Source organism: Zingiber officinale, chromosome 10B, assembly GCF_018446385.1.
Source record: "Zingiber officinale cultivar Zhangliang chromosome 10B, Zo_v1.1, whole genome shotgun sequence".
Classification (NCBI taxonomy): domain Eukaryota; kingdom Viridiplantae; phylum Streptophyta; class Magnoliopsida; order Zingiberales; family Zingiberaceae; genus Zingiber; species Zingiber officinale.
In genome coordinates, this window is record NC_056005.1 from 5,398,496 (window position 1) to 5,541,446 (window position 142,951).

The 142,951-nt window shown below is 38.6% G+C and overlaps 11 protein-coding genes and 1 long non-coding RNA gene across 20 annotated transcripts; 6 read left to right on the forward strand and 6 right to left on the reverse strand.

Moving 5' to 3' along the window:
• The first annotated feature begins 5,345 nt into the window (after positions 1-5,345).
• LOC122030403 (zinc finger MYM-type protein 1-like) lies at positions 5,346-6,512 on the forward strand. The gene has a single exon (XM_042589608.1). It carries the CDS (start codon positions 5,346-5,348, stop codon positions 6,510-6,512), a length of 1,167 nt encoding a protein of 388 aa, XP_042445542.1.
• A 2,419-nt stretch (positions 6,513-8,931) lies between these two features.
• Positions 8,932-13,846, forward strand: LOC122029844 (ribosome biogenesis protein WDR12 homolog). Of its 2 annotated transcripts, none has more exons than XM_042588978.1 (14): positions 8,932-9,176; positions 9,263-9,363; positions 9,459-9,565; positions 10,968-11,003; positions 11,138-11,223; positions 11,301-11,365; positions 11,437-11,565; positions 11,657-11,791; positions 11,967-12,110; positions 12,458-12,566; positions 12,653-12,789; positions 12,879-12,914; positions 12,992-13,092; positions 13,596-13,846. In XM_042588978.1, the coding sequence occupies exons 1-13, from the start codon at positions 8,999-9,001 to the stop codon at positions 13,079-13,081; spliced, it is 1,353 nt and encodes a 450-aa protein (XP_042444912.1). In that variant the 5' UTR covers positions 8,932-8,998; the 3' UTR covers positions 13,082-13,092; positions 13,596-13,846. The 2 variants fall into 2 exon arrangements, with proteins under 2 accessions (XP_042444912.1, XP_042444913.1); XM_042588979.1 differs by having other exon boundaries at positions 13,640-13,846.
• A 435-nt stretch (positions 13,847-14,281) lies between these two features.
• On the reverse strand, positions 14,282-15,030 carry LOC122029882. Its single transcript, XM_042589022.1, has one exon. It carries the CDS (start codon positions 14,969-14,971, stop codon positions 14,603-14,605), a length of 369 nt encoding a protein of 122 aa, XP_042444956.1. The 5' UTR covers positions 14,972-15,030; the 3' UTR covers positions 14,282-14,602.
• Positions 15,031-16,514: 1,484 nt separating this feature from the next.
• On the reverse strand, positions 16,515-20,033 carry LOC122028703. Its single transcript, XM_042587558.1, has 2 exons — positions 19,756-20,033; positions 16,515-18,379 (listed from the first exon to the last, which is right to left on the reverse strand). Exon 2 carries the CDS (start codon positions 18,345-18,347, stop codon positions 16,692-16,694), a length of 1,656 nt encoding a protein of 551 aa, XP_042443492.1. The 5' UTR covers positions 18,348-18,379; positions 19,756-20,033; the 3' UTR covers positions 16,515-16,691.
• A 5,315-nt stretch (positions 20,034-25,348) lies between these two features.
• LOC122029339 (nodulin-related protein 1-like) lies at positions 25,349-25,881 on the reverse strand. Its single transcript, XM_042588284.1, has one exon. The coding sequence runs from the start codon at positions 25,806-25,808 to the stop codon at positions 25,407-25,409; it is 402 nt and encodes a 133-aa protein (XP_042444218.1). The 5' UTR covers positions 25,809-25,881; the 3' UTR covers positions 25,349-25,406.
• A 76-nt stretch (positions 25,882-25,957) lies between these two features.
• LOC122029340 lies at positions 25,958-27,528 on the forward strand. 2 transcript variants are annotated; one of them, XR_006125011.1, is made up of 3 exons: positions 26,206-26,670; positions 26,760-26,808; positions 27,055-27,528. It is a non-coding gene; the product is annotated as an uncharacterized LOC122029340 (long non-coding RNA). The 2 variants fall into 2 exon arrangements; XR_006125010.1 differs by having other exon boundaries at positions 25,958-26,808.
• LOC122029337 (tRNA (guanosine(18)-2'-O)-methyltransferase-like) lies at positions 26,891-39,283 on the reverse strand. Its single transcript, XM_042588281.1, has 6 exons — positions 38,566-39,283; positions 38,082-38,220; positions 29,846-29,907; positions 28,373-28,511; positions 27,780-27,971; positions 26,891-27,260 (listed from the first exon to the last, which is right to left on the reverse strand). The coding sequence occupies exons 1-5, from the start codon at positions 39,171-39,173 to the stop codon at positions 27,834-27,836; spliced, it is 1,086 nt and encodes a 361-aa protein (XP_042444215.1). The 5' UTR covers positions 39,174-39,283; the 3' UTR covers positions 26,891-27,260; positions 27,780-27,833.
• Positions 39,284-39,299: 16 nt separating this feature from the next.
• Positions 39,300-40,349, forward strand: LOC122029338. Its single transcript, XM_042588283.1, has one exon. The coding sequence runs from the start codon at positions 39,659-39,661 to the stop codon at positions 40,067-40,069; it is 411 nt and encodes a 136-aa protein (XP_042444217.1). The 5' UTR covers positions 39,300-39,658; the 3' UTR covers positions 40,070-40,349.
• A 3,462-nt stretch (positions 40,350-43,811) lies between these two features.
• LOC122029582 (protein IMPAIRED IN BABA-INDUCED STERILITY 1-like) lies at positions 43,812-50,097 on the forward strand. 5 transcript variants are annotated; one of them, XM_042588634.1, is made up of 11 exons: positions 43,815-44,332; positions 44,533-44,913; positions 45,304-45,588; positions 45,717-46,034; positions 46,510-46,737; positions 47,767-47,864; positions 48,294-48,396; positions 48,494-49,021; positions 49,107-49,236; positions 49,586-49,702; positions 49,873-50,097. In XM_042588634.1, exons 1-10 carry the CDS (start codon positions 44,006-44,008, stop codon positions 49,609-49,611), a joined length of 2,424 nt encoding a protein of 807 aa, XP_042444568.1. In that variant the 5' UTR covers positions 43,815-44,005; the 3' UTR covers positions 49,612-49,702; positions 49,873-50,097. The 5 variants fall into 5 exon arrangements, with proteins under 5 accessions (XP_042444567.1, XP_042444568.1, XP_042444570.1 ...); XM_042588636.1 differs by adding an exon at positions 44,359-44,447 and having other exon boundaries at positions 44,129-44,262; positions 49,107-49,702; XM_042588633.1 differs by having other exon boundaries at positions 43,812-44,332; positions 49,107-49,702.
• Positions 50,098-50,827: 730 nt separating this feature from the next.
• LOC122028512 lies at positions 50,828-55,131 on the reverse strand. Of its 3 annotated transcripts, none has more exons than XM_042587348.1 (11): positions 54,943-55,131; positions 54,313-54,660; positions 53,590-53,874; positions 53,409-53,492; positions 52,852-53,322; positions 52,632-52,767; positions 52,364-52,526; positions 52,129-52,257; positions 51,821-52,026; positions 51,403-51,525; positions 50,828-51,153 (listed from the first exon to the last, which is right to left on the reverse strand). In XM_042587348.1, the coding sequence occupies exons 3-10, from the start codon at positions 53,831-53,833 to the stop codon at positions 51,438-51,440; spliced, it is 1,521 nt and encodes a 506-aa protein (XP_042443282.1). In that variant the 5' UTR covers positions 53,834-53,874; positions 54,313-54,660; positions 54,943-55,131; the 3' UTR covers positions 50,828-51,153; positions 51,403-51,437. The 3 variants fall into 3 exon arrangements, with proteins under 3 accessions (XP_042443282.1, XP_042443280.1, XP_042443281.1); XM_042587346.1 differs by having other exon boundaries at positions 51,832-52,026; positions 54,943-55,117; XM_042587347.1 differs by lacking the exon at positions 54,943-55,131 and adding an exon at positions 54,748-54,821 and having other exon boundaries at positions 51,832-52,026.
• A 53,017-nt stretch (positions 55,132-108,148) lies between these two features.
• LOC122029602 (protein argonaute 7-like) lies at positions 108,149-111,959 on the reverse strand. Its single transcript, XM_042588664.1, has 3 exons — positions 111,205-111,959; positions 109,763-111,011; positions 108,149-109,689 (listed from the first exon to the last, which is right to left on the reverse strand). The coding sequence occupies exons 1-3, from the start codon at positions 111,572-111,574 to the stop codon at positions 108,246-108,248; spliced, it is 3,063 nt and encodes a 1,020-aa protein (XP_042444598.1). The 5' UTR covers positions 111,575-111,959; the 3' UTR covers positions 108,149-108,245.
• Positions 111,960-131,527: 19,568 nt separating this feature from the next.
• Positions 131,528-132,268, forward strand: LOC122030409 (secreted RxLR effector protein 161-like). Its single transcript, XM_042589616.1, has one exon. The coding sequence runs from the start codon at positions 131,528-131,530 to the stop codon at positions 132,266-132,268; it is 741 nt and encodes a 246-aa protein (XP_042445550.1).
• The last annotated feature ends 10,683 nt before the right edge of the window (positions 132,269-142,951 follow it).

Sequence of the window (142,951 nt, forward strand, 5' to 3'; positions counted from 1 at the left end):
TTTACCAAAGGTGCTCTTTTGACCCGTCAACTTTGATTAAATTATGTTAACACAGTTCATTTTGAATTTGTTTTTAACTAGGTTTTGGTCAAACGTCAATATCATCTTTATGGGAATGAGGTTCTCTAGTCCCCTTATCTTGATCCGCTTCTAAATTTGGATAAGAGAATTGATGAGAGATAATGACCCCCTATCTGTTAACAAGTAGAGAATCATTACCTTCCACTAAAGACTGGACTAGAGATTGATCCAACTTTTACGGACCAAAGGATCTCATCCTCATCTTTGTATACAATTTTTAAGATAGAGAATAAAGAAGTATTTGAAAAAAAATATATTATAGGTGAGATATTATTTAACAATAAAAATTAAAAGGCATTGTTTTAATTTTTCTACACATTTAAGATTTTTTTCCCCACGGAGAGCAAATCCGGTTAAGGCATATGCCTAGGCCCAATAAAAATTAGGTCCTAAATTTTTTATGCTTTAATATTATTTATATATTTTAAAAAATTATTCACTCTTAATTTTAAATTATTTTTAAAAAAACAAATTTAAATTATTCTAATATTATTTATTATTGATTTTTTAATTATATATCTTAGTTTTTTAAAATCTAATGGATTTTTCTTTTTCGGTATTTATCTCGAAAAAACAAGTGTTATGGTAATTGTCAGTAATTTTGAATTTTTTTCTCTCATCGGTATTCTATTTTTTTTTTCTCTCCCGAAAGATGTCATGTCTTTCTTTTTCCTCATGGACGATACGATTGAAAGATGTTATTTTTCTTCCTCGTTGATGCTAGGTAATATTAAACTTAGGGTGATCGGTCTAATCCTATAAAAATTTTATACTATTTATCAAAATAAATCGAGAAGTACTCACGGTGGATGATCCAAAAATTAAGTATCCCGTAGTTGTACGCCTCATTTAAAAGAAAAATCCTTGCAAATAAGTTGTAACTGAGGATCGAACCATAGATGCCTAGGTGACAATTTGACGTCTTTCTGTTGTACCATAGTCTTGGGGGCTTAACTCTTTTCAATAAGAACTAATACGACGAATAACGCAGGGCCCTCGAAATCGGTTGAAGTCAAGAAAATTGATTGATATATGACAAAGTAAAAAAAGGGTCAACACTCGGGGATAGCATGGTCATATGTCTCAACCGAGTGATTTAGCCAGTTGGATTGCTGGTCTGATTAGATCCCGAGTTTCTCAGGATCGATGAAACCTAGAATTGCATTAGTGCATTTCAGAATTGAATCAACAAGTGTCTCTGCCGAGTGGTTTGGCAGATCAAATCGTAGGTCCGATCAAAAATGCTAGGCATGAGGTCCGACTGAACCAGACTCTTTGATCAAGTGAATAGGTTGAGCAAATGCCAAGTCCTTAAAAGTGATATCATTCCGTAATCCGACCTAACAGCAACAGCAAAGGAGATCCAATAAGGTTATAAAGGAGACTCGGTCGGCTTTCTGACAAAGCATATTGAGAGTTCATCAAACCAACGACCTAATATTCTCTTTTGACATTTTATGTAACGGTTATCAGAGAAATAAATGAATATTTCTTGTGCACCCTTTATAACGGAACCCTCTACTCTGTAAATCATAGAGATGATGGATTCATTTTCGGAAAGATATTAGAATATTAGAAAGTTTGATCTTTTTTGATAATATATTGAGATTCCTACCGAGAATAAACGTAATACTATATAAGGAGGTTTCCTATTGGTGTAGGTATGTTACGCAACTGAAGGCACTAGGATTTCACTTATCATCTCTATTGTTCATTATGTTGTTTTTTACTTAGGATTATCTATTTGACTTAAGCGTCGACGTATTTGTGCTGGAAATCCTTCCTAGTCCAGTCATTGGATTTTTTTTCCTCTACTCTCTTTTTCACTAATATACAAATCGCTCAACTCTTCTTAACCTCCCACTCAGTTTTTTCCAGTTAGCATTCGATCTACCTGTACATCACACCGATCTACCTGTACATCACACCATCTTTTCCATTTTTAGACACCATCAAGAACAATAAATTAGGTGTTTTTTTTCATATCCAAAATAGTATTTTAGCTATTTTAAACAGCAAATTTATTCGGAATATGAAAACACAGGGAAAAAATAGAAAATTTTATAGAATCTAAAACAGATGGACTTTATACTAATATTAGAAATCAAAACTTCAAAAAATCAATTGATTTTTTTTTAAAAATCATTAGAAAATAATATTTTAGGAAAAATAATAAATCCAAAATTAAAATAGATAAATCGTATAATTTTTTTCTAATACATAGAATACTAGTCACAATATTTATTAATATAGTTTCATAAAAAATCAAATAATTTAATAATTTTATCAATTAAAAAATTTATTATCAAACATGAATATTTTAGATCATAAAAAATAAAATTATATATATTTTAAAAAATACTATTAGTTTTTTAAAAAATATATATTAAAGATTTGCTTAGGGCCTCCGAACTGATTGAGTCCAGTTGGAAAAATTTGAAATCTAAAAGGTTCTGGTAAGATTTTTTTGCTAGACGTAAATAAAATATTTCATACTTCATTTGTTCCTGGATATAAAAACTCAAAAGATTCATTAAACCAACTTTATCTTTTCGGACGGTCTGATGATTCATCGAATCTAGATAACATTAAGATAAATATTTCCTTTATATGCTAGTCACTATGATCATGAATTTTTTGGTCCGCAATTTACGGACCAGAGGATGATCCACTTTTTTACACAGAGCCGGCCCTGGGCCAGAGCTACCAGGGCCGCCCAAAAATACCAAGGGCCCAAAAGTATAAGTATTTTTATATATACTTTGTTAAATATATTTTTTTTTAATAAAATTTTTATTCTTCTCAATTCTCACGAACTCACCCTCGCGTTTCTCGTCGCCCGTTGCCGAAGTCATCTCCAAAGCGACGAAGGCATGAAACCCTAGCTCTCTCGACTTTCACCTTCACGGCGATTCTCCTCGACTGCCATCCTCACCGACCCGGCATCTCCAGTGCCTTTAACCTTACCATCGAGAGGATATCGCCAGCGTCGGCAACCTCAACAGCTCAATTGCTCCTCCTCCTGTCCTCCAGTCACGGTCAGTACTTCGATTTGGGCAACTGCGGTCTACGACTGCGATCAGATCTCGATTCTTAGCCTAGTTAATTAGGGTTTTGTTGTTTGATTAGCAGATTAGGCAATCGATTAGGGTTTGTATACCTGGATTTTATCAAAACTTTAACTTTTACTTTTTAATTTGCATCGAAATTGTTCTCATTATGCAGATTCTTCTTCTTCTCTAGTACTTATAGTTTTATCAATTTTTTTTTACATTTTTCAAGTTGAATAGAAATGTTCTTATTATCACAACTCACAAGAAGATGACTTTCTTCTTATTCCTTGTTACAAATTAAACTAGTTGGTCACACTTACTCTTTTTGTATTTTGTAATAATGAAGATGCCAATGTGCTCCTCCTTTTACATCAACCCTCTCCTTCTTCTCATAATTCATATACAACCAAAGCACCCCTCTGCACCTTTGGCATGGAATATGATGGACGGACCAGCCACCTCTCTTATATTGGTTCCAGAATGTGTAATTAGCCTCTCTTCACAAGCGAGTAATAAAATAGGCCCCCTTGTGTTGTTGAAGTTCCCTTCTCTCCTGAGCCAAATTTGCAAGTTGCAACATGTACTCTATGGTCACATCGCATGCTTGATGACAACCAAAGGTCCATGTTCTCCCCTAAAACAACCTGAACATTATTAGTGTCGTAAGTCACCATGGCTTGAAATCTCATACTTAAGAAAAACAAGCAGATATCAACAAATGGATTTTTGTGTGTGTGTGAGATACAAGAACTTTTTTATTGGTTTACTCTAAAAAGTCTTGGCTTCTAGTTGTTTATTCTGTTCAGATGGATTCTTTTAGCTAGTAAATAATAGGTAGATTAATTAAGTTTTCATGTCATTTAGCTAGTTAGATTAATGTGTTTGTGTCTTTAATTGCATGAATAAGGTCCCAACTTCTAAATAATTAAATTGTTGTGTTTTTTTATAAACTTGCAGGATATCCATGTTAGGTCTTATATAAGTGGATCGAATCAAAGAAAAATTCTCCATATCAGGTTTTATTGTTCTTTGTTTATTGCTTATTGTTCATAATTATCTATCATCATGAAACAACTCTCTGGATATCAAAAAAGACAAAAAAAGAAAAAAGAGGAGGAGATAGCCCAAAGCTTAAGAGGTTCATTGAATAAATATTTTAGTAAAGAATCATATAACACATCAGAAAGCTTAGTCCAGATTTTAAGTAATGAATCAAATGCAAATGAAGATTTTGTTGAAAATAATAATAATGAATATGAAGAATTTATGAAAAATGAAAGTGATGAGAATGAGAAATTTGTAGAAAATGAGAATGAAGAGAATACAAATCTTAATGATTTGAATGAAACTGAAATTGACAAAACTAAAGATATTGATAATTGTTGTGATGATGAGCGTATAAATGAATATCAATGTTCGACACCTAGATATGAAATAAACATATTTGATCCAAGAGTTTGGGATAACCTTGATACAAAAATGAGAGATTTACTTGTGGAAAGAGGTCTTAAAAGAGAAGATATTCTTAAGTTTCCTTTAGATAAAGAATCTCGACACTTTTCTCATACTTACTATGTTCAAATGCTACCAAATGGTGAGACTCGTGATCGAAACTGGTTAGTATATTCGAAAGAGTTGGACAAAATGTTTTGTATTTGTTGTAAGTTGTTTAAAGTAATACACACCAAAAGTAATTTAGCAAAAGAAGGAGTTAATGACTGGAAACATTTATGTGACAAACTTAAACAACATGAAAATAGTATTGAACACCTCACTAATCTGAGAGCCTTTGTTGAACTACAAATGAGATTAAAGAAAACATTGACAATTGATAAGGAAATACAAGAACAAATTAAAAAGGACACAAAACATTGGAAACATGTTATGCTAAGAATAATTGTTGTTGTCAAATGTTTTGCTATACATAATTTGGCATTTCGTGGTACACATGATAAAATTTATGAAGATGGTAATGATAATTTTTTGGGTCTACTTGAAATGATTGCAGATTTTGATCCAATAATGCAAGAGCATTTTCGACTCATTCAAGATAAAAAGATTCATTATCATTATCTTAGTCATAAAATTCAAAATGAGTTAATATCACTTCTAGCTTCTAAAGTCAAGAATGCAATAATTAAAAAAGTAAAAGAGGCAAAATATTTTTCAGTAATTCTTGATTGTACACCGGATGTAAGTCACAAAGAACAAATGACTCTCATATTAAGATGCGTAGATGTTTCAGAGACTCCAATTAAAATAGAAGAGTACTTTTTAGAATTTATAAATGTAGAAGATACAACTAGTTTAGGTCTTTTCAATGAATTGCAAGTTGTTTTACGATCTTTAGAACTTGATATTGATAATGTGAGAGGGCAAGGTTATGATAATGGATCTAATATGAAAGGCAAAAATCAAGGTGTGCAAAGAATATTGCTTGACATTAATCCTAGAGCATTTTACATGTCATGTGGTTCTCATTCTCTTAACTTAGTTGTTTGTGACATGGCAAATTCTTGTGCTAAAGCAAAATCATTTTTTGGAGCATGTCAATGTATGTACATCGTGTTCTCTAATTCAACAAAAACATGGAATATTTTGCTTGAATATATTGATGGATTAACTTTCAAATCATTCTCAACTACAAGATGGGAAAGCCATATTGAAACGGTCAAAGCAATATTATCTCAAGCTTCCCAAATCAGAGAAGCTTTGTTCAAATTAGTAGAAATAAGTGAAGATGGTAAATTAAGTAGAGATGCTGAAACTTTAGCATCTGATGAACTTTCAAGTTTTGAGTTTCTATTAAGCCTTGTTATTTGGCATGATATTTTGCATAAAATTAATTTAGTTAGTAAAAAATTACAGTCAGAGAATATGCGTATTGATGTTGCTGTAAAACAATTGTCTGGTCTTGTTTCCTTTTTTGAAAAATATAGAGAAAATGGTTTTGATTTTGCTATAGTTGATGCCAAAAAAATAGCATCTGATATGGAAATTGAGCCTGTATTTCCTATAAAACGTAAAATTTGTAGAAAGAGACATTTTGATGAAATTGCTAACACTGAAAGAGAAAGTCAATCACCAGAAGAATCTTTTCGAATAGATTATTTTATGTTAGTGGTCGATATTGCTCTTGGGCAATTGAAGAGTAGATTTGAACAGTTGCAATATTTTGAATCTATATTTGGGTTCTTGTATGATGTTGCAAAATTAGTTTCATTAGATGATGATGAATTGATGAGTTCTTGTGTTAATCTTGAAAATACTTTAAGAAATGGTGACACTTCTGATATTGATGCAAAATATATGTTTTCAGAACTACAAGTCTTGCAAGTAATGTTACCAAGTGAATCTTATAAAACAAATAAAAAATGATCTTCCATTCAAATATTAGATTTTTTAAAAACAATGGATATGTTTCCAAATGTGATGATTGCTTATAGGATATTATTGACAATACCTGTGACAATGACATCTGCCGAAAGAAGTTTTTCAAAATTAAAATTAATAAAATCTTATTTACGGACCACAATGACTCAAGATAGACTAAATGGATTAGCAATTTTATGCATTGAAAAGAATATTTTGGAAAACATAGAATATGATGTTATTATTAATGATTTTGCCTTTAAAAGTGCATCACGAATACACTTTAAATGAGTTACCTTTGTGTTTTTTTGTAGGTGTATTACAACCGATAATTTAATTATATCCTCTACATTCACTCTCATTCGCACTTGTAGGTAAACATTTTATTACTTATGAGTACACGTGACATTGTATTTATGCTCTTAAAGTGTTCATAAGTCATAACAACTCTAGTACTTATGCTAATTGGTGCTACTCATACTTTTTTTCTTTTGGTGATTAGATCAATTGATAGTTTGATAAATTGATACTTTTTTGTTTACTGTGGCTTTCGGAGGGAAATGGTGGAGCATTTTCTGTGGTGGAAATTTTATTTTAATGAGCATCCTTTTTTATGGAGTATTCTTGATATGCTTTGATACAAAGATGTTTTATTCATGTCAAATTGGGTGGCTCTTCTTTTGGTGGTTGACCGGCTGGAGTATGGATGTTGCAGTGGGTATCTTGCAGGGAGGAGAAGCTTATTTACATAATGTGCTTCGAATGTGAGTATGATGTGCTGTGTTTATAGTGGTTTTTTGTATTGGTTGTTGGAAATTTGTAAAGGTTAGTTTTTAATGTCTAGCACTTTCCTTTTATTAGAAAATGTGATATTCTGATAGTGTAGGGGTATGTGTATTTGGTTGGTTTTGTTCTGATATGGGTTAGTATTTGATATGTTTTGATTGTGAGATACTATTGCTGTTGGAGTCTCATGTTATGGTTTCTAAAGAAAGTGGAGCAATGCATATTTTTGAAGGGTTGTATATGTGGTTGATTCATTGAGTAAAATTTTATTTGGTGGATTTCTAAAGGTTTTCTTTGTTGGTGGTTTTATTTCAAGGAAGAGGTTGAAATATCTTGGATTTGTTAGAATATTTTTGTTAGAAAGTGTGTAAATAAAGTCTATTTTATATTGTGTTCTTGGAATGTAAGTATGGAGAAAATGGTTTTGTTTAGAATATATGTAAGTCTGTGGAGTCTTTGTAAATTGTAGTATGAGATCAGATTTGACCTCTCATTCTATTGTTTTTTTTATATATGATTTGTTTAATTAAGTAAAAATAATGCTCAGTTAAATAAAATTGGGGCATAATTTATAATTTCGCCCAGGGTCTTTGAACAATAAGGACCGGCTCTGTTTTTACATCGTTGATTTGGATGGACCCCACCTATTTAAAGGTGGAGTTCATCCAAATCAAGGGTTCCCATGCAGTGGATCATTTCCTGATCTGCAATTTGTGGACCAGAAGATCCCAACTGAGTCATTATTTCAAAGACTAACAGTTGTTCATGATGTATCTCTTTTATGTTGGTCCTGAGACGAATTGATGAAGACGTTAGAGACGAACATATTTATTTCATCATGATTATATGACAGAGCGTTGGGCTCATAAAAAGTTCTACACCTGACTGAACGGATTTGGTCTGCATAAATTGAAAAGTTCCCAATTCAATTCCAATCAAAGTGACTTGTGAATTAGATGGGTAAACAAATTAAACAAATAAAAAATAAAAAAAATTCTTATAATTCATTATTGAATTTGATCATTTAATAAATAAAAAAACTCAAAATAAAATGTCTAATTTTTAATTTTGCACTTATATATATTTGTCAAAGTCAAACTAATTGATAAATGTTTTTTATAATTTTCACTAAAAAAATATATATATCATCATAAATTCATAAACTATTTTTTTTTAAAAAAATATTTCTCAACTAATTCAATCCGTTTAAAATATTCAATAGAATAGATTCTAAAAGGTAAATTTGATTGGTCGACTAAATTAAAAAAAATGATCTAGATGAATTATCAAGGGTAAACAAATAGATTGGTCAAACTTGTAAAATAGATTGAGACAGATTTTATAAAGATTAACTATCCATGATTATTAATATTTTGAATCAATTTAGATACCTATGTTACATTTATATAAAATCAAAATAAAATAATTACGGATTGAGTAAATCTAGTAAACAAAGACATTTTTTTTTAAAAAAATATTTGCTCGTTATCAGGAAATTGCTTTGTTTTTGAGCTCCCGAACCAGACCGAGTTCAATGCCGGGTTTGGACGGCGGAGTTAACCCGAGTCAGGGAAAACGCTAACTTGCCACGTGTTATTTTCAAACCTGTTGAAGAGTGTAAAACCCTAATCTTATCACGCCCTCCTTCTCTCCTCATTCCTCAACCTCGCCCCCCTCCTTTGCCCCAGGATATCGGATTGAGGAAGATGGAATTCGGCTTAGGAAGCGGCGGCGGCGGCGGCGATGAGTCTGCACGGCGAGTTCAAGTGCGGTTCACCACCAAGCTCGGGCCGCCGCTTCGGGTGCCCTCGGCATCTCTAGCCGTCCCATCCAACCTCACACGGATGGGCCTCTCCGAGATCGTAAATCTCCTCCTTAAGAACGGTAACTTCTATACTTCATGGGCTTGTTGAGCCTTCGGCATCTTCTAACTAGAGGGCATTGAAATTAAAAATTAACCCTACGTGCAGTTAACGACGAGCACAAGGTCCAACCTTTTGATTTCCTGATCGTCGGGGAATTGGTCCGACTGCCACTTGAGGATTTCCTGCTGGCCAAGGGAATCTCGGCGGTGTGTGCTTGCTATCTTCTTCTTCTTTTTATTATTTTTAGTATCTGTCCACATCCCTTTGATTTTTTGGATCTTGCTTTTATCCTGAATTGCAGGAGAAAGTGCTTGAAATTGAGTACATAAAGGCCATAGCTCCAAGGAAGCAGCCAAATCCTTCGTTACACGATGACTGGGTTAGTTCTGTGGACGGCTCTAATCCAAGGTACTTTATTTTTCATCATATGGTTTTCCTTAATTTGCTCATCAGTTTTCTATTGGTTTTTTTTGCAGTCGCTTCAAAATTTTGCACAACTTTTCTCCCTCTTCATATGTTCCTCCTAAATTTTATTTCCATACTTTGCATTCACTTTAGCTTCCATGTTATTGAATTTTATTGAAGTCTCGGATCACCCATTGATAATTGCTGTTGACAGAAATTGTGTACTTTGATACATCTACAGTTTGCAAAGGGCATTTATGGGTTTCTTATGTTGTATCTTTAACTTTTTATGGTAGAAAGTGTAGTTTTCGCATGGTTTACTTAAATAAGATGGATATGTGTGAAAGGCACAACATTAGAAATTTAACTACTTCATTGGCCATTTTTAATGTATTATCCTTGGTTGACCATTCCCAGATGGCAGCATCAACAAGTCATATGCCCAACTACATACACTCATGGATTTTATCTCATTACTGACTGTTGATCTTTATTAGATTACTGGCTACTGCATCAAAACATTGTTATGGGTCTTCTTTTTTTCATAAGTTTCATTTATGCTCAGATAAATTTAATTTGGTTTCTCTGTACTCCTACTGCCGTTACATTTACATTTATTTGACTTGCTTAACAATAGAATTTACACATTATCATCGAACATCTTCCTGTTATTTTAGCTTATTTTCTTTCATTTTTTCTTTACTTCTTTCATTTTTGTTTCTATAATTCAGCAAGTGCACACAATCATTCCACCATTTTTATCTCTTCTACACTAAACTTCTTTATGCATTTTAAAAGTTTTTTTAACCACCTAAACACTCTGACCTATAACTCAAAATGTTGTCTCATGTTATGCAAAATTTTGTCTAATTTTGTATTATTTGACCTTCCCCCTTATTTTTGATATTATAGCGCTTTACTTTTATTATTAATTTTCTATCTAAATCAAATTTTATTATAATACGCAAGAGACTAAAATTGCCTTTTGATATCGGGTAGAATTTTAAATTGTGCATAAATTCCATAGGCTGTGCTATTGCATACCTTGTCCTGTGTTAACTATTGCCTTTTTCTGTGGATTTTGTCAATCATTTGTATTAAATCTTCTTTATTGTGATTAGTTAACTGGTACTGACTTGTTGAAGTACGCATTCATATTGTATATTGTTTAGTATGTATCTTTCTGTCACTAATAACTATTTGAAAATTTTGGACCTTTTTGCTAATACTGAGTCACACATGACGTACTCAAAACACATTTATTATTGAAAGAGAACTCATTACTTTTTTGGTGTCACTTTATATTTTGTTTTCTCTTTGCTGATAGTCTACCTTTGATGCTCTTGGAGTATAGAAAGACTACCATATCAAATTTTAACCTAATGAAACTTTTTTTCCATTGCAGTTACATATTAACAGGTTGTTATGATGGCATTGCAAGGTGAATTTTCTGATTCTAATTGTTTCCTGGCAGTCATGGTTCTTCTTAGCCTTCTCCATCAGGAGATTAGTCACATAAACAGGAGTCAGACTGCTTGTTTAGGATTTATTTTGACAATGTCTATTCGTTTTTAGGCTGTGGAAAGGAGGTGCTGAGTGTACACATAAGCTAGCAGGGCACACTGGTGCAATTACTTCTGCTGTTATAATTAATGGAAAAGGTCCACTTACTTTGAATTAGTATTTCTGCTTGTGAGATTATTAATATCAATAATTTACATATGTGATTCTTCAACAGATGATAGTAAACATACCTTCCACATTGCCACTGGGTCAAAAGATAGGTCATTGAGGTTGTGGAAGGTAGGCTAATTGTGTTTTACACCACTATTTATGAAGAATTTGCTGATTGTTTTTTGCTCTCTATCTAATAGGTTCTACTGTCTACCAACTTTGATGGCATTGACTATTCAGAGCAACCAGTGAATGTCAGAGAATCAAAAATTCTACAAGGACACACAGCTTCTGTTCAGAGCGTCTCTTCAGATCCTTCAGGAGACATGGTACAAATCCTAATTTTCTTTGATCTGTTATAGATAATGTAACCTGGATTATCTTCTTCTTGGGTCTGATTTATTACAAATTTTCTTTCAGATTTGCTCAGGTTCCTGGGATGGCACTATTAAGTTGTGGGAAGTGAAGAACTCCGATGCAGATGGTGATAGTGTATCTATAAAGAAAAGAAGACTAATATCTAACACTGCAAATCAAGTAGAGTCACAGTTGGAGGTATAAATTATTGTGGTTACTCTTTGGCTATTTCTTTTATTTGCCTTGTCATGGTAGGTCGAAGTATGAAAGTATGAAACAATTATCTGGGGTACTATTAGTAACAAGAAATATTCAGTGACCTTTTTGCATGATGTATTGGTTTCTTTGTTGTAATCTTACTGGTCGACTGCAGGGTGTGGCTGTTACAACCCTTGTGGGGCACTCACAGTCAGTGTCTTCCGTAATTTGGCCAGAGCATGAAACAATATATTCAGCATCATGGGATCATTCTATTCGACATTGGGATGTAGAAACTGGCAAAGATACATGGAACATGGTATGATGTAAATTGTCTTAGATATATCTATTTTCAGATATAAATATTACAGATTAAAAAAAAATAATGAACTGTCATCAATTATAAGATTTTTATTTCATCTTCAGTTTTTGATTTGATAAGATCCTTATCAGTTATTAGTCAGGCTTCATGCAAGGTACTTCAGTTGGGTTTTGACCATCTGGTAGTTGATTAGGTCTGATTTTGGATATTGTTTCTCTGCAATCCCTAATCAATGCTCTAGTAATGCTTAATTCACATCTGATATGCATTGGTATTTATTGAAAATGCTACTTCTGCGATTACTGCACACTTAGTTTTCTTGACATCCTTTAGTCCTTGCTTAGATGTGTGGGAAAGTTCTGAATTGCCTCGATGTTGGTGGCGAGAGCTCTGCTCTCATTGCCGCAGGTGGCTCTGATCCTGTCCTCCGTGTTTGGGACCCTCGCAAACCAGGTGAAGCAAATGAGAAAAATATTATACCAGTTAAAACATTCTTTGTTCTACTGGCATTGAAACGGAGTTGCAATCTGTTTGAACAGGATCTCTGGCTCCTGTTTTCCAGTTCTCATCCCATTCATCTTGGATCACAGCTTGCAAGTGGCACCGGAAGTCATGGTTCCACTTGTTATCAGCTTCTTATGATGGGAAGGTGATGCTATGGGATCTTAGAACCGCGGTAATTTTTTCTTACCTTATTTTGGGTTTTCCACATTACACTTGAATACATATTTCATATTTTGATTTCTGATGATAATTTTTATCCAGTGGCCATTAGCAATCATTGATTCACACAAAGACAAGGTACCCTTGGTCTTTTCCTTTCTCAATTCAGCATAAGAATTAGTCCGAGTTCTGATTTATTCTTTTGTTGGATAAAGGTATTATGTGCGGATTGGTGGAAGGATGACTCTATCATTAGTGGAGGAGCTGATTCTAAGTTACTCGTATGTTCTGGAGTGTCAATTTAATAGAATGAACGGTGAGAATAATTTTTTCTTACACCTGTGAACATTGACTAACTTGATATGACTATTCGAAGGCAATAAATAGGTTCAATGACTAGTAACTTAATTTTACTTGTAGTTCAGTCATCAATAACAGAATAAGATGCATGTATTCAATACTAAGCAGTTGGAACTCCTTGGCACTTAAAGATACAATAAAGATTAAGGTAGAATGGATGAAAATTTGAGATGAATTTGCGGAGTTCCTTGGAGAGACAAAACAAGAATGGTCTCATTTTAGGATGGAATGGCTAGATAAATTAGTTATGATGTCGAGATTCTATAATCTGGTTGCTTTGATCACCAAATATTGCTTTCTATACTGGAAGCAGAAAAAAGTGAAATATTTGTTTGTCTGACTTCTTTCCATGGGTGAGTACACGGCTCTTTTCTTTATTTTGGTCGCAACAAGCCTATGAATCGATAAATTTCTTTATTATATATGGCTGAATCTAACTTTTGTTGGTTTCTTCGTTAGAATGCAAGAGTATCCTCGATAACCGGTTGAATGTTCCATCTCAGACGGGAGAGCTGTAACGTATTATCCGCGGCTGGTTGGAATAGATGAGCATTCATCGTTTCCAAATTGAACAAAGATTATTCATCACTTGTAACTACAACTGTGTTACGCTAGACTAAACAGTATTGCAAGTTTTTCCATTTTTGAACGACGCTGAAAAATATGTTCTCCATTTTTGCCTGGATTGAGAATTTACTTAGCATAGAGGACGATGGCTTTTGCATGGTGCAATTATTGTTTGATGAAGACTCAGCTTTACCAGCAATGCAATATTTAACACCATTTTTCTTTACCAATTAAATGTATAAGTTATTTACCCTATTTTCTTAACAAAATTTGAAGAACTGGGGAAAAACACGCTTACTAAAGCCACAAACAAACGAGGGCCCATCACATGATTCATTCCTCTTTTCCAGGAAAAAAATTCAAATCGTTTTTTTTTTTTTTTTTTTTTTGCTTTTTTAACTTTAGTTGTCCTCGTTTCCGGGGAATTTATAGTAGAAACAATCTGGTCGAGTTCCAACACGAGATTTACGATAGTAGTCCAGACGTCTAAAGAAAATTCTGAGCGAAAAACGTTTTGCTCAAAAAGTGGCAGCAGCGCTACTGAAGCGTGTTCATCTTCCGATAATTTCCCAATTGTAGAAATATATAAATCGAAATAAATGTGAATTTTGAATGGGGAGTATTCTTAACTTTTTCATAATTTTTTGTAACCTCATCCACTCGATTGCCATGTGCAGAGATGGTAATTGCAATGAACAGATCACTAAAAAAAAATGAGTACAAGAAGCTAATTTTCTGATTCGGGATGTGGACACGGAGATCGCAATAGAATCTGCCAGAGTTGGGTAAGAACACCTGCGATCCATCGCAACATTTAACAAGAAGCCACGACAAAGGAAGAATAACCAATTCCTTGGTGCTCAATCATTTCACCACTTCCTGATATGTATACCATTTTCTCACGCACAGTCTCCGTCGTTCTTCACGGCGATTCCGGGACTGTAGACGTCCACCAACCTCTTCAGCACCGCCACTTTGGTCCTAAGCAGCAGGATGTACTCCGCCGTTTCCTCGAACAGCCGGTCGGCGGCCGCCGAGGCCTCCTCCTTGTCGCCGCTGTGTCGTTGCGGTATGAGGCTCCTCAGTGCCTCCAGCCGCTGCGCCACAGCTTTCGACGACGACGCCAGGCTCTGTTTCCTTCCGCCGGCGCCGAGCCGGCGCCGAAGCGTCGAGTGCTTGAGGATCCCCTTCCTTCTCCTTCGCCCGCTCATCCTCACAACCGAGCTCCCGATCTTCTGATCCAACCCAATGCTCGTTGCCATCGGCATCGCGGAGTTGAGAGACCGAAGCAAGTGGCCGCCGGGGAATAAGATGGGAGGCAGCGCCACCCGCTCGACTCTTATGGAGCTTCACTCTATTCCAATAGCCCTCTACATTCGACTTAATCACGAAACTACCACCCACAAAAAGCAAGCTAGAGAGACTTCTGGTACAGATGTAATTCTCTGCAGAGAAAGGGCTAAAAACCTCCTCGAAAAAGTTAAATCTCAGGAAACACGATGTTCGCCCCACCACGCGGCACGTGGGGACCCGAAATATTCACGTGCCTCAATTGCCAAAAAGACTCCGTTACGCCAAAAAGCTACTGCCAGTCATACCTCCCAATGACTCAAACACCCAACAAAGCGTGGGCACTGCATGGCTCGTGCCCGCGGGTGTTTCTCTGGGTCAGGCTTCGTACGCTTCGGGTGCAACGGAGCGCCATGTTACTTGCACGTGGCCGCCAGTGCCTGCTTGCTCCCTCCCGTAACGTAACGCTTCTTCCTCGAAGGCGCATTAGCAGCACCCGATCCCACGGTCCACATCGAATAGGGACGGCGAGGCCCTGTTTCCGGCATATATATGTATATATAACGGCTTGCAATAGCGGGCGTTACAGCAACCGCTGTCCACGCGTACTGTGCGCTCGATGAGCTATTGGATGTGTTAACTGGAATGGCATGCATGTGGGCCCTCCGTGAGATCCCGGGGGCCACGTTGCCAGTGTCAGAGTGACAATCACATCCATAGAGCGAACATCTTCATGTGCGTTGAGTTTCTTGAGAACAGTGTTAACCAGTGCATGCCATTATTGTTCCAGGTCTATGAATGGAAACCCAGGTATATACAGATCGCAAATTTTCTATTTCCTGAGTTGAATTTTGATTATGAGATTTGTCTCAATAGTGAGCGCAGTTGGACTGGAGGAGGAGAGGACGAAGCACGCCTGACGCCTCTGGCTGTGGCAGAGGGGGGTGCATGCATGCGCTGGAGAAAATGTGGGTATGGATTGGCAGGAGTGGGTAATGGGTGGAATGCATGTGAGGAGGAGCGAGAAGGCGTTGCATCCGCCGCGTTGCTGAAGAATTACAGGAGATGGCGCAGTGAAGTGGAGCACGAGGGGGTTCATGGCACATGGTGCATGTGGATGTGGGGGCGCGCCGAGGCGCAAGCACCGCCACAGGATGCGTGCAGCGGCGAGCTGGACAGGGAGTGGACGCCTGGCGCGCGCGGTGCGCGCGCTTGTCAGCAGCACCAACGCACTATCCGTCTTCGGGTTTGATGGGCCGGGCCATGTGCTCCGCAGCCCATGGATTGGACTGCTAAAGTCCGACAACGCGACATGTCTGCCGAATAAATGTTCCCAGATAAGGGGACAAGAAGAACTTGGCCCAGAAGATTTTTTTCTAGAGTACCTATCAGTGGCAGCTAGCCCTTTACGGTGCATCGATTGTGATGCGGATGATGATTGTTACAGCAAAAATTTCATCAATGTATAGAACAGTCTCTGCATGCTATACCCTCGCGATCATTTGGATTGGACTGGTAAGACCACGCAACATCCTTCGCTAAACTTATTTCATATAACGAAGCCTCTCTATTGGAGCTTCTTTTTTTCTACAACTCCCAGTTGTCATACTGAGGTAAGCACTAAAATTAAAAATTAATTATAGTTAATAGCTAATTCTATTGATTGTTACCTAGAATTAAGTCGCAGATGCTAGTTTCTTATTTTGGAGAATGGAGAGAGATCACGGTTTCAAATGCCCTCACCAATGCCTGCACTTTGCTGTTCCTGTTCTGAGCAAGTTTGCTTGCAGTTTCTTCGATCACATTATTGAATAGACCACGCAGGTCCTTTTCGAGAACATCTTGATGCCTCATTCCAAATGATGCCGCCTCAGGATCGAGATCAGATGGAACCTCCACCCCAGGCATTTGTAGAAAGTCTTTCCGTCCAACGCGAGCACAATTGTCACTCTCGACCTTATGTGGAATCCTTCTTCTGAACTTCAGCATGTAAGGCACAGAGAGATTTTCTTCAGGATGAACACTGGCGGATTGTTTCAACCTCCTCCCTCTGAACGTTGAAGTTTTACTATCACTGCCACTTTTGATTCTCTCAGTTTCGTACTCTAATTCACTGAATTCGCTGATTGCAGAATCTGATTCATCGATTTTGGTGTCATTGCCGGTTTCTGTTTCCTCGGTTTCATCCTCTGGTCCAGTTACTTCAGCAATTGCAGAATGGGATTCCTCAGTTTCTTCATCATATGCCAAAGAATGGGATGACCAGTCATTGCTAGATTCCTGCTCTATGCCATTTGGAAAATTCTCCTCTTCCGTTGGGGAATCTAGCTTGACTAATGAAAAGTCAACAGATTCTGATTGTGGGTATTCAGGCTGTGAAGAATCTAGAATGCCCTCTAACTTCCATGGCATCTGAGTTACAGAGACAAAACCATAATTTTCCTTATTTGATATTTGTTTAAAGCCATCAGAGTTGCTATCTACTTTGGGCTGAATAGCAGTTGTTTTTTCCTCATTGTTTTCTTCATCAGGTTTCACCATTTGAAATTCTTGGTTATTGTTCATTGCCTCCGAGCATGGCTCATCATTGTTAGCATGGTTGTATGAATGAGAAGGCATTTGAGATTTCATTGTTTCTTCTACCATTCCTGGCATACCTCTGATATTTCTTTTCTTATATGCTTCATTTCTAGAACTATTTGAGCTGTGAATAGTAGGCTGAGATTCAACCCTTACTGGAATTGTGTTTGCCTTTGCAAGATAAGTGGTAGTATCAATCCTCTTGGTTGGCAATGAAGCTGTTTGCTTAAATCTGTGGTTTTCACAAGCTTTATTGCTGCCTTTTGTAGATGTTGTCTTAAGTATGTTGTGTTTTCCAGGAGAATATGCTTTGTTTAAGCGGAAAGCAGGTTCTTTTGCTTGATATTTTGTCTTAGGCTCACTCTTATCTTCACTTCTGGAAGCTATACGAGCAATTGTCTGCTTCACAGCTGCAGTTCTTTCAAAGTTGGTAGATTCTTTCATCCATCTAGACTCCTTAATGGCATTTGGTTTATCTAGATTCCGTGATGTCTTCGTATGAGCATTTCTAGTCTCTTCTAAATCCAAATTGTTCACTTGGCGTAGACCTTTATGTTGCACTTCTTCACCCAAACTTTCGGTAACGATACCTTTACTGCCATCTTCAGTGGCATACTTGATTCCACACTTGCAATAACCATGACAAGAAGTCTTAGGATTTCTTCGGTGAGTAGGAAGAGACTTTCTGTGACAATCAGAAGAAAATAGTGGACCTCCAGCAATTGTTGAACCAGTCAATTGTCTTCTTGTTCCTTCCCTTGGTTCTACAGACATTCTATCTGCTGAGTTCCAATGCTTCTCCCTGCCTGTAATTATAGGAACAAGAGTTTTCAATCTTTAGCAGACAGCTACAACTGAATGACTCTTATGAAGCATATAAGCAAGATAAACATCTCAGAGAAACGAGAATTGAGGAGTTTTAATAAAAAAGAAAAAACTACTGATATATTCAATGACAATTTTTTGTAAAACAACTATGTTACATTTTCTTATTATTTTATGAATCTACAAAGTAGACAAACAGCAAATGAACTTATAATTTCAGTTCAGTGACAAAGAAAATATCAGAAACTTCTGAGACAAAGTACCCGATGAGTTATTCAAATATGAATTGGAGTTGAGAATTTGATCCCAAATCACCTATTTCAACCTGAGAAGATAGTTAAAGAAGTTACAAGAAAAATAATGGAACATTGGAATCTGCTAGGGTGTCCATCCAAATCTACTTGAAACAGCAAATCACTATGATACACCACCAATCTCAACACTTGGTTTATATTGTGAGCCTAAGAAAACAAGATCATGGCGTTGATTTGTGAACCAGATCACTCAATACTCTTTTAACATTTGATCATTTGATGGAAGCATGTCTTACTGCATCTGTCCAACTGGTGACAACAAGTAATCGAACATAAAGAAAATCGTAAGGGCAAACACATGAAAACGTGGGAGCTATATTGAATTAAATTCTTGAATCAAAATTGCCTTTGCAACCCAATATTATTCATACTGGTATAGGCAATTGAAGGATTACAAAGAGCTGGCAGTAAAAGCATATGGAGTAATAAAATGGTTCGAGTAGTCCACCTGATGAAGTTATGATAGGGATTAGGGATAGCATGGGATTTGCATGTCGCAAAGCTGATACAGACTGATTCAAAGCAAGGAAGGTAAAAACAAAGAAAATAAGTTAAGAATCTCAGATATATATGAGGGCAATGAAATGTAATCAAATTAAAAGAGAAATAAAAGGGCAGAGAACTAGAAAAGATCTAAGCCACCACTCTATGTCATTGGACAGGACATAAATCTTCAAATACACAGAAACCACCCAAAAAAATGAATAGAATATTCCTTTATAGTGTACCAGAGAAGTGAAAACTGAAGAAACATCGCTGAGATCATTCGCATTATTACATGATACGGAATCCAAAACAAGAGTATATAAGACCACAACTTACACAACATGAAAGTAGCCTTACGGATAAAAATAACACCTTCATAATCCCCGCTCATCTAACTCAACTAAAGAAATCACCACATCATCTTTAATATTTAAATACGGACATAGACATTCCAAAATCTAAGAAAACATAATAAGTCCCCCCAAGGATCGATCTTTGAACCAGAAAAGAACACAAGAACAATAATTAACGACGAAATCCGATGCAGAAGATGTTACCTTTAAGCGAATCTGAGCAACCGGAGAAGAAAAGGATGTGGTCGTCAGGAGGCTGCCACCACGAGTCAAGGAAGATCCTTGCAGACAAGTTGAGGGCAAGATCCTTTTAAAGCCGCGGGCCTGTTCATGGATTGAGATGGACGAGGAGGAGAGGAGGCGAGGAGGAGGAGGAGCAGAGCGGAAACTGATAATGGCGTGAACGGAGGGCTGCGCCATGAATGAAACCGTCCGATTCGGCCGTCGAAAAATAATCGGTGCGGAGCGGTGACAGTTCTAAGCCCCGACTCTTCCGACGGGGAGCATATAATTTAGGAAAAAGATAAACCGAATCAGGTATCAGTTCCGTTGACGAACCCAAAACGTGGGGCCCAACAACCGGTAGTTCCCATAGTAAAAAAAAAAAAAAAAAGGCAATTTTTTGGTAGTCCGTTTGAAAGGTACTTTTATTATTTTTTATGATGTGTATAAAAAACAAAAAATCGAAATGCAATTTGCAAAAAAATATCTAGTATATATATAATTTGTAAATAACTTTAAGTCATTATATTTTTTCCACGTGCAGTAGTTTATCTCTCTATATTAACAAAAATAACACTCAATCTTCTTGAAGTAAAAAATAATAATAATAATAATTAAAATAACTCATCATTATTTTACTGATTAAAATCTAATTCTCAACGTTAAAGTTAAACATCCCTACTGAAAAGTAATTTTAAATTTCTAGACAAAAGGCAAAAAGTAAAATAAAAAATTTCATATGATCGTTGAAAGATTAATCTTAACTAAATCTAATCTATATATTGATAAAAATCTCACTTGTTCTTTAAAAAAAATCCTCATAAAATTCATATATGTATCAGCATAATTATTATATAAATAATAAAAAAATAACAATTCTAAAAATATAACTATCTAAAAACTCATTCCACCACTTATTCCGTCCCTTTTAAATTTATTAACTAAAATTAAATAAAAATAGAATAAAGTTTATTATTAAAACCTCCTCCTCCTCTTCATCATCATCATTTGATATACAATGAAGTATGGAGTGAAGTGTTTGTTGGACCCCATTATTATTTTGATGTGATCAACTAAGTTAAGTTAGATCCTGTTTGGTTTTGATCCCTATGTCTAAGTGTGCAGGAGCTTAGGAGCACAGAAAGTCAAGCGGAAGACGCAGTTGACGAGAAGGACGTCACAGGAAGGGAGCCGACGGGTTCGGTGCGTCCGAGGGATGAAAGAGCTACGGAAGAGTACATCGGTGGATGAGAAGAACGTACACGACGTTTGAGGTATGAGAAGTCGGAGCGGAAGTCAGCTCGAGGAGAAGGCCGGAAATTGGGTTCGGGTGAGCCCTATTTCAGTTGACCATAATCACCCAAGCGAATGACGCAGCAGAAGATCCAAAGGAAAACTGGAACTATTTATACGTTGTAGGTAGAGGGCGCCCTCTATGACATTGAGAGCACCCTCCATAGAGGGCGCCTCCATGATATAGAGGGAGCCCTATGTGGAGGGTGCCCTATGATATAGAGGGTGCCTCCATAGCATTGAGAGTATCCTCCATAGCCTTGAGGGCACTCTCGACCTGGCCAAAGTGATTGTTTTGTATTTGGATAAAACTTTATCCAAATGCCACGCTGGAGGCGCCCTCCAAGCTTATGGGAGGCACTCTCAAGCCGAAGATAGAATTTCCAGGCCTTATAAAAAGGACCCTGGAGTTAGGGAATTAGATATCAACTCTTGTAATCAATTCCTAGCAACTTCATTATGTGTAAAAGTCTTCTCCGCCTTCAGAGAAGGAGATTCTTTCTTAGTTTTGCAACCATCTTGGATTAACAACAACTTAGGTTGTAACCAAGTCAATCTCTGAGTCTCTTCTTTAACTCTGTTCTTTTATTTTTTATTATTGTTGCACTTTAAAAGTTGAAAGAACGAGGAGGGTATTTTTTTGTTTCAAGCAATTCACCTCTCCCCTCTTGCCGGTCCGCTGCACTAACAAGTGGTATCAGAACTCAACCGTTTTAGAAAGACTAACCGCCAACTGAAGCATCAAGATCAAGATGATGGCCGGTGCATAGGGATGACAATTTTCCCCGCGGGGAAAACCCGAAATGGGGATGGGGATCCCCGATTTTTCGGGGATGGGGCGGGTTTGGGGCGGGTATGGGAATACTATCCCCATCCCCGAACCCGCCCCGAATATTATTATTATTATTATTAATAAACAATAATATGATTTTTTTAAAAAGTATTAATAATAGTTTTAATATTAATATTAATATTTTTGAAAATATTATTAATAATAATATTATTAATATTGATATTAATATTAATATTGTCAATTGACCCAAACAAACCACAAATACTAGAATAGCTCATGCCAGGTCAGATTGCATGTATTAATATTAATATTAATATTGATGATAATATTGGTATTAATACATGACAGTTAAACTTTCACCTCCATGGATTGCAATTGATGATGCAGTGGCTACTGGCTACCATTTTGGTGTTTCTGTGTCTGTGATTTGTTTGGGTTAATATTCTACTGTTTCTGGTGTCTGTGGTTTGTTTGGGTCAATTTGGAAATGGGGCGGGGATGGGGAATCCCCGAACCCGAAAAAATAAGAATGGGGCGGGGATGGGAATGACAAACCCGCCCCCGCCACGCCCCATTGCCATCCCTACCGGTGCAAGCATTCACCCTCCAAAATTCGACGGAGACTTCGGATAATGGAAACATCCGATGAAGGTATTTTTCAAAACAGATTTTAAAATTCTGTTAATAATAAAATACGACTTTGTAGTTCCAAAAGATAAAGAAGGAGTAAATCGACTTCGCGGTGAACGGCAAATCAAAGTTCCATCTGCTCAGCGTTCTTCCACCCCAGGAGGTCAATCGAATCGGTAACTACAACTCCGCCAAAGAACTCTGGGAGAAGTTCCTAGAACTCTACAAAGGCACCTCGGAAGCAAAGTTAGCAAGGCAAGACATTCTCCGAACCCAGCTAACTAACCTAAGGATGAACAATAGAGAAAAGGTAGCACAACTCCAAGCACGAATCAAGGAACTGATTACTCAACTAAATAATCTTGGAGAATCGGTAACAAACCGAGATTCAATTCGATATGCGCTCAACGCCTTCCCGAGAACTTTAGAATGAGCTTCCTTTGTAGATGCATACTACATCTCTAAGGATTTTGATGTAAGTGCGCTAGAAAATTTGTTTTCTACCTTTGAACTTCATGAATCTTGAATTGTAGAACCTAAAGAAATAGAAAAGTCAAATCTTAATATTGCCCTAAAAGTCAAGATGGACGATCCTGACTCCGAAGCGTCGATTGACGAAAATGAAGCGGCACTACTAGTAAGAAAGTTTCATAAATTTATTAAAACTAATAAATCTAAATCACAGTCGAGAAAGCATTATCGAAATAGAAGGACGGTCTGTTGCTACAACTGCGATGAAGAAGGACATATCAAAGATGACTGCCCAAAATTGAAGAGCAAAGATAAGGAAAAGAACAAGAAACTAGTTCGACCCAAACATAACCTCCAAGCCACGTGGGATGATTCGTCGTCCTCCGAATCTAAAGTCGAAGCCTACGCCGGACTTGCCCTAACAACAAATCACCAAGTAGAAGATGAGACAAGCTCGGAGATGAGCATTGATGAAGGGGGAGGATCAGAAGAAGAAAGCTGCGATGAAGGGAAAACATCAGAAATTGAGGTAAGTGAGGTATGTACTCTATCTCCTAAGCAGTGTTTTAAGTTTATTAAGGTTCTTACAAAAGATTTAGTGAATTCAAAAAAAGAGATTGCTCATTTAAAAAGACAGCTAGATAATTTAAATTCAGAAAATGATAAATTAAAAATGTAAATTGAAAGTTTGAAAATAAATGCATGCTTAAAATCAAATAACTCTCAAAAATCAAAACTTAGAATTTATGGAAAGTTAAACTGGTATATTAGAAAACATCAAAGACAACTTAGGAGAATACCTAGAGGATATGTATCCCTCAGATATTTAACTAACCCTGTAGGAAGGAATCTATATTGAGTTTCGAAATCGTACTTAGTTTAAATTTTTTAAATCGAGTAGACCGGTCCATCAAAAATTTATCATCAGATGAGATTGAACGGGGCAGGCTAGGTCAGCCTGTCATTTTGAAGGATTAGAAACTTTTCAATCCAAAATAATTACGAGTTAGAGGACCATCGACAAAATTAAAATAAAATTCTTAATGTTCATTGAATTTAATCCATTCATAAATAAACATTCCACAAAAATATCCAATAAAATTTCTATTCACATTTACACATATTAATCAAAATAAGCGATATAAAAAAATTCATAACATTCATTAAAATATATATTTTTTACTATTTAATTAGGATTTGAAACCTTTAATAATTAACTCTTAAATTAAGTTAGGTTAATAGTTTTTTTTCTTTTGACACAAAAATAATTGTAATTTATTATCTTTCTCAAATCACATACATATAATTTAATTTACACTAGCTATATCTATATTGCTTCTTCTCCTTAATCTTCGTGCTTCATTGTTTTATCCTTCTCTTTTCCTCTCCAATTTTTGTTACAATTTTTTCCATCTGTTTCGACTCTCTTACATGTCAATACAGTCACATTAATTCATCTATATCTCATTAATTTTTCATGAAATTACAATCATATCTATTTATCTTTATATCTCATTGATTATCTCATCAATTTTTCGGATGATACAAGATAACTTGAGATATGATTAATAATCTAATTTCTAATTTATTTTTAGATTAAGATTTTTATAAAATAACATTGAATAATATTATTTAATTATTTGACAGTAAATATTCATTTTATAATTTAAATGTATTACATCATACTGCACACTAACGTATATGCGATGACTTATATATTATTATAAATTCATAATCTAATTTTAAAAAAAAATTCCTTCTCAACTAACGACCCAACCCAAACCCATGATACACTAGCCCGCCTGGACCCGTAATCCTGGTATCCTAATCCATTTAGGTTCATTTTAAAATAAATTAATAAAATTTTAACTCAATTAATTTAAATTCTTTAATAAAAAGAACGAATCGGACTGATACAATAACCTAAAGGCTCTATGATTTTGTTTTTTTTCGTATTTACCTCGCATACAAAAAATCATATTCTTTTATCTTGTTTACTTTACATGTCTTAATAGGTAGACGGATTTTTATCAGCTGATTATTTTTTGATATTTTTTTAATCCGTTTAAGGCGGAAACCACTTTCTTTCCTCTCTTTTTGCCCAAAACGGATCATTAAGGTACATGCATCTTTCTATTGTTATTTTAAGCTAATTATTATGTTGAAACAAAAGCACAAATTTTAAAAAGTGAAGAAAAAAAATTGTGTTGGTTGACTTGGGCCATTTCCTAAGTCAGAGCTTAGATTATAGGCTTGATTGAGCATGAAGGATCCATGGAATTATATTGGGGCATCGTCGTTTCACTTCGACCTAATCGGCTTCTCAGTTCTACTTGCGATCTTCAATCCAAGTAAAATACTGCGAAATGAATGAATACGCGCTTCGGATGATCATTGAAATCTATATATTTCTCAATAATCCATCAAATTCACAAAACAACCAAATTCAATGCTTCTTCAAGAAACCTTGGGCCATCTTCAAGTAGTCCTCGAGGCCGCCTCCGGCGTGATGTCCCTCGCCGCTGCCGCCGAGGTTGGCTGAAGAAGAATCCGCGGCCGCGGCCGTCGAAGAGTGGGCGGTGGCGGTGGCGGAATGGGACGAGTGGTAGTGGTGGAGATAATCCTCCGCCTTCCCCACGTACTTCCCGAATTGCTTCTCCTCGAGATGGGCGTAGTGAGAGGCGGCGCCGATCAGGTCTGCGGCGGCGGAAGCGACCTCGGCCCGGTCGATCTTGTCGGCGTCGTGGCGGAGCGCGGACTTGGCGGCGCCGGCCACCACTTTGGCGCTGGAGAGGAGTTGGGTGGGTTTAGGACGAGGCTTGTGGCTCGGAGAACGATCGGAATCCATGGGCAGAGATTTTAATTTGTAGCAGAGAAATTGAGGAGACGAGTGTGGCTCTGCAAAGGGAAACGGGATGGCGTTTAAATATCGTCTTCGTCGTTTACTTCGTGGAGAGGTCGTCGGCCAAAGGAAACTCTCCACGTTGCATCTTTTCTCAGCGTGAGTAGCGCGTCTAATAATTAATCCATCTACACGGTTCGCAGGGGGAAAAAATATCTGCCTGTACACAGGTTGGAGATGAACCGGTGGCTTTTTTTTTGGGTGCGAATTAATTGGTGTATTTATGTCATCCTAATCTTAATCTTCCTGTCAAATCTCTGGTGTCTCTCTGTATTCACGTGTCGTAAGGTGTCGACATGATGACGATCGACTGAGATGCAGAACTACTGCGTTATATAAATACATGGGATTCCAAGGATTGAGAACCCACAGAGTATCTACAGGTTCATGCGTCCGTGATGAAGAGGTGATCGATCGATCCCAGAGGAGTGATGCCTGAGGACACAGAACCATGTGGGCAAAATGCCTTGTTGATTCGTCTGTGTTCTCAGGTCACCCCTTTGGGCCACATCGTTCTCAGTTCATCAATACGGAATCTTCGATTTATGTAGTGCATCATAAACTACGAAAGGATGCTTCAGTCTAAACTGTTTTAGTTTAGTTTTTTTTTCCCCCACCATTCACTTGCACATGACGCATGATTGTCTAGAATGAGCTAATTACTCTGCATATGTTTTCTGATTCAGGCAGGAATGTGTCTTCGTCGTTCTTTGAAGGGGCAATGAAGCTGTGAGGATGGATCTAAACAAGCGATCAAACACCACGGGATTTCCAGCGTGAATTTGTCAAGAAGTTGTTATATGGAAAAGTCAGATTTGCAAAATTTTAATTACGTGTGAATTATTAGACTAAATCTTGCTCATTATTGTTAAGATGACTATGTTTCTTTGACAACAGACTGAGTTGCAAGACTGCTCTTAAAAGGATGTCCATCCTAAAATGAATTGTAAGAATTGATGATACGATTCTCTATTGTCTCTCACAGAAGAATTCTTCTCCAGTCAAAATAATTTAACAAATCACCTCCGGAAACTGAAAGCCAGCAAATTCAATTTATATAATGCCTTCCGAGTTATAAAACAACAAATGGCTAATTCTAGCAGTTGCAATTGCCAGAATATATATCTTGATGACACCTTCAACACAATGAGTTACTACAAATCATCTGATGCTAAAGAATATGCCTTTGCAGTGCTACACAGGAAGGAAACATTAAATCCTATATCCTTAATGTTATCTTCTGGGGTCTGATGAACTGCAGCAGATGGGATGAACATGCAATCAGCAGAGGGCACTTGCCCTGTGGAGCCTCACATGTGACATGCCAACACATGCTGATGCATATAAAGGATGCTGATCACAGGCACTCCAAAGAATAAATATTCTGAAAAGTCGGATCTGTGACAAAATTTAGACATTCAGACAAAGTAAGATCTGACCGATAATCAAGTTTGCACATTTAAGTCAAAAACTCGCCAATCACATACGCGCTCCAAATACAGCATCTCTGCTAAACTTTTTCTTTGCTAGATTTAAGTATAGGCTTTAGACCAATATCTCAGGTTAAGTGGAGCACATGGCGACCTTTTCCTACTGTAGAGGAACTCCTCCAATTTTGATATACTTAGTGACTTGAGTAAAAAAAAAAATTGTAGTGTAGCATTAATATCTCTATGTACTGATTCTTTTTCCTGCTGATGATTTGAAATATGACATTAAAAACAATACAAAAACGAGGGATTTACATGATCCTATAGCATTATTCTTTTTCTGCTAATAATTTCAAATATGACAAATAATAAAAAAGGGAGGGATGTGCCTTAACCTTACTTAAAAGACAAAAAAAGGAGAGGGCTTATCTGAATACATAGCATATTTCTGGTATCAAAGAACGACAGGACTGTAGAAGTACATTACCTGGATATTTATCCAGCTCAAGCTACTCTGCCGCCTAAGAGACAGCTTCAGCTTTTATAGTTTGCCAAGGATACCTTCCATCTTCCTTTTTGCATACTCATCAACAATACCAATCATACTTTCTCTATGCCGTAAGTAAAATTCTGCTTGTAGAATCTGACTTTCTTCAGATGTTAAATCCCCATGGTGACCCTGCAGATGTAAGGTTCAGGATCATCTGATCTTGCCAACAATTGTGTTAATAGAACTATGCTTTAGTTCTCGTCCACATATAGATGAAGCAATTTAATAGATAGCTGTTATTAACAATTATGCCATATTCATATATTTCAGTCAGTTTTTTTTGGTCTAGATTTATCTCATAGAGATGCATATTAATATATATTATAGGTTCATTCCTTAATGGATATCCATATCGATTATGTTATTAAAACATAGTTATTAAGACAACTATAAGATAAGCATACAATAAAAAACAAGCAGATTGCATGTTTCTATATTGAAGATCCAAAAATTTGCACTGGTGTGACAAGCATATCAATAAATTCCCAGAGAAATAAAAAAACTTAAAACATGTGAGTATCAAAACTTACCAGACGAGAGATTTTATCACAGACAGCATGGTGCATCAGGATGCCTGCGGCAACTGAAACATTGAAAGAATCTACCATCCCTTTCATTGGAATGCAACAGTGCAAATCAGATAATCTCAAAGCCTCTTCTGTTATACCCCTGTAACCAGGAATGTAAATCCATGAGACTATAATAAAAAAGTCAAAAGTATAGCAAATACCTGTGCCGCCAAAATTGCTAAAATCATTCACCCAGAACAAGAACTACAAGATAATTTGCCCCACAAAACAGGGTGTTTGTCTAAGGGGAAAAACAACAGGATCAACATGAAGCAATAATTACAAAATTTACATATGCACTAATATGAGGGAAATGAAATTTAATGCAGGCTCAAGTTTAATTCCTCTAGCAAATAACTCTATGCTACCTACTAGAGAGATTTTTGCCTGGTTATAGAATAAATTATGCAATAATCCTTAACAGTCCCAATCTAGCTATCTAAGGCAATGAACAAATTCATAATATGGCATTCATCATCTAGCTCCTTTTCCATCTTTCCTCCCATCTTGCGTCTTCATCTCAATGAAATCCTCCCATCTTCTTCCTCTTCTCTCCATGAACCCATCTTCGTCTATCTTCTTATTCCCCTCCTTTTCACACTCTTGAAAACCAAATTCCAAAGCTGCATGAATTCTTTTTCCCCTTTTCTCCAACATGAATTTCTCCTAAATTAAAGAGAGATTTTTCACTATTGTTGAGGTTCAGCATAGTGATCTAGGCATCTGTTAGAATGTGCCTCTTCAAATCATGACGAGGACAATTATAGAGTTAACACACTTCTCCTTCCCTTCTTGTCATCCCCATTGGCAGCTGAATGGAGAGAATCGAGTGCTAAACTTGGATGGGGAAGAGAGCAAGAATGGAGCAAGAGAAGAAGAGAGCAAGGGTAGCGCAAGAGAAGAAGAGAGCATGGGTAGAGCAAGAGAAGCAGAGAGCTATGGGTAGAGCATAAGAAGAAGAAATCTGAGGGAATCAAACGAACAGAATGAGTGAGATGAGGGTAGAATAACAGAAGCAGATCTCTGAGGATATCGAAGAGAGTAAATCATCAGCTAGTGAGACTAGGAGAGAGAAGAAAGGAAAAATCAATCTAGCTTAAACACCTTTTGCATGTTCTCACTTTGCCCACCTGAGGATGATCTTGGCAGCTGTGTACTTGTTATTGACCACTTGAAATATTAAACCATTTCACGGTCCTGTCAAAAAGATATCAGTGCTTGTGTGTATATCTTTCTTTAAGAATCACAAAATAGAAACCTACCAGATCATGATGCATATTGACAATTATCCTGAGAACGGAGAAATGACAATAACAAAAATGCAAGAATCTTTACTTCCGAGAAACGGTTATCCAAAGCAACGAGCCAAGATGACTTGTCCTTAACCAAAATAAAACAAAAAGCAGGAACTGTCATTTATGTAAATGTACTCACATGTGTTCATTTCCCACAACTATTGCAGTTGGATGTGACCAATCCATCTCATATATAGAAACCTATCACAATGGATCAAGTTAGTAGACATTTGGAAACCAAAATAAAAAACAAGGTTAAAATATATAATGTGCAGTTTAGTCATGAAGTATGAAATTGATCATATACTTATGAACATTCTTTTAGTTAGAATGGTCATTAGCTCCAGCAAGACTTGTGGCTATTTTTACTGTTAAAGATCAAACTAGAACTAATTTTAATGTCGACAGAGCAGTATATTTTTTCAAATTAGATTTGACAAAAATCCTATTCAGAATATATTGGATATGGACAGCAAAACAAGTTCCTTATAACCAAGAATATATGTTGGGACCGAAAAATAGCTAGAGGGGGTGAATAGCTCGTCGTGCGCTTCGTGGTTGGCGTTGCTTGTTTCTTCGAAGATGTGCAGCGGAAATACAAGAAACAAAAACATACAACGCTAACACTTGTGATTTTACTTGGTATCCACCTTACAAGAGGTGACTAGTCCAAGGATCCACGCACACACACACACACCTCCACTAATAAACACTCCTTTTCGGTAACTACCGAAGGCGGAGAAGCCCTACAAGTTCACACTACAAGAAGAAAGGGAAAGGATACACAAATACAAGCAAAAGCTTACAATGAGTATAGAAACCCTAACCCTAGCTTTCTTCTTTAGCTGTAGATCCGCCTCTTGACTTGGAAAACCTCCAAGAACCTTCAAGAACTGGCGATCTGATCTTTGTGGAGAAGCTGTGGAAGCGCTGAAGTGATCTGAGATGAATCGGTGAAGTTCTTACGAAGGAAATGAACGCCTGCGGCTTAAATCGACGTCAACGGTCGGATCCCGATCGATTGAATTGCTCCCAATCGATCGGGGAGGCTTTGGATCGATCCACGGATCGATCCAGAGCGCCTCTGTACTTTCTGGAATAGCCTAGATCGATCGGTGGATCGATCCAGGGCTTATCGCGCATAAACAACAGCTCCCAATCGATCCATTGATCGATTGGGACCTCTGGATCGATCCACCGATCGATCCAGAGGGGTTCTGTTCGCGGGGATTCACCGGATCGATCGGCCGATCGATTGAGCATGATCCAATCGATCGGCTGATCGATCCAGATCTGCTGGATCAATCGGCTGATCAATCCAAATCTGCTGGATCAATCAGCTGATCAATCCAGATCTTGGTTTTTGCCCAAAACCAAGTCCAAAGCCCCCTAAACCAGCATCTAGTCAACCATGACTTGTTGGTACATAAGACTTAGCATTCGGTCACCCTTGACCAGCTAGGGCTCTCTCACTAAGTGTCTGGTCAATCCCTTTGACCCACTTGGACTTTTCTCTTCTTGCCAAGTATCCGGTCAATCCCTCTGACCTACTTGGACTTTTCTTCCTCGTGCCTAGTATCCAGTCAATCCCTTTGACCTACTTGGACTCTCACCAGATGTCTGGTCAACCTTGACCCATCTGGATTTCTCCTGCCTGGCTTCACTCACCAGGACTTTCCCAATTGCCTAGCTTCACTCACTAGGTCTTTCACCTGACTTCACTCACCAGGATTTTCCTCGTGCCTACCTTCACTCACCAGGACTTTCACCTAGCTTCACTCACTAGGATTTTTCTTCTGCCTAGCTTCACTCACTAGGACTTTCTTCTGCCTGGCTTCACTCACCAGGACTTCCTTCTGCCTGGCTTCACTCACCAGGACTTTCAGTCAAGTATCCAGTCAACCTTGACCTACTTGACTTTCCTTCACAATCTTAACTGGTCAACTTTGACCAAACGGGAATTGTATCAACAATCTCCCCAAATGAACAACTGCACCTGCATTGTCCATATCATCTAAACCCAATATATTGTCAAACATCGAAATCCAAATCAAGACTCAGGCTTGGTTAACCAGGTCAACCTTGACCTAGGGAATATTGCACCAACAATCTCCCCCTTTTTGATGTTTGACAATACCTCTTGTTAAGTTAGGAAATTAGGCTACTCCCATAGCCTCAACTCCCTATATGAATCCATAAGTTAAGCCCTTCATTCTCCCCCTAAGAGGGCAAACTCCCTCTAGGTAATGAAATCCTAACTTACTCCCTTTCATTCTCCCCCTATTGGCACACATCAAACCATGCCCCATTTTTGGGCACACATCAACAAATTCACTTGTTGAAAACTCTCCCCCTGAAGAGTTGCTCATCGTTGTTCACAACTTCACTCGTTGTGATCAACACGATAATGAAGGTCCCATACCCTTCATTATCCTTAACCCTACATTCTCCTCCAATGTAGGCAAATACCCATTCTTAAGCATTATCCACTTGAAACCACTTGAACAATGAGGATATCCACTCCCCATTAAAGTTCAAATGCTCAACCTTGAGCATGTTCTTAACGGAAGGTTAACCACCTTCCAAGGTTCATGAAAAATAATTTTCATGTCTTTAAAGAGTCCCTCCCCCTAAAGACATGGTGGTAACTTCTGTCATTGCACCAATAATGACTTGGAATCCCTAAAACTTTAGGAAACCCAATTTTAGAAGTTTTGAGGTTTAAATATTCAAAATTTGAAACAAACCTCAACCTAAACTTCAACTTAGCCTTCCTTAACCAATCCATCCTTGTTTTCCACACGAGAACACCCTTTTTATGTATACAAATGTATTTTCAGGGGTTTGGAATGGTTATCTAGACTAAAATAGGTTCAAAGATGCTGAAATCAGACCTTCCCAGCCAAAATCAGCATCTTCGATCGATTGGAGTTGGGTTCCAATCGATTGAACCCTACTGAATCGATCCACTGATCGATTCAGTCTTCTTGGATCTATCGGTTCAGCGAGCTTCTGCTCGCGAGAAATGCCTTCTCAATCGATCGGCTGATCGATTGAGGCACTCCAATCGATCCACTGATCGATTGAAGGCCTGAAATTGCTGAAATTCAATTTCAGCCAATTTCAGAAACCCCTAGAAAATTCTACAAAATTCCAAAAATCGTAAAAATTTGTGTAGACATTATTTAGGGTATAATTTATCATGAAAAAATAGTTTTCTATAAAAATACATAATATTTTCAAAATTGACACAAACTTGAGAACTTGCAAAAACTTTAGTGTTTTCTTCAAGTTTGTGTCTAACTATTCAATGGTGATTACTATCAAAAGATAGCCTTCACCAATGTTTTCTAAAATTATTTTAAAAACATTTTCAAAACCAATATCCTACCATATTCCTTGGGCTTAATGCACATTACTTGTACATTAGCTTTCCCAATGATGGGAAAACACATAACTATATGTTTTGATGAACTTAAAACTCAAAAGAATGCACTAAATCAACATCTTGAGTTTTGTTCATCATCCTAACATCTCACTTGTATCTAATGTGCACTAAAACACATACAAGTCATCTTATTGGTCTTTGTGAGATATAAAGTTTGGTTTTGCCCTAATCTAGGGATCATGCATATCTATCTAGGCATTTTGTGGATATTGAACATCCACTTAGGATGTTACTTGTTAATACCACTTGTTGACAACACTTGTTGAAAACACTTATTGATAAATGCCATTTGTCCTTGCTTTTAAGGAATTAAACATAATGCATGATAATGTTATGACATACATCAAAATGAAATAGCTTTCAAAAGAAAGATTCCTATAATTACATGATGTATGTATGACATGACATGGTATTTTTGTATTTTTCATAATAAGTCATGAATGAAAAATATAAAACTAATATGGTGTCATGACATGTGATGGGCAAACATAACATGGCAAGGTTTAACATAAATAAAATTGCCTAGATTACCTATCTAAGTATCCTTAATCTTAGCTAACTTAAAAATTAAACCTAGATTGCCCAAAAGTGCTTCAAGAAAATGCCAAAACCTATATTGGCATTTCTAATTCTCTTGATTAATTTTTGCCAATTGAAATTAAGTGTATTCCTCAAATATTGGCAAATTTCATTTTTCCACAAGGGTAGCACTTTAAATTAAGGCTTAGATTGACCTTAAATTTCCTAAGAACATACCAAAATCCCAACTTGGCAGTTCCTATGATTCTCCCAATTTGTGTCACTTAAAATATCATCCAATTTATCAAATTGTGACACATTTTACTCTTCCCAAGAGTAAACATAAATCCATTTCATTTTCAAAGGTTAATAATAACCTTGAAAATGCTCCTTGAGTGTCAATTTCTTCAAAGTTGGGTTAACTACCCTTCTTCTTAGAGTTGACACTCTCTAACCCTTCTTCTTAGAGTTGACACTCTCTAACCCTTCTATGGGGTAGAGAAGATGCTCCTAGGAACCCAAAACCTATTGGTGCTCCTTAGATGCTCTAGGTATTCACTAGGGATAACTTCCCTAGATACCTTCCTAGTGACCTTATTTAGCTTCTTAGAAGCCTTGGTCACTTTTTCTAGGTCAACTCTAGGGATAGCCTCCCTTGTGACCTTGTTAGTGACTTTCTTAGACTTCTTAGAAGTCTTAGTCACATTTGTTGTTGCAAAGATACTTCTAGGGATGACTTCCCTTGTATCCTTGACTTGACTTCTAGACTTAGGGTTGGTTCCATAGCTATATGGAACCCTATGGTAAGTAGGTACATCCTTTTTGATTTTAGGTTTGTATCCCAAACCTCTATGGCCCTTGGATGACCCTTGTTGTCCTAAACCTAGATTTTGCTCATTTTGCCCTTTAAGGATATTTTCCATCCTTTTTAAGGTCTTTTCTAGTTTGTCAAGTCTTGACCTCAAGACTTGATTTTCCATCACTAAGTCCTTAGTTTTTGGTTTTCCATTAAATCCATGAGCATTTTTATTTCTAGGCTTATAGTTATTGACCTTAGTGTTCTTGCCTAGTTTTTTATCTACATTTCTAGCCCTAGGTTGAGAGGTTTTAGCATGATAAGCTACATGATTTTCCTTAATTTTATCATGCCTTCTATTTTCATGGTAAATAGCATTAAAATGATATAAGTTAGTACTATCATGCTCTTTACCATAATTTAAAGGGGTAGGCTCAATAAAAGATACCTTCTTTTTTACCTTGGAGGCTCCCCCTTGAGTTGAGCTTCCTCCAAGAGCCTTGACCACCTTCTTCTTCCCCTTAGGGCATTGACTTCGGTAATGCCCCTTTTGATTGCAAGAGAAACACACAATGTGCTCCTTGCTCTTCTTTGTATTGGGGATGGTCTCCTTGGGCTTCTCCTTGCCCTTTTGTGCCACTTGGCCCTTCTTCTTGGCTAATTTAGGGCATTTACTTTTGTAATGTCCTTTTTCCCTACATTCAAAGCATATAATATGATTTTTATTAGTAATTGAAATTGTTATACCTTTGCTTGTAGGGGTGACATCTTCTCCTTTTGATCCGGAGGTAGAAGCTTCCTCTTGATCCGAAGATATTCCTCCATTCGATTTTGCTTGACTTGCGGAGGTGGAAGCTTCTTCATCCTCATCTTCTCTTGACCCGGATGTGGAGGATTCTTCTTGCTCTTGATCCGGTGTCAATGAAGATTGCTCCCCCTCAATCCTAGAGGTGGAAGCTTCACCTTCTTCTTCATCCTCTTGTACATGAAACAAGGAATATGCTCCTTCCTTGCTCTTTTGATTGCACTCCTTTGAGGATGAAGCTTCTTGGACTTCCTCTTCTTCGGAAGTTGAGCATCTCTCAACTTCGGAGTCCTCCTCTTGATCTTGCTCCAATGAGTCGCCCTCTTTGGATTCCTCTTGATTCGGTACAGTGGAGGGTTCTTCATGGATTGTTGCCAATTTGCTTCAAAGCTCCTTGGCATCGTTGAATTCTCCGATTTGAGCCAAAATGTGGCTAGGCAATAAGTTGACCAAAAGCTTGGTCACTTTATCATTTGCCTCGCTCCTTTGAATTTGCTCCAAGCTCCATTTGCTTTTCTTGAGAAGCTTGCCCTTGGAGTTTGTTGGAGCTTTGAAGCCTTCCATTAGAGCAAACCATTGCTCTATCTCCATCATAAGAAAATTTTCGATTCTTGATTTCCAAGAATCGAAGCTTGTGGATGTGTACGGTGGAGCCACCCTTGTGTCAAATCCAAGTCCATCTTGGAATTGCATCTTGAAGTTGAGCTTCTTGAAATCTTTGACTTTTGATGAATTTGCTTCAACTTTTTCACCCTCTAGCTTTGCTTGTTTTGTTTGCCCCTTCCGGCGATGATTCCGGTGAAGAGTAACCTCGCTCTGATACCACTTGTTGGGACCGAAAAGTAGCTAGGGGGGGGGGTGAATAGCTCGTCGTGCGCTTAGTGGTTGGCGTTGTTTGTTTCTTCGAAGATGTGCAGCGGAAATACAAGAAACAAAAACATACAACGCTAACACTTGTGATTTTACTTGGTATCCACCTCACAAGAGGTGACTAGTCCAAGGATCCACGCACACACACACACCTCCACTAATAAACACTCCTTTTCGGTAACTATCGAAGGCGGAGAAACCCTACAAGTTCACACTACAAGAAGAAAGGGAAAGGATACACAAATACAAGCAAAAGCTTACAATGAGTATAGAAACCCTAACCCTAGCTTTCTTCTTTAGCTGTAGATCCGCCTCTTGACTTGGAAAACCTCCAAGAACCTTCAAGAACTAGCGATCTGATCTTTGTGGAGAAGCTGTGGAAGCGCTGAAGTGATCTGAGATGAATCGGTGAAGTTCTTACGAAGGAAATGAACGCCTGCGGCTTAAATCGATGCCAACGGTCGGATCCCGATCGATTGGATTGCTCCCAATCGATCGGGGAGGCTTTGGATTGATCCAGAGCGCCTCTGTGTTTTCTGGAATAGCCTAGATCGATCGGTGGATCGATCCAGGGCTTATCGCGCATAAACAGCAGCTCCCAATCGATCCACTGATCGATTGGGACCTCTGGATCGATCCACCGATCGATCCAGAGGGGTTCTGTTCGCGGGGACTCACCGGATCGATTGGCCGATCGATTGAGCATGATCCAATCGATCGGCTGATCGATCCAGATCTGCTGGATCGATCCACTGATCGATCCAGATCTGCTGGATCGATCGACTGATCAATCCAAATTTGCTGGATCGATCAGCTGATCAATCTAGATCTTGGTTTTTGCCCAAAACCAAGTCCAAAGCCTCCTAAGCCAACATCTAGTCAACCATGACTTGTTAGTACATAAGACCTAGCATCCGGTCACCCTTGACCAGCTAGGACTCTCTCACCAAGTGTCTGGTCAATCCCTTTGACCCACTTGGACTTTTCTCTTCTTACCAAGTATCCGGTCAATCCCTCTGACCTACTTGGACTTTTCTTCCTCGTGCCAAGTATCCGGTCAATCCCTTTGACCTATTTGGACTCTCACCAGATGTCTGGTCAACCTTGACCCATCTGGATTTCTCCTGCCTGGCTTCACTCACCAGGACTTTCCCAATTGCCTAGCTTCACTCACTAGTTCTTTCACCTGGCTTTACTCACCAGGATTTTCCTCCTGCCTAGCTTCACTCACCAGGACTTTCACCTAGCTTCACTCACTAGGATTTTCCTTCTGCCTAGCTTCACTCACTAGGACTTTCTTCTGCCTGGCTTCACTCACCAGGACTTCCTTCTGCCTGGCTTCACTCACCAGGACTTTCAGTCAAGTATCCAGTCAACTTTGACCTACTTGACTTTCCTTCACAATCTTAAGTCAACTTTGACCAAACGGGAATTGTATCAACAATCTCCCCAAATGAACAACTGCACCTGCATTGTCCATATCATCTAAACCCAATATATTGTCAAACATCGAAATCCAAACCAAGACTCAGGCTTGGTTAACCAGGTCAACCTTGACCTAGGGAATATTGCACCAAGACTATAATCACTTAACGGGAGAGAGAAACAAGGTAAAGGAGTTCATAAAAGGCCCTAGCGACTAGAATGCAGAGTTGGACTTGGATTATTGATAGGTGTCTGAGTGTCAATGGTGTCAAACAAAACACGGTGCATTAGCTGTAAACAACTAAGCATACAAAAACCTTTCTTCTCTCAGCAGATTAAAATTCCTTATCAAGTATCAATGATTGATCCCACTTATTTATTGTTCTTCCTCATCCATATGGTACATGGTAATGATCAAAATCATAAGATGACGGAATATTTCACAAGAAGTTGGTGTAAGATACAAGAAATTACTTAAAGGTGTGCAAACTCAAAAGACAAGAAACTTTTACCGAATCAATCCCTAAATGAGTTGCCACGATTTGATAACCACGTTTTCTTAGAGCTCCAAAGCAATCTAGAGGTGAATTCCAGAGTTCAATGTCCAGCCACTTCTCTGCGCCCATGCTAACATGACGATTATCACGATACCTGCTCAGCCATAAAAAAAAGGAGCTAAGAAATAACACTGGTAGAGCAATCAAATCCGTTCTAGCGTGGAGAGGAGAGAATCTACTACAAGAGGCAGATATTATCAGGGGAAGGCTCATCACTATAAAGGTACTTTCAGTCTTTAGTTTCACATTCAATAGCTATAGTGTGGGCGACATTTGGGTAAATTTTTGTTTTTTTTTTAACGAACGCCAAGTCCATGCCAACAGTATAGACCCAATGCTACAGCTCGGGATCATATGGACGTAGAAGATTGCTGACATAATCATAGTTCATTAGCTTAGTAGAACTAAAACGGTCTTTTCACCTCAGACATGCTTGCACCTTTTGCTACTTCCCTGCGAAATCACATGAACCGACTGGATCCCAAGTGCGTCCGCCGACCGGAATGCCGCAGATACGTTCCCGAAATCCGTAAGCCCTTCGACCACTAGGCACAATGAATAGCTCCGGTTCTCGACCGTCCTCTGGATTCGATTCTTTCTGGTATCCATCATGTACGGGTCCAGCACCTCTATCACCTCCCGGCTGCCAAGCGCCATGCTGCCTGACCTGAAGATGTCACGGTAAGGGAACAAACGGCGACATGAACGGTCGCCCTCGTATTCGGACTTGCGTTCCATCTTCATCATCCGCTCGACGCGGTCGTTTCTACGCGTCAACAAGTCCTCCACGGTGTCGTCTGAGGTGTCAAAGGGGTCTTCGACGTAAGCAGCCGCGGAAGACTGGGACGAAAAAGGTTTGAGGGAGTAGGAGTTCGATAAACGAAATGATAACCCCAGAGAGCGTAAGGGAGGGAAAGAGGAGGAAGTGGCGGCGCCGAAGGCAGAAGCCGATCGGCTGGAGGGGAAGAATCGCTGGGACAGGGAGAGGCTGAAGTGGAAAGCAGAGGAGAGGGCGGAGCGAGCCATTAGGGTTCTTGTGGAGTTCATTTGAAACAGGGATCGGTGAGAGGCACGATGTCCGCAGCGGGGAAGAAGGAAGGAGGAGATGTGCGGAAGAAGCAGCCGGCGTTTCTGATTACGTTGGGCCGCAATGCGGTCGAACCGGTTCACTACGCAGCAAACTTGGCTCTGTTTACTCGGAAAGAACAGAAATGCGACGGAGGGAAAGAGGATGGCGTCCTCTAGGCTCTGTCCACTTGCCCCTTGTTTATTTAGATGGATACAAATATTCAATTAAAATCTAAAAATAAGAAAATATGTATTTTAGGGAGAAAAATAAGAAAATATATATTTTTTTTAGTGAAAAGCTCAATTAAGGGGGATTTCCCAATATGAATACTTCAAGACCGGCCAATTAGTGGCTCGCCTTATTTTTAGTTAAAATTGCTCATAATTGAGCCAGTTTAGTGGATGCCGTAATATAACGTGGATGCGCCGAGGAATTTAATCGCACTGTTTGCGAATTAATTAGAATGGATTATCATCTCCGCTCCTCCCTCTCGCCGCCGCCGACTGCGAAAGTGAAGCACCACCACCGCCATTCTCTCACCTCATGCTTTCGATTCGCCTCCTGCGACGGTGGAGAGCCGGTGGAATCCCCCCGTCATTCACGGACATTCCATCCCAAGGTGCATTTCTGCTTCGGCGGGGGAAAGCACCGGCGGCGCCACTCGTCCGGGTTCAGGTACGATGCCCTCAGCTATGCTCTCAATTTCGACGAGGGCTCCGACGATGATTCCCCCACCGGCGATGAACTCCTCCGGATCCGCAGCCACTCGTCCAGGCCCCAGGCATTGTCGCCGCGCGACGGCCTTGACGGGTTTGATGACCAATCCAGGATCCGTGGAAATGTGAACAAGGATGTGCCCCTCCGTCTCTCCTAATTCCTGCATTTTCCGGTCTGAATTTTTTACCACAATAACTTTGAATTAATATGCTCATAGTACGGAGCGTTCGGATCTGCCTTCTACTCTTCCCCATTTCTCCCTGTTTCCATCATAAACTACATTAGGCTGTAAATGAAGATATTAGATATATATAAGAAAATTTGACTCATTATGCATGTCCTCATTTGAGTAAGTTCTTTCTAAGAACAAGATTCATTTGCATGAAAAGGGAAAACCATTTGCTAGGTATAAATAAATTTCTACCACTCACATATAATAGGTCAGACACATATTCATGTGATTTTTTTACTCCTCAATTCTCAAAAATGTTTCGCACTAGCAAGTAACCTATGCGATCGACTAGCATGCATTAAATTTCTTTATTTCATATTTGTTATGAACTTATGTTTATGTTGTAGCTCTGGCAGCCACAAATATCACAACATAGGATTGAGAAGAGATTTGATGTTTGTACTCTATACCCGTTTCTTACATCCATATATGCATTTCATATCCCATTTACAAATGTCATATGTGTTGAGTTTAATTCAAACTATTTTTCTTGTTTTTTGTTGTTGTTTTGGTAATGCATATGTGTATGCATTTAGTCTCACATTGCTAAACTAAGAAGGTTGGAAGACCTTATATATGGAGTCCTTCCATCCTTGCTTAGCAAAGTTAAGGGGACCTACACGCATGCGCGGGTCGAGCCCAAATCAGGTGGTTTCGGGGGTTTGAGTTGGAAATCCATAACCCGGGCGCGCGACACACACGATCATCGTGTGCAGGGGGGTGCAAATCCCCAACTCGTGGGCCTCAGGCGGCCTAGTTTATTTTTGCCAGTCCCTGTACTCTCTCTAGCAGTCTGCTTTTCTCCTCCTTCCCTCTCTGTGTCTGTGTACGCTGTCTGTTCAGCGATCTGAGGTTGGGTCTGGACTGCGACGTTGGGAGAATTTTGTCGGAACTTGGGAGAATTTTGTCAGAGAGCCTCTGCACCGTGGGTGACAATATATTCTCTAAAGACAGTCGGCACGCCGACGCTTCAACAAGAGGATAACAATTTCTGGACCTTACTCTTTTATTTACCTGTTTATTACATGCTTGCTATTTTTGTGCAAATATATTACTGTGTTATTGCTCTCATACAACAACAATATGAGCATCGATTGTGTTGGAACCATATAACATAATCATTGATTATATTGAATAACTGATAATAAAATTACAATTGGCGTATTATAATTAGAAGATTTGACTATCAGTAAAACTTAATCCATGAAGATAAACAATTCAACATAATAATAAAATAGAATCCAGAGGCAAGTTGAAGGTCACCATTGAAAAATAGAAATTTGGCCCTTTGTTCAGGTTGGTCCGAATCTTCTACCCAAGGATACAGTTAATTTTATTTCTACTATTGGCACGTGAGTATAGAGCTATGCCATAGACTCTTTCAATCCTGATCAACCTATATATATATATATATATTTAGGGAGGGACACTGGAGTTGTCTCAACTCTGATTGATTAAGACTTTGAATGATTATGCTTTTATACCTCTTCTTTGCCACAAGATCCATCTATCTTCTTTTTTACCTCCCATATGATGGTTGTTTTAACTTTTTGATTCTCATAATTTAGCTCTTTAACTTTTTAGAGTGAGTATCCACCAAGTCTTCATTGCATAATCTTATTTCAAGGGGAAATTTATTGTAAGTTTGCTTATTCGGCAAACAAAATCAGATGTAGATTAGTCGTTAGAGATCTCCTACCAATTCCAATACCGTAATAACAACAGGAAGGAAAACATCACCATGATCCTACATTTGCTAGAAATAGCAGCCAAGCAACTGTGTATCTGCATCCGACAATGTGGGCATTTTATCATGTATCTCTCGTGTCTGCAAACTGAAGAAAGTACAACCAAATTCTAATGGAAGCTCATGCAGGAAGTGATATGGTTAAAGAGATTCTAATGGAATTTCATGCAATTTAGCAGTTAGTTCTTTGTTGTGTGATTGTTTCTTCTGGAAAAAAAATCACCGACAGAGCGAGTCGTGGTTCAGAACGTTGCTGTTAATCTTTGTGTGAACTATTTAACTTCTTGTCTTATATCCAAACTTGATTGTTGTTCATTTATGTATTCTTCTCCACCCTACTGAGGGATTTACATACACTATTCTCACTAGATGCAAAGTGATTGATGACATGCTTTGTGAAGAGTTATCACTCGAAGCTATGGCGAGTATATAGCATTTCTGTAACTAGTCGTTAAAGCCAATTTACTACAACATTGATAACTGTTGCATTATATTCTTGAATTAATTATATAATTCAATTTTGGGGAACAGTCTGGCTTCAGAAAGAAATGTCGCTACATGATTTTGATTCATTCGGATGTATTATTTGTGTTTATAAAGGTTACTCTTATCATACTTCTAGTTCTACATAATTTTTTATTTATTTCTTTTGTATGATCTACCTATATAGGTAAAACAAAACACCAATGCCTTCAATTAGGTAACAAATTTAAAGTCCTCGTGAATATGTTGAGGCCAATTCTACACTATGCATGACGACAAGCTGCCTACCACAATAAAAATGATTCATTAGGTATTTGCACATTGCTTTGGTTTAAATTTTTTTAAGAACTATGATGCTATCTATCCTCAGAATTTAGTATGAACTATGAACAACTATTATTCTGTCTGCCTAATGGGCTAGCAAAGTGCCACCCTACCAGCATTCTGTGACTTAGCAAAAGGCTAAAAGGCAAATAAAGTTAAAATAGAAATGATAGTATTACATGTGATGAAAGGGGCCGAACCCTGCCAATTGGTATTTCTCCTTGTTTCTTAATCATGCAGGTGAATGTGAGACTGTGCTTCGAAATTATGCCGACAAAAAGCTGAAGAGTGAGATGCGTTTCACGTGAAAAAATGTTGTTGTCTTCCTCGAATGAAGTGTCCGCATTAATAGAAAACAAAAATGGAAATGAGAACTGGTTTCTTCAATGATGGCTGCTCGTGAGCAGGCAAAGCTGAGTTTCAGAGAGGATTATTGTTATTGTTTTTCTGGTCTCTGCTTTGCTGTTTGTGTATTTGTTGAGTTTGCTTGGATACAATTGTGGATTCACTCGATGGCTAACTTTCTGCAAAGGACTAAAGTTGCTACATGCGAGAAGTCTTCAGTTTAACGTGCAAATAACTTTAATGAAGCTGATCTTGGCTACTGCATCTGACTCGACACGAATCTATCCCGTTGTCACGAGTAATTCACATGAAATTTTTACAAAATTCGAAGGATGTTGAAGATGCAGGTACGAAAGTTACGCGATAACTCGTTGTTCAGAGTGTTTTCTTTTCTTTCTTCTCCCCAATTGGCGTTTGCTAAGCAAGGACCATTAAGCAATGGTTGAACTAGTAGATGCAAGCTGGTTTCCAGATCTCAGGCGTGACCTCTTTCAAGAAAAAGAATGAGTTTGACAGTCAGCTATTAAAACATCAGTGTTGAATAATATGTATTATGAGATAACAGTTCCAGCACTGGTATTGGTAAGATTAATGGCAAAGGAACGACCAGGTAGATTTGAATTCGTTTCATAATTAAATGCAACAACAACAGCAACAAAAAAGAACTGTCAAAAATACTGAAAAGCGACATCATCATCGTCACCACCAGCTAAAGTCTTGTTCTGATAGTTATATCAGATCATTTAAATCAGTCACGTAAACGTGACTCTAAAGTCAATCTAGCCAAATCAAATTAGTAGAGATAGTTGCATAGTGGTTGGGGCACTCCACCCATCCAATTTATCTCCCGCACCCAGATGACACTGCGATGGTGCCATCTTCTTCTCGTCTTCTTCTTCCTCTTCCTCTCAACCATTCAATAATTCCAAGATCCATGCAGCGTTTCCGCCCAACTTTGACTCATGCTCTGCCTACATTCCTTCCTGTTCATACTATTTCGTCAACGTGGGTTTGAAAACAGGGGAAGGGAATCGCATGCCGCCAATCGGATACATACAACAACAAAGGGAACATTTTTAGGTCACAAGAAGCCAAGAGATTTGACTGAGGCGAGACGGGGGCGGGTTGATGCTCAATGCACACTTTATGCTGCGTTTCCATCCTCTTCACTCGTTCCTGGGTCGATTTCGGGAGGTGTCTCTTGGTCTTCCACTACGAGGTCCTACAGATCACCCCATCCACCGCTAATCTCGCTAGAAAGGGGGAACCCTAAAGATTCCAGCCAAAAGGTCTTTTTTTTTTCTTTCTATTTCAGGGGTGCTATCATCGCTGCCGGATCTACAGGCCACCCGATTTTGCCTCATTTACTAGCTTGGGTTGCCTCTTCCTACCCTTAATTTTCACGTCCGTGGGCTCCTTCACCTTCCCCAGTTTTCCTCGATTCCGGGCAATTTTTTTTTAATCTCCGGCGACCTTGCTAATGCTGTAGGATCGAGCGGCCATGGGCTGTGCCGTGTCCAAGAATGCAGTCTCGGCTACGCCGGTAGCTGATTCCTCCGGCATTGTAAGGAGCAACCAAAAGCGGTTGGGGTTGATCTCAGCGCCCTCTGGGCTGCACCGAACTGGAGAGGGAACAAAAAACGGCCACCCGGAGAGGGAGGAGGAAAATGGTCGCCTTGAATCCGGGGGAAAAGGGAAGGTGAATGATGATAATACTAGCTTGCAGAGCCTACGGTTGCGGAATCTTCACAAATACATCGAAGGGGAGCAGGTCGCTGCAGGATGGCCCTCTTGGCTCAGTGCCGTAGCAGGGGAAGCTATTCAAGGCTGGGTGCCTCTTAAAGCTGATTCCTTTGAGAAATTGGAGAAGGTAATGCAGTGATTATGACGAGTTATCCTTCTACATATCATTTGTCACAAACTCAATCTAGAATTCAAGATAATCCCATCTTTGGCTCGAGTAGTCAGCTTGTATGACGTACACAATTCCATTAAGAACAAAATGCACTAGACTTGACCATGCAATAATTTTCTGTTATCCTCAACAGATGCTTGTTTGCAGCTCTTTACAATCTTTTTCTATTTTTGTTGCTTTGATCGGTAGGACTAAGCTGTTTCCTTAATTTTGCTATATACGTATTTCACCTAAATTGGATCAACTTAATGATTTAATTTCAAAATTATTGGTTAGGACTCAAGTTTGTTGCGTCTGAACTAATTATAATTTTATCTCATTCGAACTGATCTTTTGCATGAATAGATTGGACAAGGAACTTACAGCAGTGTGTTCAGAGCCCGTGATCTTGACACTGGAAAGATGGTTGCCTTGAAGAAGGTGCGCTTTGACAATTTTGAGCCAGAGAGTGTTAGGTTTATGGCCAGGGAGATAAAGATACTGCGCACGCTTGACCACCCAAATATTATTAAGTTGGAAGGTCTGATTGCTTCTCGATTATCATGCAGCCTTTATCTTGTATTTGAATACATGGAGCACGATCTAGCTGGACTTGCTAGCTCTCCTGATATTGTACTCTCTGAATCACAGGTATGATTATATTCTTTGAATACTCAATTGGAAGTGTCTCCATAAACTTTCTAGTGGTAGCATGCTTAAATACATAACTTTGTGATAATGAATATTTTTTGGGCTGTCTTTCTGTCCATGATCTGCAGGTCAAGTGTTACACGTATCAGTTGCTTTCTGCACTTGAACATTGTCACTCGCAGGGTGTTATACACCGGGACATAAAAGGAGCAAATCTTTTGGTTAATAATGATGGAATTCTGAAAATGGCTGATTTTGGTCTTGCAAATTTCTGTCGTCCTGGACATAAGTATCCACTAACTAGCCGTGTTGTGACTCTCTGGTATAGACCTCCTGAACTACTGTTGGGTTCAACTAACTATGAAGCTACTGTAGATTTGTGGAGTGTTGGTTGTGTGTTTGCAGAAATGTTTGTGGGAAGACCTATTTTGCAAGGCAGAACTGAGGTAAATAACCTCTAAAACTCAAGCTTTTCAGTCAAATCTTGTGTGTTATTAGTGTCTCTATGACCTTGTAGCTATTTCTTGTTGGATCTCCAAAACAAGCAAAAAAGAAATGGATCACCTAAACCGAGAGAACAATTACTAAAGTCCATAATGGCCTAATTATTTGGGTTGGATTATGATATTTTCTAGTCATTGACCTTTAGAGAAAAAATAATAGTCAAACAATTTTTCACTGTTTTAGTTTAGGCCTCCCTCTATATCTTCTCTTACTACTTGCATACTTGGTAACCGTTGATGGTGTAATTTTTATCATCCCAATTGAATTTTCTTTGTTAGAAGTACTTTTTCATTAATGGTGCTGGACTAGAAAATGTTTCCTTTTTCTAATTTTTTATATATTTTTTTTTTCTATTTGTTGTGTCAGAATTTTTTTTTTTTTTCAATTTGAGGATGGAAGATTAACTTTGTTTATCAGGTTGAACAATTACATAAAATATTCCGGCTATGTGGCTCACCTCCAGAAGAATTTTGGAAGAAGTCAAAGTTGCCTCATGCTACAATTTTCAAACCCCATCGTCCCTATGTAAATAGCCTCTATGGAACATTTCAAGATTTACCAAGAGCAGCCATTAGCTTGTTAGAGACTTTTCTCTCTGTTGAACCTTATAAGCGTGGTAGTGCCACAAGTGCCCTTGCATCAGAGGTGAGCATACTTCTGGTACTTTTATTTGTCTTATGATACTGAGACATTTTTCCTCCCATCACTTTCTTTTAGCTCCTCAGAATGATTGCTTTGTTTTTCTTCTTGAAGGGGTACCTTACTAAACATGCTATTATTTTACCATTCTTGCTTTTTCATTATAAACCTTAACAGTAGTGCCAATAAAGAAAAAGAATAATATCATTGTTGATCTTCATAAACAATTTTTTTCCTTATTTGCGCCATTATTTAGGTTTAACAAAAACCAAAAGCAGAAGCCAAAATATCATGCAGAAGTTTGGAACCTAAATTCTTTATTGGAATTGTCTATTGCACTATAGAATAGAAAAGGCCTACAGAAAGAATAGTGGGAAACCACCTGCGGACCTGCATAAGCTGTCAGCTACTAGGTGGACAAGATGTGGTTGTTGATTTTAAATTAAGCATCACAAATAAACATTAACTCATAATTTCTATTCTAGAACAATCAAATTGTTTGGCGGCTCCAAAAATCTTGCATACAGCTTTTTGGAGATACCTAAGTTGGCACTTTTCTGAGTGTTGTTGCACTATCAGAGTAAAAAAGGCATGGCAATTGTGTGAAAACTACCCATTCCAACCCAAAATGCCAAAGACAATTGAGAATCCAAGCATGCTCAAGAGAGCCTCACTTATATGGGACCAAAGGGAGGAGTTTCTTCCTTTCGGCACTTCTTTTTTACACCTTAGGCATGCCTCAGGCTCAGCATCACCAGGTGAGGGACTAGCCCTGATGTCATGTGGCAACCAGAAATGCTAATGCCATTAAGTGGGGATCCCTTTGAGACTTAGCATGCGCGAGAGGTCTCACTTTGCAATGTGGGACTGTAAGGGGAGAAGCTTTCTTCCTTCTCATCTCCTTCCTTTAACTCACACAAATTTAAGATATTCCTCCTACATTTTCAGTTTTTCTTGGTTAGAATCTGGAAAATGCATTCTGTTATTGACTTTTCCTTACCTTTTACATTTTTCTTCAATATGTTTTTTTTTCAGTATTTTAGAACAATGCCGTATGCTTGTGAACCCTCAAGTTTACCAAAGTACTCACCTACTAAAGAGATGGACATAAAGAATCGAGAAGCATCACAGAGGTAAATTTTATTCATAATGGAGGTCAATAAGTCAGTTTCATTAAAAAGGATACCTGCAAAAATATTTTATTATTCTATGTTAGTTTCTGTAAGCTTATGTTTCTGAACTGCTTAGATCAAGGTCATTTACTGCTTCAAACTTCCAAGCATATGCATTGCAAAGATTGACTCTCTATACAATATTTGTATAAATACATATAATTGAATTCTTACTAACAGTTTATTGTAGGAGCATTTAGGCTCCTACGTTCTGGATGTCTCATGGTAGCATCTGCTCAGTTGGCCATAGATTTTTTATTTTTTACTTAATTTTTGAATTTTAGATGAAGCTATTTCTATGCATATAGTCAATGTAGGACCTTCTGACATTGTAAATGCAACTCTCTTGTTGAAAGTATTTAACAGCTAGTATACTTGTTTGTTTCTTAGGAGAAGAATTGCTGGAAGACAAGAAGCCATGAGAAGACCATTCAAAGCAGATAGAACTTCAGGACAATCAGGTGGGCTCAGCAAATTAGCAGATACCAAAAAGGTAATTCACCTTTTTTTGGTGTAAAGGCTTTTTGTAAGTGGAGGACAAGTTATAATGTTTTGTATTGATGAATAATAATAATACCATCTAATATCAGGATGCACAGTTAAATGTTGAAGCCACTGAACACGATGAACAAAAAGGTCTCAAAAGAGTAGATGGTGAAACCAGATTGTTTGTAGATCTCCAGCCAATGCCATCGATTAAAAATCCAGATGAAGGTCATCACATGAAGCACAACTCTGAACAGGATATTGTCTTTTCAGGACCATTACGTGTTTCTACTTCCAGTGGTTTTTCATGGGCTAGGAGGCAGAGAGAAGACCATGTATATAACAGATCTCACAGTAGGCGCAACTCAAGAAGAAATCTATCTGCTGCAAGAGATCTGTCTGATATTGAAAATGTCAAAAGCAAGTTGGGACCCAAGGGTCCACAAAATGGTGATCTTCATGCTGGTTCCAAACACCATGAGTCACAAGAGTTGGCAAAAATTGCAATGCTGAAAAGATGGGCACAACTAGAACATCCGGGATCATTTGACACTTCAGAATCATTCCCTTCTCAAGACTTCTCTGAAGCCTTGTGCAACGGAGATCCATCTTCAATGCGGCATAACTATATGGTATGCAAGCTAGTCTGGCATGATCTGATTTCCCTTGATGTTTATCACTGTCCTGAAACTATCTAACTTTACTGCTAAATCTCAGGGCTTCAACAACCAAGACAGAGTTGAGTTTTCAGGACCTTTACTGTCTCAGACTTGCAAGGTTGATGAACTACTGCAGAAGCATGAACGTCAGATTCGGCAAGCAGTTAGGAGATCATGGTTCCGAAGAGGTATGCCAAGACCTTTTACAAAACATGTTGTCCAGGTCTATATAATCTTTATGATAGAAAACATTTTAGCACTAAGCCTAAAGCAAATTAGCCAAAGTTTACTTGCTTCTTAATGGAAATCTTTGTTATGTGCCTTATCAAAACATTTATTTTACATAACTGTGTGCATTTTAGCAGCTTCTGTCTAGTCATGAATTCAATACACGCAATTAGAAGTCCTATTTCAGCATGTGAACTGAAATCTTCAATATAATTTGCTTTTAGATGGTTCAAGTTAAATTTGATAGGGCATCAAACATTTCGTTTAAAAAAAAATAATTAGTTTTACTGAGTGTCTCTTGATATTCAGTGGCAGGGAGAAGACCGAGGAAGTAAAAGTTTGTTGCTGTCAGAATCAAAAGAAGCATACAGAAGTACCATACAAGTTGGGTGGACAAATAGTATTTAACAAACAGAATTTCCCGAGGTGAAAGAAACTAATTCAACAATGACATCTGAATTAATTGATTAGCTGCTATAGATGTTTATAATTGTTTCTACAAGCCTACTACCTCCTGTATATAAATTACATTGTTAAGAGAAGATGCGTTGATAGAGGTATCTAATTCATTCATTTTTTTCTGGTGCCGATCAAAGCTCTTCGTTCAAGAAGTTCAGAGGTGACATCTCAAATAAAAATTCCTTGCAACTTAGTTTTTGATGCTGCTAAAGCTTTGAATTGGAGCTATTTCATGATAAAGATAAGTGTATAGAGTCATGAATCCCTTGTAAATGTTAAGTTGCATGCATTTTCAAACGTGAAAGATACATGTATGCTGAAACCCGATGGTTAAATGAAACATTCTTTTTAACTGCAAGCAAGAACTATGTTGTGCTGAGGTTTCATTGGAAGAAGTCTAATCCTTCCATGATTATCAATGTGAAGAGAAATGAAAGGAAAACATGATGATCAAGACCAGAGCTTTGTTGGTCCGGCAAACATTTTTTCTCTCGACTCAAGTGACCCTTGATCTTAATGAATAAGATGAGATACACTGAATGCTAGGACACTTTCAGTGGCATTGTTTGTGCTTGTCGTTTTGCCATGCGATAAAAGAGTTATAAAATGTGTGCACATCGTTACTTACTAGCATAGAACATATAAAAGTGACTAATAAACAAATATATTTCTTTGATAGAAATTTTATATATATACATACAGATTAAATTGACTAGCAGACAATTAAAGGAACATAAACGATTTATAAAAGGAAAAAATAAACGAGAAGTCCAATCTCTCCCAGTGGATCACATCATATACTAGATATAATATTTGTTTTCCTTTTGAGAGGAAAAATCTTCGAGTAACATTGTAGTGCGTGTCAATGAGATGTATAAAAACTCACTCAGTTCTTAATTATTTTTTAGTCAATGTAAGATTAATTTTAAGAACAAAAAAACTTGAAACTCCATATCAGTAAATATTATTTGAAATATTAACTATTTTTTAATAAATATTAACAATTAGAAGGATTTTTTTTATTTTTTTTGCGTAACCTGTTACTAGAGAAAATAGATACAGTGCAATTTTAAAATAACTATGAATACGATGAACCAAAAAAACGAATTTTGGAATGACTTCATAGGATGTTTTACAACCTTTTTCTCGATTTTTTCCCCTCTACTACTACTACTACATGTGTGTCAAATTGACAATTTGTGAACGTTGCAGGTAGCCTTCACAATGAAGACATGGAATTTGCCCTGCTCTGATACAAACAGTTATTTGCTCTAAAGCATTGTGCCCCTTCAAAGATCAAACAATCAATCATCCTCGCGCGAGATAATAGTTGGAATCTGGCCATGATTAACGAAATCGATCTTGTTCAGTCTCAAGCAGCAGAGGACATGCTCCGGCAGCTCATCCTGTTTTTGGGCCTGCATTTTGAAAGATAGTACTTAAAAACTATTAGAGACTCGAGTTAGATTGTTGTCTTGTAATGGTAATATAACACAGACTGGTTTAGCGAGATAATAACTTTGTTCAACATGGAAACAAACAGGGATTTCTTTTTTCTTTCCTTCTTTTTCCAATGAGGAGAAAAGCTCGTTCAGGATTGCTTAACAGAACACTTAAAACAACCAAAAAATGAAGCAAGCCAAATCAGAGAAAGACTTAGCTCCAACCTGGATGGTCAGTCCTAGATCAAGGATTCCATGTTTTAAACGTTCCCGAAACGCTTCAAGACCCTTTCGCGATATGTAGCTAAAGCGATGTATATCAAGATCAATCTCAAAGTAATTTGTACCCTGCAAAACATAGGCATACTATTAGGTACATACAAAAATGCATGCTAGTTTTCAGTACCTTTTAGCATATCAAACTAGTCCTTTACAGAAATGGCCATAGTAAATTTGCGAAATTGAAGAGAGGCAATCATGGCCAACATGAAGACTGATGAGCTTTGGAGTTAATGGTTACAGGTTAAAGAAGTTCTCCTAGATGGTAGTGTAACAAAGTGTTGAAGTGAGATTTTGTATCAAGTTGAAGCTCTGAACCACAAGCAAATGTTTCAATATATTCTCGAAAATTTTGAAAGAGAACCTTTCATTTACCGAGTAAAAACTGTGTTGAGGGCGCGAGAGCACTGGTTTTTCATTATATGCTTGAACCAGCTTCCTTTCTGTTGCACTCAGAAGAAGATCCTCAGGATTAACCACCCCAGCCACTATTTTCAATCTCTCCCGGAAAGGAATGCTTGAATCGATCGCAATTCCTTTAACCTTTTCAGTTTCATCATCAATAAACCTCTGCAGAAGGTGAGAATTACAAGCTGAATCACTATATACGCCTCCAGGTAGATTTATTTTAAGATATGGACAGCAATAGTTCAGAATTGTGGACAGTATTACCTTTAACAAATCCTGGAAACTAGAAGAAATTTCTTTGTCAAAACATTCAGAAATCTTAAAATACAATACAAGGCTCATTCCTTCCCCATCACTATCACCAAGAAACATTGCAGCCGGATAAGTTGGCATCTGCAGGAAAGTGCAAATTTTCATAGCATGTAGAGGAGATAAAGCACATATACTTTCAGCAGACAAGCATGCAGCTTCATGATGAACTAATGAAAAAAACTCTTACCTGAATATTGACAATAAGGAGTGAGGGGACTTTTTCATGAGGCTTAACTGATGGAAGTTCAATATGTTGAGCAATGTGATGCATCTTTCGAGGACATAAAAACAAGTCGACACCAACCGGATAATATGGTGCATAGTTTGGTGCAGGAAGCTTCCTCTTATCTCTGCACATTTCAAGGTGCAGCTCAAATTAGTGAAGTAGAAAATTGTTGTTAGCAGCAAATAGCCACAAAAGTTCTGTAAATGAAATAGAACAGAGCAAATCATGCCTGAAGTAATTCTGGCCGCGAAGTTTAAAGGTAGATGGCTCGAGGAAGGACCAGCATCCAGGCATTGATTTCTCCCCTGGGGAATGTGGAACGACTATCCCTCCTTTCGGTCGACAAAGGAATTTATTTGATGCACCTAATACATTAAGTAGCCAGATATCAGTTTGCAACATCACTAAGGAGACCCCAAAAAACTTTAAAATAGAAATGTGTTACTCACAGAACTCAGTTATCTCTTCTCCATCATAAGACTTTCTCTTATAAGAAAGCCTGATAACTGCTGATCTTTTCCTTTGACATGGTGGACTAGCATTTGGCATCTGTTGAACTTTATTATTAAAACAAACAGAAGGGACCAAGTTGCAGATGTGCAATGAAGCCTTGTTGACATGAGATTTGTCATCCATCTCATGTAACTCTTTGGAGCCTTTCAAACCACCATATGATTCATTTAAACCCTTTTTCTTTTTGGTGTAAATGTCTGCTCCTTGAGCTCTATCTCTAGCTTCCTCAACCTTACTAGGAAGCTCGCGAAAGCTTCCGCAAGAATTCACCAATCTATCAGCTGGAAAACAGTTGATTGTAGGAACCACTGTCAACGGAGTGCTAAGACAAACATCCTCCATACAGCATGAAGCATTTTCATACTGCAATGGCTGAGCCACTGTTGCATTTGCTGATGGAATACAATCTGCAAGCATTAAAATAAAAATCATCACTACCTCGAAGGTCTGTTGTGTGATCATGATGCATCTGTTAAGAGTAAACTAATACTACCTCCATGAACACTTGAGAAATCATCATCAGAATCAGATTCCAAGATACTGACAGAATCAAACCATGCATCTTCCTGGCAGATCACTGTAAAGAAGCGAAATCAAGAAATAAAAATGCTGTGTCTTTACCTCTCTGAATGTCGATAGAAAAACGGGGGAAAACAAAAAGAAGAAGAAGATACCACTAGCATCCATCTGAGTGTGATGCCACTGCAACTGAGTGAGATGGACTATCATATTAGAGACCTCAGATTTTCTGTTTTTCGAAGAGGTTTCAATTTGAACAGAGTGATTTTCATCATCCCAAATCTGAGCTTTACTGGCATCAGGAATCGAAGCCAAAATCATTCTGCGGGATCTTCTGAACCAGTGGCAGCCCGACCTCCTTCTGGACCTACAATTTGATTTTGATACACACGCCCCCATGATATCACCCAAGCATAGAGGAAGTGATACCAAGTAGGATCCTACAAAGATTGTTTCAACAGATCGATCGATTTATTGTGAATTAAGTAGAAATCTAGTGCAGAAGTGTTGAAACAAATCATAAATATAATTTTGCTACTCCAGTCTCACATCCAAAATAAGTCTTGTTTTAGCTGAAACATTCTACTTTTGCTAGCATTTATTTACTGTCAAATTCCATGATTTGGCTGCTTCATTCATCAAAATCAATTGAGCTCTAGAAATGGAGCATTAGAGACATTTATCCAACTTTTTGACACGAAGTTTCATATCCTTAATTATGCCTCAAACAAATGAACACAGGAAAGGATAAATATTCCATAAAAATGTTGAAAAACTTTCACTCTTAAAAGATGGCTAAAAACACTATAAGATTGTAAATGGCAACAGAAGACGAACAAGAACGCTCAAAGAAACAAATACTAGAGTAAATATTTTACCAGAAAATATCTCTCCTTTCTCTGTACAAAAAGCAAATGAAGGGCTGAAGGACTCAAGGAAGGCGAGTTAGAAGAGAGAAGATGGTCGTAGCGTGCCTTTCGTACTTATAGTTGGTATAACGAAGATGAGACTGGAAGTGCGCACTCCCTGATGATTGATCGAGACTGAGAATCGTCGAAGTCGGAAGGCAGTCGCTCTCCTCACGTGAAGGAGTAGATATGGAAAGGCCAAGGCCAAGAAAGCACAAGGCTGACTGTCTTCTTGGTTGGTGCATCTACCTGCCTGTCTACTCTCAGAAAATGGCATTGCTCCCGGTAAAGTCCATGCGGGATTGCACGGTATTTCATCTGGAAAATTGAAGCACTAATATAAAGCACATGTAACACTGAATCCAAAAAAAAGGAATAAAATACTAAGAACTTCCTCCCAAACACCTTTTCTCAAAATAATAGAGGCATCTAAGAATTTCTTCCCCCAAACACTTTTTCACAAAATAATAGAGGCATCTAAATTTGCATGAAACAAATCCTCAATGGGACAAAATGTTTATGAGAGACCTTTTATTTGTGGCACTTAACTGTGACACGTATCTATTTTTGAAATCTAAAAACAAGTAAAAAAAATGGTACCTAAAACGAATTATAATATCTACCAAGCTGCTCATTTAGTACGTGCGGCAATTTAAGACCGTCAGCAACGCTGTAGAACAAGCTTAATTTCAACACCTATTACGCGGCAATTTAAGACCGTCAGCAATCTAAACAGAGCAGATAGATTGCTTTTATTCTTCTTCTTCCTCTTCCTAATCCTTTCATGGCCTATGACTGCTTGCATGCATTCAGTGGCCTTCCGTCGGCTCTCCTTGTCTTGTAGCTCAACTACTAGTACTTCAATGTCTCAGCAGGTGGACATGGGACCGGCACGCCTGCGTGCTCCCTCAATTTATTGTCATTTTTAGCCGATCCACCACCTATCGCTCTGCCACGGCTTCTTCTCCTCATCAGTTAACTCGTCCCTGTCGCTGGTCCACCGAAATGAATAATAGTTCCTTGTTCACGATTCGCTGGATCCCATGATAAAGAAGGAAGGACATACATGAAGTGACTCGACTCGACTGTTCAGTGTCGAACATTGATGTGATACTATTTGGAGCTTCTTTTTGAGTCAGAAAAGGGCACCCTACGTAGTGGTCGCCTGATTGGCTTTGTTCACTGCGAGTTTTAGTGCAGCAGCATCCTTTTCATCTAAAAATGGCCCTTAATCATCGTCATCCTTTCAATTCGTTTACGTCAAATGTTTTAATTTACTTAATCATTCCAGAAACACATTTTATTAGAATGAATGATTAAAGTTCAAGGACTATTAATTAACAAGGTTTGCTTTAAGTGTTCGTATTTAGACGAAAAGGACGCCTTCCAACAAGGCTCATGGAGTGACACCTAAAGAGTTTAATCTACCGAACAGTCTGTTCCCTACCAGATGTGCACTTGTCTAATCCGTGACTTAACTGATGGACAGTAAACTTCATGGTGGCGTTGGTTTATGAACAACATCAATTAGAATTTATTGTTTTGTTTAACTCTGCATTTATTGTTGAATTAGGACATCTGCTACATAAGTGAGAGGATTTGTCATGTGGTTGGGTTCGATGTTTTCTTCATTTAGTTCAAGATGTGTGCTAGTAGATAGCTGCATATGTGTATGATTGTAAGGAAATATGCAATTCTCTCCCTTGGAATCACCTATTTCGCAATCGAACGGATTGTTTATATAAGAAATGCGAATGGATTGTGTAATATTACGATCCTTTGGGAAGATCATAAATTATAACAAATAAGAACACTGAGTGCTTTCCCACATTCCAATCCGCATTTATCTAGAACTAAACAAGAGGCCGGTGCGGATAAATAAATTAATAATATAGTGATTGCTTTAGACCAATGGTTAGCAAATCCAAATCTAATAAATAAAGTGTTTGTTAACTCCTATATTTATTCACATGATGGCCTCTTCTTTTAAATATCAGACCATATTTATAGTCATTTTTGGTCGAATTGAGAACTTTATAAATTGATTTAATCAGATAATATTAATACTCAATCAAGATTAAGCTCATTTAATGAGCCGTCATAATTGGGCCTTGATGTAGCAAATAATTATCAGTTTTGTTGATTCGCGCATGAATATCGGAAATAATTATCTCATTCGTTGATTCGAGCACGAATATCAAAAGTGACTTACAACATGTTAATTCAAAGGGGAATGAAACACCATGTTCTAAAGAGGAAACGACAGTTAAAAATAATATTAATCAAAACTATGCTCAAAATATGAAACATAATATATATATAGACCTCTGCCTTATGACTCGAAAAAAGAAAACAAATCCTCGTATATTGACCTCAATTCTTATCTTTTACAGAGAAAATAAATCTTACCAAAAAAGAAAATTTCTTAATGAAAATTCTAATTAATAAAATTAGATGCTAATATAGACAAATCCTAGTCCATATTTACTAAAAATACCAAAAATACATAAATACCATATAATGACTCCTTTTTCTACTCGCTCAGGCTCTTACTTCTAGATGAGTCATCTACTCTCATGTGGCTTTGCGAATATGAGAAAACAACATGGGGCCGACTTCTTCGGCGTGGCCCTTTCGATGCTCAAATTAGTAATCAGTGGAGAGAAAGAGAGCAAAAGAAGAATAAGAAAGAGTTGTCTCCGCTAGTTAGAAACAAAAGATCATCACACCTAGAAGCTACCATTTATGGTGCTTATATAGTTGTTATAAGAAAATTTTCACATCACTTGCCTTTGTGTCTTTTTAATTCTTCCCGCCTAAGTCAATGGAGACATAGTTTCTGATGATCCGTAACTATGCATCCAATCCTTGACTATCACGTAAAATGAAGAAGGTTCCCAGGGAACAACCTCTGACAGTCATTACTCATCTGCCATTCATTAATTGTCACGTATTATGAAGAAAGAATTAAAGAAATCGACTCTGACATCCATCACTTATTTTTCCAATCATCAAGTTTCACGTGTTGACAACCAGAAGCTTCCTGATGAAAGATTCCCTCAATAGTATTGCTTTGCAGGCCTTAATATAATTGCCCCACTGAAACTTAACATTATTGCTTAGTGAACCTCAATGATGTCACTTTGTGGAACTGAGCGCCATTGCTCAACGAAGCTTTAATGATATTGCTCGGTGGTCCTTTATGCTATCACTCTGTGAGACTTGTGCCTTATTACTTGCCAATGCTTTAACATTGTTTTATGGAACTAAATAACATTGTCTTGCGGAACTTTGATGATATTGCTCGGCGAACCCACAGTAGTATCTCCCGACTATAACTTTGTCATTGCTACTCTATAGAACTTAGTAATATTGCCCTCAGGGCTTTGATTTTATTGCTCAGCGGACCCATGGTAGTATCACCCGACTAAAACTCTATCATTGTTGCTCCATAGAACTTAGCAATATTGCCCTACAAGGTGACAACTTCTAAATCTTTAGAAATATAGTAAGCAACTACTAATGATGCCTACTCAGTAGATCTAGGAAATGCATTAAGTGCATACCTTAGCGAATCTCGGTTGCTTACCTTTTCTCCAAGATTCGTGAGTCCGGTTATTAGTTCCTTTATTCTCGAGTAAAGATGTGCAACGATTTCTTCTGCTTCCAGTTTTATGTTGCTTGATTGATTCCTTGGCAAATCCCATTTCACGAGCTTGGCTTCGGATGTCCTTCGTGTAGTTCAAGGAACTTCTCTGAAAGCTCCTTTACTAAGTCATATGCATCGATCCAGTTGACTTCTTGTGGCGGTAGGACACTCAGCAGATGGAACTCTGCTTTACCGTTTGCCACGAAGTCGGCTTGCTCATTCTTCCTCCACTGGTATTCTTCCTTGCATTCGGGTGCTACAAAATCGAATTTCATTATTAAAAGCAATTCAAAGCCGGTTTTAAAGAATACCTCCATTTTCTTTTTCCAGCTCGCGAACTCCCCATCGAACTTTGGTGGGTAGATGCTCGGTATGGTCATCTCGTGTGCTTCGTTTGACGGTTAGTCCTCCTGAAGCATCCTGGCTTTGATACCACTTGTTAGGATCTTTCACGGTCGGCTAGCGGAACGGGGGGGGGGGGGGGGGGGAAAAACCCCTGCACAAATTAAATAAAACAAATACCTTTCTCGGATTTATAACTTAGAATAAAACACTTGCATAGACAAAATAAGAAATAACTGAAAAGACAGAGACACAGAGAATTTTACTTGGTTACAATCGGGAAGGTTGTTAATCCAAGGAATAAAGTCACGCTAATTTCTCCTTCAGGCGGAGAAGCCTCTTTACAACAATAAAGCACAGAAAGACGAAGCTAAAATAGACAAAGAAGCGTGTACAAGTGTTGCTTGAATAATTCTTGTTGTTATTAGCTTCTGGGAGCAGAGCTGCTTATATAGCCTTGCTCGGGGCGCCTGGAACCCTTACAGGCGCTTGGAGTGGGATAGAGCTCTATCCTCGACGCAACGATCAAAGACCATGTCGAAACTGATAAAACTTGAGTTCCGGGCGCCTCGGACTGCTCCAAGTGCGCGGAATGGTTCTGGGCGCCCCAAAGGGGTGTTGACTTTCTCTTCGGGACTCCAGCTTTGGCTCCTCTTGCTTCGGTCCGGGTCTTCCACTCCAGCTCTGCTCGCTTGGGTGATTTCGGCCATCCGAAATAGGGCTCACCTGAACCCAACTTTCCGCCTTCTCGAGCAAGCTTCTGCTTCGGCCTCTCGACCCTCGGAAATGTCGCGCGCTTCCTTATCGTTTGCTCGCGTACTCTTCCGCAGCACCTCCTCCCTTAGACCCATCGATCCTGTCGGTTCTCTCCCGTACTGTCCTTCTCACTAGCTGCGTCTTTTGCTCAACATCCTATGCTCTTAAGTTCCTGCACACTTAGACACAGGGTTAAACACAACAGGACCTAACCTAACTTGTTTGATCACATCAAAACAACCTTGGGGTACCAACAATGAGATGTTGCGGAAGAATACACTGGTGGACGAGAAGGACGTGGCATTGTCTGAGGGACGAGAAGTTGGGGAGGAAGCCTGCTCGAGGAGAAAATCGAAGTTGGGTTCAGGTGAGCTCAACTTCAGGTAGTCGGAGCATCACCCACAGAAGAAGAGATCAACTTATGGGAGCTGATCTGCCTTCTGCCTTATGGAAGACAACTTCCATAGCTTGGAAGGCACCTTTGATGAACAATGCAAAGGAACCTTCCAGCCTATGAAAGGCACCTTTGCTAGCTGTCAGCTGAAGATAAAGTTTTATCCTCGACAGATAAACTCTATCCTCAGCGCCTTGGACCTCTTTGAGGGCGTCTTCAAGACGTGGATAACATTTTTTAGGGGCTATAAAAAGGCTCATGGATATAGGAAACTAACAACAACTCTTGTATTCATTTTCTAATACATTTCTGAGCATTCAACGAGTGTAATAGGCTTCTCCGCCTATACAAAGGAGATCTTTTTAGTGCTTTCTTTTACCTTGGATTAACAACCACCTAGGTTGTAATCAAGTAATTTCTTAGTCTCTTTTATTTTATTAGTTATTCAATTTTCTTTTATAAGTGTGCTACTAATCTGAGTTGAAAGATCGAGAAGGGTGTAGCTTTGTTTTGTACAGGTAATTCACCCCCCTTTTATTGTTCCCCACTGCACTAGTAAGCTCATCCTCTCTGCTCAAGTTCCCGAGGAACCTTCGCCTCCCATTCTTGTATCCTCGCCCTACCTTATACTCATCCAAGAAGAGATCCAGGCATGTTCCCTCGGGAAGGTCTAGTGGCTAGCACATGAGGTGTTGCCACCAGGAGGTCTGAGGTTCGAATCTCAGCAAAGCCGAGTTAAATGCCTCCCTTATGTGCTAATCACTATTCCAAAGGCTAGTAGCTGTCGGTAATTTACTTCCTCCGTGTTGGCCCTGGGACGGGTTGGCGGGGGCGTTGAGGGCGAGCGTATTCACCTTTTTGCCACTAGGAAGAGATCCAGGCACAATCCTACGAGCGGACTCTATCCACCTGTCCTTCTGTCTCCACTCTCCCTCTTGGTAATCCAATCCAAAAGGCCACTTCCCAACTGATCGGCTTTATGGTCGGTGCCACTTTATTGCCAATCACTCTCCCCATTACTCCTCTGGTGGAGGCTGCAGCCTCAACTTCTAGTATGGAACCCAAGAGACTCTACAAATTCTCTGCTATCTACAATCTTTTGTCCGCCCAACCCTTAGCTTCCTTGTCATCGACTCTCCTGGCCAGTGGTTGTATATTACTAATGGGCCCAATCATGGAAGATTGGGAGGCTGCGATGAACATACTGGGTGGCTGTATGCTGGCAAGGATGATCGATGAGTACTCTTTCGACCTAACTATGATAAACCCTTAAGCCTTCAACTATCTTTCATTCTACGTATTTCTTGATGATCCTTATTTAACATCAATGGGCGTTCGGTATTGGCATGCTGTAGAAGTTTGCACCAGGATCCAAGAAAATGAGGACTTGAAAAAATGTCAGCCCGAGGTGGGCGCACTCGAGACTCTTGCCTGCTCGAGCGCGCTCGAGACTCCTGCCTGTTAGGGTCGATTTGTAGCTAGAGAGGGGGGTGGTGAATAGCTCACCGTGCTCTCGTCGCTTGCATCGTCAATGATGATGTGCAACGGAATACTCTCAAAGCAAGCTCCAATGCTAACAATGTAGATTTACTTGGTATCCACCTTAAGAAGAGGTGACTAATCCAAGGATCCACACACACAAGCACTCTCCACTATGAAAACAATTTTTTATGGTAACTACCGAAGGCAGAGAAGCCTTGTACAAACCCACACAACAAATACAACTTACGCAAGAAGAAAATACAAAAGATACAAGTAAAGAGCTTCTTCTTCTTGCTTACTTGTTGCTTGTTGTTGCCTCTTGAACCTCGAAAGTGTACCTACACTTGTCTCCAAGAGCCTTCAAGATCTGGCTGTGAGAGTGGAGAAATCGCTGTGGTCTTCGCTGTGATCGTGCGAAGAAGAGAATGGAAGCCGTGTGCAGAAAATCTCTCGCCAACGGCTATAACCTGGGTCAACGGTCGGATCCCAATCGATTGAATTGCTCTCAATCGATTGGGGAGGCTTTGGATCGATCCACCGATCGATCTAAAGCGCCTTTGTGCTCTATAGAAATCGCTTGGATCGATTGCCCGATCGATCCAGGACTTATCGCGCAAAATCCCAGCTCCCAATCGATCACTCGATCGATTGGAGGCTCCCAATTGATCGACCGATCGATTGGGAGGCTTTCTGTGCGACGTCGTCGGCTTCTCTATCGATCGCCTGATAGATTGGAAAGGAGACTTTGGTGAGGACTCACCCAATCGATCAACCGATTGATTGGGCATGAGTCAATTGATCGGTTGATCGTTCCAGCTCATGATTTCTTGTCTAAACAAGTCCAAATTCCCCTAAAACCAACATCCGATCAATCATGACCTGTTGGTACATCATGCCTAGTGTCTGGCCACCCTTGACCCGCGAGGACTTCCTCACCAAGTGTTCGGTCAATCCCTTTGATCCACTTGGACTTTTCTCCTCGTGCCAAGTGTCCGGTCAATCCCTTTGATCCACTTGGACTTTTCTGTTGGTGCAAGCTGCACCAGAATCAAACCTGAGTTTTGATGTTGTCAAAGGTTCAAGTTAAGTCTTGTTATGATCTAACAAGTTGACTGAGTGTGCAGGATGTTTACTCAACCGGGAAAATCCTAGCTGGAGGTTAGGCAGAGAAATCTTAGCAGGTTGTGGAATCCAGGTGCAAGTCCAAGTGGGTCGAGGCTTGGCAGAGTGATCGAGAGGTCTGGAGGACCGAAGATCAAAGGAAAAGTCCTGGGGAGCCGATCAAGGCTGAGTGAAAAGTCCAAACTAGATCTGGAGGATCAAAGTTTGGCAGGTAGGTTGAGGTAAACAAACTGGAGGAGCGACAATGAGGTCGGGTTCCCGAAGGGAACAACCTTAGGTCGCTGATCCAACTGAAGAAACCGGGAAGGCTTCCAAGTTGAGATCAAGAACAATTCTACTGTTCTTTTATTTCTCATTATTATACTATTATGCTAATATCTGTGTTGCAGGTTGTTTTGGTCTAACATCTGTGTTACAGGTTATCTTTAACACTGTATTGCAGGTTAAGTTGGATCGGTCGACCGAACCAAGTAAGATCAGTACATAAGTCAGTCCAGATCAGAACTGAGCCAGAATCGGATCAAAGCCTGAACGGTCGATCGAACAGTAAGATCGGTCGACCGAACCTAGTGACTCAGCTAAGCCAGTTTGTCAGCACCGATCAGCAAGGAAAGGAAAGAAGGGCTGATCGGTCGACCGAACCCAGACATCGGTCGACCGATCCAATCAACATTAAAGCTGCATTAAATCAAGATCACGGCAGATTCTGATGAACAAAGAAAAGCTTGTTCGGTCGACCGAAAAAGGGGGTTCGGTCAATCGAACCATTAAAGACCAGTAAGTGCAAAAGATTGAGCCAGCTTCAAACTTCAGCTAGGAAGGAAGGGAGCGAGTTCGGTCGACCAAATAGAGGGATCGGTCGACCGAACCTCCAGTACACCTATAAATTCAGACTCAAAGACAGAGGCCAATACAACAATTTTTCTGATCTATTCAAGTGCCTGTTTGCAAGCTTGTCGTGCTACGAATTCTCATCAGTCCTGCAAAGCTACTCCATCCGACCGAGCTTCGACTTTAAAATTCCATTGTCGGTATATTTCTTTTTGTATTGTACTTAATTCTATAAGATAGTAGAGTGTTACTATCTTACATCCTTGTAACTGTACGATCCACTTCTCTCCGAAGGTTTCGGAAAGAAGTGTTATAGTGGTTTGCCCATCGGTGCGGTCAAGGACCACGGGCCTTCGAGTAGGAGTCGAGCTAGGCTCCGAACGAAGTAAATAAACATGTCTCTTTCTTTACGTTCCGCTGCACATTTCTGATTTGAAAAGGAAAAGAAAAGTTTTTAAAATGAGCGATATTCACCCCCCCTCTATCGCTTCAAACGATCTATCAATTGGTATCAGAGCCAGGTTAGCTCTGAATATTCTTAATCGATTTTCAAAGCATCTTTAAAACCTTTTCTTTTCTGTTAGAAATATTTTTTTATTCTATTTTCTTCTCAAGCACTACTAATCCCAAGACGAGAGTCTTGGAAATATTTCTCTTAATTTTTTCTTGCAAGGATGATGAACTCATATCAAGAAGGCTATAGTACGGTCTGACCTCCACTATTCAAAGGAGAGAATTTCAGTTACTGGAAGAATAGGATGGAGTGCTACTTAAAGTCCGACATTGAGCTTTAGTTCACAATTTTGAAAGGCTATACTCTCCCAATGAAGGACGGAACAACCCTAGAACCAGAAGAATGGACTCCTCAGATGGTCATGAAGGCACAATTGAACTACAAAGCAATCAATACCATTCAGTGCGGACTCACGATGGAGGAGTTGAATAGAGTTGGTTGAAAACGAGTCTGTCACACTCGTAAATCAAATTAATTCATTTCTAATCTACCGAACCCCTTAACCTACACTAAGGTAGTATAGTAGAGGACCGAGTCGTCTCTCACGTGGAAACAGTGATAGGACGTTTGTTTTCAGACAAGATCGAACCAAGGGGTTTGTTTGGGGGTTTTGTTCTCTAAACCTAATGCAATAATTGAAATCCTAACTAACCAGCAAAGATGAACCTATAGCGCAGTGTCACTCTACGCTACAAGCTACACCTTCTACATGCATAACAAACAAGCATAACAGATAGTAAAACAAGCATAACTAAAACTAACCTACAATTCTATCTAACCATTGAAGAACATACTTACATCGCATTGTCACACTAAGACACAAGCATAATCATCAACAGAACTAACATTAAAACATAACAAAGAACACAAACAAGCATAAATGAAACAACAAGACAATAATTAAGTAAATTCAACAGAATTAACCAAACAAAGCAAGTAAATCCTAATTAACCAATCCACTTCTCCACAGTCAAACACGCACAAAGTATACTGTCTGTCACTACAGAATCACCGAGGAAGAAGACCGCTGTCACTCGGAAAACTCCTGGATCCGGTGGACGGCTGACGTTACTGGTCGGAACTGCAATCAACGGCGGTGGAAGCGCGAAATCCTCGAAGAAACCTCTCCTTGGACAGCTGCTGCTGGATGCGAAGAAAATCTGCCCAAAATCCGTAAACCTAGATCTGCCCTCTTCACCGTGTCGGGCAGGGAAGGTTGTGTGTTGCCGGACCTTGGAAGAACTCAGCTGGAAATTCTCCGGCGAAGTGGGAAATGGGGTTGCTGGAATCTCCGATGTCTCTACTGCCTTCTTCACCGTGTCGGGCAGGGTAGGTCAGAGCTCCGGCTAGTGGTGAGGGGAATGGAGTGAATCGGAGAAGAACCAAGTACTCGCTGCCCCGTCGAAGCGCCGCCGCCTTCTTCACCGTGTTCGGCAGGGAACTTGACTGGATGCGAGGGGAATGAATAACTGCGCTGGAGAAACCTCTCCGGCGAAGTCCTGCGGTCGTCGCCTCTGCATATCCGCCGGAAATGCCGCCGTCTTCTTTGTCGCCTTCGATCGGGAGGAGAAGGAAAGGGGTGTCGGGCTCGGAAGAAGAAGAATGGAAAGGGGAGAAATGGATATGGGGAGCCGGCCGGCGGCAAGGAAGGAAAGAGAAGAAGCCGCCGGCCGGAGAGAAGAAGAAGAGGCGCTGGTGTGTGGGAGAGGAAAACGCGAGAAGCCCTAGCCGCCCCTCACTGTTCATCCGCGTGAAGGTTAAAGAGAAGGGTTCTTAACGGGTTCGGGTTTTGGTTTTGGGATAAAGGAAAAGGGATCTGATCCGAATCCAATAAGAAAAGGAGAAATTGGGTTATGAAATTGGGCTTCAAATTTGGGCTTTAAAAGTGGGCTTTGAGGAATGAGCTTCTCTCTTTGAAATGAAATGAATCTAAATCTTAACTTTGGGTCCAATTAATTTGACTTAGCTCATTTTTATGGCATCTCTTTAATTTCCTACAAAAAATCATAAAATAATGTCAAATTTAGAGAGAAATTATAATAAGCTCAAAAATATATCCTAACTCATGAATCATGATATAAAGCACAAATTTAAATGAATGAGAGGATAAAAATACTAAGTATGAGAGCTAAAATATCACATAAAAATACCCATTATCAACTCCCCCACACTTATTCTTGCTCGTCTCGAGAAAGTAAAATAGAAAAAGAAAATAACTAAGAACCACAATTTTGAAAGGCTATACTCTCCCAATGAAGGACGGAACAACCCTAGAACCAGAAGAATGGACTCCTCAGATGGTCAAGAAGGCACAATTGAACTACAAAGCAATCAATACCATTCAGTGCGGACTCACGATGGAGGAGTTGAATAGAGTTGGTCCCTACGACAATGCCAAAGAATTGTGGGAATCGATAGTCAAACTACACGAAGGAACGGACGACTCGAAGGTAAACAAACGAGATCTACTTTTAAACAATTTGCTAAATATAAAAATGTTTCCTGGAGAGACGGCCTCGCAACTACACGCCCGACTGAAGGACATCCTCAATGGTCTTCACCTGATCAAACACAATCTCGAAAATCGTGACACAATAAGGTACGCTTTGAACGCCTTTCCGAGGAATGCTTTGTGGGCATCAATTATAGATGCTTACAAAGTTTCTAAGGATCTTTCAGTTCTTAAGTTAGATGAGTTATTATGTGAATTAGAACTACACAAGCAATCTAACATGAGTCATGGCGAGAAAGGTGTTGCTTTGTATGCAGGGCCGAGCAAGGAGACAAAATCAAAAACGAAGATCGAGTTAGAAAGTGAATCAGACCCTGACTCAACTAATGAAGAAGAATTAGTCAACATGATCCGAAGACTGTTGACTAAGAAGAAGTTTAGAAGAAGCTCCAAAAAGACTCCACCAAACCAGATCCAAAACAAATCAGAAATGATTTGTTATGGATGCAACAAGAAGGGGCATTTCAAAAATGAATGCCTAAATCGGAAAGAAGAAAGACCCAAATCGACAAGACGGAAGAAGGCTCTTCAAGCGACATGGGACGAAACTTCTTCTGACGAATCCGATGCAGAGCAAACGAAGCACTCGAGTCACCTTGCATTTATGGCAAGAAACGAAGATTCCGAGTCCGAGTCCGACGAAGAATACGAGTCCGAGATCGACCTCGATTCCGAGAGAAGCACCGGATCGGAAGATCCGAATATGGTAACGATTTATTCAAAGTCAAATTTGCTTAAAGTCGTTAAATGTTTGTTAAAAAAATTAGCAAAATCGGAAATACAAAATAACTTGTTACTTAAGGAAATAGACCACCTTAAGCAACAAGTTAGCTTGAGTGACTCGACTAACCAAGTTCAAGTCGGAACTTCGACTCAAGTTGAAAAACTTGAGGAAGAAAATTCAGACTTGAAAGGTCAAGTCGAGCGACTCAAGAAAACGTTGGAAAAGTTCGAAATGAGATCCAAGTGTCTAAATATGGTACTTGGTTCGCAACGAGCTGTGTACAACAAATCGGGGCTTGGCTATAAACCGAACAAAACAAACAAATCATACATGTCTCTAATTAGTCAAAATGTTAGAAGTCAAGTCCAAGCATGGGTTCAAACAAAACAGTTAATCAAACCAATTAAACCAAATTTCTACTTGGTCCCCAAAAGTCAAGTTCATTACTTAGATAGACCTTATCTAAGCTATGACTCAGGGGGAGCAACTAGAAAAACAACCCAACTAACTTAATTAAACCAAACTCAATACTTAGGATTAGGATTATTAGAACGGTTAGATGAAAAAGGTTTACCAAACCCTATAACATAACACCGGAATGGATTGAGATGATAGTACGTCAAGGAAACTTTGTCGAAGGCATGTCTAGGTTGAATATGGAATTCTACCTGGTGCACTAGACTTAGTGGATCTGACCGAAGCTACCCCAGTCAAACATGAGCTAGTTAGACCAAAATTTAGTATTAAGTTTTTTGGGCAGGAACAGTTTGGAAAGTCTTTAGCAAGTGGTCTAATGATATTCAAGTAGGTCATATGTCTCGTCACTGAACTGAAACTTATCCTTAGGACGCCTGCTTGATTAACCCAAAGCTAAGTTTGAATCTAACATGGGTTCAATAACCTCTTTCAATTTAATTCAAATCTAATTCAAACTAATTCAATTTCTAACTAATTCAAATCTAATTCAAACAAAATTATTCTAAAATTATTTTAAAATTTTAATTTAAACTTAATTAAAAATTAATTTAAACTTATTTTAAAAATTAATTTAAACTTATTTTAAAAATTATTTTAAAATTAATTAAAAATTAATTTAAACTTATTTTAAAATTTTAATTTAAACTTATTTTAAAATTTTAATTTAAACTTAATTAAAAATTATTTTAAACTCATTTTAAAAAATTAACTTTAACTTAAATAATTTTAAACTTATTTTAAAAAATTATTCTAAACTTATTTTAAAAATTAATTTAAACTTATTTTAAAAATTATTTTAAACTTAAAAATTAATTTAAACTTATTTTAAAATTTTAATTTAAACTTATTTTAAAAATTTAATTTAAACTTATTTTAAAAATTATTTTAAACTTAATTAAAAATTAATTTAAACTTATTTTAAAAATTTAATTTAAACTTAATTAATTTAATTATTTTAAACTCATTTTAAAAAATTAACTTTAACTTAAATAATTTTAAACTTATTTTAAAAAAATTATTCTAAACTTATTTTAAAAATTAATTTAAACTTATTTTAAACTTAAAAATTAATTTAAACTTATTTTAAAATTTTAATTTAAACTTATTTTAAAATTTTAATTTAAAATTAATTAAAAATTAATTTAAACTTATTTTAAAAATTATTTTAAACTTAATTAAAAATTAATTTAAACTTATTTTAAAATTTTAATTTAAACTTAATTAAAAATTAATTTAAACTTATTTTAAAATTTTAATTTAAACTTAATTAAAAATTAATTTAAACTTATTTTAAAATTTTTTATTTAAACTTAATTAAAAATTAATTTAAACTTATTTTAAAAATTTAATTTAAACTTATTTTAAAATTTTAATTTAAACTTAATTAAAAATTATTTTAAACTTAATTAAAAATTATTTTAAACTCATTTTAAAAAATTAACTTTAACTTAAACTTAAATAATTTTAAACTTATTTTAAAAAATTATTCTTAACTTATTTTAAAAATTAATTTAAACTTATTTTAAAATTTTAAAAGATCCGTCGACCGAACAATTGGTTCGGTCGACCGAACCCTTTTTATGCCACATGAAGACTGATTCAATTATTCGGTCGACCGGGCCGATTTTTCGGTCGACCAAAAACATAAAACCTCATCCGTTCAACTACCCTTCGCCTTCCCTGTATCCGTGCCAAAATTAAAGTTTCGGTTGACCGAACAGTTTTATCGGTCGACCGAACGTCTGCTCATCGGTCAAAGGACAAGAGATTTAAGGGATCGGTCGATCGAACCATTGATCGGTCGACCGATAATCTTCTATATAAGCAGAAGCGGGAAACCCTCATAACTCATCCAAATCCATTCCTCTCCTCTTCTATCTCTTATTCTATTCGCCGATTCCAGCCTCTTTCCATCCAAAAATGCCTCGGTAATTTCCTTTTATTCTATTCCTTTTAATATTCTTGTGCAAGTTACTTATTGCATTTTATTTTTTATAGTGAGAAAAGTAGAGCTATTGCACAAAGAGAGGCTAGCTCTCTTAATCCTAGCCAAGACCCTAGGTTCTCTACCGAAGAATTGTGTCTATCTTTTCCTAATAAAAAATTTAAGGTTATAGGTACTCGTTGCTTGGATCTCCAATTCTATCAAACCTTTTGTCCTAAGGTCATAGAGATCAATCAACACTATCAACTTGATAGCATCATCTTTTGTAGACATGCATACAATCCTATTCTCTGTTCGAAATTTTACCATAACATGTGCGAGCTTGACCCCCATCACTATAGGACTAGGGTCGCCACTAGAGATATGTTATTTGATCTGGACATGTTCCTCCAATTTCTACGGATCCGACCTTCGATCAACCGTCTCTTTTTTAGTGCGTCCCTTCCAGATCTGTTACCTGCTCCTTTCTCTCATCTGACTCTAGACCTCATGTATGCTGACTTCTTTGAGGGACCTCGTCCTAAAAAGATGTCAACTGTATCCCTTAGTCCAAGAGACAACGTTTTTTATAAGATGATCGTGTCTTGCATTTATCCTTTATCATCTAGAGATCAGGGCGTTTTGCGATCAGTTCATCTTTTTCTGATGTACGCCCTTAGACATAGACTAGACTTTGACTTAGGCTACTGGGTAGTTAGATCTATCATTTACTATTCAGGGTACAACACTTCATTTAAGGTTCATATGATTCAGTGTCATGTCCTCACTACTTATATTGCCAACCTCGGAGTAGGGGTTCATCGAGGCGAGTTGATTGAGTTGTCTGACTTTGATCTTGTCGGGGTTAGGCAATTATCCTTGGCTGAGATTAAGACTAGCGCCGAAGGGCTTGTGTACAAACGAACTCATCCATAGTACATCCCACCGGCTATCGACGACCCTATTAATGAGGATGATCCGGTTCCTGTTACTGCGCCTCCTCCTGTGGTTATTGATCCTGGATTTGCCATGACACCCTTCTTTGATTTTCCTCAAAGCAGTTCATATGCTCCTCCTCCTCCTCCTCCTCCAACTAGTGACTTCTTTACCCGTCTGCGAGATGATATTTTTAGTCGCTTTGACTCCTTGGAAACAAAAATGGATGACCAGTACAGCTCTCTTCAGGGACAACTTGCTGATTTTCTTCAGGACATGATGGACCGTACTGATGCCTTACAGAAGGAGCAGCAGAGGATTTTTGATTATCTGAGAGATGATGAGGACGAGGATGAGTGATTTCAGGATTTAACTTTTATGACTTATTGTATCTATTACCTAACTTAGATTATGACTATGCTTAATCTTCATTGTTTTTCAGTCTTTAGTAGCTCTTAATAATTTTTGTAGAATATGTTCTTTGATTTTGAAAAGTACTACCTAGTTTATTTTTTCAAATTTATTTTTGTAAAAATTCCCATTTAATTTTTTTTCAAAATTCTTTGAAATTATTTTTCATTTTCTGGAATAGCCTAGGTCTTACCGTAGAATTGCATGATCCTATAGTTCTAGGAGCCAACATCTCACAAGCCCAGTAGGATCCCTTATTTGTAAACTTAGAATGGGTGAGATGCTTAGGTCTTAGCCCTAGATTTCAGATGCTTATGTCAGTGCATCGCTATAAATCTGGGCTTTAAAAACATATATTGATCAATTTGAGTTAACTAGCTGGTAAAAACCTGGTTAGTACTAAATACTCAAATTGACCAACCTGAGTCAAATTGCTACTATCTTGTGATAGCTAGTCTTGGACAAGGGTTGGACATTTCATCATAAGGACAAATTTTCCTTAGTTTTTCTATATCCATGCTTGGACTTTAGGAATTTGTCAATTTTAGGGGGAGCTTCAAATCAAGATTTTTAAAGCTTATATTATTTTGATCAAATTATTTTCAAAATATTATTTTTCAGAAATTCATTCTCTTCAAATATTTTTTCAAAATATTTTTAAAAAAAAGTCATTCTTTTCTATTTTTTTAAAAGTTCATTCTTTTCAAAATATTTTCAAATGTTATTTCAATTTTTTTTTCAAAATTCAAGAGTTTTATGTTTTTTAACATTCATTCTTTTTTCAAAATGTTTTCAATATTTTTTTAATGTTTTTCAAAATTCAAAATATAACTTTCAAAATATAAAATTTCAAATGTTTTAATTTACTTCAAATTTTATTCTTTTCAACATATCATTTTTTGATTTTTCAAAATATTTCTTGACTTAGTAATATATATTTTTGGTTCTGCCCCTATTTTTGATGTGTGTCAAAGGGGTAGAGATAGTGAATTCAGGGGGAGTTAGTTAACTCAAAGGGAAAACTTAAAAGTTAAACTTTTTGTTTATTTACTTGTTGCTTATTTTTAACTTAACTTTGAACCTTGGTTGCCAAACATCAAAAAGGGGGAGATTGTTGGTGCAAGCTGCACCAGAATCAAACCTGAGTTTTGATGTTGTCAAAGGTTCAAGTTAAGTCTTCTTATGATCTAACAAGTTGACTGAGTGTGCAGGATGTTTACTCAACCGGGAAAGTCCTAGCTGGAGGCTAGACAGAGAAATCTTAGCAGGTCGTGGAATCCAGGTGCAAGTCCAAGTGGGTCGAGGCTTGGCAGAGTGATCGAGAGGTTTGGAGGACCGAAGATCAAAGGAAAAGTCCTGGGGAGCCGATCAAGGCTGAGTGAAAAGTCCAAACTAGATCTGGAGGATCAAAGTTTGGCAGGTAGGTTGAGGTAAACAAACTGGATGAGCGACAGTGAGGTCGGGTTCCCGAAGGGAACAACCTTAGTTCGCTGATCCAACTGAAGAAACCGGAAAGGTTTCCAAGTTGAGATCAAGAACAGTTCTACTGTTCTTTTATTTCTCATTATTATACTATTATGCTAATATCTGTGTTGCAGGTTGTTTTGGTCTAACATCTGTGTTGCAGGTTATCTTTAACACTGTGTTGCAGGTTAAGTTGGATCGGTCGACCGAACCAGAGGATCAGTCGATCGAACCAAGTAAGATCAGCACATAAGTCAGTCCAGATCAGAACTGAGCCAGAATCAAATCAAAGTCTGATCGGTCGACCGAACAGTAAGATTGGTCGACCGACCCTAGTGACTCAGCTAAGCCAGTTTGTCAGCATCGATCAGCGAGGAAAGGAAAGAAGGGTTGATCGGTCGACCGAACCCAAACATCGGTCGACCGATCCAATCAACATTAAAGCTGCATTAAATCAAGATCACGACAGATTTTGATGAACAAGGAAAAGCTTGTTCGGTCGACCGAACAGAGGGATCGGTCGACCGAACCTCCAGTACACCTATAAATTCAGACTCGAAGACGGAGGCCAATACAACAATTTTTCTGATCTATTGAAGTGCCTGTCTACAAGCTTGTCGTGCTACGAATTCTCATCAGTCCTGCAAAGCTACTCCATCCGACCGAGCTTCGACTTTAAAATTCCATTGTCGGTATATTTCTTTTTGTATTGTACTTAATTCTATAAGATAGTAGAGTGTTACTATCTTACATCCTTGTAACTGTACGATCCACTTCTCTCCGAAGGTTTCGGAAAGAAGTGTTATAGTGGTTTGCCCATCGGTGCGGTCAAGGACCGCGGGCCTTCGAGTAGGAGTCGAGCTAGGCTCCGAACGAAGTAAATAAACGTGTCTCTTTCTTTACGTTCTGTTGCACATTTCTGATTTGAAAAGGAAAAGAAAAGTTTTTAAAACGAGCGATATTCACCCCCCCTCTCTATCGTTTCAAACGATCTATCATTTTCTCCTCGTGCCAAGTATCCGGCCAACCGTGACCTACCTGAACTTACCGATACCAGGTGTCCGGTCAGCCTTGACCCACCTGGATTTTCCCGTGCCTGGTTTTACTCACCAGGACTTTCATACTGCCTAGCTTCACTCACTAGGACTTTCACCTGGCTTCACTCATTAAGATTTCATACTGCCTAGCTTCACTTACTAGGACTTTCACCTGACTTTACTCACCAGGATTTCCCAACTATCTGGCTTCACTCACCAGGACTTTCCAGTCTGCCTAGCTTCACTCACTAGGTCTTTCACCTGGCTTCACTCACTAGGATTTTCCAACTACCTGGCTTCACTCACCAGGACTTTCCAGACTGCCTAGCTTCACTCACTAGGTCTTTCACCTGACTTCACTTACTAGGATTTTCCAACTGCCTGGCTTCACTCACCAGGACTTTCCAGTCTGCCTAGCTTCACTCACTAGGTCTTTCACCTGGCTTCACTCACCAGGATTTTCCAACTGCCTGGCTTCACTCACCAGGACTTTCCAGTCTGCTTAGCTTCACTTACTAGGACTTTTACCTGACTTCATTCACCAGGATTTCCCAACTGCCTGGCTTCACTCACCAGGACTTTTCAGTCCGCCTAGCTTCACTCACTAGGTCTTTCACCTGGTTTCACTCACCAGGATTTTTCAACTGTCTAGCTTCACTTACCAAGACTTTCCAGTCTACCTAGCTTCACTCACTAGGTCTTTTACATCTGCCTGGCTTCACTCACTAGGACTTTTCAGTCAAGTATCCAGTCAGTCTTGACCTACTTGACTCTTCTTCATATCTAACTAGCCAACCTCGACCAACGGAGAATTATACCAACAATCTCCCCACATGAACAATTGCACATGCAATCTTCATGTATTGTCGAACATCGAAACCCAAACATTAAGACTCAAGCTTGAGCCTTCTCAAGCTTAGTCAGCCAAGTCAACTTTGACCTAGGGAATATTGCACCAACAATCTCCCCCTTTTTGATGTTTGACAATACCTTTAAGTTAGGCTAATCCCATAGCCTCAACTTCCTTCATGCCAAGGCATGAATGAGGGTTTCCTTCATTCTCCACCTTTCCTAGAGGACAAACTCCCTCTTTAGGTAATGAAGCCTAACTTAAACCCTACATTCTCCCCCTATTGGCACACATCAAAAAGAACTCTCCCTCTGAAGAGTTACTCACCGTTGTTCACAACTTCACTCGTTGTTCACAACACCATAATAAAAGTCACATACCCTTCATTATCTTCAACGCTCACCTTTGAGCGTTAACCAATCCAACAATGAAGATCACATACTATTCACTTAATTAAATGCTCACTCTGGAGCAGTACTCCACGTTAAGATGCTCAACCTAGAGCATCCATAACCCCTCAATGAAGATATCCACTCTCCATTGCTTTTCAACGCTCAACCTTGAGCAATTATCTTTCTAAACGAAGGTTTAACCACCTTCAAAGGTTTTGGAAAATAAATTCCATGTCCTTAAAGAGTAACTCCCCCTAAACATGCACGTAACTTCTGTCATTGCACCAACAATGACTTGGAATCCCTAAAGCTTTAGGAAACCCAAACTTTAGAAGTTTTTGAGGTTAAAAAATTTAATAATGAAACCAACCCTCAACCTAAACTTCTACTTCGTCTTCCTTAACCAATCCAATCTTGTTTTCATCATGAAAACTCCCCCTATATGTATACAAATATGTTTCAAGGGGTTAGGAATGATTTCCTAGACTCAAAATGACCTAAAATGCTGAAATTTTGCTTTCCCAGCCGAAATCAACACTTCAATCGATTGAAATTTGGGTTTTGAATCGATTGAACCTGACCCAATCGATCCACCGATCGATTCAATAGGTGTGGATCGATTGATGGATTGATCCATTAGGCTTATGTTCGCGAGAAAACCCTTCTCAATCGATCTCCCAATCGATTGAGGCATTCCAATCGATCGGGCGATCGATTGAGTACCTGATTTTCTGAAGTTTGATTTCAGTGAACTTCAGAAACTCCCCAAAAATTCTATAAAATTCCAAAAATCATGAAAATTCATGTAGACATTACTTAGGGTATGTACTGTCAAGGAAAAAAAAAGTTTTATATGAAAATACTTCCTATTTTAAAAAATTGACACAAACTTGAAAACTTGTAAAAACTTTAGTGTTTTCTTCAAGTTTGTGTCTAACTTTTCAATGATGATTACTATCAAAAGATAGTCTTCACCAAGGTTTTCCAAAAACATTTAAAAATGATTTTCAAAACCAATATCCAATCATATTATTTGGGCTCAATGCACATGACTTGTACATTAGCTTTCCCAATGATTGAAAAACACATAACTATGTGTTTTGATGAACCTAAAACTTAACTAGATGCACTAAATCAACATCTTGAGTTTCGTTCATCGTCCTAACATCTCACTAGTATCTAATGTGCACTAAAACACATACAAGTCACTTTATAAGTCTTTGTGAGATGTAAAGTTTGGTTTTACCGTAAACTAGGGATCATGCATTTCTATCTAGACATTTTAAGAATTTTGAACATCCACCAAGGATGTTGTTTGTTAATAAATGTCATTTGTCCTTAATTGCAAGAAATTAAAAGTGATGCATGATGAGTTATGACATACATCAAATATAAATGATTTTTCAAAAGAAAATTTGCTATAACTACATGATGTATGTATGACATGACATGGTATTTTTGTTTATTTTTCATAATAAAGCATGAATGCAAAAATGATGTCATGGCATGTGATGGGCAAACAAAGCATGGTAGTTTAGCTTAAATAAAATATCTAGATTTTATATTTAAGTGCCCTTAATTCCTTAGCTAAATCTAAAATTAACTTAGATTGCCCCTTATCTACTCATGAAAATGCCAAAATCCAAATTGACATTTCTTTAACCCATGATTAAATTGTTTCAATTAAAATTAAGTATATTCCTCAATATTTTTGACACATTTTACTCTTTCAAAGAGAAAATATTTTAAATTAAGGCTTAGATTTGCCTTTAAATCCCTAAGAAAATACCAAAACCCCAACTTGATATTTCTTATGTTTTCCTAATTTGTGCCAATTTAAGATAAAATCAAAAATTTCAAATTATGGCACATTTTACTCTTTTAAAGAGTAAATGAGTAATCTATTTTATTTTCAAAGGTTAATAAAAACCTTGAAAATACTCTTCAAGTGTCAACTTCATCAAGGTTGGATTAACTACCCTTCCAATTAGAGTTGCCACTCTCTAACCCATCTAAGGGGTAGAGAAAATGCTCCCAGGCATCCAAAACCTATTGGTGCTCCTTAGATGTTCTAGATACTCACTAGAGATAACTTCCTTAGATACCTTCCTAATGACCTTATTAGGCTTCTTAGAAGCCTTGGTCACCTTTTCTAGGTCAACTTTAGGGATTTCTTCCCTTGTGACCTTCTTAGTGACTTTCTTAGACTTCTTTGAAGTCTTAGTCACATTTGTCACAAAAATACTCTTAGGGATAACTTCCCTAACATTTTTGACTTGACCACTAGACTTAGAGTTGATTCCATAGCTATATGGAACCCTATGGTAAGAAGGCACATCCTTTTTAGTTTTAGGTTTGTATCCCAAACCCCTATGACCATTTGATGACCCTTGTTGTTTTCCTAGACCTATTTTATGTTCTTTTTGTAAGACCGTTAGATTCGATAGAGGGGGGGGGGGGTGAATATCGATTCGAAAATCTCGAGTTAAGACGCAACGGAAAAGTAAAGAAGTAAAGAGATGAACACTGTTGATTTTTACTTCGTTCGGAGCCTGTGACGACTCCTACTCGAAGGCCCGTACTCCTTGAGTACTTTCGTTGGGCAATTCACTAGCAATTCGGATAATTACAATTTACGTACAAATATTGCTAATGAAAAGAAAGAAAACAAAGCTAACCGACAAACAATGAATTAAAAAGAGAGCCGGAGTGAGTCGTCGGAGCTTTGTGAACGTTGTTGGAGCGCAGAGCGAGTGATTGGACTCGAGTTCTCAAGACCGATATCTTGAAGCTCCGCCTGGGCTTCTTTATATGCCGCCCGGCGCTGGATCCCTTCCGGCGCACTGAGTGTGACGAACACTCCCAACCAGATGCTCCAAGTGTCAACGTCGTCCCTGGGATAAAATTTGCCTCCGGCACTGGATCCCTTCCGCGCCAACTTGACCCTCACTCCCTACCGCAAAGCGGTGTTAGTCCGAGGCAAATAAACCCTGCAAAGTTTGTTAGCACATTTTACAGATACGCTAAGTAATAAAATTAGCATCAAGAGTATGACTTAGATTCCGTCTTTCCGAGACCGGAATCTAGACACGATCTCGACTTAGATATCCGAACAGGATCTAAGCCGGATCGACGCCTAATGTCCCCTTCCCGGGAACGCGTCCGCACAGTCACGCCCCTCCAGTGCCTTACCTGCCAGACGTCCGGTCGGCCCGTCGACCGTCTGGACTTCTCGCCAGCGTCCGGTCCGTCGACGCCTTCTCGCCAGCTATCCGGTCAGCCCATCGACCTAGCTGGACTTCTCGCCAAGCGTCCGGTCAGCCCGTCGACCCGCTTGGACTTCTCGCCAGCTATCCGGTCAGCCCGTCGACCTAGCTGGACTTTTCCTGCACACTTGATCAAAGTGTCAGACAACAACACAACTAACTTAACCTATTTGTCATTCATCAAAACCTGGGTTAGACCGTTAGTGCTACCCGCACCAACAATCTCCCCCTTTTTGATGGAATGACAACCTGGTTAAGTTAGTGAAAGCATATGTACGAAACAACATGCATTTGTGTGGTTTTAAAGTTAGTTTGTGTTTTCAAATTGGTTTAGCTAACTTAACCACCTAACCCTTCTCCCCCTTTGGCATTCATAAAAAAGTAAGCAGGGGTAAACAAGCATAGTGTAGAGTAAAAAAATTCAAAGATATTGATAAAAGTATAATTTTTAACAGTAAAAAATAGTCAAGTTGACTTGGGGGAGTTTAAGCTTTTGAAAATTTGTTTAAAGCATTAGCTTTTAGCTTTTAGAAAGCTAGCTAAGTTTTCATTTTCAAACACAAGTTTTCAAAAACCAGAATTCCAAAACTAAGTTTGAAAAATTTATTTTTCAACACTAAGTTTGTAAACGATTTAATTTAAAACTTAAGTTTTGACAGTGATTTAAGTTTGAAAAAATCTAACTTTCATAATTTTTAACACTTGAGTTTTTGAAAATCAAATTTCAGTTTGTAAATATTGATTTTGAACTTTACTTTTAGTTTTCAAAGGAGTTTGGTAGAACTAATTTTGATAAAGTAAAATAATTAAATCTAATTTTCAAAAATCAAAATTTTAAAGTTCAAAAGTACTAGTTTCAAAACCATTGTTTAAAATATTTGAAAAGTTGAGTTTTCAAAAACTAAGAAAAATGGATAAAAAGTTTGTGATTTAAAAGAAACAATTTTGAGTTGATTTAAAAAAATTTCACAATTTTAAGCAAGTTGATTTTGAAAATTGATTTTTAAACTTTGATAATCAAAATTAAGGGAAATGATTTTGAGAAGCTTAGTTTGTAAACTTAAGTTTTGAAAAATCTAATTTTCACAATTTTCAAAACTAAGTTTTCAAAATCAATTTTCAATAAAAAGTAAAACCCAATTCTTAAAAACAACTTAGTTTTATAAGAGTACATTTTTCAAAAGTAGGTTTAAGAAATTTTTAAGAGAACATTTTTCAAACAAAATTTAAAATATTTTATATAAAGGAAAATTTTTAATTAATTCCTCCCCCTGAACCTGACATAACTTTAACCAGCTGTCTAACCAATTAGGTACTAACTAACTATCAGAAGATAGTAGCTTTCACTTGGTTAGTCAGATTAAGTTAATTACAACCACTCAGTGTTTGACTTGACTGATGAACTTTAATCTGATTAATATCTGAATTGTATTTAATGTCCAGACTTATGTTGATGCACTGAAATTAGCATCTTAAGTCCAGACAGTTGGCCTATGCATCTCACCCCTTTCTATGTTTATCAAACACAAGCAAGGTAAACCTAAGGTGTTGGTGAGATGCTCAAGAACTAGACCTATGGGCACATGCTTTCTAAGGATTCAAAACTAGTCTAAGGCCAAAACTGTTTTTGAAAGTCTAAGAATGGAAAGTTTTGAAAAACAAACAATTTTAGCCTATAAGTTGGTAAAATCATTTTTGAAAGTATTTTTGAAAGATTCTAGCCTATTAAGATAGAACATATTCAATGTAAGTTTGAAACGCTACTAGATAAATCCAAAATATTTTACAAGTAGTGTAGCTACAGACGTAGGTCATCACTAAGGCTACTGAGATGATGAAGGGGGTGGTCCAGATCCCAAGGATCGAAGAAGTGTCATCAGCTCAGTGTGTCGGGTGACTCCGGCAGCTCGTAACTCGGCAACCTCTCGCCGCATGTCCTGATGAAAGTCAGAGTTCTCCTGCTGGAGACTCGCCATAGCTCTCTCTAGTCCGGTCATACGGTCGGCTAGAGTGCGGGGAGCGTGTCGTGGTGCTCGAGCTGGGGGTCGTGGTGGAGCCGGTGCGGCTTCCTCTGGAAATAGTGCGAGCATGAACTCGTCCACCTGTGGGTCTAGATCGGGCTGGTGCTGTGCCCCCCTCCGCCAAGACATAGTCCCATCATCTCTATCTATGTGGATGCCGGCTAGAGAAAAGTTTCGAGCGGCTATAACATCGAAATCGGTCATATGGGCAACGTCTCCCCTAGTGACATCAATGTGCAGCGAGGACATATAGGCTGTCAGAACGTGACCAAATGGTATATGGACTCGACTGTCAGTCACAAATCCAGCTGAATAGATAATGGTGGAGAAGATGTGTAGGCTAATGTCAATGTCTAACCTATGAATCAGGGCATAAAGTAAGAACGAATGGAATGGGCGCATCACAACGATGTCCCGAGTAGTCAGTGGTAAAATACAAAGGACTACAACCCTATAAAGAGCGTAGTCCTGGACTCGAAGTTCTACTGACCTAAACTGTGTCACCGTGGGATCTCTCTCTCCCCCGAAAAAATACGAATAGATCGTATCGAGAGTAATATGTGAGTAGGGATCTTCGAACGGTAGATCCCTCGGAGGATAGCACAAAAAGGAGCAAGTAGATGGACGCAACTCTAAAAACTCTCGGATAGTCGTAGGAGAAAATACGATATCAGTGCTTGCTGCCCTAGTGGTATAGGTGAAATCGTCTAATTTTACTAGGTTATTGCAAAATTCGGCACACAGGCTTATGTTTATTGGACTGGTACATTCGACAAGGTTCGTTAAGTTATAGTAGCCTATAACTTCTAAAGCAGAGGGACATGACCTTAGAAAGAACGATCTATCTATGCAGGTAGTCCTTATGGCCTTATAAATGGTGGACTCAAACTTAATCCTAAGTTCGTCTGTGGGAAACCTAGGGTCTGTACTAGCATTGGAGGGTCCAGCACTAGTATTTGTTCGTTTCTTACTGTTTTTTAAAAAATATTCTAAGAGAGTTTGCAAAGATAATTTCAAATAAAATTTCAGATAGGGGAAGAAGTTTTACCGAGGAGCCATCGATAAATGTAGATCTGACGCCATCGGTTGAATTGCGACAGCGTCTTCACCGTAAGAAAATTTTAGTTAAAAATACTTTCGCGCTGAGGTTCGAAGTGAACCTTGGCAAAAGTGAGAGTAAGTAGTGCAAGAATTGGGGGCGCCTGCTGCCCCTTATTTATAGGGGACTCCGGGCGCCCGGATCCCCTCCGGGCGCCCCGGAGGGGAATACCAGGGGCGCCCGCCCCTGGTTTTGGACTGACATTTTTTTTTTTTTTGGGTTTTAGGTTTTGGAGTTAAGTTTTAAAATTAAAAATTTGAATTTAAGTTTTAAAATTGAAATTTTGAAATTAATTTAAGTTTTAAAATTTTGAAATTAATTTAAGTTTTAAAATTAAAATTTTGAAATTAATTTAAGTTTAAAATTGAAATTTTGAAATTAATTTAAGTTTAAAATTGAAATTTTGAAATTAATTTTTAAATTTAAAATTGAAATTTTGAAATTAATTTAAGTTTTGAAATTTTGAAATTAATTTAAGTTTTAAAATTAACATTTTGAAATTAATTTAAGTTTTAAAATTGAAATTTTGAAATTAATTTTTAAATTTAAAATTGAAAATTTGAAATTAATTTAAGTTTTGAAATTTTGAAATTAATTTAAGTTTTAAAATTAACATTTTGAAATTAATTTAAGTTTTAAAATTGAAATTTTGAAATTAATTTTTAAATTTAAAATTGAAATTTTGAAATTAATTTAAGTTTTAAAATTAAAATTTTGAAATTAATTTAAGTTTAAAATTGAAATTTTGAAATTAATTTAAGTTTTAAAATTAAAATTTTGAAATTAATTTAAGTTTAAAATTGAAATTTTGAAATTAATTTAAGTTTTAAAATTAAAAATTTTGAAATTAATTTAAGTTTTAAAATTAAAATTTTGAAATTAATTTAAGTTTTAAAATTAAAATTAATTTAAGTTTAAAATTGAAATTTTGAAATTAACTTAAGTTTTAAAATTAAAATTTTGAAATTAATTTAAGTTTTAAAATTAAAATTAATTTAAGTTTAAAATTGAAATTTTGAAATTAATTTAAGTTTTAAAATTAAAATTTTGAAATTAATTTAAGTTTTAAAATTAAAATTTTGAAATTAATTTTTAAAATTAACATTTTGAAATTAATTTAAGTTTTAAAATTAAAATTTTGAAATTAATTTAAGTTTTAAAATTGAAAATTTGAAATTAATTTAAGTTTTAAAATTAAAATTTTGAAATTAATTTAAGTTTTAAAATTGAAATTTTGAAATTAATTTAAGTTTTAAAATTAAAATTTTGAAATTAATTTAAGTTTTAAAATTGAAATTTTGAAATTAATTTAAGTTTTAAAATTAAAATTTTGAAATTAATTTAAGTTTTAAAATTAAAAATTTTGAAATTAATTTAAGTTTTAAAATTAAAATTTTGAAATTAATTTAAGTTTTAAAATTAAAATTTTGAAATTAATTTAAGTTTTAAAATTAAAATTTTGAAATTAATTTAAGTTTTAAAATTAAAAATTTTGAAATTAATTTAAGTTTTAAAATTAAAATTTTGAAATTAATTTAAGTTTTAAAATTAAAATTTTGAAATTAATTTAAGTTTTAAAATTAAAAATTTTGAAATTAATTTAAGTTTTAAAATTGAAAATTTGAAATTAATTTAAGTTTTAAAATTAAAATTTTGAAATTAATTTAAGTTTTAAAATTTTGAAATTAATTTAAGTTTTAAAATTAAAATTAATTTAAGTTTAAAATTGAAATTTTGAAATTAATTTAAGTTTTAACATTTTGAAATTAATTTTTAAGTTTTATTTATCTCACCCGATCTATATTATCAATCAAGGAATCCTATGATTTTGTGAGATGAAATTAGTTTGATTACAGAGTTTTGTTTTAACTTGTGTTAGATTCAGACTTAGCTTTGGTTTCCACAAATAGGCATTCTTCGGATAAACTTCTAAGCTTGGTGAGTCACAAGGACATCATTAGAAGTAACCAACCTTTCGAGGTTTTCCGAATAGTCCTATCCACGGAACTTAGTACTAAATCTTGGTCTAACTGGTTAGGATTCGTTTAAGGGTAGCTTCGGTCAGTTCCACTTGGCCAAATGCACCAGATCGAAACTATATCTTTCTAGACATGCGATGCCCAAGTTTCCCTAACGTACTATCATCCAAAAATTTCATCAGTACCATGTTTCAAGTTAAACTTAGTCTCTTTTTAACTAATCCTAATTACCCTGCCGGGTTAGTTTGTTTTGGGTTACCCTGTCGGGTAGGTTAGTTTTGGAGGTGCCAGCTATTCTGGAGCCTCCCCCTTAATTTAGATTTTGGGTTTGTGTCGATTCTTTTTGTAGTTATAATCAACTTGGTGATAATCTAAATTTTGTTGAGTTTTGAATTTTGATTTTAATTTAGATTTATATTTTAGTTTTTGATCTGATTTATTCAAGTTTATATAATGTATTTTATCTTTAGGTATATAGAATTGATTAAGTCCTACTTGCGTGGTTAAGCACGCTTTCGGGACCCAAGCTTGTTTAGTTGCTTTGTGTTGGGTTAATAATGATTTAAAGGTTTTGTTTGAGTTTGACTTATATCCAAGTCCGGTTTTATTATAGCATGCCTTTTGGTTATTTAGAATTAAATCTAAATTTTTAGATCTTGTTGTGAATTTTTCCAACATTTCCTTTAACTTATTAAGTTCATTTTTTAATGATAAATTCTCCTCCTCAAGTGTTCGATCTTGAGTTGGATTCGAATTTTTTAATTGTTCCTTGAGGTTTTGATTTTCCTCAAGAAGCGATTTATTTTTATTTTTCAATTTAACTAATTTTTTATTTAAACACGAGATAATTCTAAAGAATTTACGATTTAAGTTTAGGTATACCTCTTCGGAAATGAGTGCGGACTCGTGGCTCGATTCGGGTTCGGACCCATCTTCCGATTCGTCTTCCGTTTCAGCTTCGCGAGCCATCAGCGCGAGGTGACTTTGGTGCTTTTCTCCTTCCGATTCGTCTGAGGAGGAATCGTCCCATGTTGCTTTGAGGGCTTTCTTCTTTGTTGACTTTGGTTTGTCAAGTTTCAATCTTGGGCATTCGTTCTTGTAGTGCCCCTTTTTGTTACATCCGAAACATGTGACATTTCTTGAGTCGGCTGGCGAACTGATCTTCTGAAGATCCTGTTTGCTGAAGCTTCTCTTTTTCCTGGTGAACATTTTCCTTACCAGGTTTGATCGGAATCTTCTTCAGATTCGGGCTTGTTCTTCTTTTCTTTAGAGGAACCTGCAAATAAAGCTACACCTTTCTCGACCCCGGCGTTAGTTTGCTCATGAAGTTCTAATTCACAAAAGAGTTCATCCAATTTTAATTTAGATAAATTTTTTGAAATTTTGTAGGCATCTACGATTGATGCCCACAAATTGTTTCGTGGAAAGGCATTTAACGCGTACCTGATTAAGTCTCAGTTCTCCATTTGGTGGCCTATCGCGTGGAGACCGTTGAGGATATCTTTGACCCTCGCGTGGAGCTGACTTGCCGTTTCTCCTTCCTGCATTTTTATATTAAAAATTTTATTTAACAGCAAATCTCTTTTTGTTACCTTCGCGTCGCTTGTTCCTTCGTGCAGCTCGATTAGTTTATCCCAAAGCTCCTTAGCGTTTTGATGCGGTCCGACCCGGTTCAGTTCTTCTCGTGTTAGTCCGCAGTGTAGAGTATTGATGGCTTTGTTTTCAATTGATGCCTTTTTCTTTATATCATTTGTCCAGTCTTCAAGGTCTACTATGTTCCCGGAGTTGTCTACTGGAATTTTGTAAGCCCTTGTGACGCTCATCCATTGGTTGTAGTCTGTCTTCATGTAGACCTCCATTCTCCTCTTCCAGTACGAAAAGTCATCCCCGTTGAATAGGGGAGGACGTACTGTGCTGAAGCCTTCTTGTTGAGACATCTTATCCTGCACACACTAAATTAACTGGAAAACAAAATCCCAAGACTTCGTCTTGGATTAGCAGTGCGGGAGAAATAGAAACTCTAAGTTGGTGTTGCACCAATTTAGATTTTAAATGCAAAAAAAATCTTCCAAGAAGATAATAATAATATCAGTTTTAAAAAATTTCACCCCCTATCTGTTTGGTGGTTGCACCAAATCAGAGCGGTACCTGCTCTGATACCACTTGTAAGACCGTTAGATTCGATAGAGGGGGGGTGAATATCGATTCAAAAATCTCGAGTTAAGACGCAGCGGAAAAGTAAAGAAGTATTTAGAGCCTGTGATGACTCCTACTCGAAGGCCCGTACTCCTTGAGTACTTTCGTTGGGCAATTCACTAGCAATTCGGATAATTACAATTTACGTACAAATATTGCTAATGAAAGAAAGAAAACAAAGCTAACCGACAAACAATGAATTAAAAGAGAGCCGGAGTGAGTCGTCGGAGCTTTGTGAGCGTTGTTGGGCCAGCGGCGAGTGATTGGACTCGAGTTCTAAGGCGATATCTTGAAGCTCCTGCACAGGGCTTCTTTTATATGCCGGGCGCTGGATCCTTCCAGGCGGAGTGTGACGAACACTCCCAACCAGCATGCTCCAAGTGTCAACGTCGTCCTGGGATAAAATTTACCTCCGGGCGCCCTCACTGTTCCCTACCTGCAAAGCAGTGTTAGTCCGAGGCAAATAAACCTGCAGCACAGTTTGTTAGCACATTTATAGATACGCTAAGTAATAAAATTAGCATCAAGAGTATGACTTAGATTCCGTCTTTCCGGAATCTAGTCACGATCTCGACTTAGATATCCGAAATGGATCTAAGCGGATCGACGCCTAATCCCGGGAACGCGTCCTCACGGTCACTCCCTCCGGTGACTTACCTCACTGACCTGCCAGACGTCCGGTCGGCCCGTCGACCCGCCCGTCGACCGCTTGGACTTCTCGCCAGCTATCCGGTCAGCCGTCGACCTAGCTGGACTTCGTACCAGCCCGTCGACCCGCTTGGACTTCTCGCCAGCTATCCGGTCAGCCCGTCGACCTAGCTGGACTTTTCCTGCACACTTGATCAAAGTGTCAGACAACAACACAACTAACTTAACCTATTTGTCATTCATCAAAACCTGGGTTAGACCGTTAGTGCTACCCGCACTAACACTTTTTGCCCTTTTAGGATATTTTCCATCCTTTTTAGGGTCTTTTCCATTTTATCAAGCCTTGACCTCAAGACTTGATTTTCTTCCCATAAATCCCTAGACTTTGGGTTTTCATTAAATCCTTGAGCATTTTTATTTTTAGGCTTATACCTAAAATCCTTAGAATTATTGCCTAAGTTTTCATCTACCTTCCTAACCTTAGGTGTGGTAATTTTAGTATGAAGAGCTATATGTTTCTCCTTAATGCTATCATGCTTCCTATTTTTATGGTAAATAGCATTAAAATGAAATAAACTAGAATTAGCATGCTTTTTACCATTATTTAAAGGGGTAGGTTCAATAAATGATACCTTGGGGGTTACCTTGGAAGCTCCCCCTTGACTTGTGCTTCCTCCTTTAACCTTGACCGCGTTCTTCCCCTTTGGACATTGACTTTGGTAATGCCCCTTTTTGATTGTACAAAAAGTACACAATGTGCTCCTTGCTCTTCATTGTTGTGGGAGTGGTCTCCTTGAGCTTCTCCTTGCCCGTTTGTGCTATTTGACCCTTCTTCTTGGCCAATTTAGGGCACTTACTCTTATAGTGCCCATGTTCTCTACAATCAAAACATATAATATGATTTTTATTTTTAATTGAAATATTTTTACCTTCATGTGTAAGGATGATACTTGATCCTCCATTTGATGTCTCTTGATTTTTGGAGGATGTTGTTGGTTGGTCCTAGGAAGATCGTACCGGTTCCACTGTATAAAAATTTTGTACAAGTGTCGAACCTTTCCTAACAACCTATTGTGTTCTTTAGAAATTAAATTCGGAATCGCAAACGGAACTTAACATTATTGATTCCAAATTTAACTTATCTGTTCTTAATGGTTTATACTTGGATCGCAAATGATGCTTAACATTATTGATCCAAATCCACCTATGTTATAAATTTAATTAAATATTAATTTATAAAATTGGCTTCCAGGACTACATGGTGAGGCACTAGGCCTTCTTGGATATGGGATCATCTACCACCACCTAGACAAAGCCTTTTAAAGAAATTCAATATTTAATTTCCTAAAATAACATTAGGTTTAACCAAAAAGAACAATCAAATCACAAATTCAAAAAAAAAAAAATAAAAAACACAAACTCGAATCACAAATTCGAAACTCTAGAATCATATGTCTCTTGTGTTTGGAATTCATACAAAGAAAAACTAGCATGATGCGGAAAATAATTACTAGTTATACCTTTCTTTGTATGCAACGACCTCTTGATTTTCTACCATATTCCTCTTCTTATCTCGGACGTTGTGTGGGCAACAATCTACCGAGATGAGAACCACCCAAGCCCTTCTTCTTCCTCACCAAGTTTCGGCCACCAAGACTCCTCCAAGGATGTAGTGGTTCGGCCACCACCACCAAGCTCCAAGGGATGCAAGAAACAAAGCCTCATTTCTCTCCTTATTCTCCTAGCTAGAATCGACCACCAACAAGAGCTCCAAGAGAGGGATGAAACTGGCCACTAAAGAAGAAGAGAAGAGGAGAAGAAGAAGCTCTAGGGCCGGCCACCACCAAGCAAGAGAGGGAGGAAAATAGAATAGAGTTGTGTCTCATGAAGGCACCTCTACCCCCTCTTTTATAATCCTTGGTCTTGACAAATAAGGAAATTTAAATAAAAAACTTTCTTAATTCCTTTGCCATGAAAAGGAAAATTTAATTAATTAAAACCAAATTCCTTTTCTTAAATCATATGGTCGACCACCTTAAGAGCTTCCAAAATAGGCAAGTTTTAAACAAAATTAAAACTTCCTTATTTGTTTCCGGAAATTTTAAAAATAAAATTTCTCTAATAATTTTCCCTTCATGGTTGGTTATAAAAGGAAATTTCTTTAAATTAAAATCTCTCTTTTAAAACATGTGGATGATTTCCAAAAAGGAAAGTTATCTCTAAAATTAAAATCTCCTTTCAATCTACAAATAAGGAAAAATATCAAATATTTTCTTAATCTTTTGTAGAAACTTATAAAAGAAAATATTTAATTTTAAAACTCTCTTTTAAAATCATGAACATGGTTACAAAAAAGGAAAGTTTTATCAAAATTAAAATCTTCCTATCAATCTACAAATAAGGAAAGATATCAAATCTTTTCTTAATCTTTTGTACAAAGCTATAAAAGGAAAATTTTAAATTTTAAACTTTTTTTTAAAACCATGGAATCCATATAAGAAAAATTTTAAAATAAAAATCCTTTTATTTTGCTTAGGGCTGACCCCTAACTTGACTCATCCTTTCTTCTTTGGCCGGCTCAAGCTTGGGTTCCAAGCTTGCTTGGCTGACCCCATTAGAATGGGTAAGAAGGTGGGTAAGGGTGGATATAATACTTTATAAATAAGAGGCTACGATAGGGACCGAGAGGAGGAATTGATTTTAGTCTCCCGATGAAATTAAGCTTCCCATGTTCGCCCGGAACACCCAACTTAATTTCATCAATAATAATTCATACCACTAAAGAATTATTATTGAACTACCGCACCAATCTCAAATTACATTTTGGGCTCCTTCTTATTATGAGTGTATTAGTCTCCCTGTGTTTAAGATGTCGGATGCCCACTAATTAATTAAGTTACTGACAACTCATTTTAATTAATGTCTTAGTCCAAGAGTAGTACCACTCAACCTTATCATCATGTCGGACTAAGTCCACCTGCAGGGTTTAACATGACAATCCTTATGAGCTCCTCTTAGGGACATTATCAACCTAGATTACTAGGACACAGTTTCCTTCTATAATCAACAACACACACTATAAGTAATATCATTTCCCAACTTATCGGGCCTATTGATTTATCGAGCTAAATCTCACCCTTGATAAGTCAAAGAAATAAATACTAAATATATGTGCTTGTTATTATATTAGGATTAAGAGCACACACTTCCATAATAACTAAGGTCTAGTTCTTTTATTAAATCAGTATAAAAAGAACTTACCTTAAATGGTCCTACTCAATACACTTAGAGTGTACTAGTGTAATTTATTAGTCAAGATAAACTAATACCTAATTACATTACGACTATTCCAATGGTTTGTTCCTTTCCATCTTAGTCGCGAGCTACTGTTTATAATTTATAAAGAACCGGTAACATGATCTTCTGTGTGTGACACCACACACAATGTTATCTACAATATAAATTAATTGAACATCTACACTTAGCATATAAATGTAGACATTTGACCAATGTGATTCTTTATTTCTAAAATAAATACTTACAAAAAGTTAGACTTTTAGTATACACTCTAATAGATGCATCATCTTCTTCTCCATTTGACCCGGATGTGGAAGTTTCTCCTTCTTCTTGATCCGGTATCAATGAAGGTCTCTCCCCCTCAATCCTAGAGGTGGAGGCTTCTTCATCTTCATCTTGTACATGGAAAAAAGAATATGTTCCTTCCTTGCTCTTTTCATTGCATTCCTTTGAAGATGAGGCTTCTTGGACTTCCTCTTCGGAAATTGAGCATCTCTCAACTTCGAAGTCCTCTTGCTCTTGACCTTGATCCATTGAGTCGCCCTCTTTGGATTCTTCTAAATTTGGTACAGTGGAGGGGATCTTTTGAATCTTTGCCAATTTACTCCAAAGCTCCTTGGCATCCTCGAATTCTCCAATTTGAGCCAAAATATTGCTTGGCAATAAATTTACCAATAGCTTGGTCACTTTGTCATTTGCCTTGTTCCTTTGAATTTGCTCTTGGCTCCATTTGCTCTTCTTGAGGATCTTACCTTTTGAATTTCTTGGAGCTTCGAAGCCTTCCATTAAAGCAAACCATTGTTTTATCTCCATCATCAAGAAATTTTTGATTCTTAATTTCCAAGAATCGAAGCTTGTCATAGTGATTGGTGGATGCACCCTCGTGTCAAATTTGAGTCCATCTTGAAATTCCATCTTGAAGTTGAGCCTTTTGATGAAGTCTTCGACTTTTGAATTTGCTTCAACTTCTTCACCCTCTAGCCTTGTTGCCCCTTCCGGCGATGATTCCGGTGAAGAGCGACCTTGCTCTGATACCACTTGTTAGGGTCGATTTGTAGCTAGAGGGGGGGGGGGGTGAATAGCTCGTCATGCTCTCGTCGCTTGCTTCGTCAATGATGATGTGCAACAGAATACTCTCAAAGCAAGCTCCAATGCTAACAACGTAGATTTACTTGGTATCTACCTCAAGAAGAGATGACTAATCCAAGGATCCACATACATAAGCACTCTCCACTATGAAAATACTCCTTTATGGTAACTACCGAAGGCAGAGAAGCCTTGTAAAAACCCACACAACAAATACAACTCACGTAAGAAGAAAATACAAAAGATACAAGTAAAGAGCTTCTTCTTCTTGCTTACTTATTGCTTGTTGTTGCCTCTTGAACCTTGGAAGTGTTCCTACACTTGTCTCCAAGAGCCTTCAAGATCTGGCTGTGAGAGTGGAGAAATAGTTGTGGTCTTCACTGTGATCGTGCAAAGAAGAGAATGTAAGTCGTGTGCAGAAAATCGCTCGCCAACGGCTATAACCTGCGCCGACGGTCGGATCCCAATCGATTGAATTTCTCTCAATTGATTAGGGAGGCTTTGGATCGATCCACCGATCGATCCAGAGCGCCTCTGTGCTCTATAGAAATAGCCTGGATCAATTGCCCGATTGATCCAGGACTTATCGCGCAAAATCCCAGCTCCTAATCGATCGCCCGATCGATTGGGAGGCTTTCTGTGTGACGCCGTCGGGTTCCCAATTGATCGCCCGATCGATTAGGAAGGAGACTTTGGCGGGGACTCACCCAATCCATTAATCGATCGATTGGGCATGAGCCAATCGATCGGTTGATCGATCCAGCTCATGATTCTTGCCCAAACAAGTCCAAAGTCCCCTAAAACTAACATCCGGTCAACCATGACCTGTTGGTACATCATCCTAGCGTCTGGTCACCCTTGACCCACTAGAACTTCCTCACCAAGTGTCTAGTCAATGTCTTTGACACACTTGGACTTTTCTCCTCCTGCCAAGTGTTCGGTCAATCCCTTTGACCCATTTGGACTTTTCTCCTCCTGCCAAGTGTTCGGTTAATCCCTTTGACCCACTTGGACTTTTCTCCTCGTGCCAAGTGTCTGGTCAATCTCTTTGACCCACTTGGACTTTTCTCCTCGTGCCAAGTATCCGACCAACCGTGACCTACCTGGACTTACCGATACCAGGTGTCCGGTCAGCATTGACCCACCTGAATTTTCCCATGCCTGGTTTCACTCACTAGAACTTTTATACTGCCTAGCTTCACTCATTAGGACTTTTACCTGACTTCACTCACCAGGATTTCATACTAGCTAGTTTCACTCACTAGGACTTTTACCTGGCTTCACTCACCAGGATTTCCTAGCTGCCTCGCTTCACTCACCAAAACTTTCTAGTCTGCCTAGCTTCACTCACTAGGTCTTTCACTTGGCTTCACTCACCAGGATTTTCCAACTGCCTAGCTTCACTTACCAGGACTTTCCAGTCTGTCTAGCTTCACTCACTAGGTCTTTCACATCTGCCTGACTTCACTCACTAGGACTTTTCAGTCAAGTATCCAGTCAGTCTTGACCTACTTGACTCTTCTTCACATCTAACTGGCCAACCTTGACCAATGGAGAATTATACCAACAATCTCCCCACATGAACAATTGCACCTGTTGGGGTTGCAAGGTTGCAAACATAGTCCCATATTGAAAACACATGGGAAAGATCATAGGTTTATAAGAGAAAAGATATCTCCATTGGCATGAGGCCTTTTGGGGAGAGCCCAAGAGCAAAACCATGAGGGTTTAGGCCCAAAGTGGAAAATATCATGCAATCGTGGAGATATCTAAATTCTTTTCGATTCTATAGCACCTACAATCTCCATGTATTGTCAATGTATTGTAAACATCGAAATCCAAATATTAAGACTCAAGCTTGAGCCTTCTCAAGCTTAGTCAACCAGGTCAACCTTGACCTAGGGAATATTGCACCAATAATCCTGCCTGCTCGAGCCACGAGAGCCAAGCTAAACTAGACTTGTTGAGCCAATTAAAAATAAAACTTCAAGAGGTTCCGGCGAAGAGCCAAATTGACGCAGAGTGGACATAGAAATATGAGGTTGTCCTAAAGACTACAGAGGGTAGGCTTTGCTTAGAAATTGCTCGTCGAGAAAATATATTGGCTGAGCTGCATGAGAAGATCACAAAAGTCAAGCGCCTCTCCTCTCAACTGAAAGAATTAAAAGCTGCACATGTTGCATAGCTGGCGACCCAAACTCAGTTGGCGACCCAAACTCAGTTGGCGACCGAACGACATCAAAAGTTGGAAGCCCAAAAAATCAAGCTGCGAACACTCTGGGTGGATTTAGATATTGATTGGGATGTTATGAATGCCGCTAAATCTGAGGCAACGAATCTTTCTACCAAGCTAATAGCCACTTGAACGGAGCTAACATCTTATCAAGAGGAGAAAGAAGATCGGTTTAAAACAAGGAAAAAGCCCTCTTAGAGTCAAAGGATTTCAATATGCTGATCATCGATTTCGTCATTACTGCTCTTAGTCATGGAGCTGACGGTGCGGTTAAGCAATTGCAAGAGGGAGGTTACCTAATTTTGGATCCCTCGTACATTTCCTTGACTGCCAAAGACTTGTCAAGAAATGCCGCTTGGTTTATTCCTTATATTAAAGTAGTCTTTTTAACTTCCCCTATGAACAGTGGAACTGTGTGGTTTAACCTTCCTGAAATTAAGACCATTTCCTTAAACATATTTCGAATTATATTGGGTTGTTTTATTTATTTATTTATTTATTTATTTATGTCTGTTTAATTCCTTGTGTCCAGCGACTTGGAGGTCTTATCACTTCTAGACTCAGTGACGAAAATACTGATATCAGTCTTTTTTAGGTCGTCGACATCAGGGATCTTTAACATTAATCACTTAGCAACAAAGAAAAATCTGCCTTAATATAAGCACCAACTTTTTACGATAATGATTTACTTGTCCCATCCGTCATAAATATGTATTTCTTATTGGTGACACGTCTTTGGCAACCTTATTCTTCTGACATAATAACCGACACATAATTTTCTAAGAGCATATCACTTCGTCTTCTAATCTAGTGACCACAACAGTTAACATGCTTCTTTATTCCCATGATCCAATAATCCGTATTGAAAGGGGCATTTGAAGGATTTCCTTGAAACCTTAAACCCTTCGTCTTCACCACCTTCTTCCTCCTAGAGCTCCTGACTTTTGTAAATTCCAACGAGCATATTTCTTTCCTATTCTTCCACTCTCAATCTAACTACTCAAACCCTTTTCTTAGTTTTCCTGATGACTACCTCTGGTCTGACCTATACTCTCTTAGTCTCCCAATTTCTTGGTATAGACTTTGATGATATCCATTATAATTATGATATTCCTTCTTCTATGCATCTCATGGTGTTAGTTGCACATGCTCGTCCTTACATTCCTTCTCAAAATTATATAACTTTCTTCAAGGGGCAAATGTAAGTGGGCCTACAATTCCCATTCCTCCCTTTCTTAGTGATGTGAGCCAGTATTTTCACATTTCTCTCCCACAACTAACTCCCAATTCTATTCGTTTAATGTGTGGGGGCATTTTCCACCTATTCGGGGTCTCCCCCCTTGTTTGTTTCACTATTTCTTTTATCCTCAACAAGTGGTCGAGGGTATTTTTTGTTTTGCTTTCCGACTGAAAATAAATCTTTTTGAGAAAATTTCTACACAAGGTGGTGATTAGAAGAGCAAATATTTTTTTTTTCATCAGCCTTCCCACTCATGTGTCCTGGCCACACTCTTGGCAGTAGAAACTTCCGCCTGTGCCAACTTTGGGTGACCTCCACAGAGAATCATCCTTTAGCAGGGCCATATCAAAATTGACTGGACTAAAATTTGATATTTCTGTGCTTCTTCAAGAGGAGTTGATGTTCGTGTTAAGTCCATCTAAATTTGAATTGACCTCCTCCTTTGGTAAATGCAATATGTTCCTCTTTTCTACTTGGCTTCGAATAATACTTATTCTCACAGTTATGTTTAACAAGTATCATGGGTACAACTGAAACTATTTCTAGAGTCTTCCTTTTCAACGGATCTTGAGTAAATACAAATACCCTAAATTGACTACGCGAGGACATTTGGAAGAAGCGTGAAGTCGAGCAGGTGGCTGCAGCCCCAAGCCTCCCTCTAATAATAGCGGCCCCTTCTGGGTCTAGTGACTTAGATGTCCCACTTGCAAAAAGGTGCCGCTCAAGTGCTTTAATTTATTATGAATGATCAATTTCCGAGCGGCCCACTGTCTAGCTTCCAACTTCCTCCTCTCGGGGAAAGGAATCAATGGTCATGGCTCGTTTTGCATCTAGGCCTTTTATGCATGGGTCGACCAGTCCATCTCCTATGCCTTCATCCACATGACAGCCATGGACGGTTGTGGAAAGTCATCCTCCATCATCTCCCGCCCGTCCGTCTATACAAACTGGCCCTACTCGGGGCATTTTTGTAAGGACAGGCTCTTCTGCTGACCCATAACACCAATTTCAATCCATTTTCAGCCTATCATCCCAAGAGAGAATGACCTCGGTTCCCCCATCTTATAAGGTATTAAAGCTATGAGACCCATTGACCGAGGCCTAGATGAGTGCAAGGAAACACCCGAGGGATCTCTCCAACTTTGAGCGCGCTAATGAGTACGCTCAGACTGCCATTGCAGTAAGTTCGTGATACTTCTTCCAATAGATGAACTTTTTCTAATAACCTTCCTCAATGCCGCTTGTTTTTAGTTTTCCACCACGGGGTTAAACTTAAGCCACCTGGAGGTGGACCTAGAAGAGATAATAAAATCCTGAAGGAGCGCATCCAACAATTGAAACTTTCTGCCTCCAACCCGAGCGAGGGGACAACTAAATTGCAAAAGGAGGTAGAGTATCAGGCTAAATGATCATCTAGATTAGAGGCATGCCACCGAACAGAATCATCAGGCTGGCCATGCATAATAGGTGAAAGAATTGTTCCAATCGAGGCTAGAATTCAATATTAGCTACGTAGGCCGTCTTGCTAGTAATTTATCAACTGATGAAAGTAAACCAAGCAGGATAGTTCTTCTCTTCCCAATGGTATAATTTAGCTAAGTGAGAAATTGACTCGAGAGTAAATATAACTAAGACTTGTGAGAGCAAGCAAGCTTATAACTTGAGTAGCTCCCTGGGTGATATCATAAGAATTCCTATCCCGCTACCTTGTTAGGTGGACGATCCATCTACGTATACCTTCTAAGTTTCTTTAGGTACGACATTTTGTATCTCTATTATAAAATTAGCTAAGGCTTGAACTTTAATGGCAGTTCGAGACTGATACTGTATATCATACTCACTAAGCTCTGTGGTTCATTTGATCAACTGTCCTGAAGTATCGAAGTTGACAAGTACTCGTCCCAAGGTGCTATTAGTAAGTACACTAATTGGATGATAAAGAGAATAAGTGTATAACCTCCGGATGGCCAAAACCAATCCTTACGTCAACTTCTCGAGTGTAGTGTAGCAACACTCGGTACCTTTTAAAAAATGGCTTAAAAAAATATAGGTTGTTAATCTTTTTCCTCTTACCTCATCAATATAGACCTGACCACTTGCTCAATGGCAGATAAGTAAACCCACAAAGATTCGTTCACTAATGGTTTAGCAAGTATGGGTAGGGCGGACAAATAACCCTTCAACTCGTCAAGGGCTTTGTCGCAATCGACATCTCCTTGGAATTTGATTGTTCAACAAAGTATTTTGAAGAAGGGCATATTCTGGTCAGCCGATCGCGAGATGAAGCGAGATAATGTTGTGATCCGGCCAGTCAGTCTTTGTACTTCCTTCAAATTACGCAGGGGCGCTATGTCTTAAAGAGCATGTACTTTGCTCAGGTTGACTTCGATTTCCCGCTCGGTCACAATATAGCTTAGGAAACGACCACTCTTTGCTCCAAATAGATATTTACTGGGGTTGTACTTCAGTCCATACAGTCTTAAAGTTTGACAAGTTTCTTCTATATTAGCACACAAATTTGTTGCTTGAAAGGATTTGATAAGAATATAGTCTACATTCACCTCCATGTTCCACCCAATTTATGTTTGGAATACTTTGTTTATAAGTCGTTGATAGGTTGCTCCTGCATTCTTTAGTTCGAGCGATATGACATTATAACAATAAGTTCCTTCAGTAGTTATGAAGCTAACCTTTTTCTAGTCATCTTTGGCGAGCAGAACTTGATGATAGCCCTGATATGCATCCAACATGCATATGAGTTCTCATCTAGAAGTTGAGTCCACTACCTGGTCAATGCACATCAAAGGATAATAATCTTTAGGCACGCCTTGTTAAGGTCTCTGAAGTTAATCTAGATTCACCACTTGTTCCCTGGCTTAAATACTGAGACCACATTGGCCAGTCAGCTTCGGAATTATATACCTTGCGGATGTAACCAACCTCGAACAGCTTATCCACCTCTACCTAGATGATTTTATTCTAATTGACCCCAAAGTCCCTCTTCTTCTGCTTGATTACTAAGCGTCCAAGTAGACGTGAAGCGCGTGCTCTATGACTGTTTGTGAAACACTCTTGATTTCCTTGGCTGCCCAGGTGGAAATGTCATTCTTGTGTGTGAGACACGTCACCAGCTCTACTTTAAGCTTTGGAGCCAGGTCAGTAGCTATCTGAGTGATTGCTTCTGGTGGACCGAGTTAAATCTGCACCTCTTCTTTCTCCTTGTAAATAAGCGTAGGAGGCCCTCACGAATGGTATTTACTCTATCCGTTGTATCTTCCAGGCGGTGTTGGCCTCGATTTTTATTATCTCAGCGTAGTACTTGCGGGCTATCAGCTGGTTTCCTTTAACTTCCCTAACCTGGTTGTCTATGGAAAATTTTATTTTTTATTTTTGGCAAAAGGTAGAGAGATTGCCCTGAATTCATTGAGCGTCGGTCGATCGAAAATGACATTGTATGCGAATGACGCCTTCATGACTATAAAAGTCGATCGACGCATCCTCATGAGGGGCTCCTCCCCTAAGAATATGACCAAATTTATTTGGATGAGTGGTTGGATTTCATTGCTCGTGAAGCCATACATGGTGGTTGCCATAGGCTGAAGATCGCTCATCCCTATCTGCAGTTGTTCAAACCCCTGTTTAAAGTTGTTCAAACCCCTGTTTAAAGATAATGTTGACAAAGATGCATGTGTCAACAAAAGTATGATAAATATTATAATTGATTATAACAACCTTAATTATTAATGCATCATCATGTGACACTCCAACCCTCTCTAAATCTTTGGGGCCAAAGTTAATTTCGGGCCCTTGTGCTTGCTGTTGACTGTAACTGACGGAGTGTATCTCTAATTGGTGGGCATGAGATTTCCTCGCTCGATTGGAATCTTCATCGGTCAGACCACCAGCAATCATGTCAATATCTCCTTGAGCAGCATTGTTGTAGTTTTCTTCTTGGTGCGTCGGAGGTTGCTCCTGCTGGGGCTCGGGCAGGGGCTTGAGCCTGGTCTTCCAGCCGCTCAAGTGTTCTTTGACGCCGGTCGACACCTTGATAATCTCTCATGGATAGACCCATTAGGCTGCTGATAATGTCGGTGATGGGGAGACGGAGAATGCTTGTAGTAACCCTTGTTGGTGGTTTGGCGATTCCCCCGATTGAAATGATAACAATCCTGGTGTCATGGGTCGCCGAGAGGTGGTATGTGTAGAATCTGGGTGGAGCCCATCTGATAGGTTAGGGGTACTCCACCCACTTGTCCTCTACATGTTGAACGACTTGAGGTTGGGTCTATGGAGGATGAGGTTGAGGATCCACTCGAGGTCCTTTATGGTAAGGAGGCGGGGGGGGGGGGGTGGCGCTCGGTGGTCGGAAGCAGGTGCTTGAGCTGGTGCAGATACTTCCTTCTTCTACGTAGACTATGTTTCTTCTACATGAATGTACTCAATTGCTCGGCTGAGTAAATGGTCGAAGTCCCTTGGTGGCCTCCTGATGAGAGAGTGAAAGAAATCATTATCGGTGAGTCCCTAGAAAAAGGCGCTAACCAAATTCTTCGGGGTGGCTGAGGGAACATCCATGGTCACCTGATTGAACTTCTTGATGTAGGCCTGGAGCATTTCCTTGGACTCCTACTTGAGCAAAAAGAGGCTCAAGGGGATCTTGTGGTAGCGACGACTGCTAGCAAAGTGATGAAGGAAAGCCTTGCGAAAATTCTTAAAACTGAGGATGAATTTGACTGGCAGTCATTTGAACCATCTCTGTACGGAGCCAGAGAGTGTAGTGAGAAACACTCAACACTTTTACTGTCTATATATTCGTGAAGGAGGGTAGCATTTTCAAATTTCAGGAGGTGGTGTTCTGGGTCTATAGATTCGACATAGTCCCCTATTGCTAGGGAACAGTAGTGTTTGGGTAGTTTGTCATCTAACACTCCCTGGCAGAGTGACATGCTAATCCATTCAGGAGAATTGATCGGCATCGATGCTTTTCCTTTACATAAATCTTGAGCAGGCTCATCATCGGAAGATGATCCTTGAGGCCACTCCTCTCGTCCCATATACTTGGGCTACGTACGAAATAATGCCCAATGATATGCAGGCAATTGGGGCGCGGATGATAAGTGGATTGGTGGAACATATGGAGGCACCAAGCTTTCCACTAGTGGGACTACCTGGCGTTCCATCGGACCTCCCACCCAGGCCCCTCGCTTGGCATGAGGGCTTGTCGTTGATGCAGCGGGCTCGTGCAGCAAAGTACCATTGGTCGCTGCCTGTTATTGTTGCTGCATTAGTTTCTGCACTCAGGCGTTGATTAATATTTCTAGCTCCTCTTATGTCAAGGTAATTGTGGTAAGTCGTCCTGCTTCCTCCATCTCTAAGTTTTAGATTCAGGCAAAGATTCTCACAAACGGTGCTAAATATGATCTCGTCTGAAAGCTAGAGATGGCGCGCTGGGTAGGTAGCTATAATGTTGACTGGGCAAAGACCTTCAGATTGGATCGAGGACTATGGGCTACCGCGCTAGTTCCTCTCACACACTTAAACGAGTCAACTGAACGTCAGCGCCAAAAACTAGGGAAGGGGTCCCTAGCGAAGGTCCTTCGACATTCAAGTCAATGTATTGCTCGAGGGGGAAGTAGAAAAGTAAATGAGTGGCCTGATGAGTGTGCAATAAAATGTATCAAGTGTGCATACCTTGCCATTAGAGATGACCCCTCATTTATATATCATCTCTATAACCTCTGCAATTATGAGATGACAGAGAATGTCAGGTATCAGAAGTTGTTGAACAATGGAATATATGCATCCTGGAAGGAGTATAGCCCCAGTCCGAGGAATTTTCCTTTATCCATGTGCACCCTTTTTGTAACTAACGCTATCAATGAGGTGGTTGAAGGAATATGCTGTCATAATATGTCGGCTGCATGAAAGTATAATCATCTTCAAGGAAGGCTCCATTATAGGCCCCGTATCATCATAAAGGAATATTCTCTAACAAGTTGTTAAAATTTTTTGATAATGTTTCCCCTGGATATATCCCGGGAGGAAGTTTAGATGATCGGAAGCATATCAAGGCGGGTGATGAGTGGAAACTTGAGTTTTGTAAGGCTGGCCGACACTTGGGATTATCTTGATATATATGTTCTATGATGTCGAAGATCTAATGATAAAATAATGAAGAAACGAGTCCCTTAAGTCCGGGCAGTTCTATAGTGTTGGTCCCCGTGGTTGTTTAGATGTATTCAACCAAGTTAGGTTAGATCCTATTTTGGTTTTGATCCATGTGTCTAAGTGTGCAGGAGCTTAAGAGCGCAGGAAGTCGAGCGGAAGACGCAGGTAGCAAGAAGGATAGCACGGAAAGGGAGCCGACGGGCTCGGTGCGTCCGAAGGATGAAAGAGCTATGGAAGAGTAAACCGGTAGACGAGAAGAACGTGCGTGACGTTTGAGGGACGAGAAGCCGGGGCGGAAGCCTGATCAAGGAGAATGCTAGAAATTGAGTTCGGGTGAGCCCTATTTCGGTTGACCGCAATCACCCAAGAAATTGGGACTTCGGAAGCTGAAAAGGAGAAAAAAAGAAGCTGGAGCTATTTATACCCTGCAGCATTGAGGGCACCCTCATGGCGTTGAGGGCGCTCTCAACATTGAGGGTGCCCTCCATGGCATTGAGGGCACCCTCCACATTGAGGGCGCCCTCCATGGCGTTAAGGGCGCCCTCAACCCAGTCTTTGTGACCATTGTCATGCGGATAAAGCTTTATCCGCTTATCCCCTTGGAGGCGCCCTCAACCCCTTTGGAGGTGCCCTCAAGACTCGAGATAGGATTTCCAGGAGCTATATAAAGGCCTCTAGAGCTAGGAAATAATCATTCAACTCTGTATTCAATTTCCTAGCAACTCTTGAGCTCTTTAAGTGTGTAAAAGGCTTCTCCGCCTTCAGAGAAGGAGATTCTTAGTGCACTGTTCAACCGCCTTAGATTAACAACCATCTAGGTTGTAACCAAGTCAAATCACTGAGTCGTCTTTTTTTTTTCTATTATTTGATTTTATTTTACTGTTGCTATTTTAAGAGTTGAAAGCACGAAGAAGGTATATTTTATTTTATAGGCAATTCACCCCTCCCCTCTTGCTGGCCCCACTGCACCAATAAGTGGTATCAGAGCCAGACTGCCTCAGAAGGACTGACCACCGACTGAAGCATCAAGATCAAGACGATGGCCGGTGCATGTATTCATCCCCCGAAATTTGACGGAGACTTCGCTACATGGAAACGCCGAATGGAGGTATTCTTCAAAACAGAATTTGATATTCTTTTAGTTATGAAATATGATTTTGCAGTCCCTAAAGACAAGGAACAATACAACTGGACGAAAAAGGAGCAAGCTGATTTTGTGGCCAACGGAAAGACAGAGTTCCATCTGCTCAGCATTTTGCCACCCCAGGAGGTAAGTTGGATCGGAAGCTACGACTCCGCCAAAGACTTCTGGGAAAAATTCCTGGAGCTCCACGAAGGCACCTCAGAAGCAAAGTTAGCAAGGCGCGATATTCTCCGGACTCAGCTTACAAATCTCCGGATGAACAATGGCGAGAAGGTAGCACAACTCCAAGCAAGAATCAAGGAACTAATAACTCAACCGAACAACCTCGGAGAATCGGTAACAAACCGAGACTCGATTCGGTATGCGCTCAACGCCTTCCCAAGAACTCCAGAATGGGTGTCCTTAGTAGATGCATACTACATCTATAAGGACTTTGAGGTAAGTATGTTTGAAATTTTATTCTCTACCTTTGAACTTCACGCATCTCGAATTGTAGAACCTAAACAAATAGAGAAATCAAATCTCAATGTTGTCCTACAAGCTGAGATGGATGATCCCGTCTCTGAAGCGTCTATCGATGAAACTGAAGTGGCGTTATTGGTAAGAAAGTTAAATAAGTTTATTAAGACTAATAAATTTAGATCACAATCGAGAAAGCATCAACGTAACAGAAGGACGTACAATCTGATGCTACAACTGCAACGAGGAAGGACACATCAAAGATGACTACCCAAAATTAAAGAAAAGGGACAAGGAGAAGTCTCAAAGACCGACGTCCTCTAAATGCAAGAGTCTGAAGGTTACATGAGATGAATCATCATCCTCCGAATCAGAAGTCGAAGCCTTCTCAGGAGTAGCACTGATGGCCAACCATCAAATTGAAGAAGAAACCAGCTTAGAGATGAGCATAAATGAAGGGGGAGAATCATCAAAAGAAAGCTACGATAAATGGAGAGTATCAGAAATAGAGGTAAGTAAGGTACGTACTCTAACCCCTAAACAGTCTTTTCAATTTATCAAAATTCTTACAAAAGACTTAGTAAAATCAGAAAAAGAAATTGCTAACTTAAAATTAGTGTTAGATAATTTAAAATCAGAAAATGATAATTTGAAAATGCAAATTGAAAATCTGAAAACTGATGCATGCTTTAAACCAAACAAATTTCAAAAAAACAAAGCTTAGAATTTATGGAAAGTTGAATTGGTATATTAGAAAACATCAGGGACAATTTAGAAAAGTTTCCAAAAGTTATATACCTCCTAAATACTTGATTAATCCAGTAGAAAGGAACTTATACTGGGTTCCAAAATCTTTTCTAGATTAAATTTTTGTAAGTTAGCGCTTTCAGCGAGAAAAATTAAATAGTTATTTTCTTTATGGGGCTTTGTCTAAGAAAGTGGTTGTTGCTCCAATAACCAAGAAGGCTTAGTGTCTCGCCACCGCGTGGAAGCCAAAATATTGAAATAAAATGTTTAATTAACTTACTAATAAAACATGAAAATAGAAATTAGACAATACTTTAACAAGTTTTTTTAAAATATTTTTTTTGGAAATTTCTCAAAAATATTTTGTTTAAATTACCTAAGATACCTTAGAATTTATTTTGAAAAATTCCTATCCCATTTTTGCTGTGATCAAAGGAGGAGAGATAGAAACAAGTTTAGGGGGAGTTAATATTTTTTTAAAAAATTGGTACTTAAAAATTTTTTTGGATAGGAACAAGTTAATATTTTTTTTTACTTAGAAAATAATAAATTCTATTATTGCAATCTTTATGCTTAAAATGTTAGTTTAGTAATTTCTTTAAATTATTTCTTGTCTGTTTTTTCCCTAACTTGAGCTTGGGTTGATGCACATCAAAAAGGGGAAGATTGTTGGTCCCCGTGATTGTTTTGATGTGATCAACTAAGTTAGGTTAGGTCCTGTTTTGGTTTTGATCCTTGTGTCAAGTGTGTAGGAGTTTAGGAGTGTAGGAAATCGAGCGGAAGACGCAGCTAGCGAGAAGGACGACACAGAAGGGAGCCGACGGGTTTGGTGCGTCCGAAGGACGAAAGAGCTGTGGAGGAGTACACCGGTGGACAAGAAGAACGTGTGCGACATTCGAGGGATGAGAAGCCGAGGTGGAAGCCTGCTCGAGGAGAAGGCCGAAAATTGGGTTCGGGTGAGCCCTATTTCGGTTGGCCACAATCACCCAAGCAATCGGGACTTCGGAAGCTAAAAAGGAGAAAAAGAGAAGCTGGAGCTATTTATACCCTACAGCATTGAGGGCGCCCTCCATGGCTTTGAGGGCACCCTGTATGGCGTTGAGGGCGCCCTCAACCCAGTCTTTGTGACCGTTGGCATGCGGATAAAGCTTTATCCGCTTATTCCCTTGGAGGCGCCCTCAACCCGTTTGGAGGCGCCCTTAACCCCTTTGGAGGCACCCTCAAGACTCGAGATAGGATTTTTAGAAGCTATATAAAAGCCCCTGGAGCTAGGAAATAATCATTCAACTCCGTATTCAATTTCCTAACAACTCTTGAGCTCTTTAAGTGTGTAAAAGGCTTATATGCCTTTAGAGAATGAGATTCTTAGTGTGCTATTCAACCGCCTTGGATTAACAACCATCTAGGTTGTAACCAAGTCAAATTGCTGAGTCTTCTTTCTTTCTTTTCTGTTATTTGATTTTATTTTACTGTTGCTATTTTAAGAGTTGAAAGCACGAGGAAGGTATATTTTATTTTGCAGGCAATTCACCCCTCCCCTCTTGCCGACCCCGCTGCACCAACTTATAATCGTTCGACTGTATGCGGGGATGCTTGTTTCTGGAGAGTGAGGAACTGAGCCCCCAGAGACTCGACCGACCTTTTGGTCGGCCGACCTTACAACTAGGGATTGGTCCCTAGCTACTGAAGTAATATCTCAAGTTGTCTAAATCTAGTCAGATTTTTTCTGAGCTACCTAACATGCTCCGTGGGTCTGAGGATATCAAGCCTTGTAATTCCAATCACCTTTTTACCTAGCCAACTGTGTATAGGAGGGTAAGAGAATGAACAGTAATGCCCACATGTTTGATTGACTTTATGTGACGTTGCATTCTAAGTAAAAGGCTGGGTTATTGGGACCTAACCCCGGCTGTCCTTTAGACAGGCCAGTCTTCTTTTCGTCCTAGCCAAATAATAAGCGATCAGATGCACAAAGAGTTGTGGTGCCTTTATGTCCCTCAGGCTTGGTCGACCATTGGGTCGGCTGCCCTTAGATTAAGAGGCCTTAGTAATAGACGAGAGGCTAGGCCCTATTCAAGGATGACCCTTTGACTACTACCTTTCCTTAACTTGGACCGTCACCTCACCTTGACTTTATCTTCCACGTCAACCCGGGGCCCACATTTAACACCCCGCATCAGGATGGTTAATATGTATTGTGACTTTGTGATTATGAGTTTGAGTTGTAAGGTAACGTAAGATTAAGTATAATTAATAAATCTAACGTGATCTCACTCTTCCTTAGAGTCATATTGACGTTAGTCCATACGGGTTGGTATAATTGGTAATTATATGAGTGGGTTTCAATAGATCTTGGTGTTAATTCTTAGCGGATGTAAAATATACTGTTAGGTGTCTTACCTCCCCTGTAAATTGTTGTTGTGTTAAGGTAAAATATCCCTCATGATTTATCTGTTTATATTTAATTGATAGACCGACGATACTAAACAACTTGAGATGAATATTATTATCTTTTACTCTATTATTGACGAGAGTTTTCTATATTAGTGTTGCACCTAATGGTATAATTTATTATATTTTTTATTATGCTTAAGTTTTGTTAAATATAATTTTAAATATATCTTATGTATATAATTAATTGTATACATTTTTAAAGTAAATTATTATATTTATTCTTAGTAAATTCACAGGATATTTGATATACAATAGTATAAATTATATCTTACTAGTTGAATGTATGATCTGGCTTTTGTGGCAGTAAAAGAAGTCAGCTACTTAGGGCTTTATGTTTGAAATTTGTGGTAGTGAAAGATGTCAGCTAGTTAGGGCTTTATGTTTGGAAGGAAGATATGAACTCGGGATAATAGTGCACTGATAGGGTGTGTTTTAGTTTTATATATATATTATCTTTGAGAATGTTGAGCTAATAGATTGTCATTGCAAGTGCTTTTTAATTTATTTTGATGGTTAATAAAATTTTTTTTATAAAATTGAATTCTTAAAATTAATTAACTTAAACTGAATATACGGTATAAATTTTAAAAGGAAAACTAATTTCAGTTGGCAAGCTGATTTACGGACTTTGAATTTGTTTAACTTTCACAATAAATTTTTCTTTTGCTTAAAATCATTGCGAGGTTAATTTTTGATGAAGTTTTCACAACTTTTTTGAACTTTCTACGAAAAGCAAGCAAGCCAAATTGGATAGATAAAAATAAATTTTGTTGATCAGAATTGGATCAGATAGAAATTTTCATCACTCAATTATAATACATATATGTACATACATATAATTAATATATACATATAATATTGCTAAAATGCCTATGCATATATATGCATGTATATATCTTGGCTGATCAAATTCTGACTATTTAACATTACCTGTTGGATAAAAGATAAGATTAATATGAAAATTTAATAAAATTATGATTTACAAAAATTTCTGAACGATTTTAGAAAATATGGAAATGTGATTAATTAAATATTAATAAAACAAGAAAATTAAAATCAAGGCGCAATAGGCTTACCAGGCACCTAGCTCGGCCCAATACGCCTTTTCCGGCACACGTTACTACCGAATTTATTTTTTTAGTCGAGGGGAAAAAAATCACAAAAAGCCAAGACGCTCAATTAACAGCTCAAGTCTTCCACTAGAAATCTAATCACGTAAGATGATTTATTCATCCCTAATATTTTAGAAAATTTGTTTTTAAACTAATACGGAAAATGTAAATTATAAATGACTATTAATCATCGGTAAATTAGAGAAAAATCCCCAATCATAATGTTAACTTTGCATGTAATCTCCATGTCCAAAAAACTTTGTTTCCACTCCCTGCATGCAAAGTATTACTTGTTTCAACTCCCTCATGCAAATATTGATACCTAAATTGCCCCTCAGATTTTTTTAGTACAAAAATTTCAAAATTGAGTACAAAAAGTCCAAAAATGAGTATAATTCTTCTTAAAGTCAGTACTTTATATTAAAAATCGAGTATATTTTCTATCAAAATTGTTCCTCTTATTTTTTAGGGTTTAGGGTTTAGGGTTTAGGGTTTAGGGTTAGGGTTTAGGGTTAGGGTTTAGGGTTTAGGGTTTAGGGTTTAGGGTTTAGAATCGTACTCAATTTGATAGAAAATATACTAGATTCTAAGTTAATATACTCAATTTAAGAGGATTTATACTGATTTTTAGACTTTTGTACCTAAAAATATCATGGACAATTTGGTAAAGATACTTAACTGGGGAATGAAAACAATGATTTTAATGGGTGGGAATTACATGCAAAGATTTGTTTATCAATAAGGACTACATGCAAAATTACCCATTAATCATTAACGTAAATGACAAGGCATGAGAAAAATATGCTCGACCTAATGTGTGAAAATTCAATATCTTAATCACCGTACCACACAAGGAGACCATTACCAGTCCAATCATAGACAATACCGATGGCTGTCAATGGCGTAGCCACATTGGAACAGGGTGCCAATTCTCACCGTCATTTTAATTAACCAACCGATTCATTATTTAATGATCGGAAAACTGAAATTGATTATAAATTTAGAAAGCACGATGGGCTGACCATGCGCCTTGCTCGGCCCAAATAAGCCTTTTCCGGCACGCAAAACTTTACTACTGCGTTTAATTTTTTAAGTCGAGGAGAAAAAGCAAAAAGGCTGAGACGCTTAGCTAACAGCTAGAGTCTTCCACCACGAGTCCAGTTTCCATATAGATAATATTGTACGTTCATCATACCGGTGGCGGTCGTGCCCTTTAACCACGCGCTACTCCAACCAAACCGACGCCTCTTCAGTCTTCACGTGGCTCGTCGAGCAAATGAAAGCAAGCAAGCACCAGGCGACCCACATTATCCCTTCGCTCCCTACGGACCTGGTATATTTCCTCAAAAGTATTTTACAGCGCGCAGAATTCTACCAGAAGAGTAACACATTTTTCGAATTGGCAAGGAGGAGCAGTGGCAGTCCCACACAAAATAAAATTAAGGCGCATGCAGCCACACACGCACGAGGTCCAACACCGATTCAGCAGACACGGTTGCAGAGGACCCCAACGCCTCGACTTGTCACTGTTCGCGGTGGCAGGCGGAAGGTCGGAGATATATGGAAGCGAGGTGTGCACTGTGTGAGTGATCCATAGACTGTAGTTTAAATCTGTTCTGCGGCTCAGCCTTTCAGTAGTCAAGCGTCAATGTAATACGTCTGCGTGGCTAGCTAGGCGAATGATGAAGGCTACGATGGCCGTAATCTACATCGCTCTAGCTTTTTAATTAATTTGAGGTCGGAGATTTGAGGGTCCGTTTTGAGCCCTGTGTTTTGGGCTGCATTTAATGGGGGGTTTAATCGTGGCGCAGACGGCAGAGGAGTTGGACAGAAGGAATCATGAGTGAGAGAAGAGACACTGGTGCTGCGACAGTGGTACTCGACTCTGCCGCAGCTGAGCTGGTGCTCTGTTGACGGTTCTGGGGAAAGAGAGAGAGAGAGGCACCGAGCGTTGCTGTATTATGCTGCGGCAGTGTTGCTGTTGCTGCTGCACTTGTTACGTGATTCGGGTTCCAGTGGCAGCGAAAGGGTTGACATTTATTACGCTTCCTCGGGGAGACAGAACGGAGAGTTTTAATTCGCATGAAACATCGTCCTTGTCTCGTCTTTTTCATTACGTCATAAAATATCGTACTAAAAAACATTTACATTTCTTTTTAATATTAAACGTTATAAATCCCCGTAATCTTGATACGTTGTTTGTTATGGGCGACTATGTCGCTGACATGACAAAGTTGTTCTGGTGATGCCATTGAATACAATTTAATTGAAATGAGAATCAAATTATACTAAATAATTAATGCATTACTTACACAGCTACTATATGGCAGAAGCCTCATGCAATTTGCTGCCGTTTTTACGTTACCACTTACAAGTCCTGAAGAGCTGCAACATATATCTTTAATGCCTCGCTATGTCACAATCCTTTTGCCGATCAATTTCATTTACATCTCTGTGTTTGCAAATAAGTAGCTATCTTCTTGGCTGTCAAATTGCTTAATACACGTACAGCTACGTGGACCATGCTCAATATCAATAAATCGATTCGTTTTGCATTTCACCATCTTCCTGTCACAATCCTTTGTCGAGTAGTTCGCTTTTTACATGCAACTTTTATATACAGGAAAATTTTCATCAATACACATCCTACTAACTAGCAGAGCTACACAAGTAAAATCATGATATAACTCCGGAAAGAATATACTTGCATCCCTTTCAGAATGAATTTTCCTGTATCTGGGTGGATTTCAAGTGGTTTTTGGCAGTTGAGTATGTCTGAATTACCACTACCACGTCAAAGTACCATACTCGATGGAGACATCACAAAGAAAAAAAAGGTCCCCTTTAATGGATATTGTTTCATTTGTAATTGATTGGCAATGTTGTTTTTTCACACGTCGTCCAATTTGTTCAAAATCTATTAGTTAATGAAGAAACTGCTCAGCAGTAGAACATTAGCTTCTTGACATTGTCTCGAAGCTTAGGCAGTGGCACAGTCGGTAGAGGTCCAGCTCTCGATAGCGTTTGTCTTGTGAATGCAGTAGAGTCTGACCTGTCGAGGTACAATCTGCCTCTGTATGCAGCTAGATGAGCATAATACACGGGCGGGGCGAGCGATACAGGTTTGGTGCACCTGACAAATGTGTAACAAAGATTGTGTATCAGTTTCTGCACTTCATCAGACTTGAACTGGTTCTCGTCCCATAGAACATGATAATGGGTTGGCCTACTTGTCCCCTTCATCCCCCAATGACTACACAGGTAGAAATCAAATTCCCTCGGATGCGTAATCACAGTATCCACAACAGTTCCAGGAGGTATGTTTTCGTCGAAGAACTGGCCGGTAGAAGCCTTCTTTTCATTGAAAAAGAGCCTAGTGTGGTGCCTTTTTTGGACCACAATGAAAGTAATAGTTGGCTTGTAATTGAGAAATCTCAAACAAGCCACCCTAATGGCCCGGAGCTCTTCCTTTAGCACCTTATGAAACATAGTCTCACTTACACCATCCCTGAAGAAGATAATTCTGCTAGGAAGTTTGTTACCTGATAAAAAGAACTCCTCAATTAGCTCACCAACCATATCAGCTAGGTCTTCGATAATCTCTTGGCGATGAGTTTGGGATCTCATCCTCGATGTGTATTTATTTGCTGCCGGCCAATTCATGCTGCCAACAACAGCTGCAACAGATGGACTAACATCATCCAGTGGGTGTGGATGAGTGACATCGGCACCCATGAAGATTGAGGGGTCATCCTCAGAGAAAATTGTCGGAATTTGGCAAGGAAGGGTGTTGTATAATGCTACATTGCAGCCACCAAGCTTAGCATTGATCTTTAGGGATAAATTTGCTAGAAATTGTGAAGTGAGCTTGGTTAGGTTGGAATATAAGCAACACTGACTTATGACACCAATGACAGTCTCGGAAATTCTCTTCAGATCAGCATAACCTTTATGTTTCTTCTCCATTATGCAGATAAGTAGTTGTAAATTCCCCGAAGCATCATGAATCTTCCTGAGCTTGCTTTCGAGAACAGGAACATTGTTCAGGACTTGCATCTGTTCAAAAATTGGGCTGATGACTGTCTTCTTATTCAAGAATATTCCAAGCTGTTCACATCTATAAGAGAGCTGGTTTATGAACTTAGGAATGCAGGATCTCTGCTCTGGGGTTCCACCAAAACTTACCACAGCCCATCTTGTAATATGGCAGCCTTCAGCTACGTGACTATCAAGAAAGTTCCATTGTCGATCGTACCGTGAAGGTGTTACATCTCTAACAAGCCCACCATCACCAAGCTTGAGCTTTGGAGGCTCAAGAATTCTTCCGCAGAGTTGTGTCATCTCGCGAGAAACTTGAAGCTGGAATTGATCTGCATAATGTCCGCTGCAAAGGAAAATGGATGTTAGAAAAACCAATCTATCAATGCAATTTTTGCCAAACGTAACTGTGAATTCACCTTGTTGGGCCTGCTCTTCCTCCCATAACATTGTTGATGATCTCCTTCCTTTCACAGGGTCGTTGGCAGCCCATCTTGAGAATCCTTGTCGCCTGCTCATCTGAAAGTTTTCCAAGGAACTTCTGGCCTTCGCAAACCATGCATAGCTCCATTGGCAGATAACATGGCTTACTTTTGCTGATTTGTAAGCATGGGAGGTTTCTGAATTGTATGTCATGATTATACTGGTCCCTGAAATAATCAACCAACATCAAGTATTTCCCATCTCTATCTCTAAACTTGAGATTCTCAGTCACTTCGTCTGTCAAGCCATAAACCCGATATCTCTGATCTGTTTCTCGGTGGCAAACAAAGACTCTAATGTTCTTTAAAGCCTTCTCAACTTCATTCTTTTCTTCTCCAATCAATCCCCTAGTCTTCCTCTGAGAGAGATCTCGTAGAAAATCACAACGCTTTTGAAGGTACGGGATGACACCGATGCTCTCATGAAAGGCAGTCACGCAGAAATCAACATTAAGCGCAAGGCCTTGTTTTGTTGGTCTGAGGCTTTGAAAGAAGCCTCTCATACCCACAACTCCACCACCAATGTCTTTTGCTCCGCCCATGGTGTTCGAGTACAACGACCTCTCCATCTGGATGCAATTCTCTGTTGCATTCTCGCGCAAGACAACATCCAATGCATGAAGAAAGTCTTGCGGCAGAGGCACACAGTCCTTCTCTTCCTTCAAAAATTTATCCAAGTCCTCACCGCTGAGCTTGGAAGTTAATCTTATGTTCACCCTGAATAATTTAGACTTCACTTTCCCAATCAAGCTTCCGTTTTGATTAGGCAAGCACCTGGTAACGGGAATAGGGAGACTTACAAAGAACTCAAGCTTGTGTTCTTGGAACTCAATTGGACTGTACAAGTTCTTTCTGCCATCAAAAACGGGCAAAGCACCTGAAAGCACATCCGAATTGTCTTCTACGAGTTTTCTCTTGATCATTCTAGCAATTTCCCTCGAGGGACGTGGGGATATATTCACATCATAATGGTAGACTCTTTGCGAGGGGTCAAATTGCACTAGGAAGTGATTTGCTAGGAGGTGAATTGTAGACCCCTCTCCACCTCCCGAATCAGGCCTCTTGGTGGCAACCAAAGCTTGTAAATCAAGCAGAGACTTTTGATCAAAGCCCATGCATTTTTCATCTATTTGGGAGCTTTTTTGTGCAAGAACTGAGTCGATTTGTGGTTTGATCACCTTGATTTCTGCAATCAGGTTTATGACATAAGTTCAGGGCAAAGAGCACTCATGCTAGCATGATTTTTGTTTCTTTTTCTTTTTCCAAGAAAAGAAAAAGCTAAAAACTTTACTTTGTGTCGTGCCACAACGCCCAGAACCACAATGACAAAAGTGCAAGTATGCAACAAACAAGGGAAAGTACAAGGAACTCAAGAACACCTGGAGAGAGCGGCAAGACAGCAACCTTGGCCTCCAACTTTCCATCGCAAACGGGCTTCTCCTTCCACAAGGCTTTGTGGATGTGAGCTTTCGGCTTGGGGATGTTGATGCCCTGCGGGAGGGACGCGATAGGAGGGATATGAAGGAGGAGAGGAGGAGGCAAAGGCAAAGGCAAAGGCAAAGGCAAGGTGAATGGAAGTGGTAGTAAAGCTGGGTACGCTGCAGCAGCCTGATATCTCCTGGTGTTGTGGCATGAGGCACCATGGAGTGGATGGCGATGATGATGGTGACTAGGATTGCACAGCTCCATCAGCTTCCTCTCTTCCATTGGGTTGCTTGGTGCTTTACCATCATCCTTTGCTTCTTCCATTCTCTCCTCTCTGTCAACAAGCTTTCTCTGTCTATCTATCTATCTATCAGTGTATTAGGTATTAGTCGTTTGGCGCCTATGTAGGCTTGATAGGAAGAGAGGAGCATGAGAGGGAAGAAGGGACAGACAGAGGGGATGTAGGCAGAGATCCTGAAGACAGGACAAGGAAAAGGTGGAGCCAGGGTGCGCAGAAGTGATTGTGAGCATGGCAGGAGGAAGGAAGTAAGGAGAGAAGATCCATTGGGTCTTAAAGTATCTTCTTCCACACTGATGTTAACACTGTCCCTGTACTAAATTCTCAAAGTAGGCATGTAAACTTTTATTTTGCCTTGTGGCTGCAGTAAATATCAGGGGCAAGGAAGGGCCTTTCGATTTCCTTAAAAAACCAACTGAGCAATGAGCATTGATCAAGGAGCAGCTGTTTATTCTACTTGGAGAGGCAGCATTGAATGAACACACTGCCGAGTCTCATGATAAAAAAGGTATCTTTGGGTAAGCTAAATGTCTCAAGTCAAAGAGAGAGTGCAAAAAACAAAGGCAGTGCGGGGGGATGTAGGTAAAGGACATAATCTCGGTTCTTGTTATGCGTGATTTTTTTATTTTTTATTTTAATTTTTTATCTTCAAAGCGTGATAAGATTTCATTGATGATGCTGTAAGAGTTGACTAGAGGAGATCGAATCCATTCATGGAAAAATAGGCCCGCTCTGTTTTTACAGCCAATAAGTCCATCATGGAATAGACTGTCAAATGGAAAAGAAAGAAAGGCGAGCACGAGAAAGGAAAAGATGCACCAAATAAAAAAGAAAAATTATTATTTATATCATTTTTAACAATGTCAATTATCATGTACCAGTTATTTTACTTGTTACATAATTATATTTCATCCTAAAATTTCAAATTCTAAATCATAAATATTATTATACCATCTTATTTAATTTGATGAAAATCATTTAAACATAATCAATATTATTTTAAAATAATTAATCGTAATTACATAATATTATATGTAGTTAATTTTTTTTTAATCACGGCCACCAATTTATAATTTTTTTCTATTCAATCATATCGCATTTCCCAATGTGAGTTCCTTGGCGACTTATTTACCATTATTATTGTCGTCTATGCTCCTTTGTCTCTAGAAAAAAATATGATTTTTTTTGTCACTTAAATTTCCACTAGAAAGTGCGATTAGATTAACAGAATCAAACATATTCGTGACGTCACTGATTTAATAAGAACTGCGCTCTACTATTTTTCATGGTCACTTATTTTATTCAAGAACTAGTATTTTAATTGAGAGACATGGGTCACTATTGCTTATGTGAATACCATTTTCGTTTTAAAATAGCGTTCATTTATTTAAGCTGTGATTTGTTGTTGCATGAGTTTTCAATCCATAAAAAAAAATGCTTAAATTATACTTTGAATTATCTAACCGAACCAATTGTTTCACTTTAATACAGTGATTCTTAATCCATCATACTCTGTCATATTGTAAATGTAGATGATTCGATGAGATATCATTTTATGTCGTTAGTAAGCAGAACGTATATGTAATCAGAAATATATAGCTTTGTTTTTACTTTTAGGAAACAATAATAGAGATATAATACTATAAAATTAGTAGGTAGGCAATAAAATTCTTAGTCTATCATTACCCTACAGACTACAAGGGGCTTCTAAAAGCAAATCATGTATCATTTGCCTCGATTGATCGACTGTTTATCAATTTATTCAACTAATTACCTGAAGAAAAATACAGGGAACACAATTCACTGTGAGATGGATTGGGTTGTGCCAGCTTGCTTTATAACAACTGTTAAGAGAGAATCGTTGAGCAGCAAGTATCAGAACGTCACACATCATATCATTCTTGTCTCTAAGCACATTTCATTCAGCTTTGCCCAACTTCTATCACTTCCCTGTCTACTCTGCCTAACTCTTATCGACTCCGTGTCTCATTATTTTACCACAAAAGTGGTATCTGATGGGACACACGTCAAGCCATTAGTCCACCACATGCGCCGCATGTCGCATGCCTAACGATAAGTGCAATTTCTTTCTCTCTAAAGAAGTCTCTACCACTGATATAAATTTCCATGCATTACAATTTGATGGACACAAACAATCTAATGTCAAAATTTTATAGGTATTTAATTAAATTTAAAATTTACACATAATTTAAATTTAATTTATAGTTGAAATGACCTGAACAGATAATCTCAGACTATCAGCAGGGATTAGTTTTCGTAATACAACAGAGCTGAGCGACAGGGCAGGTCTACAGAGCGGTAGAACAGGTTTACAGAGCGGAAGACTAAGTCTACAGAGCGAAAGAGCAGGTCTGCAGAGTGGAAGAGCATCTGTAGAGCGACAGACCAAGCAGAAGAACAGGTCTACAGAGCGACAGGGCAGAGCAGCAGACCTGCGCTGCAGTGCGAAAAACCAGAGTGGTAGAGCAGGTCTACAGAGAAGCAGACCAAAGCAGCAGAACAGATCTGTAGAGTGACAGACCAGAGCAACAAACAGATCTGCAGAGCGGTAGACCAGAGCAGTAAACAGATCTGCAGAGAGACAGACCAGAGCAGCAGTAGGTCTGCAGAAAGGAAGACCAGGTCTGCAGAATAAAATGACCAAGTCTGTTTGAGCAGGTCTGCAGAAGGGAAGACCAGGTTTGCAGAAAGGAATACCAAGTCTGCAGAGCAGAATGACGAGGTCTGTTTGAGCAGGTCTGCAGAAATGAAGACCAGGTTTGCAGAGCAGAATGACCAGGTCTATTTGAGCAGGTCTGCAGAATGGAAGACAAAGAGGCAGAGCAGGCCAGATAGTAAGGTTGGGTGAAAATTCCGACCGGACAAGCTGACCGAGGCCTGCAAGTTGCAGTTTCTTTGAAACAGATTCGCACACCTCCGGCTGTGCTTCGAGGTTTACTCGGGTCGTCTGTTTCCCAGGATACAACGATCGACTGTGAACTCTACCAAGCACTGGTGGTCACGACGAACTGAGTGACACCCGAATGCTACCACGGGCACTCTGGCGAGCAGGAATTGCGTGACAGAGGAGGGGAATAAGGTGGAGAGCCTCTGCTTGCTTCACTGTGTTATCTTCGTAACTTCTTGCCTGTGGGCGCAACCTCCTTATATAGGAGCTTAAGACCAAAGGGCAGCAATAATGATCAATTAATGATCATTACTCAACGTCAGCGCTTTACTTGGTTGTTTTGATTCTGCATTAATCTTTCTTTAATGCACCCGTTTCACAAGTAGCAAAAAGATTTATGTGGCAAAATGTTGATTGTTCTGCTTGGGCAAATTTAGCCCTGGTCCGGCATTCATGTGCGCAAGTCGAGGCTAATCTAGTCAGTTTCGACCCTAGAGCTTTGATTTTGCTCTAGTGGCAAAATGTCTCTCCCCATGAATTTATTCGCATCCTTAATGTATGTGAATCAATATAAACTAATAAACTTGTCTTGAAACTTTCAATATGGGACTTCCATTCACAATGAAACTTTTTCTTTTCTACCTCTTCTCTATTCACACTTATTAACACAATTATCCTTGGTTGGTCAATTACATGATAGAACGATTAAATCAAATAAAAGTCGATTCTTGATTAACCCTTTCGTATGATGTTCTGTTTAATTTTTTAATTTATTTCTTTTCAGACATCCAGAGTCAATGTATACTCTTTTGTCAAACCAATGCACTAACTATTATACGGAATCTTATAAAATAGACATTTACCTAACCTAGTTAGAAGGTTTTAGTATTACCCCTTTCTATTGCATTTTTGATAATTATTTAAAAATCATTATACTTTTTCAATCTTCCTTTATTTAAATTTTATTCTATCTATTTTAAAATTTACTATTCTCAATCTACCTAGTAAAATTCAAATACAAAGACATGAATACATTAAAAAAAAGTTTCTTAAGTTGGCACACCAGAAAAATATTGCCGACTTGCTTTTGCAACTTTGGAATCACACACATCGACAGAGAGAATCAATTGGCCTGGCGGCAATGTTGGGCCAGGCATATGCTGCGCAAAATTCCTAAGGCAATGTTGGGCCTACACCCGGGCTCCGCCTCCTGCTCCCATCGCCAGCGTGGCTCGATCGCTGTCCATGTCATCGCCTCCACACCTGCCGCCTTACCGCCCCCTTCACTGTCTGCGCCGCCTTTAGCGCAGCACCGAGTCCTTCGCCTCCAGGTCTTGACTGCCGACGGACACGGATGCCCTGTTAGAGCCCATGCACGGCACCAGCACGAAGGCTTCAAGACCCATAGCCCGCGCCTCTCCGCAGCACACGACGGGACGGCCAGCACCGGGCCGGAGCGGCACGTTTTCAGTTCCTATCGGCGTAAAATCAGATATATTTTGGTCAAATAAATCGCGAGGGATATTGTAAAAGGTGATTACGCTCGGCGCCTCTCACAATTAACCACGGAGGTAAATCACGAAATATAGTAGCTATGAGATGGAGGAGTATGAATGCGTCGAGAGAATTGATCTTTGAAATGAACCGTGAGGGACACATTTTAGTAAAAGTTGATCTAATCTAGTCAGTTTCGACCCTAGAGATTCGATTTGTGTATTTATTCCCATTTTAAATTAATTATTATTATTTTTTAAAAAATGACTGATTAACAAGCTGGTATTATTATTATTAAATAAATTAATTTGTCCTTACTCGACATGCATACAAATTTTTCATTGATATTTTAGATGTTTCGACGATTTACCGAATCATGTACCGAGTTTTTGCATATTACTCGAAAAAACCATATCCATTCTAGAATTGACCAAATCACTCCTCCTTTCTCCATTTGCTATCCAATAATACCTTTTTTTCTTATGTTATTTTTTTTTTTAAAAAAAAATAATCTCCCAGTCCTATTCTTGCATCTCCGTTTCCTCTCAGAACACCGACGGCGGTTATCTATCGTCGTCCCTTAACCTCCATCCAATAGTGCAAAGAGACACGGTATGTCGGCGATGGTAGCCAACGCTGTCAATTTTACAAGGGGCACCAAGGGTGATCTTTTCTCACAACTCAATTCACTTTTTTTGTCATGATACCCATGCCGTTGTATTACATTTGTTTTTTTTATTTTTAGCAGTTGACCTCCGTGTTTTCAGTTTTTTTTTTTTTTTTTTTTTTTGTTATTATTAGAGGTAAAATCCGATGAGTCGGAGAAGTCGGTCACAAGAGGAGGAAAATGAGTGTTTCCGAAAGATGAAATTGATTTATTTGATTCTTCGCCGCAGGGCAACTCTGGTCTAAGGAATGTCAATGCATCCCCAATGACAAAGTAATTTTTTATTTAGAGAAAAAATAAGACTATGAATATATTTGATCAAGCTTATTTAATACGCATGTATGTGTTAGATATCATAATATTTCTTAGTGAATAGTTGTTATTCTCTGATGGATTATTATAATTCTCTGACAATGATGTCCATCAAAGGTAATCCGATCGGACTTATTTCGACCGGTTGTATGTAATAGGAGACTGTAATAAGAATGGAAAACTAAGTCCCTCTAGTTCGACCAGACTATATGATGAGAGTGCTTTTGCTGGGAAATAGGGAGCTCAACCCTAAGTTCGTCCTACACTTTAGACTGAGCGGCCAAATGTAATAAGACTTGCCCCTGAATTGCTATGTTGGTATTTGAAAGTCTGACTATATATCATCGTGGTTAACTGTATGCTAGGAGATTGTCTTTGCTGTGTGCTGAGAGAATACTTCTGGAGTAGACCCGACCCCAGGCAAGGTCTGGCCCAGACCCAGCCCGGGCTCATAACTGAGTCAACAGTCTGGTTGCCCATTGACCCAGTTCGCCAGGTCGAACCAGAACCGGCCCGGCAAGTTGTCAGGCCGGTTCTAGTTCCTTTCGTGAAAACCTGGCGGATCGCTAGTTAACCGCCGGTTCAGTTTGCCGGTTCAACCAATTTTTTTTGTTTACGGTTTGAACCGCCGGTTAACCAGCGGTTCCTATCCATTGGAATCACCGGTTAACCAGTGGTTCCTGTTGGAACCCCAAGGTGTTTTGATGTTATCAAACAAGCTAAGTTAGGTCCTGCGTTTGTTTAACCCTTGTGTCTAAGTGTGCAGGAGTTTAGGAACACAGGAAGTCGAGCGGAAGACGCGGCTAGCGAGAAGGATGACACGGAGAGAGAGCCGACGGGCTCGGTGCGTCCGAGGGACGAGGTGACCGCGAAAGAGTACACCGGTGGACGAGAAGAACGTGCGCGGCGTTCGAGGGACGAGAAACCGGGAAGGAAGGCTGCTCGAGGAGAAGGCCGGAACTTGGGTTCGAGTGAGCCCTATTCCGGATGGCCGAGATCACCCAAACTAGCGGAGCAGGAGCGAACAAGACCCGGACCGAGACGAGCTAAACCGGAGGCAAAAAAGTCAATGTTGTTGACTTGGGCTCCGGGACGCCCGAAGCCCTCCGGGGCGCCCGGAACCCTTCCGGGCGCCCGGACCTGGATTTTGACCAGGATCCTGTCAAACGCGATCTGATCGTTGGGGGATAAAATTTTATCCCCCTGGGCGCCCGGAACCCATTCGGGGCACCCCGACCAGTGCTATAAATATAACACTGATCTACACAGTCAGAACATCTCACTTGTAATCAGTTTTCTCTGTGCTTTCAATTCTGTTTCTTTTATTTGTACTGTCAACGTTGTAAAGAGGCTACTCCGCCCGAAGGAGATAAACAGATAGTGCGCTTACTTTCCTTGGATTAGCAATCCCCTGATTGCAAACCAAGTAAATCTCTTGTGTCTGCTCTTTTCTTTTAGTCTCTTAGTTTAATTATTACAAGTGTCTTTTAAATTAGTTGAATATCCGAGAAACGTTTTGTGTTTATTCTTGTAGGGCAATTCTCCCCTCCCCTCTTGCCGGCCTCTAAAGGGATCTACAAGTGGTATCAGAGCAAAGCGCTTCAGGAGGAGTTACCGCCGATCGAAGCAACAAGATGGCCGGACCAAGCATCGTTCCACCAAAATTCGAGGGGGACTTCGCAGACTGGAAGCAACGTATGGAGGTATTCCTAAGAACTGATTTTGAAATTTGGTTTATTATGAAATATGATTTTGTAGCTCCAATGAATCAAGATGGAGAAGAAAAAGAAGAGAGCCACTGGACAAAGAAGGAGCAGAGTGAGTCTGTAGCAAACAGCCGTGCGGAATATCACCTGCTGAGCGTGTTGCCGCCTCAAGAGGTCAACCGCATCGGAAGCTATTCATCTGCCAAAGAACTCTAGGAGAAGTTCCTGGAACTCCACGAAGGCACGTCTGAAGCGAAGCTCGCTAAAAGAGACATCCTCCGGAACAAGCTAATGAACATCCGACTGGAGAAAGGTGAGAAGGTAGCTAGTCTACACGCAAAGGTAAAAGAACTGATTACTGGTCTCGAGAACCTCGGAGAAACGGTAACAAATCGGGAAACAATACGCTACGCACTCAACGCGTTTCCCAGAACATCAGATTGGACATCAATTGTCGACGCCTACTACATTTCGAAAGACCTGAAGGTAAGTACTCTAGAAGAACTGTTCTCCACTCTTGAATTGCATGAAACCAGGTGTGCAGGAACAAAGGAATCAAGCCAGATGATTGTGCTAAACGTAACCAAAAGGGATGAACCCGAGTCAGACTCAGAGGATGATCAGGAAGCATACATGGTAAGAAACTTTAAAAAGTTTTTTAGAGCTAATAAATTTAAAGAAATGCAGAATAAAAAGAATCCAAGAAATAGAAGAAAAGTGCGCTGCTACCAGTGTCAAAAGGAAGGACACTTAAGAGAGGATTGCCCAGAACTAAAGAAGGACAAAATGAAGACACCCAAGAAACACAAGAACCTAAAAGCCACTTGGGACGATACTTCCTCATCTGAGTCTGAGATTCAAGAATATGCGAGGATTGCACTGATGGCAAGCTACGAAGGACAAAGTGCATCAGAACCCAGCATCGATGAAGGGGGAGCGACCTCAGATGGAAGTAGCGAAGCAGGGGGAGATTCAGGCTTTAAGTCTGATATGGTAAGTGAGGTATGCTTCTTACCCCCTGATGAACTTTATTTTGGTATTAAGGCAATGACTAAATCCATATATAAATTAGAAAATAAAAATACCAAATTAGAAAATGAAATTCTAGAAACAAAAAGAATTTTGGCAAAATCATGTCTTAGAGGATTTTGAAAAATTGAAACTTGAAAATGAAAAACTAAAAGAAGAAATAAAAATATTGAAAAAATCTAATGGTTCAAATATTTCTACTTTTAGAAATTATAGAGGTTTAAATTGGTATTATAGATTTCATCAAAGTCAAATTAGAAATATATCAAAAATCTATGTACCTAGGAAATACTTAGTTATTCCTGTAGGTAGGAACCTCTACTGGGTTCCAAAAACCTGTTTAACTTAAAATTAAAATCAGACTTAGCATTTTCAGCAAGGAAATTAAACAACTAATTTCATTATGAGGCTTTGTCTAAGGAAGTGGTTGTTACTCCAATAACCAAGAAGGCCTAGTGCCTCGCCACGACCTGGAAGCTAAGTATCGAAATGAAAAATTTAATCGACTAACTGAAAAATATTAATTTAAATTACTTAATGCTTTAAAAGAGTTATTCAATTTGTGTTAAAAAATATTTATTTTTTTTTAACTTGACTTAGAATTTTTTTTTTAGAAATTGTTTATGAAAGTTAACTTGGAATATTTTTTTTGCCTTAAGATTTTAAATATATATATATATATATATATATTTTGACTAAGATTTTTTTTTTGATAATATTGCCTTATAATTTTTTTCAATATTAATTTAGAATTTTTTTTAGAAATTTTTTTTGGAAATATTGAAATAAGTTTCAAACTTAAATTTTTTTTAACACTTATGACTGTTTTTATCTGAAAAATGTTTTACTTAAACTTTTCTCGAAAGAAAAATTCTGAAGAGTGTCTTTACTTAGACATTTTAAAATATTTTACACTTCAAGTTTTTTTTAATTTACCTTAGACTTGTTTATAATCCCAATTTTTATGTGATCAAAGGGAGAGAAGTATGTCTAGGAGGAGGTAATATAATTTTTCAATTGAAAAATATTTGGACTTATTTGAATATAAATTGTTTTTATTGCATATGTTTACCCTAACTTAACTTGGGTTGCTCACATCAAAAAGGGGGAGATTGTTGGAACCCCAAGGTGTTTTGATGTGATCAAACAAGCTAAGTTAGGTCCTGCGTTTGTTTAACCCTTGTGTCTAAGTGTGCAGGAGCTTAGGAACACAGGAACTCGAGCGGAAGACGCGGCTAGCGAGAAGGACGAACGGAGAGAGAGCCGACGGGCTCGGTGTGTCCGAGGGACGAGGTGACCGCGGAAGAGTACACCGGTGGACGAGAAGAACGTGCGCGACGTTCGAGGGACGAGAAACCGGGAAGGAAGGCTGCTCGAGGAGAAGGCCGGAACTTGGGTTCGGGTGAGCCCTATTCCGGATGGTCGAGATCACCCAAGCTAGCGGAGCCGGAGCGAACAAGACCAGGACCGAGACGAGCTGAACCGGAGGCGAAAAAGTCAACATTGTTGACTTTGGGCTCCGGGGCGCCCGAAGCCCTCCGGGGCGCCCGACACCCTTCCGGGCGCCCGGACCTGGATTTTGACCAGGATCGCGTCAAACGCGATCTGATCGTTGGGGGATAAAATTTTATCCCCCCTTGGGCACCCGGAACCCATTCGGGGTGCCCCGACCAGTGCTATAAATATAACACTGATCTACACAGTCAGAACATCTCACTTGTAATCAGTTTTCTCTGTGCTTTCAATTCTGTTTCTTTTATTTGTGCTGTCAACGCTGTAAAGAGGCTACTCCGCCCGAAGGAGATAAACAGATAGTGCGCTTACTTTCCTTGGATTAGCAATCCCCTGATTGCAAACCAAGTAAATCTCTTGTGTCTGCTCTTTTCTTTTAGTCTCTTAGTTTAATTATTACAAGTGTCTTTTAAATTAGTTGAATACCCGAGAAAGGTTTTGTGTTTATTCTTGTAGGGCAATTCACCCCTCCCCTCTTGCCGGCCTCTAAAGGGATCTACAGTTCCTAGCCGTTGGGGAGGGGGTTTGGGTTTTTTTTTCAACGATTAGGATTATTTGACCATGTTTTGATCTATGACTATGATTTAGTGTCTGTTACTATCCAAACTCTATAAATAGAGAGCTCATTTCATCATTTTCACACACATTTTCTCTACTCTTAATCTCAATTTCGTATTCTTTATACATTTTTGTTTTCAATTTTCAATTACAATGGAAGGAGGCTGTGGAGGTGCATCGTCTCGAGCTCGGAAGGGAAAGGAAATAATGAATCCGTGGGAGGAGGACCCCAATATTCAATCCACCGATGATGAGATCGAGCACCTTCCAAATCCGACACCCGAAACACAAGGAAGTACCGATGCAATTACTTCTAAGGTTCGGGAACTTCCTCCTCTAAAGTCTTTTATTTTTACTAAACATTTTGAGAAGGTCATTCTTTTGTTGGGAGAAATGCGTGTAAAATGTAAGCACTGCAATGTTGTCGATGCAGCGGAGGTCGGCAAGAGGGGGGGTGAATTGCTGAAAACAAAAATAAACTATACCCTCCTCGTGCTTTCAACTCAATTAGTACAATAGTAAATAAAGCAGTAAAGTAATAAAGCAGTAAACAGAAAAGAAACAAGAATTTAACCTGGTTACAACCAAGGAGATTGTTAATCCAGGGCAATGAAAAGCGCACTAAAAAGAATCTCCTTTATTGAAGGCGGAGAAGCCTTTTACACTTTGGAAGCTTAGAACTATTGCTAGGAATGACTACACAATGGATTGCTTGAGTTGTATTCAATTCCTAGCTCCAGGGGCCTTTAAATAGCCTCTGGAAATCTGATCTCGAGGGTCCAAGGCGCCTCCAATAGAGGTCCAAGGCGCCTTGAACTGAGTCAGCGGATAAAACTTTATCCGCGCTCAAACGGTCAAATTTGACCAGTTGAAGGTGCCTTAAGACTTGTTGAAGGCGCCTCCAAGGTGGAGGCGCCTCCAACAAGCTTTAAGGCGCCTCCAAGTTGGAGGCGCCTCCAATACTTGTTGAGGGCGCCTTGAGCTTGTTTTCCAGCTTGTTTTTCCTTCGCTTTGACTTCCGAAGCTCCGTTCTTTTGGGTGATTTCGGCCAACCGAAATAGGGCTCACCGGAACCTAATTTCCGACCTTCCTCGAGCAGCCTTCCTCCCCGGCTTAACGCCCCTCGAATGCCGTGCACGTTCTTCTCGCCCACCAGTGTACTCTTCCGCAGCTCTCTCGTCCTTCGGATGCACCGAGCCCGTCGACTCCCTTCCCGTGCCGTCCTTCTCGCTAGCTGTGTCTTCTGCTCGACTTCCTGCGCTCCTAAGCTCTTGCACACACAGACGCAGGGATCAAACACAGCAGGACCTAACCAACTTGGTTGATCACATCAAAACACCCACGGGGACCAACAAATGCTTCCTACAAATTTCAAGCTGGCGGCGGCTATGGGTCGTTGAAACGACATGTAGAAACGAAACACCCGACAAAATATGAACTCAACCGTTCTCAAACACAATTATCAAGATTTTCTTCAACTAGCGGTAATACTGATTCCGGTTTATTTTTATATTCAGATAATAAATTAAAGAATTATTAGCTAAATTTGTTTCCGTAGAACATCTTTCATTTAGTTTTGGATCTAAATGCACATTGAAGATTTTTGTAAAGAATCTCTTAATCCATGTGCTAGACGTGTTCTTAGGACTATACTTACTCATACAATTAAAAAATTAGTAAAACAAGGAAAAAAGAATTTAGTAAATTAGATAATAAAGTTTCTTTATGTTCCGATATTTGGAGTGATCATTGGCAAACACATTCATATATGGGTGTGACTTGCCATTGGATCGATAACTCTTGTAACCTTTAAAAAAGATTGTTAGCTTATAGAGTTTTTGATGAATCACATAATGCTCATAACATCGCATAATTATTATGTTTAATTTTAGAAGAATATTGTAACGACCCGACCCTCTTGCCCCATTTAGCGGCCCATTTGGCGACCTCTCATGTCGTCGACCGTCGACCCTTATGTCGTCGGCTCATTTAGCGACCCTCGGGTCGTCGACCGACGACCCTTGGCCGTGCCGTTACTCACTAGGACTTTCCACCCCTGGCAGTGGATTTTTGCCTTCCCCAAGATTCGAACTCCAGACCTCCAGACTTCAGTACTATAGTTTATGAATCCTGGTAACCAAGTGAGATCAATTGTAACGACCCGGCCCTCTTGGCCCATTTGGCGGCCCATTTGGCGACCTCTAATGTCGTCGACCGACGACCCTTGGCCACTAGGATTCGAACTCTAAACCTCCAGGCTTAAGTATTAGAGTTTATGAATCCTGGTAACCAAGTGAGATCAATCTCACTTGGTTATCAGGATTCATAAACTCTAATACTTAAGCCTGGAGGTTTAGAGTTCGAATCCTGGGGAGGCAAAAATCCACTGCTAGGGGTGGAAAGTCCTAGTGAGTAACGGCACGGCCAAGGGTCGTCGGTCGACGACATGAGAGGTCGCCAAATGGGCCGACGACATAAGGGCCGACGGTCGATGACCCGAAGGTCGCCAAATGAGCCGCTAAATGGGCCAAGAGGGTCGGGTCGTTACTTGCCTTAAGGACCTACAGGTGTTTTTCTTTGACTTTCCAAAAGAAAGTTGACTTAGATATGATTTCTAGTTTATCCAAAGATTATTACAATTTATTGTAATAATAATGGTGCAGTAGCAAACTCGAAGAAACCATGAGTCTATAAGGCAAGTAAACATAATAGAGCGCAAGTACTACCCAATACGAGAAATTGTATAACGAGGAGAAGTTGTTGCCGCCTAGATTGCATCAGATGATAACCTAAGGTCCTTAAGGCAAGAGCTTTTTGAAAGGCATGGGAATCAGATGTATGACAGCAGATATGACAGCTTAGTCTTTTAGTATAAGTGGGAGATTGTTAGAATGTATACTAAAAGCCTAGCTTTTGGTATAAAACATTTATCTGGAAATAAGAATCACATTGGTCAAATGTCTACATTTGTGATAAATGTAGTTGTTCAATTAATTTATATTGTAGATAACATGGTGTGTGGTGTCACACACAGAAGATCATGTTATCAGTACCTTATAAATTATAAACAGTAGCTCACGACCATGATGGAAAGGAACAAACCATTGGAAGGTCGTAGTGTAATTATGTGTTAGTTTATCTTAACTATATAATTACACTAGTACACTAAGAGTGTATTGAGTAGGACCATTAGAGGTTGTTTCTTTTATACTGACTTTATAAAGGAACAAAGACCTCAGTTATTATGGAAGTGTGTGCTCTTAATCCTAATATAATAACAAGCACATATATTTGATATTTATTTCTTTAATTTATCAATGGGTGAGATTTAGTTCGATGAATCAATAAGCCCGATAAGTTGGGAAATGATATCACTTATAGTGTGTGTTGTTGATTATAGAAGGAAACTGTGTCCTAGTAATCTAGGTTGAGAATGTCCCCAAGAGGAGCTCATAAGGATTGTCATGTTAAACCCTGCAGGTGGACTTAGTCCGACATGATGATGAAGTTGAGTGGTACTACTCTTGGAGCTAGATATTAATTAAGTGAGTTGTCAGTAACTTACTTAATTAGTGGACATTTGTTATCTTAAACACAGGGAGACTAACACACTCATGATAAGAAGGAGCCCAAAATGTAATTTGGGATTGGTGCGGTAGTTCAATAATAGTTCTCTAGTGGAATGAATTATTATTGATAAAATTAAGTTGTGTGTTCAAGGCGAGCACGGATGCTTAATTTTATCGGAGACCAAAACCAATTCCTCCTCTCGGTCCCTATCGTAGCCTCTAGTATATAGAGATTTATACCCACCGATACCCACCTTCTTACCCATCCAATGGGTTGCCAAGCTAGCTTGGAACCCAAGCTAGGCCGCCAAGACCAAGTGGATGAGCCATGTAGGTGGCGCCAAAGCTTGGGTCCCATGCTTAGTGGTCGGCCACTAGAATATTAAAGAGGATTTTATTAAAATTATTTCTTATGTGGATATCATGATTTTAAAGAGAGTTTAAAATTAAAATTTCCTTTTATAGCTTTCTACAAAAGATTAAGAGAAGAGATTAATCTCTTTCCTTATTTGTAGTTTAAAAAGGATGGTTTTAATTTTTGGTAAAAATTTTCCTTATTTGTAAATCATCTACATGTTTAAAAGAGAGTTTAAAATTTGAAATCTTTCCTTATTTGTTGATTGAAGGAGGATTTTAAATTTTAAGAAAACTTTCCTTTTTAACCATGTTCATGATTTAAAAGAGAGTTTAAAATTAAATATTCTCTTTTATAAGTTTCTACAAAAGATTAAGAAAAGATTTGATATCTTTCCTTATTTGTAGATTAAAAGAGATTTTAATTTATAGAGATAACTTTCTTTTTATCCACATGTTTAAAAGAAAGATTTTAATTTATTAAATTTCCTTTTTATAAACCAATCATGAAGGGATAAAATTATTGGAGAATTTTTTATAAATTTCCGGAAGTAAATAAGGAAGTTTTAATTGGTGTTTAAAATTTTATTTGCTTGGAGATATTATTTGTTATGGCCGGCCATTGTAATTTGAAAAGAGAAAATTGTTTTAATTAAATAAATTTTCCTTTTCAATGGCAAAAGAATTAAAGAAGTTTTTATTAAATTTTCCTTATTTGCCAAGACCAAGGATTATAAAAGAGGGGGTAGAGGAGGCTTCAAGGCGAAGGACTCTATTATATTTTTCTCCCTCTTTTCCTTGGTGTGGTGGCCGGCCCTTCCCTTTCTCTTCTCTCCTCTTGTTGTGGCCGAAATCTATCATCTCTTGGAGCTTGGAGGTTGTGGCCGAATCAAGGAAGGAGAAGAAGGAGAGAAAGCATGCATCCCTTGGAGCTTGGTTGGTGGAAAATTCTTCATCCTTTGGAAGTTCTTGTGCTTGGCCGAAACTTGAAGGAAGAAGAAAGAAGGTGCCTAGGTGGTTCTCATCTCGGAAGATCGTTGCCCACACAACGTCCGAGGTTAGAAGAGGAATACGGTAGAAGATCAAGAGGTCTTTCTAAAAGGTATAACTAGTAATTTTTCTTTCCGCATCATACTAGTTATTTTTGGAAATAATACTAAATATAAGAGGCATACGATTCTAGTGTTTCGAATTTGTTTTCGATATAGTGTTCTTTTGTTTTTCTTTTCCTTGTGATTTGATTGTTCTTTTCGGTTGACCTAAAGTTATTTTAGGAAATTAAATATTAGCTTTCCTTAAAAGGTTTTGTCTAGTCGGTGGTGGTTGCTCCCATATCCAAGAAGGCCATGTGCCTCACCACGTCAGTACTGGGAATCAATTTTGGAAATTAATATTTAATGGAATTAATAACTTAGGTGATTTGGATCAAACGTGTTAAGTTCCGCAGGAGATCCAAGTCAAAACCTAAAAAAACAAATAGATTAAGTTTTGGATCAAACGTGTTAAGTTCCGCAGACGATCCAAAATTTAATTTAAAAGAACACATGGTAGCTAGGAAAAGGTTCAGACCTTTGTACAAAATTTTTGTACAGTGGAACCTCTAGGTTTTCTGAGTAGCAACCAACATTAGCATCAAGTGGAGCAATAAGGCCTCCCAATCTGACCGGACCTTGGGGTCAACTGACCATATATAGAGAGACTTATACCCAAAGAATATTAAATCCCTTAAGTTTGACCCGTTACAGAGCTGGCTGGCTTTATTCTGAGAGCCCGACCAACAACTGGAACGATCGGCTTTATTCTGAGAGTTATAGCATTGAGTGAGGAGTTAAGTCTTGATGAGAATAACCCGTTTAGATGCATATATTCTGACTCTGACTGCCATCTCACCTTAATTTTGACCACTACCTCACCTTGACTTGTTGAAGATCAATACCAACTCGTTAACGGATAAAAATAAAAATATAGATGGGAGTATTCTTTCTCATTCAATGGATAAGATTTAACAGATAGAAATTAGAATGTGTGGTTGAAAGTATTTCTCTCATTCAATAGATAGAATTTAATTGATAAGAATTAAAATATATGGTTGAGAGTATTTCTCTCATCCATTGGATAGAGATAGAATTTCTTGGTAGATAGAATTTAGTTTTCTAATCAACTATGTGTCTTGTATGGTGAGTACTATAAATACTCCCCCTGCATTCTTGTTTTATCATCCAATGAAAAATAAAAGTATAGAGTCTTCAAGTTGAAAGTTGTTCTTCATCTTCCTTTTCTTTTCCTCTCTAAAATTATGAGTGATCCACAAAAGTGTTGTAGTGTCTTTGTAGTGTGAATATAATACAAGTAATTTATTTACTTGTTTATAGTCCAATTTGTTTTCTCGACAATTGGTATCAGAGTTGAACGATCAGGGATTGTTCTTGGTGGAGTTATCTTGAATCGTGAGGAGGTTTATATTGTACAAGTTTGTTCATCAAACTTGTTCGGTATAATCAAAATCTTTCTGACACGATGGGCGACCTTCAAATAGTAGGAGGAGTCAAGAAACTCAACAACAAAAACTACAACACATGGACAACATGTATGGAGTCCTATCTACAAGGTCAAGATCTTTGGGAGGTTGTTGGTGGTAGTGAAGTCATGCAACCAGCAGAAGATGCTAATGGCATCTTGCGAAAATGGAGGATCAAAGCAGGTAAAGCAATGATGCTTTAAAAATCACAATTGAAGAAGAAATATTGGAGCACATTCGAGATGCCAAAACACCAAAGGAAGTATGGGATACCTTTGTTACACTCTTTTCAAAGAAGAATGATGCAAGATTGCAACTCCTGGAGAATGAGCTACTAGCAATAGGGCAACGTGACAAAACGATCGCTCAATACTTTCACAAGGTAAAGTCGATATGTCGTGAAATTTCAGAATTAGATCCAGAAACTCCTATTGGGCAAACCAGGATAAAGAGAATAATTATCCATGGTTTGAAACTAGAATATCGAGGATTTGTTGCTGCTATACAAGGATGGCCAACACAACCATCACTTCTTGAGTTTGAAAATTTACTTGCAGGACAAGAAGCTATGGCTAAGAAAATGGGAGAAGTCTCGCTAAAGGGTGAGGAGGAAGCGATCTACACCAATAAAAGTAAGGGCAGCTTCAAACGACATGCTGGTGATGGATCTAAAAAGGATGGTGACAAAGTAAAGAATTATCAAGGCAATGAAGGTCATTATCCAAGAAGAGCCCCACAGAATCATGCCAATAATAGAAAGTTTATTGGCAAGTGTTACAATTGTGGGAAGGTGGGCCACGTGGAAAAAGATTGTTCGGCCAAGAAAAAGTTTGTTCAGAGTAATACTGCTACCTCCAATCCTAAGGAGAATAGCGAAGATGACTGGGATGCTGAAGCCTTGTTCGTTGCAGAGGAAAATGAAGTAGCTTTTACAACAATGTCAGACAAGATTAACTACAAAAATGATTGGATCGTAGATTCAGGCTGCTCAAATCATATGACAGGTGATAAAGAAAAGCTACAAAACTTGTCCGAATATAAGGGAGATCGTATGATGGTGACAGCCAACAACTCAAGGTTGCCAATAGCTCACATTGGTAAGACAATAATTACGCCCCGATATAACTCTAATCAGGTGTCACTTCAAGATGTCTATCATGTCCCAGGAATGAAGAAAAATTTATTATCTGTGTCTCAACTAACATCATCAGGTCACTATGTTCTATTTGGTCCTGAAGATGTAAAGGTATATCAAAATCTCAAAATATCAGAAACACTGATAATAGAGGGGCAACGGCTGGAGTCGGTCTACGTGATGTCAGCAGAGTCTACATATATAGACAAGACAAGGAAAAGTGAAACATCAGACATATGACATATGAGATTAGGTCATGTTAACTATTCCAAGTTAAACATGATGATGAAGAAGTCAATGCTTAAGGGGCTTCCTCAACTAGACATACGAACAGACATGGTATGTACGGGATGTCAATATGGTAAAGCACACCAATTACCATATCAAGAGTCAAATTTTAAAGCAAAGGAACCATTAGAGTTAGTCCACTCTGATGTATTTGGACCCGTCAAGCAACCATCAATCGGCGGTATGCGATAGATGGTGACATTCATTGATGACTTCTCAAGGTATGTCTAGATCTTATTTATGAAAGAAAAATCTGATACATTTTCCAAGTTTAAAGAGTTCAAACAGTCAGTCGAAGGAGAATTGGGAACAAAGATCTGTTGTCTACGCACAGACAACGGGGGAGAATATAACTCAAGAGAGTTCTCCCAATACTTAAGAGAAAGTCGAATATACCATCAATACACATGTGCCAACACACCACAGCAGAATGGTGTAGCTGAAAGAAAGAACCGACATCTTGCAGAAGTTTGTCGGAGTATGTTGCACGACAAGAATGTACCTGGACGGTTTTGGGCTGAAGCAATGAGGACTGCAGCTTTTGTCATTAACAAACTTCCTCAACCAAGGTTAGAATTCATTTCACCTTTTGAGAAATTATGGAACATAAAACCTACAGTTAGCTACCTTCGAGTATTTGGTTGTGTATGTTATGTATTTGTTTCTGATCACTTACGAACCAAGTTCGACAAGAAAGCTATTAGATGTATCTTTGTGGGATATGATAGCCAAAGAAAGGGGTGGAAATGTTGCGATCCAACAAGTGGAAGACGTTACACTTCACGAAATGTAGTGTTTGATGAAGCATCTTCTTGGTGGAATCCCGTTAAGGAGGTGTTGTCAGATTCTAAAGACCTCGAAGACAAATTGCAACAAAAGATGGGAGAGCATATTGTTCAACTTCAACCAAGTTCAGATGAATCAGGAGATCCAAATGACAATGATATTGAACAAGGAGTGGCTCAGAGTCCTTGGCAAACCGGCATATATCAACAACCAAATGAAGAAGAGAGACCTAGTGAAATGGAAGAATCAACTCCACAATCTCAACTCCGAAGGTCAAACAGAACACGAAAGCCAAATCCAAAATATGCCAATGCAGCCATAGTTGAAGAAGCAACAGAGCCTGAGACATTTGAAGAAGGGTCGCAAAGTCCTGAGTGGGTGATAGCTATGAAAGAAGAGATTGATGCACTACAGCAAAATCAAACTTGGGATCTCATACCAAAACCAAGAGATGTGAAACCCATTTCTTGCAAGTGGGTTTTCAAAATAAAGCGTCGTCCAGATGGGTCAATCGAGAGGTACAAGGCACGATTGGTAGCTCGTGGTTTCTCTCAATAGTATGGACTAGACTATGATGAAACATTTAGTCCAGTGGCAAAACTTACAACTGTACGAATCATTCTTGCACTTGCAGCCAACAAAGACGGGAATCTATGGCAAATGGATGTGAAGAATGCTTTTCTTCATGGAGAATTGGATCGGGAAATTTATATGATCTAACCAATAGGTTTTCAGAACCAACATCATCCTGAATATGTGTGTAAGCTACGGAAAGCACTCTACGGATTGAAACAAGCACCTAGGGCGTGGTATGGTAAAATTGCTGAATTTCTAACTCAAAGTGGTTATTTAGTAACATCCATAGATTCCAGCTTATTTATCAAAACAAATAAAGGAAAATTAGCTATCCTGTTAGAATATGTGGATGACCTAGTCATAACAGGCGATGACAAAGAAGAAATTCTTCAAACAAAGGAGAATTTATCAGTTCGCTTTCAAATGAAGGAACTTGGGCAACTTAAGCACTTTCTTGGTTTAGAGATTGATCACACACAAAATGGAATATTTCTTTGTCAACAAAAATATTCCAAAGACTTGTTGAAAATTTTTGGAATGCTCGAATGCAAGACGATTTCGACACCCATGGAGCCAAATATCAGAATATGTGCATATGAAGGGAAAAGTTTAGAAGATGCAACTATGTATCAACAATTGGTAGGCAGTCTCATCTACTTAACCTTAACTCGACCTGATATTTCTTATGCAGTCAGTGTGATAAGTCGGTATATGCAAAATCCAAAGAAGCCTCATTTGGAAGCAGCTCGACGAATATTAAGATATGTAAAGAGCACAACTGATTATGGCCTTTTGTACAAAAGAAATGAAAACTGCAAGTTAGTTGGCTACTGCGATGCTGACTATGCAGGTGATTGTGACACAAGAAGATCAACAACTGGTTATGTATTCAAGCTTGGTTCTGTAACAATCTCGTGGTGCAGCAAGAGACAACCAACTGTATCATTGTCAACTACTGAAGCTGAGTATCGAGCAACAGCAATGGCAGCTCAAGAGAGCACATGGATAATACAACTAATGAATAATCTACATCAACCAGTAGATTATGCAGTTCCAGTATATTGTGACAATCAATCAGCAATTCGTTTGGCAGAAAATCCAATCTTTCATGCAAGAACTAAGCATGTTGAAGTTCATTATCATTTTATCAGAGAAAAAGTTCTGCAAGAAGAAATTGAGATGAGACAAATCAATATAGATAATCAAGTTGCAGATGTGCTTACAAAAGGATTAAACACCAACAAATTTAAGATGTTCCGTTATCAACTCAACACAGTACAAAGGGTTGGTATTGAGGGGGAGTGTTGAAGATCAATACCAACTCGTTAATGGATAAAAATAAAAATATAGATGGGAGTATTCTTTCTCATTCAATGGATAAGATTTAACAGATAGAAATTAGAATGTGTGGTTGAGAGTATTTCTCTCATTCAATAGATAGAATTTAATTGATAAGAATTAAAATATATGGTTGAGAGTATTTCTCTCATCCAATGGATAGAGATAGAATTTCTTGGTAGATAGAATTTAGTTTTCTAATCAACTTTGTATCTTGTATGGTGAGTACTATAAATACTCCCCCTGCATTCTTGTTTTATCATCCAACGAAAAATAAAAATATAGAGTCTTCAAGTTGAAAGTTGTTCTTCATTTTCCTTTTCTTTTCCTCTCTAAAATTGTGAGTGATCCTCAAAAGTGTTGTAGTGTCTTTGTAGTGTGAATATAATACAAGTAATTTATTTACTTGTTTATAGTCCAATTTGTTTTCTCGACAAGACTTTGACTAACACGCCATCTCTAAGTCTACTTACAACATAGCGTATCACTAGGTTTAATCTTTAGCTGATGAATCTGTAAGAGCATACTAAGAAGGACCACTTGAGGTATCTTACTATAGGGAATCATCTAGGATATTTGAAAGATTGGATAACTTAATTTTTCATTTGATAATATGAAGACCTTTGGTCTTTATAGCCAATATAATCACAAGCATGTTGGTTTACTGTGAATTTTTAAGATAAATGTTCATAATATTTTATTACTATTGCTGTCTACATAATTGTATTGATGTATACTGTTAATTGTTTATTTGTTTAAATTATTGTACTCTTCTTGTGTGTTGTTATAAAACTTAATAAAACTGTTGTTGCTATTATTGTAATAATTTTATGGCATGACAGTTGTAAATTGATGTTTTTATAGTATGAAAATTAATTTTTTATTAAGTTTGTGTAGAGTCATTTGGACATCTCTAGATCCATTAGTCACTTTTATTCCAAAAGTGACAAAGGATCTAAAACATTCTAAAAATAAAATTTTAATTTTGTCTAATATAGGGGAGTCCTATTTCTTTGTAGTGCCGGATAATAAATATCATTATCATACCATTTATAGTGAACTTCTAACTTCATTTTTAGTAAACAACAATGTGTTGTTGACTTAAACTTTGAGAGACTATAATTTTTTACTCTGATTGAATCATGGGACACATAATAAATCAAATTGAGAATCTCTGAACGGATTTTGATTTAATATATTGTGCGTTCTGAGGTTCAATCTGAATCAAAAGTTATGGTCGCTCATCTTGTTGTTGATCTTTATGTTGCTGATTTAAGAAACCAGCAACAATGTGTTGTTATGGGTCTTCATGTTGTAGATCTTAAGAAACCAATAATAATGTATTACTGATTTTAAAAACCAACAAGATGTTGTTCATAATATTTTATTATTGTTGCTGTCTACATAATTGTATTGATTTATACTGTTAATTGTTTATTTGTCTAAATTATTGTACTCTTCTTGTGTGTTGTTGTTGTAAGGTGTTATTATAAAACTGAATAAAATTGTTGTTGCTATTATTGTAATAATTTTATGGTATGACAATTGCAAATTGATGTTTTTATAGTATGAAAATTATTTTTTATTAAGTTTGTGTAGAGTCATTTGGACATCTCTAGATCCATCAGTCACTTTTATCCCAAAAATGACAGAGGATCTAAACCATTCTAAAAATAAAATTTTAATTTTGTCTAATATAGGGGAGTCCTATTTCTTTGTAGTGCCGGATAATAAATATCATCATCATACCATTTATAGTGAACTTCTAACTTCATTTCTAGTAAACAACAATGTGTTGCTGACTTAAACTTTGAAAGGTTATAATTTTTTACTCTGATTGAATCATGGGACACACAATAAATCAAATTAAGAATCTTTGAACAAATTTTGATTTAATATATTGTGTGTTCTGTGGTTCAATCTGAATCAAAAGTTATGGTCGCTGATCTTGTTGTTGATCTTTATGTTGTTGATTTAAGAAACCAGCAACAATGTGTTGTTATGGGTCTTCATGTTGTAGATCTTAAGAAACCAACAACAATATATTACTGATTTTAAAAAACCAGCAACATGTTGTTGACTTAAACTTTCAGAGACCATAACGTTTTATTCGATTTGAATTATGGGACACACAATATATTATATCGAAGATCTCTAAATGAGTTTTAATTTGATATATTGTGCGTCTTGTCATTTAATCCTATTCAAACATTATGATCTCTTAAAGTTTAAGTTAGCAACAATGTTGTTGCTAGTTCCGTACATATTATGAATTTTAAGATATTAGTAATAATATATTGCTGACTTAAATTTTGAGAAATCATAACTTTTGACTCAGATTGAACTACAAAATCAACAATAATGTTATTGTTGGTCTTCATGTTGCTGATCTTAAGAAACTAGCAACAACATGTTGCTAATTTTAACAAACCGACAACAACATGTTGCTGACTTAAACTTTGAGAGACCATAACTTTTGACTCGGATTGAACTATGGGATTCACAATATATCAAATCGAAGATCTTTGAACGAATTTTGATTTGATATATTGTATGTTTTGTGATTCAATATCAGTCAAAAGTTAAGATTTCGTCCCAAATGTGGCTGATGGAACTAGAGATGTTTGATTCACACCAAATAAAAGTTCTATGTGCTTGGCTTAATCTCTTTATTACACCCATGTCATCAAACACCATAGCAATACATTATATTGAGAGCAACAAATTTTTTCAACTCAATTTAAGTATGATAATTTTTTTCCACATGAAGACCTGACAACGTTGTTACTGACTTAAATTTTGAGAGACTATAACTTTTGACTGATATTAAACCATGGGGCGTATAATATATCAAATTAAACCTTGTTAAGAGATCTTTAATTTGATATATTATGCATCCCATGATTTAATATGAGTCAAAAGTTATAATCTTTCAAAATTTACCTAGCATACACGTTAAAATAGATACAGAATTATAGCTGATACAACTATAAGTTCAATTTTAAAAGGTCATAACTTTAGATTCAAATTAAATCATGGGACACACAATATATCAAATCGAAGATCTTTGAATGAGTTTTGATTTTATATATATTATGCGTCTCACAATTCAATCTGAATCAAAAGTTATGACCTTTCAAAATTATAATTGTAGTTGTAGCAGTTACGATTTCATAGTTGCTGTAATGTGTTGTTGATCTTCTAAAGACCATCAACACAGTCTTTTATAAACTAGCAACCATTAGTCGGTTTCGTCCCAAAAGTGATTGATAGACCTAAAGATGTTTGATTCACCCCAAACAAATTCATATGTGTTCGACTCAGTCTCCTTATTGTACTCATGCCGTCAAATACCATCATGATACATTATATTGGGAGGAATAATTCTTTTTCAACTTGATTCAAGTATGAAAATTTTTTTCTACATGAAGACTAGCAACAACGTTGCTACTGTCTTAAATTTTGAGAAACCATAAATTTTAACTGAGATTGAATCACGGTACGCACAATATATCAAATCAAAGATTATTAAGAGATCTTTGATTTGATATATTATGCATCATATAATTCAATCTGAATACAAAATTATGATCTCTCAAAGTTTAAGTCATCAACACATTATGGCTGGTTTCTTAAAATTAGCAACATGTTGTTGCTGATTTCTTATGATCAGCAACGTGAGTGAAGGCGCTGGAATTTCATTCTGTTTTAATTTCCTTGTACAAAAATTATACAAGTACAGAACTTTTCCTAGCAACCCGCATGTTCGATCAAACATGTGTTTGATCAATCAAACAAGTTCTTGATGGATCAAAGCACACCTTGATCAAAGTACAAGATCGCTGGCCTCTTGTGTTGGCATCCAAAATCGATACAAAGAAAACTAAACTAATTACACGACAGAATCAAAGAACTAGTTATACCTTTCCTTTGTAGCTAAAGACCTCTTGATCTTCTGCTATATTCCTCTCCTGTTCTTGGACATCGTGTGGACGATGATCTACCAAGATAACAAACACCCTTCCCTTCGTTGTTTCCAAACCACCAACCACCAAGAGAATAGCTAGGATGGGGCACCTTCTCCTCCTCTTCTTCTTTTCCAAGCCGCCACCCACAAAGGAAAGCTAGAGGAGGCGTTGACCCTAGCAAGGAGGAGGCGCCGACCACTAGCAAGGAGGAGGAGGTGGTGTTGGCCCTAGGAGGAGGAGGTGGCGCCAACCCTAGGAAAGGAGGAGGTGTCGCCGGCCCTAGGAAAGGAAGAGGTGCCATCGGCCCTAGGAAAAGAGGAGGTTAACCAAAAACCATAACTACTCCTGGATGGGTGGATGCGAGGCTGTATATAGAGGCTATAACAGGGACCTCGAGGAGGAATTGGTTTAGGCCTCCTGATGGGCTTGGGCTTCCTGTGTTCGGCCCGAACACTCAACTCAAGTCCATCAATAATAACTCATACCACTAAAGGGTTATTATTGAACTACCGCACAAATCTCATATTACAATATGGGCTCCTTCTTATCATGAGTGCGTTAATCTCCCTGTTTTTAAGATATCATATGTCCGTTAATTAAATGAGTTACTGACAACCCAATTAATTAACATCTGATTCTAAGGGTAGTACCACTCAATTTTATTATCATACTGGACTAAGTCCACCTGCAGGGTTTACATGATAATTCTTATGAGCTCCTAAAGGGGACATCATCAACCTAAATAATTAGGACACAGATTCCATCTATAATCAACAACACACCATATAAACAGTACTATTTCTCAACTCATCGGGCCTATTGATTTAATGAATAAATCTCACTTTTTGATAAGTTAAAGAAATAAATAATAAGTATACGTGCTTGTTATTATATAGGGATTAAGAGGACGCACATCTATACTAATAGAGATTCTGTTCTTTTATGTAATCAGTACAAATCGAACAACCTCAAACGGTCCTGCTCAAAACACACATAGTGTACTAGTGTAATTTTATAGTTAAGACAGACTCATATCAAATTACACTACAACCGTTCCAATGGTTTGTCCCAATCCATCTTAGTTGTGAGCTACTATTTATAATTTATAAGAAACCGATAACATGATCTTCTGTGTGGCACCACATATCATGTTATCTACAATATAAATTAAATGGATAACTGCATTGACATATATATAAATATAAAATGTAAACATTTGACCAAAGTGATTCTCATTTCAAAATATTTCAAAACAGATGTTCATACAAAAGTTAGGCTTATAGTATACATCCCAACAATCTCCCACTTATATTAAAAGACTATGTTGCCATGAATGCTGTCATACATCTGATTCACATCCCCTCAACATGCCTATCAAAAGCACTCATCGGAAGGGCCTTAGTGAAAGGATCTGCCAGGTTATCTGCTGATGTAATCTTGGTGACAACAACCTCTCCTCATTTTACGATGTCTCGTATCAGGTGGTACTTGCGATCAATGTGTTTACTTGCCTTATGGGCTCGTGGTTCCTTCGAGTTTGCTACTACACCACTGTTATCACAATAAATTGTGATAACTTTGGGTAAATCAGGAATCACATCTAAGTCCATCAAGAAGTTTCTAAGCTCTATACAACTTCTTTGGCTGCCTCAGAGGTTGCCATATATTCAGCTTCCATAGTAGAGTCTGAAACACATTTCTGCTTAACACTCCTCCATGCTATGGCTCCACCTCCCAAAGTAAACATATACCCCGAGGTTGATTTACTACTGTCCCTATCTGATTGGTAGTCCGAATCGATGTAACCTACAGGGAGCAAATCATCTGCCTGGTAAACCAGCATATAATCTCTAGTCCTTTTTAGGTACTTTAATATATGCTTTACATCAGTCCAATGTCTCTGTCCTGAGTTATTTTGATATCTGCTAACCATGCCCACGGTAAAACAGATATCCGGTCTCGTACATAGCATCGAATACATTAGGTTTTTTACAGCCGAAACATAAGGAACTGCCTTCATCTCCTCTATCTCCTTTGGTGTCTTAGGACACATATCTTTAGATAAAGGTAATTCATGCCAAAAAGGTAGAAAACCTTTCTTGGAGTTTTGGATGCTAAAATGAGCTAGGATAATATCGATGTATGAAGCTTGGGATAAGCACAACATCCTTTTCTTACGATCTCTTATTACTTTGATCTCAAGAATATGCCCACATTCTCCCAAGTCCTTCATATCAAACTGCTTGGACATCCATACCCTTACGTCTGACAATACTTTGACATTGTTGCCAATGAGCAAAATGTCGTCTACGTATAGTACAAGAAATACCATCACATTTCCGCCACTTTTCTTGTATACACAAGACTCATCCAGACACTGAATGAATCCATGAGACTGGATCACTTCATCAAACCAGATGTTCCAAAATCTCGAAGCTTGCTTCAGTCCATAAATGGACCGATTGAACTTACATACAAGATGCTCTTTGCCTTTCGCAATGAATCCCTCTAGTTGCTTCATATAGATGTTTTCCTCAAGACTTCCATTAAGGAAAGCTGTCTTGACATCTATTTGCCAAACCTCATAATCCATATGAACAATAATAGATAAAAGAATCCGGATAGACTTAAGCATGACTACCGGCGAAAAAGTTTCTTCATAATCGATTCCCTCTTTTTGAGTATACCCTTTCGCAACAAGCGTCGCTTTAAAGGTTTCCACCTTCCCATCTGTTCCTCTTTTCCTTTTGTAGACCCATTTATATCCAATGGTTTTTACACCATTTGATGGTTCTATAAGCTCCCAGACCTGATTAGAATGCATAGATTCTATTTCAGAGTTCATTGCACTTTGCCAAGATGCTGCATCTTTATCTTGGAGTGCTTCATCATATGTCCAGGGATCAACTTCATGTTCACCAGGGATCAAGTCTGAAGACTCTCCCAAAAACATAAATCTTTCAGGTTGTTTAACAACCCTCCACTATGATGAGACACTACATGTAATTGTGCATCATTTGTGACACGTGTTGCAATTACTTGTGGTATCTCATCTTGTACCGTTGGTACTAAAGTAGAAGTGTCCTCTCTTATTTCCTTAAGAACAATTATACTCATGAACTTGTGGTTCATTACATAGTCCTCTTCTAAAAATTGGGCATTGGTGCTAACAATGACCTTCTGATCTTTAGGACTATAAAACAAATCACCTTTTGTTCCTCTAGGATATCCTACGAACAAGCGAACTTCTATACGTGATTCCAACTTATCAGTGTCTCTCTTCAGCACATGTGCTGGACTACCCTAAATCTGAATGTGTTTCAAACTAGGGTTGCACCCATTCTATAATTCTGTGGGATAGAGGGTACTGACTTAGGAGGTACCAAGTTCAGAATGTACGTCGCCGTTTCCAGAGTATATCCCCAAAACGAATTTGGTAATTCTGAATAACTCATCATTGATCTAACCATTTCCATAAGAGTCCTATTCCTTCGTTCTACCACACCATTCTGTTGGGGTGTACCAGGTGCAGATAATTGGGATTGAATCCCGACCTCTGATAAGTAACTTCTAAACTCTCGTAAGAGATACTCTCTACCACGATCAGATCGTAGTATCTTGATACTTTTACTATGACATTTCTCCACATCAGCCTTGTACTCTTTGAACTTATCAAAACACTCAGACTTGCGGCGTATCAAGTAAATGTACCCATATCTCGAATAGTCATCTATAAAAGAGACAAAATATTCAAAACCACCTCTTGCCTGGATAGTCATAGGCTCATACAAATCAGAATGAACCAATTCCAACACTTCTTTAGTTCTATACCCTTTGCCTTAAAAGACTTCTTGGTCATTTTTCCTTCCAAGCAAGACTCGCATGTCAAAAAGTTTTCCACTACCAATGCACCCAAAGGTCCATTGGCTATTAACCTTTGAATTCTACTCAAGTTAATATGACCCAACCTTAGATGTCAAAGATATGTTTGATTCATTTTCGAAGGTTGCTTTCTCTTATTAGAATTAGAAGATGTGTTATTAATTTTCATTTGTTGCATCGTCGGAGTTATTGGATCAAGAGTATACAAATTGCCAACCAACACACCCGAACAGATAACCACCCTATTTTTCTTGACAACCACTTTGTCATCAAAAGAAACAGAATATCCATCAATAAATAATTTAGAAACTGAACTCAAGTTCTTTCTAAAACATGGTATGTAAAGATAATTTTTCAAAATCAAAGTTTTATTGCTATCAAAAGATAAATAAATATCTCCCACTGCAATAGCCGCCACTCTCGTAGCATTGGCCATGTAGACGGTGATCTCCCCTTCATGTAGTCATCTGATTTCCTGGAACCCTACAATGAATTGCAGACATGATCTTGCGCGGTGTTTTCAAGGGATAAGAAGCTGGAGCGGAAGACTACTCAAAAGTTGGGTTCGGGTGAGCCCTATTTCGGATGGCCGAGATCACCCAAGCGAGCGAAACTGGAGCGGAAGACCCGGACCAATGCGAGCGGAACCGGAGCGGAAGACCCAGATCAAAAAGTATGTTGGTGCAATTGACCTCTAGGATTTCAATGTTTGACAATTCACCTAAGTTTGGTCAGTGTGACCAAGGGTTAATCCAAATATGACTTGATGTTTAGAAGAGAGTAGTCTAGTCAGGACTAGATGACTAGCAAGTGAGAAGTCCTAACTAGAGGTTAGGTAAGTGGAAGCCCTGGTGAGTGAAGTTAGGTGATGGAAGTCCTAGTAAGTGAAGTTGGGCCATAGTGAGTGAAGCTAGGTGGTGTAAGTTCTGGTGAGTGAAGCGGGACCCTAGTGAGTGAACCTAGGTGGTGGAAGTCCTGGTGAGTGAAGTCGGACCCTAGTGAGTGAAGCTAGGTGGTGGAAGTCCTAGTGAGTGAAGCCAAACAATGGAAGTCCTAGTAAGTGAAGCTAGGCAACCCTAAGTAATGTGTGACCGACTATTTTACACTATTTTACTTTACTATTTTATCTATTGTACTAACCCAGTGTGCAGGAGTTGATAGGTCTGAGGGAGTCCAGTTAGGTCAATGGGCTGACCGGATAGTTGGCATGAAGTCCAGACAAGTCGACGGGCTGACTGGATATTTGGCAAACTGGTAAGTTAATGTAAGTCACTGGAGAACAGTGACTAAGTGAGGGCGCGCCCCAGTTGAGGGAGAATAGGCGTTGGTCCAGTTTAGGTCCATTTGAGATCCCTAAGCTGAGACCTTGACTTGTTCCTGGTCCTGGGAGGACATGAACTAATTACTATTATTTATTACTTATCCAAATACTTATTTTGCAGGCTATTTGGACTAACGTGGTTTTGTAGGACAAAAGGAGCTGATTTGCCTTCGGATGAACAGTGCCGAATGCACCTTCACTGAAGGCACCTTCGTACTATTTATAGAAGGCGCCTTCCATGGCTATGGAAGGCGCCTTCTGCAGGATAAAATTTGGCCAAAGTTACGGATAAGTATTGGCTATTCGGGATCGATTTTACCTCATTGGAAGCACCTTCCATGCCTTTTATAAGCCTATCTCGAGAAGGCATTGAATAACAACTGAAGTACAAGCTTCTACACGTCTGATTGAAGCTTCGACTGCTCCGGCCTACTGCTATGACCCTACTACGATGCTGTAGCGCCCGACTACTGCCAAGGAACCGACCGACACCGAGCCAAAGTTAATAATATTCAAAGGTGTTGGGTAACGAGCTGTAATTAAAGAGAAGATTAAAGATCTTTATCCTGCGTCATCTCGACTAAGGCTGTACACTTTTGGGTAAGCAGTTGAGTCGTCTAATCCAATTGTTGACGGAGACGCTGCAGTTCATTCGATTTAGAATTCACATCCATGGGTAAGGGGTGTCACTAAAAGGAAAGTATGATTGTATGAATGATGATCGACCTCCTTTTAAACAAGAGGGGAAGGGGAAAACAACCTATGCAGAAGTTAAAATGACCATTCTTCCTAGGTTGAATGAGTAGTTAAACAGGTTATACAATCGAGGATCTGGGAAAAGGAGCAACATTTAAGGTTATAATAGTGAAATAAATGCAACCAGGGCCTGAGTCTAGTTAGTCGGACTTGAGCCTCCTTCGACTAGACTTGGGGGGAGGCTTATGATATAGTGCATAATGGTAGGGCCCGACCGTCGGAAGTCAAGGAGATATGACAGTCAAAAGTCAAGGGGACATAACAGTCAGAAGTCAAGAGGATGTAGCAGTCAAAAGTCAGGAAGACGTGACAGTCGACCGTCCGGGAAAGAAGAAGGGGGACCGCTTGACGTCATCAGCCGTATAATCGCATAATTCTCGGTCGGGTGCTTACAGATCAGGATCCCAAATCTAAGACATAATATACAATTGGCGGTAACACCTGACCTGATCTGACTGGTCAAGTTTTCCCAGCTTGGTCTACATATCTAGGTCTGGTTCTCTAAGTAGGCCAACTCCCGGTCAGCTCTTGAGTGATCTCACCATAGCTCTCCCTACCCGTCAAGACTTAGGCCAGATGTTATACCTGACAGATCATCCCGAGCTGCCTCTAGTCATACCTGAGTGGGACAGAAGGCGCTAGACGACAACAAGGTCAGAGAATCGTAACTACTTGTTAGAGAATAACTACTGTATGTCAGAAAATATTCCAAGGGTTAGCTATCAT

What these genes read in the sequence shown, in the direction of transcription:
- LOC122030403 (XM_042589608.1), top strand. Translation starts at nt 5,346, where the DNA reads ATGACTCTCATATTAAGATGCGTAGATGTTTCAGAGACTCCAATTAAA.
- LOC122029582 (XM_042588633.1), top strand. Translation starts at nt 44,006, where the DNA reads ATGCTCTGCCTACATTCCTTCCTGTTCATACTATTTCGTCAACGTGGG. An exon ending in CTAAAGATTCCAGCCAAAAG is followed by an intron (nt 44,333 to 44,532) that starts GTCTTTTTTTTT and finishes CTAATGCTGTAG; the next exon opens with GATCGAGCGGCCATGGGCTG. An exon ending in TTGTACTCTCTGAATCACAG is followed by an intron (nt 45,589 to 45,716) that starts GTATGATTATAT and finishes CATGATCTGCAG; the next exon opens with GTCAAGTGTTACACGTATCA.
- LOC122029339 (XM_042588284.1), bottom strand. Translation starts at nt 25,808, where the DNA reads ATGGATTCCGATCGTTCTCCGAGCCACAAGCCTCGTCCTAAACCCACC.
- LOC122028703 (XM_042587558.1), bottom strand. Translation starts at nt 18,347, where the DNA reads ATGTCTGTAGAACCAAGGGAAGGAACAAGAAGACAATTGACTGGTTCA.
- LOC122030409 (XM_042589616.1), top strand. Translation starts at nt 131,528, where the DNA reads ATGGAGCCAAATATCAGAATATGTGCATATGAAGGGAAAAGTTTAGAA.
- LOC122029882 (XM_042589022.1), bottom strand. Translation starts at nt 14,971, where the DNA reads ATGCCGATGGCAACGAGCATTGGGTTGGATCAGAAGATCGGGAGCTCG.
- LOC122029602 (XM_042588664.1), bottom strand. Translation starts at nt 111,574, where the DNA reads ATGGAAGAAGCAAAGGATGATGGTAAAGCACCAAGCAACCCAATGGAA. An exon ending in TGTCTTGCCGCTCTCTCCAG is followed by an intron (nt 111,012 to 111,204) that starts GTGTTCTTGAGT and finishes ACCTGATTGCAG; the next exon opens with AAATCAAGGTGATCAAACCA. An exon ending in GGAAGAGCAGGCCCAACAAG is followed by an intron (nt 109,690 to 109,762) that starts GTGAATTCACAG and finishes TTTCCTTTGCAG; the next exon opens with CGGACATTATGCAGATCAAT.
- LOC122028512 (XM_042587346.1), bottom strand. Translation starts at nt 53,833, where the DNA reads ATGGGGGCGTGTGTATCAAAATCAAATTGTAGGTCCAGAAGGAGGTCG. An exon ending in CACTCAGATGGATGCTAGTG is followed by an intron (nt 53,493 to 53,589) that starts GTATCTTCTTCT and finishes GCTTCTTTACAG; the next exon opens with TGATCTGCCAGGAAGATGCA. An exon ending in AGAAGAGATAACTGAGTTCT is followed by an intron (nt 52,768 to 52,851) that starts GTGAGTAACACA and finishes TTAATGTATTAG; the next exon opens with GTGCATCAAATAAATTCCTT.
- LOC122029337 (XM_042588281.1), bottom strand. Translation starts at nt 39,173, where the DNA reads ATGAACTCCACAAGAACCCTAATGGCTCGCTCCGCCCTCTCCTCTGCT. An exon ending in TCGCAGGGAAGTAGCAAAAG is followed by an intron (nt 38,221 to 38,565) that starts GTGCAAGCATGT and finishes ATGGCTGAGCAG; the next exon opens with GTATCGTGATAATCGTCATG. An exon ending in CTCATTTAGGGATTGATTCG is followed by an intron (nt 29,908 to 38,081) that starts GTAAAAGTTTCT and finishes CCATTGTGATAG; the next exon opens with GTTTCTATATATGAGATGGA.
- LOC122029338 (XM_042588283.1), top strand. Translation starts at nt 39,659, where the DNA reads ATGGATTATCATCTCCGCTCCTCCCTCTCGCCGCCGCCGACTGCGAAA.
- LOC122029844 (XM_042588978.1), top strand. Translation starts at nt 8,999, where the DNA reads ATGGAATTCGGCTTAGGAAGCGGCGGCGGCGGCGGCGATGAGTCTGCA. An exon ending in TGTTATGATGGCATTGCAAG is followed by an intron (nt 11,004 to 11,137) that starts GTGAATTTTCTG and finishes ATTCGTTTTTAG; the next exon opens with GCTGTGGAAAGGAGGTGCTG. An exon ending in AAGTAGAGTCACAGTTGGAG is followed by an intron (nt 11,792 to 11,966) that starts GTATAAATTATT and finishes GGTCGACTGCAG; the next exon opens with GGTGTGGCTGTTACAACCCT.